At 36.7% G+C, this 105,576-nt stretch overlaps 3 protein-coding genes across 7 annotated transcripts; all 3 read right to left on the minus strand.

Annotated features, from left to right (window-relative positions):
* Window positions 1-15,042: 15,042 nt before the first annotated feature.
* LOC136200787 (alpha N-terminal protein methyltransferase 1) lies at window positions 15,043-25,122 on the minus strand. 3 transcript variants are annotated; one of them, XR_010673518.1, is made up of 8 exons: window positions 24,782-25,119; window positions 24,512-24,656; window positions 23,912-23,970; window positions 22,491-22,610; window positions 18,848-18,949; window positions 18,226-18,280; window positions 15,392-15,496; window positions 15,043-15,292 (listed from the first exon to the last, which is right to left on the minus strand). XR_010673518.1 is itself a non-coding variant. In XM_065991236.1 (8 exons), exons 1-8 carry the CDS (start codon window positions 25,067-25,069, stop codon window positions 15,179-15,181), a joined length of 981 nt encoding a protein of 326 aa, XP_065847308.1. In that variant the 5' UTR covers window positions 25,070-25,117; the 3' UTR covers window positions 15,043-15,178. The 3 variants fall into 3 exon arrangements, 2 of the variants coding, with proteins under 2 accessions (XP_065847308.1, XP_065847317.1); XM_065991236.1 differs by having other exon boundaries at window positions 15,392-15,489; window positions 24,782-25,117; XM_065991245.1 differs by lacking the exon at window positions 22,491-22,610 and having other exon boundaries at window positions 15,392-15,489; window positions 24,782-25,122.
* A 28,581-nt stretch (window positions 25,123-53,703) lies between these two features.
* On the minus strand, window positions 53,704-71,612 carry LOC136200801 (uncharacterized). Its single transcript, XM_065991259.1, has 6 exons — window positions 71,313-71,612; window positions 61,155-61,307; window positions 60,709-60,802; window positions 60,311-60,393; window positions 54,946-55,099; window positions 53,704-54,306 (listed from the first exon to the last, which is right to left on the minus strand). The coding sequence occupies exons 1-6, from the start codon at window positions 71,475-71,477 to the stop codon at window positions 54,071-54,073; spliced, it is 885 nt and encodes a 294-aa protein (XP_065847331.1). The 5' UTR covers window positions 71,478-71,612; the 3' UTR covers window positions 53,704-54,070.
* A 19,692-nt stretch (window positions 71,613-91,304) lies between these two features.
* On the minus strand, window positions 91,305-94,310 carry LOC136200806 (jasmonate-induced oxygenase 4-like). Of its 3 annotated transcripts, none has more exons than XM_065991274.1 (4): window positions 94,153-94,310; window positions 92,617-93,173; window positions 92,168-92,489; window positions 91,305-91,762 (listed from the first exon to the last, which is right to left on the minus strand). In XM_065991274.1, exons 2-4 carry the CDS (start codon window positions 93,096-93,098, stop codon window positions 91,517-91,519), a joined length of 1,050 nt encoding a protein of 349 aa, XP_065847346.1. In that variant the 5' UTR covers window positions 93,099-93,173; window positions 94,153-94,310; the 3' UTR covers window positions 91,305-91,516. The 3 variants fall into 3 exon arrangements, with proteins under 3 accessions (XP_065847346.1, XP_065847354.1, XP_065847360.1); XM_065991282.1 differs by having other exon boundaries at window positions 93,286-94,309; XM_065991288.1 differs by having other exon boundaries at window positions 92,617-92,935; window positions 93,051-94,308.
* Window positions 94,311-105,576: the final 11,266 nt, after the last annotated feature.

A 105,576-nucleotide genomic window follows, 5' to 3' on the forward strand; every position in this document is an offset into this window, starting at 1 on the left:
CCCTGAACGAAGAGTGATAGCCTTTACATGCTCTTTCGGATTTTCTTCCGTATGGCTGGGAAGGCTTCCCTCTTTGCGGGATGGAATTGATTTAGCGAGTTGTCCAATTTGAACCTCCAAATTATGGATTCTAGATGATTGGTTTTTAATAAGCTGATCGAATTTATTCTCGATCCGTTTAAAACCTCACTGAGGAAGAACAAGTCAAAAAGATACTCAGGAGTCTTCCTAAAGACTGGCAAGCAAAGAAGACCGCTGTTGAGGAAGCTCAGGACTTAACCACCTACAAATATGACGAACTCATCGGCTCGTTGCTGACCCATGAGATATCAATGAAAAACTTCGAGGTGAAGGAAAAGTCTGAAGACAAGAAGAAGAAATCTCTTGTCATGAAAGCTGACTCCACTGATGGGAGCTCAACAGATGATGAAGAGATGGCTATGTTCACAAGGAAGATGAAAAGGTTGTTCAGGAAAAATGACAAATATTCTAAGAAGCCTTACAGAAAGTTTGATAAGTATAAAGATGAGTCCAGCGACAGCAAATACAAGAAAGACAACTCAAAGCCCATTACATGCTTTGAATGTCATCAAACTGGCCACATAAAGTCAAGCTGCCCCACGCTGAGGAAAGATAAGAAGAACGGCAAAAAGGCAATGGTGGCTACATGGAGCGACAGTGATGAGTCTTCATCAACAGAAGCTGAGGCCACCGAGTCAGCGAAGATATGCTTCATGGCTGACGAACTTGCTGAGCCGTGCGTCTCTGAGCATGCTGACCCCTCCATTGCATCTGACGATGAGGAGCAATCAAATGAGGTAATACCACTTTCCCAGCTCAGAAACGAAATGGGTAATGCCCTGAGTGATCTCTATACACTTGTCAAAAAGTGTAATAAGAAAATTAGAGCACTCAGCATGCGCTGTGACGAGGTTGAAGAGGTCAAGCTGAGTGACCTCAGATACCTTCTTCAGGACAACTCAACTTTGCATGACAACATGAAGATCATACATGAGTCTGTCTCTGAAGTCCAATCAGTTTCAAAGAAACTGAGAAAGGACGTCACAACTATCCAGAACCAATTAAAGGTTCCAAATAAAAGAAACATTCCTCTGAGAACTCAGTACCAAGGTACTCAGCAGAGATGGAATCCCCAGCGGAATGTCCAGTGTGACTTCTGTGGGAAGAAAGGTCACACCACAAAGGTGTGCTAGCATGCTCAGCACCGGGGTGCTGACCAGTCAGTGAGACAACCTAAACAGAAGGTCAGATGTGACTTCTATGGAAAGAATGGCCATACTGTCCATGTATGCCGCCATAAAATAAAATATGATGCTTTACCTGTTGAACCTAACAAGCAAGGACCCAAAAAGAATTGGGTACCTAAAAGTAACTAGTTACAATGCAGGTAAGCCTGAGGTGTGCTGAGAAGTCAAAGATGTGGTATATTGACAGCGCATGCTCGAGGCACATGACTGGTGATGAAACTCAGTTCATCACATTTGAGCGTAAACGAGGAGGAAGCGTAAGTTTTGGAGACAACAAAAAGGGTAAGATAGTAGGGTCAGGAACCATCGGAGGTAATCCTACTATTGAGTCAGTCTCCCTAGTCAGCGGACTCAAATATAACTTACTCAGCGTAGCTCAGCTATGTGATAATGGGAGAAAAGTTGTATTTGATGCTACTGGATGTAAAATATACGAGGGTAAATCAAATGAGTTAATTTTAACTGCCCCTCGCATAGATAATGTCTTTATGCTAGACTTAGAGAAAAAGTTTTCAAAAACTGTATGCTTAGTATCAAAGGAAGAAAATTCCTGGCTATGGCACATGAGACTTGGTCATGTAAGCATGGACCTCCTGGCCAAATTAGCAAGAAAGCAATTGGTTGAGGGACTGCCTGAACTTAAATTTGAAAAAGATCAATTATGCCACGCTTGCCAAGCTGGAAAACAAACCAAACAATGTTTTCACAGCAAAAACATTGTCTCAACTAAGCGTCCGTTAGAGTTACTACACTTGGATCTCTTCGGTCCAGTCCAGCCGCTGAGTCTGGGTGGAAGAAGATTTTCCTTGGTCATTGTAGATGACTTCTCTCGGTACACTTGAGTCATCTTGCTGAGTAGCAAGGATGAGACCTTTGAGACATTTTCAAATTTGGTTAGAAAAATTGAAAATGATAAAGACCTAAAATTGGCTCACATCCGAAGTGATAATGGTGGAGAATTCAAAAACCAAAAGTTTGTTGAATTCTGTGAAGCCAGCGGCATTGACCATAATTTCTCTGCTCCTAGAACACCTCAACAAAATGGGGTTGTTGAAAGGAAGAACAGAACTCTGGTTGAAATAGCCAGGACAATGCTGGATGAGCATAGGCTTCCAAAGTATTTTTGGGGAGAGGCTGTTAACACAGCGTGCTATATTCTTAATAGGGCTCTAGTTAGACCTATATTAAAGAAAACCCCCTATGAACTTTGGAAAGGACGAAAGCCTAACATTGGATACTTTCGTGCCTTTGGCTGTAAATGTTTTATTTTGAATACCAAAGATAGCTTAGCAAAGTTTGACTCAAAAGTTGATGAGGCTATCTTTTTAGGCTACTCAACAAACAGCAAAGCATACAGAGTTTTCAATAAACGAACTCAAGTTTTAGAAGAGTCAGTACATGTTGAGTTCGACGAGACTAACCCTGCAGGTAGATACCAGCCACTGACCGAGGATGATCCACACTCAGCAACCGCTGACCAAGAACCAGCTGCTGAGTCATTCACTAAAAGGCTGACCAAGAGTAAGAGTGAACCTAAGATTGTTTTCACTGACTAGTCTACTTCTGCGGAGATTGTTGAAACACAGACAGCACAAGACATCAATCTACCTAAAGAGATAAGGATTCCAAGAGGGCACTCAGAGAGTGCAATCCTTGATTCTGCTGGGAATACCCTGATGACGAGGAATCAACTCAGGAGGTACCTCAGCAATGTAGCCTTCGTCTCAGTTCAGGAACCTAAGAACTTCGCTGATGCTGAGGAAGATGAATTCTGGATGAGCGCAATGCAAGAGGAACTCGACCAATTCAGAAGAAACGATGTATGGGAGCTAGTGCCACATCCAAGGAGTCAGAAGACCATTAGAACAAGATGGGTCTTCCGCAACAAACTGGATGAGCAAGGAAATGTAGTCAGGAACAAAGCAAGGCTTGTAGCTCAGGGCTACAGTCAGCAAGAAGGTATTGACTACAGTGAGACCTTTGCCCCAGTGGCAAGGCTAGAAGCTATTAGGATCTTATGTGCATATGCATCTTACATGAACTTTAAATTATTCCAAATGGATGTTAAGAGTGCATTTCTTAATGGAGTTATAAACGAGGAAGTTTATGTTAATCAACCTCCAGGGTTTGAGGATCCAAAATTCCCAAACCATGTTTATAAACTCAAAAAGGCTCTGTACGGCCTCAAGCAAGCACCACGTGCTTGGTATGAGAGGCTGACCAGTTTCCTGCTGACTAGAAATTATGTCAGAGGCAAAGCTGATACAACCTTATTCATTAAGAGAAAGGGTAAAGATACCCTGCTGGCTCAAATTTATGTTGATGATATAATATTTGGTGCAACTAACGAATCAATGTGCAAAGAATTTAGCAAACAAATGCAGACTGAGTTTGAAATATCGATGATGGGAGAACTCAACTTCTTCCTCGGACTTCAAATAAAACAAGGAAAGAATGGCATCTTCATCAGTCAAGCTAAATATGCCAAGGAGATATTAAAGAAATATGACTTGGAAAATTGCAAGCCAATATCCACTCCTATGGGCACTGACACTGTCCTCTGCGCTGACGAGAATGGTAAGTCAGTAGACAACAAATTGTATCGAGGTATGATAGGCTCTCTACTTTACTTAACAGCCAGTAGACCGGACATTCAGTTCTCAGTATGCTACTGTGCTAGATATCAATCTAACCCTAAGGAATCTCATTACATAGATGTAAAAAGAATCCTTAGATATTTGCAAAGCTCAGTGAACGCAGGTTTATGGTATCCCAACACTCATGGATTTACACTCGTTGGATACACTGACGCTGACTATGGTAGAGACAAGCTAGAACGGAAAAGCACCTCTAGAGGATGTCATTTCTTAGGAAGCTGTCTTGTATCCTGGTTCAGCAAGAAGCAGGCGTCAGTAGCCTTGTCTACCACTGAAGCTGAGTACATTGCTGCTGGTCATTGTGTTGCTCAAGTCCTATGGATTAAGCAACAGCTTGAAGACTATGGTGTTCAAACAAAGACAATTGAGGTCAAATGCGACAACAAAAGTGCAATTGATCTATCAAAGAACCCAATTCAACACAGCAGAATGAAGCATGTCAGCATAAGGCATCACTTCATTAGAGACCATGTACTCAAAGGTGAGATAAAGCTGACCTACGTCCCAACGGATGAGCAGCTTGCGGATATCTTCACAAAGCCACTGGCTCGTGAACAGTTCAGCATACTGAGAGAAGCCATTGGTATGTTTAATCCTCTTGAGTAAAATCCTGTTCTAAAATGTAAATTTATGCTGAGTGAATTACTATGCTGAATGATTTATGCAAATGCATGCTGAGTGATTGTTATGCTGAGTACTTAACACAAAATACACATCAATACTGAGTCAATATGCACACCGAGTAGTAATCTTAAACTAAGAAATCATCCTTTCATATGCTACTGACCACTCAGAATCCAAAACGCTTAGTATTCTAAACGTTGAGTGTTAGATCCGTTGCATTAAATGCAAAAGCACGCGTATAGCCACCTAGGATGACGTATGCGCCGAATGTTTCATAAAGAGAATGGGATTTGAGAGAGAAGGAATAGTGCGAATAGTTCAAGCGTAAGGAAAATAAGGTAAAAAAACTTCACTATTTATAGCCGGAAGGAGAGGATATGATAGGTCAGAGTGAACGGTGGGAATTTGAACCACTCAGGGTAATTAATTTGACATTAATGCTAATTACGGCGCATGGTTCCCTAATGATGATTGATTACATCATCCTAGTCACTACTTTAGTACGCCTGCAAACCCTAGAAGGTCTACTCAGTATTATCACATAGAATGCAAATTAGTTTTATCACTCGGCATAGTTTACACTTAGAATTATAGAAGAGGATTGAACATACTGATGGCTTCTCTCAGTACGCACAACTGCTCACAAGCCAGTGGCTTCGTGAAGATATCGGTGAGCTGCTCATCCGTTGGAAGATAGGTCAGTTTGATCTCACCCTTGAGTACATAATCTCTGATGAAGTGATGCCTTATGTTGACATGCTTCATCTTGCTGTGCTAGATTGGATTCTTGGATAGGTCAATGGCACTCTTGTTGTCACATTTGACTTCAATTGTTTTCGTTTTTACTCCATAGTCATCCAGCTGTTGCTTGATCCAAAGAACTTGGGCAACATAGCTTCCAGCAGTAATGCACTCGGCCTCAGTGGTCGATAGGGCTACTGATGATTGCTTCTTACTAAACCAAGATACAAGATTGTTTCCGAGAAAGTGACATTCTCTTGAGGTACTTTTTCGTTCCAGCTTGTCTCGTCCATAGTCGGCAGCAGTGTATCCAAGGAGTGTGAACTCGGTAGTATTGGGATATCATAGACTTGCATTTACTGAGCCTTACAAATATCTAAAGATTCTTTTTACAACTATGTAATGAGATTCCTTAGGGTTAGCTTGATATCTAGCACAGTAACATACTAAGAACTGAATATCTGGCCTACTTGCCGTAAGATATAGTAGAGAGTCAATCATACCTTGGTATAACTTACTATCTACTGACTTACCATTTTCATCGACAGAGAGGACATTGTCAGTGCCCATAGGGATGGATATTGACTTACAGTTGTCCATTTCATAGTTCTTCAATATTTCCTTTGCATATTTAGTTTGGCTGACAAAGATACCATTCTTGCCTTGCTTGATTTGAAGTCCAAGAAAGAAGTTCAGTTCTCCCATCATAGACATTTCAAACTCAGTTTGCATCTGTTTACTAAATTCCTTGCAAAGAGACTCATTAGTAGCACCAAATATAATGTCAACGTAAATTTGTGCCAATAGGGTATCCTTACCCTTTTTCTTCATAAATAAGGTTGTATCAGCTTTTCCCCTCATGTAATTTCTAGTCAGCAGAAAGCTTGTTAAACGTTCATACCAAGCACGTGGTGTTTGTTTTAAACCATACAGAGCCTTCTTGAGCTTATAAACATGGTTTGGGAATTTTGGATACTCAAACCCTGAAGGTTGATTAACATATACCTCCTCATTTATAACTCCATTTAGAAATGCACTTTTGACATCCATTTGAAACAGTTTAAAATTCATGAAGCTTGCATAAGCACACAGTATTCTAATAGCTTCTAACCTTACCACTGGGGCAAAGGTCTCACCGTAATCAACACCTTCCTGCTGACTCTATCCTTGAGCAACGAGTCTTGCTTTGTTCCTGACAACATTTCCTTGCTTATCAAGGTTGTTGCAGAAGACCCATCTTGTTCCTATTGTCTTCTGACTTTGAGGATGTGGCACTAGATCCCAAACTTCAATCCTTCTGAATTGGTCAATCTCCTCTTGCATTGCACCCATCCAGAATTTATCGTTCTCAGCTTCTGAAAAATTCTTTGGTTCCAGAACTGAGACGAAAGCTACATTGCTGAGGTACCTCCTGAGTTGATTTCTTGTCATGAGGTGATTCTCAGCAGCATCGAGAATGTTGCTTTCAGAATGTCCTCTTGGGATTCTGATCTCTCTCGGCAGTGTAATGTCCTCAGCGTCTTGTGTTTCAACAAAGTCTGCAGTTGTAAATTGGTCAGTGAAAATGATTTCGGTTTTGTTTTTACCTTTAGTCAGTCCTTGAGGGAACGACTCAGTGGGAGTGCTCAGCAGGTGCTGGACTAGGATCATCTTTAGTTGTCTGATTGACCTTTTCTGCAGGGTTAGCTTCATCGAACTCAATATGAACAGACTCTTCTAAAACCTGAGTTTGTTTGTTGAAAATTCTATATGCTTTGCTGTTTGTTGAGTATCCTAAAAAGATGGCTTCATTAACCTTTGAATCAAACTTTGCAAGATTGTCTTTAGTGTTTAAAATAAAGCATTTGCAACCAAAGGCACGAAAATAACTTATGTTAGGTTTTTGTCCTTTCCAAAGTTCATATGGGGTTTTCCTCAGTATAGGTCTCACTAGAGCTCTATTGAGTATATAACATGCTGTGTTAATAGCTTCTCCCTAAAAGTACTTCGGAAGCCTATTTTCACTCAGCATTGTCCTGACCATTTCAACCAGAGTTCTGTTCTTCCTTTTAACTACCCCATTCTGTTGAGGAGTCCTAGGAGCAGAAAAATTATGGTCAATGCCACTGACTTCACAGAATTCATCAAACAGTTGGCTCTTGAATTCTCCACCATTATCACTTCGGATATGAGCGATTTTTAGGTCCTTATCATTTTCAATTTTTCTACACAGTGTTGAAAACATCTCAAATGTTTCATCCTTGCTACTGAGCAAGATGACCCATGTATAACAAGAGAAGTCATCTACATTAACTAAGGAAAATCTTCTACCACCCAAGCTCAGCGGCTGGACTGGCCCGAAGAGATCCAAGTGCAGTAACTCCAACGGACGCTTGGTTGACACAATGTTTTTGCTTTAAAAAGATTTTCTAGTTTGTTTTCCATACTGACAAGCATTGCATAATTGATCCTTTTCAAACTTAAGTTTGGGCAACCCCTCAACTAATTGCTTTCTTGCTAATTTGGCTAGGAGGTCGATGCTTACATGACCAAGTCTCCTGTGCCATAGCCAAGAATTTTTTTCCTTTGAGACTAAGCATATTTCTTTTGAAAACTTCTTTTCCAAATTCAGCATGAAGACATTATCAATACGAGGAGCAGTTAAAATTAACTTATTGGTCTTACTCTCGATTATTTGACATCCAGAGTTATTGAATATAACTTTCCTACCGCTGTCACACAGCCGAGCTACGCTCAGTAGGTTATACTCAAGCCCTCTGACTAGGGAGACTGACTCAATAGTAGGGTTTCCACCAACGGTTCCTGACCCAACTATTTTACCTTTCTTGTTGTCTCCAAAACTCACGTTTCCTCCATGTTTGTGCACAAGTGTGATGAACTGAGTTTCATCACCCGTCATATGCCTTGCATGCACTGTCAATGTACCACAGTTTTGACTTCTCAGCACACCTCAGGCCTACCTGCAATATAACTAGTTACTTTTAGGTACCCAAATCTTTTTGGGTCCTCTTTTGTTAGGCTCAGCAGGTAATACATTATACTTCACTCGGTGGCAACAAAATTTTGTTGTGTGGCATTTCTTCCCACAAAAGTCACACTAGAAATTTTGCTGGGGATTCCATCTCCGTTGACTAGTACATTGGTACCGAGCGTTCTGATGGGAGTTTCTTTTATTCGAAACCCTGAGTTGGTTCTAAATAGATGTGATGTCCTTTTTCAGTTTCTTAGAATCTGATTGGACCTCAGTGACAAACCTATGCATGATTTTGAGATTCTCATCTTGCCTGGTATTGTCCTGGAGGAGATGTCGAAGGTCACTGAGTTTGACCTCTTCGATCTCATCACACCTCTTACTGAGTGCCTTTACTTTTTTGTTACACCTTTTAACCAGTGAGTAAATATCACTGAGTGCATTTATCATTTCACTCCTAAGCACAGGAAGAGATATTACCTCAACGGCTTGTTCATCGTTGTCTGATGCATAGGAGGGTTCACCCTTCTTAGAAGCACATGGCTCAGCAAGCTCATCAGCCATAAAGCAGATGTTTGTTGACTTAGTGGCACAAGCTTCAGAGGATGATGACTCATCATTATCACTCCATGTAGCCACCATTGCCTTCTTGCCGTTCTTTTTATCTTTCTTGAGAGTAGGGCAGTTTGACTTGATATGGCCAGGTTGATGACACTCAAAACATGTGATCGGCTTTGAGCTCTCATTTCTTCCTTTGTTGTTGTTGTACTCAGCTTTATACTTGTCATACTTCTGGAATAGCTTCTTTCCATATTTGTCATTCTTCCGGAACAACCTTTTCATTTTCCTAGTGAACATGGTCATTTCCTCATCATCTGACGAGCTGTTGTTAGTGGAGTCTGCCTTCATGATAAGAGACTTTTGCTTCTTGTCCTCAGACTTTTCTTTGACCTCGAAGTTCTTCATTGAGATCTCATGAGTCAGTAAAGATCCAATGAGCTCATCATACTTGTAGGTGGTCAGGTCTTGAGCTTCCTCAACGGCAGTTTTCTTTGCTTGCCAGCTCTTGGGAAGGCTCCTCAGTATTTTCTTGACTTGCTCCTCTTCAGATAAGTTCTTGCCAAGTCTCTTGAGCTCGTTTATTATGTTGGTGAATCTTGAGTTCATTTTAGAAATGCCTTCACCATCGTTCATCTCGAACAACTCATACAACCTCATGTGTTGGTTCACCTTTGATTTTTTTGACCTTGTTGGTTCCTTCGTAGGTGACCTCGAGCTTTTTTCAGATTTTTTGTGCTGACTCACAACCTGAAATCTTATTGTACTCTGCAGCATCTAGAGCACAGTGAAACATATTTATAGCCGAGGTGTGGTTTTGCAATTTTTTAAGGTCATCCTTAGTCCACTTTGCCTCCTCCTTGGCAACTCTTACATTGTCAACAGATTCATAAGGAACAAACGGGCCTTGAACTATTACTAGCCATGCACTCATGTTTGTTGCCTGAATGAAAAATTTCATCATGTTCTTCCAAACGGTATAGTTTGACCTGAAAAACAGTGGAGACCCAGTGATACATAAACCTTCAGGTAGTATCGGAGTTGTTTCATTCTAGGAAGGAAACGAGTGTTGTTTGCATCCATAACAGGGATCAACTCAAGATATTTTTCTCTTGTGCGTTGAGCTACTTGCTCTGATACCACTTGTTGGTCCCGTGTAATATGAGAATTAGTTCTAGGGGGGTTAAGGAACTATTTGACAAATTTCTCCTTTACGGCTGACTTTCTTTTTATACTTAAGATTTTTCACTTAGTTGTTTAGCACAGTGATGCTGAGTAAAGTTAGAGGCGGCTTTAGTTGATCTAAGACTAAGGCTGCTTCTAACGTTGAGTTAGGAAATAGTACTAGAGTCTATTCCTGAACTCAGTACTCAAAACACACAACTCAATATATATCAATTTTAGCGTTTTACTAGGCACAGTACAAAGCAAGCAGATAAGGAGTTAAGAGTTAGAAAATGTTACTCAATAGATTTATCCTGGTTTGGCCTCCTGCCTACGTCCATTCCCCGGAATTCTTCCGAGCTTTAATCCACTACTGAGCTCTTTCAGGTAGAGCACAAACCTTTTACAATAGTCAGTGAGTATATAGAGCACCTTCCTCTATATCCTATACCCAATACTATTCTACCACTAAGTGCTATAACCGAGCAACTCTTTATCTCCTTACAATCTTTAGAATTGATAAAGATGTTGTTCTAAATAAACAGAACACTTTAGATGATTTACAATCTAGTCTTTTACACAAAATAAGAGTGAGTGTGAGATTTCTTTGCTTTGCTTTGCTTTGGCACAGAACTTCAGATAACAAATTGGTTAGCGTTTCGACTTGATGAAGATCTGTATCGAATGAAGCAAATGAGAGGCCTATTTATAGTGACATCTGAGGTTCAAGTTATTTCAAAATTCAAAATAACCGTTGGAGGGAAACGGCTTTGCTGTCGCTTTCGCTCTTTAGTGCTCAGTGTCTTCGGCCAATAAGAACGTTGCCTTTTCTATCTTGATCAGGTATCAGGTACTTTTGGTCAATAAGCGTCAGACTGTCTCTCCATTTATGGTAAAGTCTTTTAGACAGCTTTCTGCGGCGTCTGATCTTTTCCCAAAATGGATTAGCTTTGTCTCCAAGTTATTTAGGTCAACTACTGACTTGACTTCTATCCGTTCGACTCAGCAGCTTCATCATGAAGCAATTAGCAAGGCTTCTAGATCCTTCGTCTTGCCGTGCTGAATTGATCAATTAGCTTAGATCTGTTGACTTGGGCTTTGACATTCTCTCATGGGCTTTGGGTCTTGGTCTTAATGTCTTTTAATACTTGTGAATTAAATACTCAACATTTGAACAAACACATTAGTAACAAATAAATCAAAGCATTTAAATTTAATGTGTTGGAATATTTTATCATAGTGATTTAATTCTAATTTGAATAATTTTATCAAATCAAAATCATTGTGGAAATGTGTTTCAACCGGATGTACTGGGGGCAAGCCTTCCCTTGCCAATTTTTTGGTAAGAGGCCGCTCCTAAGACTCGAACCCATAACCTCTCAGTCACACGACAACAATGTTTACCGTTATTTAGATGGTAATATGGGAGAAAAATTATTCCATGTCTTTTGTTCATACCTTTTTCAAATTTTATGTAGAAAGATTTTAATTTAATAAAAGGTTTGAGTAATTAAGATTGTAGAAGGTTTGGTTGAAAATTTCAAATTGTTCAATAAGTAGGGGACAGATCTACATGTTTATCCTTATATTTCGGCCAAAACCAAAATTTCATAGTTTTCTGGTGAGCACTGATTCATAGAAGAAGGTTGAAGATTTGTAATTTATTTACTTTTAAGACAACTAAAAGAAACGACAAATCAGTAAACAGTAGTATCAGTACACACCAATTACTCTTTTAAAATATCAACTTTAACCAAAATCTTTTATTCATATTTTATTGTGTTTCTCTTCTTTCTTTTAGTGTTTTTCATTATTATTCCACACAATTAAAGAATATATTAAGAGAGAGGGAGGCGTTAGATGAGTTGAAAGGAGGGATATGTCAGTAGAAAAATTGATTTAAGAAAACAAAAATTAACCTTTTCAACTAAAATTAACACTTCACCCTTTTTTTGTTAGTATTGTTAGTTTTGAATTAAATTAAGAGTAAAATGAATCTCAAACTTGCTAATAAGATCAATTTAACACAAATTAAGATTTAGGTATCAACTCATCTTTTAAATTGGTAAATTTTGACAAATTGATCCAAATTTTATAAATTTTTATTATTAAAATTGATCGTCTTCAATTTGTCAAAATTTACTAAAGTTGATACTTAAACTTTGATTTAGGTTAAATTGATCTTAGCCGTCAATTTTAAAATAAATATTATTATTATTTTTTATATAAAATAAATATTATTATTAGTTTTTTTAACAGAATATTATTAATATTATTATTAGTTTTAATAATTCAATTTAGTTATTTCACTAGGGTGGCCAAGAAGTTATATCTTCACAACCATTCACTAAAATTCAAAAGCAATAGGGAGTTTTTATATATAACACTTAAATTGAGTGGATGAAAGACACTTAATTGGAAGCCCAATTGACGCTGATCATCTACTATTTTTTTTTGTAAAAAGTCTGAAATTAGATGTCTTGGCCCATGTTACAACCCATCTGTTTTCTGTTTTAAATTTGCCATAACTAAAGGGAAACTTTAAAAAAAAGTAAAAGAAGATGGGGGCTAGCCCCATCTTCTTCTTCTTCGAGCTTCATGTCTGTCATGGCTGGAGGGGCTTCCAGCCATGGCAGACCAGAGGTAGAATCACGCCGGCCAACCTTTACTTGGGGTTTTCTAACGGCTGGAGGGTCGGCTGACCATCTTGCTCCCTCTGGCTCCGCCCCTGATCACAATTCCTAAATATACCAAAAGATAAAGGATTTTTTTATATACTTTATCCATATATTTTTTTACCTTAATACATCATTATATATATAAGTTGACATTTATTACCATTTGACATTTTGAATTTATTTTTTCTCCCTAACCGTCGATGCCATAAATCTGTAGATTCTGCAACAATTGTTGTTTGATTAGCTTGAATAAACTTCTAGAACCAATAGACCCCGTCACACTGCACCCCCACTCCAATCAGGTTCCTCAAAGTGCGGTCCTGAATAACACATAGCTTAGTGAAAAGAACAATATAACGTTGTTTTTCAAGTAACTGAGACACTGACAGCAAATTACAGGTAAGGGAAGGAACAAATAAAACATTATGTAACACCAAATTTTGGCTCAAGCGAATTGTTCCCTCCTTTGTAGCAGTAGCGTGTTTACCGTTCGGTAAGCCAACAATAGAATCCGAAATATCAATTATTTCAACAAATAATTTAATGTTATCCGTCATGTGGTTAGACGCACCAGAATCAATAATCCAACAATCAACAGACTTCTTACCATTTAAATGTTCATTAGTGGACTTAGCACCATTAACAGCAGACATGAGTTGAATGAATTGAGAATCACTGAGAGTCGGAATACTTTGGCGATCAGACTCACCAAATGGTTGTTATGAAGAGGAAGCAGCACTAGTTCGTGTACCTGTATTGGTTGCAAAACCACCACGATCGCGCCCACCCGCCCACCAGAGCGTCCACCGCGACCCCCAGTGCGTCTGCCACGCTTGCCAACCCACCAATATGGATAGCCATGAAGCTTGAAACAATGCTCCTTTTCATGCCCCTTCTCACCACAATTTAAACAAACTCGCGGCTCGTCTCCCGTAGTAGTCTTTCTAGAAGCAACAAGACGACCACCAACCGAACCACTTGCTGCAAAGCCAACATTGTCAGGTCGAGGGTCATGGGCCTCGACCACAGTATGGCGGCGCTCATCAATAGCCACCTTAGCATAAGCATAATTCAAAGAGGGCAAGGGGTCCATCATCAAGAAACCCGAAACAACAACACTGTATTTTCGAGCATCAAGGCCAATAAGGAACTGATGCAATTTCTCAATTTCATGAATTTTGACATACTCAGCAGAAGCAGAACATGAACAATTGGGTGATTTAACATAGCTAGCCAATTCATCCCACAGCTGTTTTAAATCACTATAATAATCAACAAGAGGTCGACCACGCTGTTCGCAATCAACAATTTGATTTTTAAATTTCAGGAATACGAGGACCATTCCCAAGAGAGAAACGATCACGAAGATCATCCCATATAGTTTTAACATTATTAGGCAAAGAAACAGTAGAGCGAATTGAAGCATCCAAAGTATTATAAACCCAAGCAACAAGCATAGAGTTCACAATACCCCATTATTCATAATCCTCAGATGGTGTAGGTTCAGTGATGGTGCCATCAATAAACCCCAATTTGTTTTTGGCTTTCAGATTATTGCAGAGAGATCTCATCCATTGGTCGTAGTTGTTACCCTTGAGCAGAACAGGGCTGATCACAATACCCGTACCCTTAGAAGGATAAAGATAATATTTAGAGAAAGGTTAATAACGAGGTTGTATAGGGGGCGGTGTAGATTTCTTGTCTCCCATGGCAGACAAAGAACAAAGATGAAGAACAGAGGATCGAAAAAAAAAATTCTAAACTTTAGAAAGCTCGGATACCATAATAAGCTATGAGAAATTGCGGAAATAGATCTTCACTTTATTAAATATCAGCAGCTCAAAATATATAGTACAAACAGAGGAATCATCGCTTGCCAAAACAGAATCCACGACTCAAAAAGGAAAACCTCATAGACTATCAGACAGGAATACATATTTGACTAGGAGACTATCAGATATATACATGACAAAATATATCATACAGAAATTATATTCCTAATATTACAATTTAGAAAAAGAAATCACCATTTTCAAAATCACTTGGATCTGCTGCATATGCATAAGCTGTTAGGAGATGAAAATGGTAATTAATACTAAAAACAGTAACTTTGCCTGATTACTGATTTGTCTTATGAGTCATGGTAATTACGACTTACTGTAATGGTGATTCTTTCTTTGCATTAATTAACTATTGATAGGTTTTAGAAATCGCACATCAGCTTAAAATATGCTTCAAATTCTCTTTGCTTTATACAGATATATAGATGATATAGTTATTCGTAAATATAATTTGAATAACTTTAATTTTAAAAATATTCTTTTTACATATGCAAATGATATCCAATAAATACATTTAGAAAATAATCAAATCACTTCAAATAAGTCAATAGCAGTTTTAACTAAAATAATTCATAAATTTTTGAACTCTTGGGAATACAATAAAATTAAATTTAGTTTTACATTGCAATGACAGTGATAAAGTTATACAATTGCAAAATTGGGGAGTTGAATTCATTTATTTAATTATAGCAGGTCGATTGACTTGTGTTTTGGATCTTTTCTTTGGCATATCAGTCACTAAAGCATACATCTTTACACCAAATAGTTCCTTGGGTAGTCCTCTCTGTTCCTGTTTTCAGAACATTTAAAAGCAACATTATGGAAAACATATATTACTCTCTTTTTACGATAAGGTGTAGTATTTGTCTATGTAAGAGGGGTAGGTAACCTTTGACTTATAGAGATGCAATCCACATCGACTAAAAAGCTCCTTGAAGTATATATCTGACCTAGTTATGCTTCGATCTTCTTTGTCCAATACAAATCCTGCAAACTTGCACATTTAACTTTAGGAATTAAGTATTTCCCCCTCCAACAATTGCAAGTAGATTTGCTCAGAATACAACTTTCTTCCATTCCATATTTGAAATCAATCTCAATTTAATAAACTGAATGCAGTAAAAAGAACTTCATCACATGCTGCAAGTGTTTACCACCATTATGAAGCATGCAACCAAAGCCCTTAGTTGACAATTTCATATATTTCTCAAAAGTACACTTAGCTGACGACAGGTATGAGATGAAAGCAACTAATTTTGTTCAACTTCTAAAGCAACAAGAAGAACATCAAAACTAGTTCATTTTACCTTTATATTGTGTTCAAGAGTAATAGGATAAGGAAAAGTAAGGGAATATTAATTTAACCTAAAATATCATAATTATTTCCCACTTTTCAAGTTAGCATTTGCTCAGTCATTTCTCTCACAACCAGAAACCAAGTCATAAAGGCATTTTTCACCTTCCAATCCCTAGGCTTTCTTTCTATAGGCTTAAGAAACCTGCAGGCAGTAATCCTCAGCAACTTAAACGGCTTCAATTGTATATGTCCTAATTCCAGCTGACAAGAGCTATGTACTCGTGTAGTTTGCATTTTAACAGTATCAGTTTTATTACTAAAGGTCTTTCAAATATCTCATAAAGCTACCTGTTTTGTACAAGTTAGGCCTTAATTTCATGTTACCTCCTGTATTCTACATAGTACTTTTTATTTCTTTTATTATGTAAATCCTCATCCAACTAAAACTTAATTCTTATGTATTTTTCAGCTTGAAGCATATAGTAGAGGTGAAGGTTAAGCTATTTAGGAAGTATGGCATGATACTGTAAGGGAAGGCAAATTAGATCTATCTTTGTCTATTTCACATCCCATTCAACAATAAATTGTTTCTCAGTTGGTTGAAATGGGAAATATTGGAGGTTTCTGAACAGAATGACCAGACCACCCACAAATATAACATGCTTCTCCCAAAATGAAATTACACAATTAAAAGAAAGAACCAGACGAAGTTTTCAATACATATTCCCCAAACAAGTGCATGTCATTCTAACTTGTCCAGACAAGCCTGTTCTTTTCCCTATGGTAAGCCTCAAAATTCTACCTATAACATCTTATATCTTTTGATGGCATGACATCAACCATGGTCATTGACCTATTGTTTTTACATGATCTCTATAGTTCAAATTGTATCAATATGGTCGTTTATTTCGATTTGGTTCTATAGTGCAACAATTGCTAAAGTAGAAAATAACCAGATTATCTACAGTGATAAACCAAGTAAAATTTCTCTACATGATTTGCAATTAAAGGTACATGACTTTCCATAATAAGCACAAAACTGGAACCAATAATCTTTAAAAAGAAAAGGTCAAAATTCAGTAGTTGATTGATATAAATTAAAATTTATTGACCAAAGCTGAAATTTGGTAATAAGTTTGATAAATATCATGAAATTAAGCCTCTCCTTGCCCCCACCATACTCTACATGAATAAATTATCATTTTATTTTGTTACATTTTTTCGCATTTCCCATTTACTTTTTATTGAATTTAGGCTTAATACATAAATAGACACTTAAACTTGTCTAGTTTTACCTTCTGGCACCCTTAACTTTTATTAGAACCTATCACACACCTAAAGTTGGTATTTGTGACACCTTTTTTGTGTACATGTTTTTCACTATTAGAGAGTGAAATTACGTGCGGATGAGATGGCATAAAACCATATGATGTTTGACATCTGTTCCATTTTTTGACACAAATTAATAAAATAAAAGAGACAAACTTTGAGTTTTCTGTTTGACATCTGATTTCTCACTCCCCTTTCTCTTCTGCCTAAACATTGAGTTCCGCAATTGATAAAAGCTTGGGTTTTCTCTGTTTCTTCTGTTTGTTTAATGCAATCGTCATATCGTTTTCTCTCTCACCTTTTCCACTCCCAAAACCACTCATTCTCTTTTATGGACCAAAGCTTACCCATTTTTATTCCTTCTACACAATCAAAACTCTGAATTACCAATTTCTACTAATGCTTGCATCCCCAATTTCTCTAAAGAGTCTATAGGTTCTTTTTTTTCACTTTCGTTCGTTTTTCACTTTTAATTTCTCTAAACAGTTCCTAATTTTGGGTTTTGTTCCATCAAAGAGAAAATAAAGAAATTAAGGAGAGAGGAAAAAACGGAGAGAATTTGAGAAAGAAGAAACGCAAGATTTGAGGAGAAGGAAGGAAACAGAAATTAGAGTAGAAGAAAAAGAAAATACAGTGAAAGGATTTGAGGAACTACAAAGTCTTTCACGCGCCTTTTCTCTAGTTGGGAAAATATATGTTGCCATCTCAGCTCTCAAAACTGCCAACTCAACATTTAAGGGTGAAAGAGTTCTATAATTACCAACTTTAGGTGTGTAATAGGTCTTAACAAAAGTTGAGGGTGCCAAGAGACAAAACCAGACAAGTTTAAGTGTCTATTTATATGTTAAGCCTTGAATTTAATATATGAGAAAACAATTCACCATAACATAAATTAATACAATTCTGTCAATAAATATCATTTATAATCTTCCTATCAATACCTTTTGTTCTATTAATGAAAAGTTTATCAAATTGTAATTTTGCTAGAAAAAGTATAAGAGGTAGATGCAATGGTTAAGGCTTTAATAGTCAAATGCAGAACTTCATGAATAAAAACTTAAGCACCATGATACTTTGTGAGAAGTGAAATGTAGTACCGCTTCTCGCGATGTTCTCCTTCAGGACAAAAAAACCACCGTGTTTCAGTCCAATCTGCAATTACTATTAAAAATTAAAAGAAATAAAAATATAAGTTATAGAAACACCTATTAAGAACTTTCTGCAATCTAGTACTGCAATAATAGTGAGGATGTATTAAAATAGTTGTCCTAAGATGACTATTAAATCCAATAACCAAAAAGAATAAGGGGAATGCCCTTCATAGCTGCAGGCAAACATTCCTCATTGAAGAATAGCACTCGGAAATGATGAAATGCTAATTGTCATCGCTGAACTATCTTATTTATGGAATTTACTATGTGTATTTCATATCCAAAACTCATCCAGCATTTTGACAAGTAAAAGCAATACAACAGTTAAGAGTCTTATTTCTTAGTAATGGAAAACACAGTTAATGAGGTATTTGACAAAGGAACGGGTGTGACTATAATAGAAAGGTGAAATGAGGAAAAGAAAATTTACAGAAAAGTGGATATAAGTCCACAAACTTTCTCAATGGCAGTCGCAAAGCATGAGGAATTGAAATTTTAGGCTTTTTCAAAAATGATTCCCACTTTATACCTAGTGCTACCAAAAAAGTACAGTGAAGTATAATTTAACCTTGGCTCTCTTGAAAAATGACACAAAATCATCATCTGTGAGATGGCCAATACACCATTGAACCCAGATAACATCATACCTTCCAGCATCTGGAGTAAATTCCTGAGAAAAAGATAAGTGAACTTCATTTTGTGACTATAGAAGCACGATTCAAATGAAGGAAATGAAAAAATGAATTAGTGAATCCCCACAATCTATCAGGACTGCTGAATAATGAAGATTCAACATTCAGAGGGACAATAAGCAAGGTCAGATATTTAAAGCTGTCAGCTATTAATATGAAGTGGACCTTTAACTATAAACTTGAGCTTTTAGTTCAATTTGTTGAGTTATTTGCAGGACATGGTAATATGGGCCTGTGTTGTCACGCTTCAAGCCCATGTGTGCTTTTGCATGTGGGGGTGTGTCAGATATTAATATGAAGTGGACCTTTAACTATAAGCTTGAGCTTTTAGTTCAATTGGTTCCATGACAAAAGCAATAATTGGTTTTCAAATGTCCCAAATCCAAATCATGTTAGTTCTCCTTGATTAAAACCCGACCATACAAAAAGGAAAATAAAACACAAGTGAACATATATATATGGTTGTTCTCTTGTGAACAATCGTGGTTGGCTTACAAACTTAGAGTAAAAGATGGTTAATGGAACTTCTAAGGAGAAGTAACTTCTAAGAAGAAGTTAGACCTTCATTTTTTATTCTACTCCTTTACGGGTCAGTATTTAGATTAACTCCAATCATAAATATAGACAATATTTTAAATAATTAGCAGGAGAATATGAATGCCCTGCAATCAAATGAAAATCCAATTTTTAGACGATGCAAGTACAGTTTAACCCCTTCGGATAATTCTTTCTCATCCTTTACAGGTGCATCATGCAACATTGCAACTAAAATATCTCTATCTGGAAAACCCCGACAGAATTTGAAACAATCCAAAAGGCTCCAAGGAACAAGACAGCATCTAAATTTCCTTGCTAGGAAGTGAAACATGCATAACAGTTTAGTACCTTTTCCCTTTAGATAATCCTGACATATCCGTAAAGTCTATAGACAAGCACATAGTTATTAAAGGCGCGCCTTTGGAGCACCAGGCGCCAGCCTTAGTGCCTTGACATCCACAATGGCGGGCGCAGTCGCCGTGATGCATGCCAGGGGCGCCATTCTACGCCAAGGTGTAGTTGCCAAAGGCGTGCCATGCCGCACCTAGGTGTCATAGCTGCAGTTTTAGGGTTTTCTAAAGTTGGAATATATTATACACGTTTTCAATTAATTGTGATCTGATCTGAGGGTCCCAAATAAGGGGAAAAAAAAACAAGTATTAAAAGAGGAAGAGATTACACACGTTTGATTAATTAGAAAGAGGAAGAGACAGAATTTGAAACAATCCAAAAGGCTCCAAGGAACAAGACAGCATCTAAATTTCCTTGCTAGGAAGTGAAACATGCATAACAGTTTAGTACCTTTTCCCTTTAGATAATCCTGACATATCCGTAAAGTCTATAGACAAGCACATAGTTATTAAAGGCGCGCCTTTGGAGCACCAGACGCCAGCCTTAGTGCCTTGACATCCACAATGGCGGGCGCAGCCGCCGTGATGCATGCCAGGGGCGCCATTCTACGCCAAGGTGTAGTTGCCAAAGGCGTGCCATGCCGCACCTAGGTGTCATAGCTGCAGTTTTAGGGCTTTCTAAAGTTGGAATACATTATACATGTGTTCAATTAATTGTGATCTGATCTGAGGGTCCCAAATAAGGGGAAAAAAAAACAAGTATTAAAAGAGGAAGAGATTATACACGTTTGATTAATTAAAAAGAGGAAGAGACAGTTAGAAGTATAGTACAACAGAAACACAGATGTCAAATTCAAACAGAAACACAAGCAGCCAAAGGTAATTCGAATTCAACAGGTACTCTTCTTCTTTCTAACATCACAACATGGGGTTTAGTTAGTAAGGCTGCTGGAGTTGAAGAAAGTGCATATAACACTAGAGGAGTAGGAAAATGGACTAAAGTATCATCTTCTAGTGTTCGAGGAAAAGCTCTTGCAGTTGTTCGAGATGAGGAGGAAGAAGAAACTGATTTTGTTGATGAGGATGAAGAGGATCAGTTTCATGAACAAGAGTCTGATGATGCTTTAGATGAGGAGGGATGAATTTGGAGAATTTTGATGAGGAGTAGAACTTACTTTAGCTTTCTAATATGGGGTTTATTTTGCATTTTAAAATTTATTTATAATTAAGAGTATAATTTTATAATTTTTACTTTTGTAAGTGCACCTTGTCTCGCTATGGCACGTGCCATCGCTGTGTGCCAAGGCTCCAGGACGATAGCGCCTAAGTGTGTCATGTGCCTTTAATAACTGTGGACAAGCATATTTAGACATGCAGTGTGAAATGGACACCTGAAATCAATGAAAAAATATGGAAAGCAAGAGGTTGAGACTAGTTGACTCTAACCTAAAAGCAGACGTACTCATCCTTAGTAATACTCATATCCATATAACCATTATCCTCAAACATGTAATAGCAAGAAAATACATATTGATTTTTGTTAAACATTATCAACTATATAACACACAATTTGAAACAGTTAAAACATCAGCTAGATAAAGCGGCCCTTTCTCTCTAACTCTCTCTCTCTAGAAAAGTCGTTTTATTTTTTGCCTTTCATCTTTTCTTCTCTATATCTAAAGTCATTTAGTTCAGCTACATGTGCACTTTAGGAGTAACCTGTTAATTTCTTTCCTTTGAAAAATCAAATGCAAGTAATTCTCGCTCTCAAAAAGTCAAATACTTGATCTCTGGTGTGTGATTTTAGTGAATTGGACAAAAGTAGGGGTCACATCTATTGAGAATAAAATGAGAGAAAACCGACTAAGGTGGTTTGGCCATGTGAGACGTAGAGCTCTTGATGCGCCGGTTAGGAGAACCGAAGAGTGGCAAAGGGATGTAGTGGTGAGGGGTAGGGGAAGACCTAAGCAAACTTGGAGGAGGGTGATCGAGAGTGATATGAGTTTACTGGGAATTGAGGAAAATATGGTAGTGGATAGGACGGAGTGGAGGGAGCGAATTTGTGTCGCTGACACGACTTGATTCCACGGTTTTATATGATGGTTCATGTTAGCCGACCCCGAATCATTTCGGGACTAAGGCTTTGTTGTTGTTGTTGTTGGTAGATATTAACAAACTGGATCCAAGATTTATTGGACACTGCATACAAATCAAGGTGTGATATTGGTTCAATGACTTTCCAAATCAACTTCTACCTCTAAATATGGACACATTGACAAAAATCTTCTACGTATAGCAGTTATGATTTCCTTCTTATTCTTCTTTCCCTCTTTTCTTAGTCCAAAAAACAGTTGTTCATAATAGGGGAACTGTTTAGATCTAATGGATGATTTTGAATATGAAGCAAATACAGCTTTCTATCACTAAAAAACGAAATTATGATTCAATTTGAAATTCAGTACCCAAGTGGACAAAATTTTGTCAGGATCATACTCCCAATTTAGAGTATTTGCATATTAGCATCTCATGCATTTTTCATATTAATATGATTAAGTGCAAAAGCTTTCTCAAAATTCATAAATGTGTATAGAATTTTATGCATTTAAATTATTCTTCGATTAGCAAGTAAAACCTGAAGTGGGGTACAAAAGAAATTAGTGGCCCTATGTGTATCTGAAGCCATATGATTTTCATAGACCAAACTTTGACGAGCAGCATCTAGGAAATGTGACACTGGCTCGAGAAGATCAACCTGACAAAGAGTAATCATGAAACAGTTAAAGAGATGGTAAACCAAAGTGTAGAGTTTCATAGTTGTGGGCATAAGTAATATAGTTATAATCTCTAGTAAAAGCAATGAGGAATATCAAAACCTATTCAAATTTTGATCAGCTTCATTTCTACAGCAACTATTCCGACTAATAATTCTATGTTGATAAGTATGACAAGGAACAATTTGCTTTAACAGAGTTCCATAGGAAACAGCATCCTCTCACTAGATGTTGCACGGAAATGGAAACGGATACGGAAACTGAAACAGAAACGATACTGGGAAACGTAATTTCTGAAAAACATAAGAAACGGAAACGTGGGGGAAACGTGTAAATATTAAAAATATAGGGGTATATTTATAAATATTAAAAATATAATAATACATTAAAAAAACAAGATTGAAGAACAAGAGGAAGAAAGTCTAATCGATATTCAAGAGACAAAGATTATAGGAGAAAGAAATGTGGGTAAGTTATTTAAATTAAATGATACGAGGAAGGAATTATCTCTATAATTCCCTCAAATAGGAAGTTTCAATTTTTCTAATCTTAGATTGAATAGGAATTGCAAAGTAGAAAGTTTGAATTTCCAGAATTTTAATCGAAATAGGTAGGGAAAACCGTGTAAAAATTGAGAGACGCGTTTCATATTTTGGGTAGTTACGGAAACGTTTCGTATCAGTTTCCGAGAGTTTCCATTTCCCACATCTGCTGGAAACGGGGAAACGCATGTCATGAAGAGTTTCCATGCTGCATACTAATTCTATTTTTATTTTAGAAGGCAAGGGCCCACCAACAAACCTCAAACTTGAGTTTTTGCTATACAATCTTACACCCGAAGGCATATTCTAATCAACCCCTGAACTATTCTACTTCTACTCAGTAATGAGGATTAATCAAATAGCAACAAATACAGAATTATTAAAATGCAGGTAGAAGAAATCCAAAATTTAGATTGTAATTGTATTCTATGAAGTATAGGATCTAATCTTGGAGAGTCTAATATTTGAGGATTGAGGTCATTAACATTAATATTTCCTTGCAGACCAAGAAAACGTATTTGTGGTATACAGTATACAGTATACAAGAGGAAGAGTGATTTGAATCTAAAACGTTCAAAAATCAAATGATATGTAGGCAACATAAGTTTTAACACTCATTACCCAATAAGACAATATTACTAAATCAAATAGTTCAGAGATCCAATAGAACACATCTCCAACCAGAAGGCTCAATAGCAACAACAAAGAAAAAATATCAGAAACTAATATAATGTGATCACCTCATTAAAATATCGAATCAGAAGATTCTTGGTTACTCTCCCAATGCCAGAACCACAATCTGCATCAATGTTGACTTCAAATTACTGAAAAAAGAATAGTTACATGATTCCAATATAGGGTTTGCAAATAAGTTAGAATTAGCCAAAGATTTAGCAGGTCAAACTTCGCTCAACTATTAAGAAACCTTGAAAAGGGCTGTGTGCTCGGATTGATAAAAAAATAAAAAAGTTCAATAACTGAGCAAAGGCAAGCTCAAGTTTCCAAATATTTCCTTTTCCTTGCAAGGCTTGATAATGGGATCTTATCAAGCCAACTTTTAAATCAGAAAATGCTATATGGTTATGGTCAGACCAGTCAATAAAATAATAAAATTGGCATTACCATCCCCATAAACAGAATGCAGGTTTGAGATCATAATTTAAATTCGTCCTGCAATCACAACATCCATCATACAGATTAAATTGTTTGTTGCACTTCTTTATTTAACACAAAAAGGGTCAAATCCCTTCTCTTATCTCCTTCATTGACCTTCCTACTACGAGGTGTTATTTTTTATCAGACAAGTGAGTAGAAGTTCCGAGGATACAAAGAGTACGAACCTAGAGCAACGAGATGACGGCCAATCCCACCGTCGACAAAAAGTTCAGAAAAAAGCGTCTGAATAAAAGCTTCACTTCCCTTAACATCAGCATCATTAACATGACCATATCCACCCAAAACTCCATCTACCGATGCCTCTACACCCTTTTCTCAAACAAATTAAGTAAACAAACAAACAAATATATAATTTGTTCAAAAAAAAAAAAATGAAAAAAGAAGCAAATACATAAACAACATTGTACTTGAGGTACTAGTGAAGAATTACATACTTCCCAGTAGGAAACACCATCGCGATACCATTGTGTCTTCTTGTTGTCGTCGCCGGTATGTTGTCTCCACATCTCGTCGGCGTTTTTGAACTCACTGCCATCGGAATCGGAGCCAGCAACCTCCATGTGGAATACCCTTACTGGTTGGCGTGTGCAGAATCTTATGGAAATGGGATGGTCGAAGGAGAAGGAATAGGACAAGGGAAAGTAGCTCAGGCTTCGACGGAAAAGAGACAATGCTGTCGGATGTATGCGGCTCCATATACCTACTTCTCCATTGAGAGCCATGTTCCGTGTTCGTGCTTAGCATTTTTAACCAAGAAAACTGCGTCGTTTTACAACCCATTCCACACAATTGATATATATGGAAGATTTCTAAATGGTTAATATGTATAGGTGGTGCCTTTTGTTCAAGGGTTTGAGAGTTTAGAGATTAAATGGAGATGAGAATTCAAGGATGGAAAGAAAATGAAAAGAAAGCGATGGAAATGAAAATTACATAGTAAAATTAAATTTATTAAAACCTTTTAATGAACTTTACCTCATTAACCTTCATTCACTCTCCAAAAACAACTCTTAAACAAGGTTAATTTAATATTTAACATTCCATTACTTACATTTACGTCCGTTAACTCTCTTCCGAACAAAGACTAAAAATTCTGATTAAATAATCTTGAATAGTAGGTTACCAAAGTTACCAAATCATAATATTTCTCTCAAAATACTTACTCTTTTTATAATAAATCCATAAGAACGACTAATACGTAAAATCATTAAATAAAAAAAAAAGACTAAAATTGTAATTCTTCAAAAAAAAAATTGTTGGTAAATGATTTTTTTAAAAAGAATTATTTTTAATATAATACAATATCAAATATCTTAAAACTTTATCTATAATAAACTTTATAAAAATAATTAAAAGTTATTTATTATATTAATGGTTTTCATCCAGTTACTTATATAAAATAGAAATGATAAATATTTAAATGATATATAAATAAAAATTATAATAGCTAAAAAAAATAAAGATTATAATATATATAAAATTTATTTTCTTAAATATTCCTAAAGTTTACGGCTAGGAGTAATTTTATTCTTAATATCTAAAATAATGTAATTTTACCCATAACCTTGATAGGAAGAGTAATTTCACCCATAATATTAACAAATTAAATCAATTTTAAGAAATAATTCATCAAATTATCTTTTTGGTCATAAATTTTGTCATCTATACTTCACATGGACGTTATTTTACCATTATTAGTAACAGATCACAAACATACGATTGGACATGAAAAAAAAAGGGTTAAGGTGCAAAAATACCCCTAACGTTTTGGGTCAAGAGTAATTTTACCCCTAACGTTTAAAATTGTGCAATTTTACCCCTAACGTTTGTAGTCAAGAGCAATTTTACCCCTAACGTTGATAAATTGGGTCAATTTCAGAAATAATTCATCAAACTGTCTTCTCGGTCATGAATCTTATCATCTACACTTTACATGTGCGTCATTTTATCAGTAACAAATCATAAACATATGTTGGGATGTGAAAAAAAAAAAATAAAATAAAAAATATACTGTTTTTTGTACGAATTAGACAAAAAAATTCACCGAATTTGTAAACAATAATCTCCCAATTTTATTATTAAATTACAAAAAACATGAAATCTTTTTTTTAGAATGAATTGATATGCAATTGGTGCAAAATAATGAATAAAAATATCCGTGTTTTATAATAGTGTCTGGAATTGACCCAAATTACCAACGTTAGGGGTAAAATTGCTCTTGGCTACAAACGTTAGGGGTAAACTTGCACCATTTTAGACGTTAGGGGTAAAATTGCTCCTGACCCAAAACGTTAGGGGTATTTTTGCACCTTAACCCAAAAAAAATCTAGAAATTCTAATAAAATCTAGAAATTGGAAATATTTAGAATCAATATTCTCGCGAAACTTCATAAGCGGAGTAGTAATAAATTATACTAATAATTATACTCCCGAAAAAAAAAATTTAAAATTTCAAAATTAAAAAAATATTTAAAAGTGGACATTGAATTTAAGTAGATTGTTCCAAAATCCCACTATATATAGATTTCAATAATTGTTCAAGTCTTTATTTTACTAATTGGTGCATAGTGTACATATTTTCTTTTTCTATAATAAATGATTTTCTATTAGGAAGACAAAAAGTTTGATATTACATATATAAAACATTATTTATGATACATAAATATTGTTTATTGACTCTTTACTTTCTTATTTCTAGTGTTTTTATTATATGTAAGAAGAGGTTTTCTTATTAGGCTTTGATTGGATAAGAGGTTTTGAAGGGTAATTAAAGGGAGGGTAAGGAAGGGTTAGTGGAAACCCTTTTTTTGCATGAAAGATTGGGACGCGATTAAGTGGCTAGACATCCCAACTAGGTTGGCACCCCTAACACACCAAATCAACCTGAAATATTATTAATAAAAAAAGGAAAATTACAAAGAGAGGAAAGAAAAAAGAAGGTTCAAAGCAGAAAAATTAAGGAAAACGAACATGTGCCACATTACAAAGGTCGTCAAAAACAAACGATTGGCAAAAATGAGGAGCCGGGTGCCACCAAGTAAGAGCAGAAGCTATTTTGCCAAAGCGAGCAAGTTGATCCGCCGCCTGATTGCCCTCCCGATAGATATGAGTGATTCTGCAATTCATATTCGTGAATCTAGCCAAACACTAAAGCTAGTCTTGTCTAATTTTCCAGGGAGCCATGGTAGACTTTCTGTTTAGCAAATCAACCGCATAAGCAGAATCCGATTCAATCCAAAGATTGTGCCACCCTCGTTCCCAGGCAGATTCTACTGCGAAAATAATGGCAGTCAGCTCGACAACGTACGCATAGGAACTAGAGAGGTTAATAGCATAGCAACCAATAACAAAACCTCGGGCATTTCTGAAAATCCCACCAGCTCCGGCGATACCAGGCGCACCGTCCGCCGCACCATCGGTATTAACTTTTACCCATCCCGTCGACGGCGGACACCAGCGAACAATGATAGGGTCCGACGGAGGCCTAGCACGGCTCGGTAAATTGACAATCCATTTTGGTTCCTGAATGAAAAAGTGAAGTCGATTCTGAAGGAATTGGATTGAAGGGAGATCATTTTTAAAAATAGCCAAATTCCTGATGTACCAAATGTACCAAACAGCAGTTATAGCAGCCAAATTCCACCATTTTCTCATAGAAATATGCAAACGGACAGCCCTAATCTCCCGGAAAAGATTTCCAAAGGTCAATATACTACTACGATGTATGCTGAAAACAGATTAAAAAATATGAGGGTAAGGGTTTTGAAGGGTTTTAAAGGGTTCAAAATCAATAAGTTTTTAATATATTTTCAACCCTCTTTCTCCCAAATAAGGGTAGGGTAATACCCTTTCTCCCCCCCTTCCCCTTCCCTACCTTTCCCTACCCTCCCTTTAATTACCCTTCAAAACCTCTCATCCAATCAAAGCCTTAAGTAATTTCATGTCCGCATAATTTATAGAGAAATTTACACAGAAATTCGGATTTGAAAAATTATTTACCACTATGTCAAATTACTAATTTAACTAATGTCAAACTAAGAAAATCATTGCTTTCCATATATTTTAAGAATTATATTTTATAAATTAGGGTTCTAAAAAATATTTTTTAGGGTTTAGAATTTATGAATTGAGGTTTAAAATTAATAAATTAGGACCTAAAATCATATTTTATTTGTGATATATATAGAAAATAATGACATATTGAGAATTAAGTTTTGTAATAAGGATTTAAGTATAATTTTATAATTATATGATTTTCATGTAAATAGCCCTAATTTATATAATTTACATTAAATTTATTTCTCTTTTTAGAGCATTTCCAACACTAATTAGTTATTTGACTCTCTAAAATAATACTCATTCCATTCAAAATAATTGTCACATTTGACCAAATCACACATATTAATGAAATGGTTGATTTGCATTAAATTTAGGAAAAATCACAAATTGGGTCAAATTGGAAATTCGTTTACATATATATATATATATATATATATATATATATATATATATATATATATATATATATATATATATAGGGGAGGGATCAAGTGAGAACCCTCCCTTAGATGAGGACACTTTGATAGGTGAGAACCACCTAAAACTACACCGTTTAACTCAATACTATAACCACCTGCTATTCCAATCAACAAATCGCGCAATCACTCACACCAAAATCACGATCAAAAAACGCTCAAATCTCTCACATCTTCTCCATCACCGTTCTTCATCATCGTTCTTCATCAGCGATCTCAAGCATCTTCTTCATCATCGTTCTCCGTCATCTTCTCCATCATCGTTCTTCATCATCGTCAATTAGATCGACCTCCTTCATCATCGTTCCATCATTAAACACTCCAAAAATAATCTGAAATCGCAAATCAGATTAAGAAAAAACGATCTACAGTCAAAGAAATAGCATCAATCAGGTAATTTTATCTCCAACAACTATAAATGAATATTAAATTGTGTTCTGTTTTTTATGTTTATAATTATTCAGATATTGCTTAAATCTGAAACAGATTGGAAATCATTCAGATTCTATTCCGAAACAATGGAATTGCATGAAAAATAGACAATGATCTACATGAGAATGATGATAACCATGAAATTTCTCTGTCTTCAACTATTGAAAGAGGTACATGTGTTCTTCATAATTTCTCTGTTCTTCATAATCTAAAAAATCTTGTTCTAAATAATTGTTCATGTGTTCTATAGATATTAGTACATATTATTCGTTTTTTATTTATAATTAGTTGTAAAAATTGTTGAAAAAATAAAATTGAGTATATTGAAATATAGAGTTCACTACGTTCTTCAAATTGTACCTCATGTTCTAAACAATTGTTCATATGTCCTATATATTATCACATATGTTCCAAAATTGCACTTAAATGCAGTGTCACATGAAGAGCAGCCAAATCATTCTTCCACTACAATTATATCCTACACTCCACAAGTAGAAATTGTCCTGACTCCTGGAGGAACAAAAGAATGGAAGCCATGTTGCTCTCCGGAAAAAATACCTATTGTAGGAACAAAATTTAATACTATTGATGAGAGTATTGAATTTTACAAAGCATATGCCACTGAAGCAGGATTTAATATTAGAAAATCTACAGTGAAAAAAAAGAAAGAACACAAATGTTGTGATTTTTCAATACTGTTTGTGCAATAAAGCAGGCCATAAGCAGAAAAAAAATGTTGAAGATACTGAAGGACATAAACCGAGAAGAAGATTAATCACACGTGTTGGATGCCAAGCACAAATTGTTTTAAAGTACTGCAATGATGGAAAATATATTGTCTTTCGTTTAAAAGATGAACATACACACCCACTTTACAGTCCACGCTGTATGAAATTTCAAAAACAGGGAAGAAAACTGACAATACTACACAAGAAGTTGATTGTTGATAATTCTAAGGTGAGTCATATTCTAAATTTACTTTCCTAACAACATCTACAATGTTTTCAAATTGTATTTACTTTCTTTATAAAATCTGTTCATGTGTTTTGTGTAGATGAATGTCGGACCCGTAAGAACATACAGGCAAATAAAAGAAAATGTAGGAGGATACAACAATGTAGGAGCATCTAAGCAAGATTTCAAAAACTTCCACATAGATTTAAAGGTTTACATTTATGAGTCAGATGCCCAAATGTTTATTGACATTTTCAGCAAGAAAAAACTTCTATGGTCTGCTTTTTTTCCGACTTTGATATGGATGAAGACGATCATCTCTGCAGAGCTTTATGGGCAGACCCCATTTGTAGAAAGAATTATGCTCTATTTGGTGATATGGTATCTTTTGACACAACATACCAAACAAACAGGTATAATATTACATGTACCAATTTCTTATTCCAATGTTCTAAATATTAATTGGCATGTTCTAAAATCTTATTGACATGTTCTAAAATCTTATTCTTATATTCTTAAAAAGTTTTCTTATTTACAAATATTTGTATATTATTTCCACAGATATAACATGATCTTTGGCCCCTTTACTGGAGTAGACCACCACAAAAAATGTGTTACATTCGCTGCTTGTTTCATTGCTAAAGAAGATATTGCATCATTTGAGTGGGTTTTCAAAACGTTTCTTAACGCAATGGGAAGCAATGAACCTACATGCTTAATAACAGATCAAGATCCAGCAATGAAGATTGCAATAAAAAATGTTTTCCAAAAAACAGAACATAGATTCTGCATGTGGCACATTATGAAAAAGATGAATGATAAAATAGGTAAGCCTTCCAAAGCATTGTTTACAATTAAAAATTTTAATACTTGATTGTTCTACTATATGTTTTGATCACGTATTAAATTGTATGTTCCAATATATTATTGGCATGTTAAATTTTTTTATATATAATGAAGATACTTACTGGTTTTTTTAATAGGTCGTGCAATTATGCAAGAAATCAATTTCTTAAAAAAGATTCAACCAATTGTCTGGAGTGTTGAGATTGAACCTGAAGAATTTGATGAAAAATGGAAAGCAGTCATTTCAGAGTTTAATTTGGAAAAACATGAATGACTAGGTCAAATATTTGAAATCAGAAAAATGTGGATTCCAGCGTACTTCAGGGACTTATTCCTAGGAGGAATTATGAGAACTACATCAAGGTCAGAGAGCGAGAACAACTTTTTCACTGCTTTTACAAATTCTCATTTAAGTCTTGTAGAATTTTATTTGAGATTTGATAGTGCAATGGATGCACAAAGGCATAACCAAGCTCACAATGACAATGATGCCAAACATAAAAGACCTGTATGCAAAACACCAATGGGTATTGAAAGACATGGAGTTGATGTTTATACAACTACTGTCTTTTATGAGTTTCAGGAAGAGGTTTATAATGGTTATTTCTTTTGTGGAATAGACGGTTTCTATAAACAACCTCCTTTCGAAATTTACACTATCAAAGAGCAAAGGACATCAAAAAACTTTCAGGTTATGTACAGCAACATTGAAGACGAAACAAAATGTTCGTGCAAGAAGTTTGAAAGACAAGGCTTACCATGTAGACACATGGTGTGGGTTTGGAAGGCAAAAATGCTTGAATCAATTCCTAACAGGTATGTTCTTAACAGATGGACTACATTAGCAACAAGTCAAAAAAACATTAATCTGCACAGAAATCTTATGGAAGAATGTGCTGCTACAATTGATAAGAAAACATTGCTGAATCAACTATGGTCAGAGATTAATGTTTGTGTCTATTTAGCTCAAGGTAATGAGGAAAATATAAAGGATCTTGTGAAGAAGTTTCAAGGAATCAGAATGGATTTAGAAGCTAACATCACTCAAAAAGACACTGAGAAAAACAGAACTCTTACAAAAAATCAAGACATTGAAATGTTGATTGGAACTAGTGTACCAACTGAAATTAATGTCAAAGCACCAAAAATATCAAAGAACAAAGGTACAGGTGTACATATTCCAAAAGGAAACGGTGATAAAAGATTGAAGAGTGAAAGAGAGAAAGTTGTTGAGGAAAACCAGAAAAAAAAGAGGTTATGCAGAGTCTGTAATCAGCTTGCTAACCATGATAGCAGAAACTGTCCAGAAAAATAGAACAACTAATCTCTTATATTGTTTAGAACATATGATAAAATTTTTAGAACATATGATACATGTATTAGAACAACGATTTAATATTTCCAATATACAATTTATTGTCACAGAATTATTTTTTTTCTATGTAAGAAGCTGAAAATTTCTTATTTTTATTTCTCTAAAATTTGTTATTTTTATTTCTCTATCTTTTTACCCATATTTCATTCAATGACATAATTAACATATTTCAAAGTATTATAAGTATAATAATTATTTCATGTTCCTCTATCTTTTTATCTATATTCCATCCAATTTATGACGTGTGCCATAATTATCATATTTTAAGTATTACAAATATGATCATTATGACATGTATCAAAATGAATCTAACATGTTTATAGTGGATATAAACATGTATAACAGTAAAAATTAACTTCAAGCTTCTCATTCTATTCTAATGAATTTCCATATGATTACAATTTTGTTAAACAAGCCTCTAAGCTGCACACCTTTCCACTCTAAACAAATATATCCAATCTACACTTCATTGCTGTTATCAAAATCGTGTATGTTCCAAAAAATATGTTTTATGTTCCAACAAATATGTCTTATGTTCTAACATATATAACATGTTAAAAAATAAAACACAAACTTTGCCAACAGAAACTTCTACAATATATTTTACAAAAATTACAATAACTATCCCATATATATTACAAATTATAACTAACTAAACTAATAATACTAGTGTTCATTCTTCCATTTTAATGCATTCCCATTAACAGCAGCAACTTCTTTGTTTCCAGGATCTGACAAAATCCTCCAACAGAACTCAACTCTAAAATTCTTCAACGGATCAACCTGCAATATTACAAAATCAATATTACTAATATTCTCAAAATAATAACATCAACCTATCATAAAAAAGATTAAAAAAAACTCTCATTGTTATCTCCAACTCCAATATCCCATTTATCAACATCTTGTCCAAAATATAATTCCATATGCTTCATAAGGAAAACACCACAATCATCATTGTTGGTTGTGTCTTTCCACTTCAACTTCAAATGTCTTGCACTATAAGTACTGATATCATTCAAACATTCAGGGCTTTCTCTTTTAATATAAAGTGAATATGCTTTCACCTGGAAAACATAAAACAACATCTTATGAATATTAAAACATATCATAAACTATTCAGAATATACAGTTAGTTTTTCAGAACATGATAATAAATATATAGAACACAATAGCAAAACTAAAAAACAGTTGAGTAATATTACCAAAGCCTTTGCAAAACCCTTATATTTACTAGAAGGTTGAACACCTTTCTCAAGAGCCTTGTTATCAATAACATCTATTTTTCCAGTAAAATGGTTGATAACAAAAAGATAGAAATGTGCAGCATGAACAACCGGAAAGAACACCTAAAAAGATAAACCATTAGCAATCATAATAATTTCAAACAAAAATTACAGTAAAACACAATTTACTTTTAATATAATTACCAACTGATAATTTTGTAAACTATCTACTTTAGCCTCACGAAGTTCATAACTAATCCTCTCAAAAAAAGCATCGTGTCTATCGCTGTACTTAGTAGATCCAGGAACTCCCTTATTTGTACATAGTAACAACTATACAAAAATACATCATTCATATTAATATAATCCAATTTCTTTTTAACAAAAAAAAAATATCAAAAAGTAAAAACACATACAAATGGTACAGTAGAGAAGAAGAATCTGTTCGCAACAATTTGACCCCTGCTCTTCCTTTCACCATTCAATATTCGAGACCACGCATCAACAACATTACAAACCAAATGATTCTTTCCTAACAAGGTCATAATCTCCTCTCTATTGATTGTGGACAAAGAATCACTATACAACAACTCACTTCAAAAAAAGCAAACAGAATAAAATAAAAACAATAAGTATATCTTAAAGAAAATTCAAATTAACACAAACAACATTCAATTAAGATCTTACTGTGGGTCTCCATTACAGAAAGCATATTCCACCAACATTCTCCTCGAACCAAGCATATTATTTAGTAAATGCTCAGACTCAACCAAAAATGGAGACTGTAGATACACAGGCAACTTTGAAATCCTTTTTGCACGATTTCCAACACCACCTTCTTCCACTTTCTCACCTACATCTTTCTCTACTCTCCTATTAACAACATAAAAAAATAACAAAAAGGAAAAAAAATTAACCATGTTCTAAAACAGAAAACACATACTCTTAAATTCTATTCTCATGTTCTAAAATATAAACCATATGTTCAAAAAACACATACAGATATTCTAAATTACAAAAATTCTTAAATATCACTTACATTGCATTACTATTAGAAACATCATCAGTAAAACAGTCATCAAGTCCAGTAACTCCTACTCTTACCACTTCTTCCACAAACTCTTTCCGAACTTCATCCAAATCAATTTGACTATATTTCATACCACACCTACTTTTCCACTACAAAATATAAAAAAATTAATACCATAAAACAAACTATAATTTCAAAATAATGCAACAAAACATTTATTATAAGTGGACTATACCTTTTCAGCAAACTTCAAATCATGGTCCATCACAATATCTCTCATGTACCGCATTACAAAAAACCCACATGTTTTATGATCTTTCTGCTCTGGCACACCCTACAACACAACAAGCACAACATTAAAATCATGTACATCAATCTAACCTTTACGTTCTAAACAATTTCACACATGTACAAAACCAATATACAAATTAAGAGTTACCAAAAGTGCAGTCCATTTGACTTTAATTTGATCATTCCCAGAGTATAATAGAATAGCGCTGTTAAAATGAAATTCATTAAAATCAGGTACATAATCTTAATCTTAAAACATAATTATATATCAAATAAACTATAAAACAAAATATAAACAAAAAACATACTCATTCACAACATCCACCCATATATCTGCCCTTGGCAAACGCCTTCTCAACGGATCCAACCAATAAGCTCTAAAATTAGTCAAATCGATAACTGACAACGTCCAGTGTCCACTGAAAATAATACTATTATTATTTCAAAATAAAGAAAATTACTTACAAAAATATTAAATAAAATAACTAAAATTTCATACCCTGTATTATATGGACACAAAAAGATAGACTTATCCATCGTGGACATCTTCAATCGATTCATCAACTCATATGAGCGCTGGCTTACTGTTTTAGTACTTCCAATTGAATAAGTGTAATAAGGATCGACAAAATAAAACAATTTGTCCATTCCTCTTTTCTTCAACAAATTAAACAAGTAGCTACATAAAAACACAAAAGTACATAGTAAGAATCAACTACAACTAATATAAATAAAACTATAATATTTCAAAAACAAAATACCTCATATAGAAAATTATAACGTTGCAAGTTATCTCTCCCATATGAACCAAAAAATATATATCCTGCCTCAACAATAATGCTTTAGCAGCATGTCCAAACAATTCTTCACCAACAATATAGCTAACAAAATTGCCTTTCACCAACTCGGAATTAGCCCATTTGCACAGACTCTGTAACTTATCTGGAATATTTCTAGGCAAAGCTTGTAAATCTACATCCACAACATCTTCTATCATCACGTTATCAACTTCATGATCAACAACAAACCTGTTGACAAAACAAACCACCTTAAAACATAAAAAAGCAATAAGATAATCAGAAACATAAAACCTATGTACTAAACAATAAGGCATATGTTCTAAAATATAACAAACATTAAAAAAAATAAACAAAATATAAAATAATTCTTATCACATACATTACTTCAGGATCAGAATTATTCTTCACATCTGCAACATCCACTTTCTCAACAAATTTTTTTGTTTGTGTAGATCCACCTTCAGCTCCAACAAAATCATGCAACTCTTGACTCAACAAATTAAAATTTGGACAAGAATATTTTTCTTCGGATTTCTTCATTGGAGTTTCACTTTCTCTCTGATCTTTCTTCTCTCTTTTTATTCTTTCAACTAAAGCATCTATCTCATCAAAAAATTCAGAATTAAGATAAGGATGACTATCTTGACTAGACAACTCACATTCAAAATCTCCAGTCATTCCTGTATCTTTTTTACTTTCAGCTTTGTTCTCATTAACAACTTCTTCTTTCCCTCCTTCACTTTGACTAACTGGATCTTCATTGCCTCGAGTATATTTACTCCATAAACTCTTTATCACATTACCCATCTTCACCAAAAACAACATTAGCTTCTTTCAACATAACATACATTTCATTAACTTTAGAACCCAGTTCTTTAGCTAATGATTGGAACTTAGAAAGAAATTCCTGTATATACAAAACCATAATTAAAAAACAGGGCAAGTTATAAATAATAGTAAGCATGTTCTAAAATTTAATAGGAATGTTCTAAAATTTAAAAACAAAGGGAAAGCTATAATAACGTACAAAAATTTCTGCTGGTCCACTAGAAGAAGCTTCTCCACATTCCTTCTTATTGCCAGCTTCAGCATCTTATTTATCTTCATTCCTATTTACTGCTTCTCTTTCCAAATTTCCTTCATCCCCATACATACCTTCTCTTACCAAGTTTTCTCCTACCAATATTCTATTTAACACAATCCCACTTCCAAATCCCCTCAATTTCTCCAAAGTCATCCTCTTTTGAATTCGTTCTTTATTCCAAACAGATATCAATGGATAATCTATTGGATTAACAACATTAGCTCGTGGAAGCCTATCAAAATAACTTATCTACAAAAAAATAACAAAAATGAACAAGTTAAACACAAATTAAAAAATAAACAACCAACAAATATTGTCAAACACATAATAAAAAAAAATATACTTACCAACAAGAAAGGAAGGGGACCTGTGAAAAAAGTAGGACTCCTCTTCCAATCACTGACAGAATCCAACAAATGCTTATATGCAAAAGAACACCAATCCAAATTTACAATCTCATTAACATTCCTACAACTATAAAGAAATTTATAGTTCATAGCCTGGTTCTTGGTTGAACGAATACAACAATTCACCGCACAGAATACGAAATGCAACAAAAACTCATCACACAATGGTTTCGTCTTCAGATCATTCAGCTTAGCAATCACAGTACTATTAATTGGACTTCCACTCACAAGCCCAAAATAAGACCTCCATTCAGCAAAAAAATCTGAACAATCATCTTCCCCAACATCTTGGGGCTCCTCAATCTCTACACCTCCACAAGGCAAGCCATAAACAGCTTGAAAATCTTCCTTAACAAACTTCAACTCTTCACTATTACCCAACATAAGGCTACACCTATCTACATTAAAACTATTGACAAGTCTTTCACAAAAAGAAGCATTATGAACATCTAAACTTAAATCCAAAAAACCACCAAATCCAATCCGTCTAATTGCATTCTTATGAGTCTCTGGAATATCATTAAGAATACCAATAAACTGTTTAGGAGGTATTCTTTGACCAAGAGCAGTCTTATTCCTTTTAGAAATATTTTCATCATCACCTGCACTAACAACCTTCTTCCGCTTCTTTAAAAACCTAGAAGCAATATTTATGTTTCTTGCAAACTTAACTTTCTTTAGCTTCCTAGCATCAACGTCTTCCTTTAAACCATCAACAGAAGGTTCAGAAACTTGAGAAGAATCAAAACCTTTGCTACATAGACTCCTTGTTTGTCGTCTAAACATACCTTTACTAGATTGACTACTTGTTTCCTGCTTCAACGCACCTTTGATAGATTGACTCATTGTTTCCCGCCTCAACAAATTATTAGACGGAACAACATAACTAGAGAGCAAATCATTGTCAGCAGGAATGGCTGACATTGAAGGTCTTTTAGAAATGGAAGGTCTTTTAGAAGTCCTCTTAAATCTTCTAGATGTCTGTCTTTTTCCACTTATAGCTTCAACAGGAACATCACTCTTACCTTTCTTCTTATTTTTCATATCTTCATCAGAACAATATTGTTCAATAATATCCAGCAAATTCTTATCAATCACATTACTTGGGAAACTATCTTCTCCATTTCCGCCCATTTTCTACAAAAAAACAGAACATATAATCAACATTTTAGAACAAACAAATGCAAATATAGAACAAAACATAAAACAAATGCAATAACTCATCAACAAAACATAAACTAATTTAACAAAGCAATAACTCATCAACAGAACATATGTTCAATATTTTAGAACAAAAACCATACAAAATAATACCACAACAAACTTTGAAAGTTCAAACAAGCAAAACCCCCAAACAAAACCAATATCTCATTAACAGAACAATTGTTCAAAATTTTAGAACAAACACATGCAAATATAGAACAAACTTTGAAAAAAAATAAAATCATTTTGAAACTTACTAAATTTCAAAATCAAACCACAACAAACTTACAGATTTCAAACAAATGAAAAACCTACAAATCAAAAAGCAAAAAAAAAAAAAGGTATCAAAACTAAAAAATAGAGAACAAACATAAAACAAAACAATATACCATTAACAGAACATACGTTCATCATTTTAGAACAACAAACACAAAATATAAAACAATAATAAAACAACATAAAAACATTCTCAAACTAAATACATTTGAATACAAAAAACATAGAAAACACATACAGAAACTTCTTCATAAAGTTCAAACAAACGAAACCCTAGAAAATAAAAAAACTACATAAAATCGCTATCAAAATCAACGAAAAACATAAAACAACAAAATAAACGAAGAACATTAAGAAACAAACCTCGTTCAGACGAACAAATTCATGGAAAAAAACGAAAAAGCGAAAAAATGCAAACAAAAACAATGAACAGAAAAAACGAACACGATAAACAACTAACCAAAGTTCAGAGGAAGAAATACACGGTATAATTGATGAAATGCAGAAAGCAAATCTTCTATCAAAACCAAAGTTGATCGACTGTAGAAATGAGAGAAGATGGAAACAACGAAGGAGTCGAGGAACAAGTCGAAGAACGAAGAGACAGATCTTTTCAACTTCAAAAACGCGCGACTTCTCAAATGAAACTCACCGTTTTTGTCAAAAAAATACCCCAAAACTACGTAGTTTTAATTGGTTCTCACCTAAGAAATGTCCTCACCTAAGAAAGGGTTCTCACAAGAGCCCTTCTCTATATATATATATATATATATCTTCTCTATATCTCTTTCTTTCTTGAAGTTAGATTGGAGTCCTTCATTTTAATACATCAATCCAAGCTCAAGCTTTTCATGTAAGTATTATGTTAATTTCACATATATAAATCTCTTTGAACTTGTTAGTTTTGTGTGTTTGAAGTTAGAAATTTGAAAAATCTATATTTGAAGTTAGTTTTGGGTAGCCTGATAGCTTCGCAAATTGTGATTTTTCTTCGCGGAATCGCAAACTGCGAAGACTGCTTTACATTCGGAACACATAAATACATTCGCAGATTCTGCGAACACTGCGAATTCCTAGTTTGATGATATACGAAGACTACAAAGTATATGTAATTTATTTACTTTGTTTGCTTTAGTACATTGTTTGACACTATCTTTTGATTTTTTTGTTGTTTATCTTTGGTAGCAATATGTCAACCGACCATTTATTATGTGTGATCATGTGGAATGTGTTGGGGATTAATCATCAAAAATCAATGAAGCGCAGCGAAATGATACCGTTTTAATTTTCTATAATCCAGTTAAATCGTGTCAAACTGCCACGGGATGAACTGCAAAACAAAATTAAAAGACAAAGATTAAGAACTCATGGGTGATGTCTCTTCTAGAGACAGCTACAGAAATCCATAAGTCGAGTGAATCTCCAAAATCACATGCACCAATCGTATAGGAATTGAACCGGTGCTAGTCATAATCAAAACAAAATATTAAGAACACCAAGAATGCGAAGAACTATGGTGCATGGATAGAGGGGCCCGAAATTCAGTGTTAGGGAGGCTAGGCTAATTAACTACTTTAACCTAATAAATATATACCTGCACCAATTAGGTTTAGATTAAGTGGTTAATATCTAATTAGTCCCTCATTGATCCCTAATCATAAATATAACCCTACAGATTATATTTAATTCAATTAGGATCAAATAGGTCTAATTCAATTACCCCACTTTAAGTGGTTAATATCTAATCAGTCTTTCATTGATCTCTAATCATAAATATAACCCTACAGATTATATTTAATTCAATTAGGATCAAATAGACCTAATTAAATTACCCCACATATATAACTAATGTCCTATAGAATTAAATTGCATTATAGTTTACTTAATAATTTATCCAATGTAATCCAATTAACCAATTGATTAATTTATCCTATGTAATCCAATTAATCAATTACATTTGGAAATTTAATTAATTAACCATAACCAAAATTAATTATTAAATTGATTAATTTTTTTTAACAAATAATCAATTTATCCATTTGCTAATTAATTGAGAATTAATTAACATATTCTATTATGATTAAATACATAACATGTATTTAAGATTATACATTTATTCAATTCCACGAGTTGTGTGTGTACGATCTTAAGGGTCCGTCCGCAACCAGACAGTGGCCTAAAGCCCAATGACTATAAGTGGGTTTTAACAAACCATTAATGCCCCTGGCTGATACGAATTATTTCAGCCGTCCAAAGAAGACACATGAAACCCAGTAGATTATCTCTTAGTATCTCTTACCATTTGCATATCCAGATTATAAACCAGAGACATGATATCTGTCATTCTCTGTGCGGTTTATTATATTTCTTGATCTCAAGTGAACTGATGAATGAGATAAGTAAACTACTTATCAGAGTATGGTCATACACTTCTTCAATTCCACTTATCAAGTGGCCTAGTGATATCGGCTCACCGTTAGGTGAGTAGTAATTCCTTCATTTCATCTATCCGCAACAACGTGTTCAACGATCCACCCAACATACCCATATTTTGCATCCTGTTATGGACCTGTTAGACGTATATCAAAGTGAATGGAATCCCACGTCATTTACTATAATGAAATAGGTCTAGAGATAATAGAGTTATACACTTAGAAAGATCAATGACACGTCCACCATGAATCTTTCTAGAGCGGATCGGTCCAGTCCCACATTGAGCTACATCAATGTGTACCTGTATCCATATTTGATCGTACAAGTGTTAGAGCGGTGCTTCTTACCCAACTACACATATACTTGATGCATAGACTTTTAGTTATATTCGTTCCCACGAATAGAACATGCCTCAGACGTTTTATGATTATCAATCAATGTATACTTCATACATGTTTCGTTGCACAAGATATAAACATCATGAATTATTGCCTTTATTCATAAAACACATATACAATGTATTCAACAATATACAAATGTCTAATACATATAACATGACCAATGCCTATGAACTAGGGCACACCAACAGAATGGCCAATGGAAAACCATTATATACAAGGGGGGTGAATAGAAGTTGCTTCAACTGTCAATGGAAATCAACTTTGAAATGCTTCAAGAGAGAGTATACACTTCTGCACGTGTTGATTCGACCTCATTTGACGTATGTATGACTATGCAAACTACATACGGTCCAAACAAAGTTCATGGGATAGTAGTTCTGATTCTTGATTCAAGTGATGTTGAGTGCTTCATAGAGTATTGTCGGATGAATCCACGTGATGTTATCCCACTATATGTTAATTTTGAATCACGAACAATCCAACCACGAGCTATGAAAAGAGAGAATGTTATTCAATCAAGTTGTGATGCCACCGTTGAAATGGACACAGCCGCTGAAGTAGATACAACCATAAAAGTCCGAACTCATTGGTCAAGAAAAGAAAAGATCACTAATTTCAACCTTGCATCCAACCTTGGTTTAGATGATATTAGCTTGAATCCGGTTTTCTTTTCGGAAGAAATAATGTACAAAGAAGACATTTGGGGTCATGTTGACTCAAAAGAAACGGTAAATGATGAACAACATATCCCTTGGAAACAATCTCATCGCGAAGCTATTCCCCAAAGCAATGTATTAGCAAGTATATATGAGGCATATGATGTAGAAAGAATAAGAAAGAGGATCAATCCATTTCGATGGCTCTCAAAGGTCCATGATGCATATGTGATTCCTATTGAAGCTAGTGCATCAAAAGGGGTTGCCGGTTTAAAGGTGCATGATATATTCTCAAACAAAAGAGCATTTCAAGATGCACTATGAAAATACGTAGTTAAGAACAAGTTCGAATGGAGAGTGTACAAGTCTAATAAGTCCATGTTTGAAGTTGATGTAAGCATGATGAGACATGCAAATGACGTGCTAGAGGTATTGTGATACCCAAATCCGATATGTTTAGGCTCCGAAGAATGGATGAAATGAAGAAACACACATGTTCCGGAGATCAAATGTTACCACATCATAGGTAAGCGAGGAAACGAGTTGTCGACATACTACTTGCGGATAAGTTTGATCTCGAGGATAGAGTGTATAGACCAAAGGACATTGTGAGAGATTTTAAGAAAGTGTATGAAATCAACTTGTCTTACATGCAAGCTTGGAGAGAAAGATGTTGGGCGTAAGAAGATGCGATGGGTTCACTAGAAGAGTCATTTATGTTGTTACCGGACTACTGCGAGACCCTGAAAAAATGCAATCCAGGTACGGTGACACATATTCAAACTGACGATAATGATAACTTCAAGTACTTTTTTCTAGCATTTGGTCCTTCACTTAGAGCATTTAAAGAACACATTTGCCATGATCTTTGTGTTGATGGAGCATTCTTAAAAGGTAAATATCTCGGCCAATTGTACATTGCAGTTGGCAAAGATGGTAATAACCAGATTTATCCTATTGCTTTTGGGGCTGGACCAAACGAGAGCAATGAGGTATGGACTTAGTTTATGACCAAGCTTAAGGAATGTATTGGGATGTAGAGAATTTTGCCATAATCTCGGATAGGCACAAGCGAATTGATTATGCCGTGAATTTAGTGTTTCCAAATGTGATACATGGATGTTGTTGTCAACATCTGAGAATGAATGTGAAAGCTAAATTCTGGAAAATTAGAAAGATAGATAAGGTGTATTGGCGAACTACTAAAGCTTATAGAGTTTCTGATTTTAACGAGGCATTTTCTCGACTTCAGCAACTATATAGCCCTACAACAGAATATCTAGAGCAAGCTGATATCGAAAAATGGTCACGTGCATACTTTCATACCTATCACTATAACATAATGACCACAAACATTGCAGAATCATGGAACACGGTTATGGTGGTAGGAAGATGTTTACCTATCACAATGTTGGTAGACTACATTAGATAGTGGATGCTACATAAATATATTAACATAACAACATTGAATTTTAGGATCACGACAACATTATTTGCCGTATTGGGATGAAAAGAAGATGATGAGTCATGTTGCCAAAGCTATCCCTTGTACATAAGGCTTAATTATTCGACTATTTTTTTTTTATCAAAATGTAAAAAATCACAGATGTCAACTGTATTTCCATCTGTAGTGTTGAAATAAGATATTGTAAAACTCGCAGAACTTATTTTTGTTAATGAACTAAATATTGCAAAACAATTAGAAAATAAAATTGGGTTAATCAAATAAACATTACCACTTGAGGCAACATTATGGACGGATGATGAGGAGCTTTGTCTACCATGACTCCCACGACTTCCGCGACTCCGAGACGAACTAGAAGAACGGGCACGTCCACGACGGGTGTCATTGTACTCCTAGGCACTCATAAAGGATGGGTCGCCTTTAGCGATCTGATCAACTAGAGAGTGAAAGTATCTCTGATCCTCCGTTTGAATCAAAAGCTCGAGCTGATAGTTAAGGGTCCACTTCATATTAATAACTGACACACCCCCACACGCGAAAGCACACTTGGGCTTGAAGCGTGACAACACAGGCCCATATTACCATGTCCTGCAAATAACTCAACAAACGGGGCTGCCGGGAATCGAACCCAGGACCACTTGGTCACACTCGCTCTCATACCATGTCATGGAACCGTTTGAACCAAAAGCTCGAGCTGATAGTTAAAGGTCCACTTCATATTAATAGCTGACAGTCATCAGTGTTACCAGAACCAATGATTAGTGTCTTCTAAAAGACATGGACACTCTCAATACTGATCGGATATTTAAGATCATAAGCTTTTCTGAGCTCACATGCATATGGGATCTAATGAGAGGTTCTCAATATACAACTGCAACGCACATTCACTTCATTACTCAAACCCCTCATGCACTCTAACTCATCACTGAGCAACTGCATACAGTGGTGGGACACATTATAGACCAGGTGGTTCAATGGAAATCCAGAGTACATGACTCCTTTACGAAGCCTTGACTGCTCAAGCATGTACCTGATAAGAAGAAAAACATACTATCAGTTAAAAAATATAGTCATAAATACAAATTAATTAACTACAATAGAACAAATTGCAAATGCTAATACCTGATATTAGTTGCTTGAGATTCCATTTGCTTGTGAACCTTCTGCCATACCGTATCGAGAAAGCAAGTGGCGGTATTTAGCCATTGCTTTAAACTCGCATGTTCGCTCTCCACTCTACAAGAAGTTGTGTTGCCAAAATGTAGGAAATTCTTCGTCCAGGCAACAACGAACTTCTCCTTATGCACCAACCACGTCTCCTCAACGTAAGAGATAACATTTTGGTACCTACACATCGCATCCCTCATATTGCTCAGATTTATCTCATATTCAGCAATGGTTGGGGATTGTATTATCGTTCTCCATCTTCCATTCTTGAATTTACCGACATGTATCTTATCATTACCCATTAGTCTGTAGACTTTATCTTCTACATCCTTATTTATATGTCAGGTGCATAGCAAGTGTGCTGAAAGTGGAAAAACCTCATCGATCGGTTTCAACAATCCCAACTCCCTATCACTCACAATAACAGTCGGGTTAAGATCAAACCCTATCAAAATCCTCAGCCTCTCCACGACCCAACGATAGCTCCGTTCAGTCTCATCTTTAATTATCGCATTCGCTATCTTAAAGTTGTTGTTGTATGGAGTTATCCCAACGATTTCAACAAATGACATTTTGTACTTATTAGTTTTGTACGTTGAATCAATGCCGATATACCAGTAGTAGGTCTTGAATAAATCTAATGAGTCTGGATGTGCCATAAACACATGCGTTATCACACCAGACTCAGGATCAGCAAGGGTCCAGTTAACGTACATGTTCTCGACAGCAACATGGCAAGGTCTCTACCTTCGAACCCATCCTTCCTCAACTTGTCCCTGTCAAACGGATGCGATACCACGTTTTGCACTGGGTCTGAACGGGTGGCGCACTCTGCCTGTCCCACGGGTGAAACGCGTGGCGCACGCGTTCCACCCTATGGACAAACGGAAAGTTCATCCGTTCGTCTATTGGGTCGGGCAGTGTGAGCCACCCGTTCTGGCAAAATCCATAAAAAAAACGACTGATTCCATGAATTTAGTTAGTTATACAATCGAAACATTACCTCGTATTCGAATTCGTCCACTTTCGGAATGCTCGGATCCATTCTTTTAGAATTCCAATTTCTTGCTCGGGAGAGAGAGAGGATTTTACGTTTTTGGATAGTAAAATGAAAAGGACGGAAATGTCCAAAAGAGGGCGGTATAAGTAATTTATGGGCGGTATTTAGCAAAACCCTAAAATTTGTTATATTATAATTTATATGGACGATTAGAATTTTAGACAATCGTCCTCTTCAACATCTAAAATTCGAACATTCTTCAATATCCCAGAGAATTGGCCTTCCATGGTTCGTTACATGCACCACAATAAGCTGAATATAAGCAAAAAGATGAAAAGGGTTGAAAAAGAGATATAATGGTTGACTGAGCTCGAGAACATTTTGTACCGCTCCTAACCCTCGTCCCAACAAAGAAGTATTGTCTGGGAAGGATATGTATGCCTTCATAATTTACCAAATATCCTTTCTCATCGTCAATCAATTAGGCCTTTCCGGAAAGTCATGACCTCCTTGGCGTTCACAAGGAAGAACTCACCCATCCAATGTTCCATCAACGAGACTCGGTTAGAAAGAACTGCAAGCTCTCCCTCTTATAAAAGGTGAAATGGTATGATGTGTGAAACTGAATGGAGTTACTAAATAGTCGGCCACTCAATGGATCCTTAGTCCTACACGAAAATAGCAAAATAGGCCATCGATGGCAGGTGAACACTATTCCTAGCCACTGGAATGATGCATTCGCATTCATTCAGCCATGGATGTTTTCCATTCAATTCATCCAATTTGTCTTGAGTTAGCGTTGAAGCCATAACATCAATCTAAGGGTCATGTTTTTTACTTCAGAAAATGAGGCCATTTTTATCTTAAAGAAGAAGAATAGAAAGGAGGAGAGGTATTGCAGAAATTCAAAGGTTGGAGGTGAAATGGTAGAGGTGGGATTACACTTACCTCGTTTGTCCTTATAAAGAGATCAGGGCAACGTTTAGCCTTCCCGAATGTCCATGGAGCATGTGTCCTCCTCAAGGAAGAGCTTTCACAAACGTATTCTCTAACTTCAGAAAAAAGCTAGATTCGGCTTAAGAAAGACTTCTAATAAATGTGAATATTTGGAGTTACGACCCTAGACTATGTCGAATCCACAAATGTACCATATGTGCTTCTTGATTCTTCCTCCCCATCATATCCAAGAATCACATTCTATCTTATAGCAACCATTTTAGTGCAGATAGTTAGAGACACTTGATAAGAAATCGATCTTTTTGAAGTCATTTCCTTATTGCTTTACTTGTTGCTTTCTCTCTTCATTTTCCTTCAGACCAGAAATAACTTGAGCGTCGGAGTATTCCTCGCTGATATCCAGCCAATATTTGTTTTTGCAGGACATGTAAAGAAGATCAAGCAGCCTTGCATCTGGTTGCTCTCGCAGCTGTGTTAGGAATAATTGAAATTACGATAAACGAAAAATAAGCAAACACACAAGAATTGTTAAGCCAGTTCGCCACTCGATTAGAATGACTACGTCTGGGGGCACTACCAAGCCAGGATATTTCACTATAATGAATGAGGTGCGGATTACAGAGAAAGAGGTTACATATATACTCCTGAAACCCTAACCGTCTGAAACCCTAACTCAGCAGCGAGTTGGATCGCTGCAGTTGTGCCCATCGCTTCAGTTGGGCCTATATATATTAGTCTCCATAAGCCCAACAATCTCCCACCTGGAGACTAAATCCTTCATCTGATGGTAGTGCCATGCCTTTAACTTAATTACCAAGGCCAGCTAAAGCCATACATAGCTTCAGCTTCTCTAAGGTTACAACCTTAGTCAACATGTCTGCAGGATTCTCTGTGCCTGGAATCTTCATCAACTGCAATATCTTCCTGTACAAGAGATGCCGTATGTAGTGATACTTCAACTCTATGTGCTTTGTTCTTGAGTGAAAGGCAGGATTCTTTGCCAAATGAATGACACTCTGACTGTCGCTGTACAGAATAAGATCCTTCTGCTCCTTTCCCAACTCACGCAAGAAATTCTGCAACCATACCATCTCCTTACTAGCCTCAGTCACTGCAACGTACTCAGCTTCTGCAGTAGACAAAGCCACCACCTTCTGCAGCTTTGAAGCCCAAGAGACAGCAGTACCACCCAATGTGAAGACATATCCAGTTGTATTTCTTCTCTTGTCAAGGTCACTAGATGCCAAATCTGCATCCACATATCCTGTCAACATAACTTTCTTGCCCTCAAAACATAGGGCCTGTTCAGTGGTTCCCTTCAGGTATCTCAAAATCCACTTTACTGCTTCCCAATGCTTCTTACCAGGGTCTCCCATGAAACGACTAACAACTCCCACAGCATGTGCAATATCCGGCCTTGTGCACACCATTGCATACATCAAGCTGCCAATTGCTGAGGCATATGGAGTTCTCTCCATCTGGACTCGCTCTTCTCTGCTCTTGGGTGAGTCATGTTTAGATAGCTTGAAATGGCTACCCAAAGGAACCGTAGCTGGCTTGGCATCTTGCATGCCGAATCTAATCAAGACCTTCTTGATATACTCAGCTTGTGAGAGATACAACTTTCCAGCCTTCCTATCTCTTTCAATCCTCATGCCCAGAATCTGCTTAGCTTCTCCGAGATCTTTCATAGCAAACCGCTCAGATAACTGCTTCTTCAGTTTTCTCACTTCTCGAGCACTCGACCCTGCAATCAGCATATCATCAACATATAACAATAAAATTATGTAGCCTTCATTCAATTTCCTGAAGTAACAACAATGATCAGCTTCACTCCTCACGAACTCAATTTCGTGCATGAAACCGTCAAATTTCTTGTACCACTGTCTTAGAGCTTGTTTCAGACCATACAAGCTCTTGTTCAACTTGCACACAAGCTCAGTGTTATCAGACTCATAGCCCTGAGGTTGCTTCATATAGATGTCTTCATCTAAGTCCCCATGAAGAAATACCGTTTTTACATCCATTTGCTGCAGCTCCAAATCTTCTGCAGCTACCATACTCAACACTAAACGAATAGTAGTCAGCTTCACCACTGGAGTAAAAACGTCAGTATAATCTATGACGTACCTCTGCTGAAAGCCTTTCACGACCAGCCTTGCCTTGTAGCGTTTGCTACCATCAGCCTCTTCTTTGATTCTGAAAATCCACCTGTTTTGTAGAGCTTTCTTACCCTTTGGAAGCTCAACAAGTTCCCAGGTGCCATTGGTCATCAAGGAATCCATCTCATCATCTATTGCAAGCCTCCACTTGCTCGCATCCTCTCCACGAGATGCTTCCAAGTAGCTTTCTGGTTCACCACTATCTGTCAACAGCATGTAGTTGCTTGTAGGCGTGTACCTGTCAGGTGCTCTACGCTCTCTAGTGGATCTGCGCAGTGTAACCGGTGGAGTTTGGGGTTCTTCTGCCTCCTCCACCACTGCCTCCTCCACAACTGTCTCCTCCACAACTACCTCCTTGCTCCCACCAGAATTCGTGATGTCTAGGTCCACGACCTCTGGTCCTGCATCACCAGTATCAGATGCGCCCAGACTATCCTTGTACATTATCTGCTCGTTGAAAACAACATCCCGACTGCGAATAATCTTCCTGTTATGACTGTCCCAGAACCGATATCCGAAATCATCACCACCGTATCCAATAAACGTGCACTTAATAGACTTCGCATCTAACTTACTTCTTTCAAGGGGAGCAATATGAACATATGAATCACATCCAAATACTCGTAGAAAGGATAGATTTACCTGTTTGCCACTCCAAGCCTCTTCAGGAATGCCACTCTCCAAGGGACTCGATGGCCCTCTGTTGATCAAGAATGCTGCAGTGTTAACTGCTTCTGCCCAGAACGTCTTCGGAAGTCCGCACTTCAGCCTCATGTTTCTAGCACGCTCACACAGAGTTCTGTTCATTCGTTCTGCAACTCCGTTCTCCTGGGGAGTTCCTTTCAGAGTCTTCTCCATGCGAATTCCATTCTCAGCACAGAATTCCTTGAATTCCCTAAGCTCATACTCTCCACCATTGTCAGACCTCAAGCACTTTACCTTCAAACCTGTCTCATTCTCAACCAGGGCCTTCCATTTTCGAAAGGAATCAAAAGCATCAGATTTCTTTCTCAGAAAATAGATCCACACTTTCCTAGTGGAGTCGTCAATGAGGGTCATGTAATACAAAGCTCCACCAAGAGATTTTACAGGTGCAGTACCCCATAGATCGCTGTGAACTAACTCCAACTTCTCTTTCTTCAAAGTTCTGCCACCCTTAGAGAAACTGACTCTTTTCTGCTTCCCAAAGATGCAATCCTCACACAGCCCAAGATCAGCAGATTTTAGACCCGGCAACAGACCCTTTGAACACAGCACTTTCATCCCCTTTTCACTCATGTGACCAAGACGACAGTGCCACAAATCTGCATTGACATTCTCCCTCACGACACCAATGCTATTGAAAACGTTGTCTGTTAAGTACAACGATCCAATCTTCTCACCACGGGCAACCACCATAGCTCCTTTGGTCATTTTCCAAGCACCACCTGCAAAGATTACACAATAACCTTCATCATCCATTTGCCCAATTGACAACAGATTTCTCTTTAGGCCAGGAACATGCTTTACTCCAGACAGCTTTATCACAGATCCATTCGGAGATTTGATCGAAACATCTCCCTTCCCTACAATCTCCAAAGGCTCATCATCAGCAAGATAAACCTTTCCGAATTTCCCAAGGGTATAGTTTTCCATCAAATCTGCACTACTACATGAATGAAACGAAGCTCATGAGTCTAATACCCAAGACTCCAGAGGACTTCTTACACTCAATACCAGGGCTTCTGCTGCTGTTTCTGCAGTTGAATTACTCAGAATCAACGCATCACCAAAATCCTCGCTGGTTGAATTCACTGACTTCTCCTTCTGCGGTGCCTTACATTCACTCTTGTAATGACCATTCTCATTACAATTCCAGCATTTGATGTGGCTCTTGTCCTTCACAGGTTTCCCTCTCCCTTTGGACTTAGACCTGCCACGATTCTGCTTTGACCTACGATCTGACCTGCCCCGATTCTCTGCATTCAAGGCTGATCCAGATGTGGAACCTGACTCTTTCCTGCGAATCTCCTCGCTTATAATCAAGTCTCTGACATCATCAAACCTAAGTTTTTCTTTCCCTGCTGAAGCACTTAGGGCAGTAACCGTGCCGCTCCAACTCTCTGGTAAAGAAGATAACAGAATTAGGGCTAATACCTCTTCGTCAAAATCAATATCTACAGAACTTAATTGAGTGATTGTCATATTAAAATCATTCAGGTGCGTCGCCACTGCTATATTCTCCGTCATCTGCAGATTAAACAGTCGCCGCATCAGATGAACTTTGTTTGCCGCGGAAGGCTTCTCGTACAACGAACTCAAGATCTCCAACATCTCCTTCGTGGTCTTTGCCTTCACCGTGTGATGCGCCACGTTTCTGGACAGCGACAGGCGAATCACGCTCATCGCTTTTCTGTCCAATAGCTTCCACTCTTCATCATACATATCCTCCGGCTGCTCACCTAGGGGCTGGTACAGATCTTTACCGTACAGGTAATCCTCAATCTGCATCTTCCAGAAACCGAAATCCGAACCATCGAATTTCTCCACAGGGGTTTTTCTGTCTCCCATCGTAATTACCCTCGCTCTGATACCAGTTGTTAGGAATAATTGAAATTACGATAAACGAAAAATAAGCAAACACACAAGAATTGTTAACCCAGTTCGCCACTCGATTAGAATGACTACGTCTGGGGGCACTACCAAGCCAGGATATTTCACTATAATGAATGAGGTGCGGATTACAGAGAAAGAGGTTACATATATACTCTTGAAACCCTAACCGTCTGAAACCCTAACTCAGCAGCGAGTTGGATCGCTGCAGTTGGACCCATCGCTTCAGTTGGGCCTATATATATTAGTCTCCATAAACCCAACAAGCTACTCTAGTTAAGAACACATTCCGAATCTTCATAAGCAGACTACCGAATACTTAACAATGGATTTTCCCACAACTTTATCATCGATCTAAACTATGTAAATAAGCCCCCATTCTTTAATGAAATGTGAATATCGATTATAATTCTATATTATTTAAGTAAGACCATGAATCTTGGTAACTTATAAATAATCTTTAATCTTTTTTAGCAAGAAAAAGTTTACACAAGGGTAAACCTACTCACTCATAAGACCAAGACAAACTACAGATTTCGATGAGTTACGTATCTCGATTAAGGTTTACTTGCTGATAAAAGCTAAATTTTGACCGAATGTAGAATTAAACGTTAAACTTAAAGAGTAGAGATATCAACTACTTACCGTTCAGATCAATCTCATTGATAAATAATCTCTAATTGACTACTATTATAACAATCTTTCAATTCCAAATACCGTAACTTCCAAAACTACATAACTGGTACTTATAAGTTAAAAAAAAAAAACATAATCAACAAGGACTGTTTTTCAAATCACAACAAAATATATAAAATAATCAAGCCATGAAATATGTATATATATATAAATCACAAACATATAAAAAAAACCAATATAATTCAACACACAAATAAATCTAGAACTTTTGTAGTTTCCAAAAATTTAGTTGTGATGTTTTAATTAGTTTGATAAAAGCCCGCTTATTACAAAGGAAAAAGGTTCAAGAGTCGAATTTTATTTAGTACAGTTTGAAAGGAAGAGATTATCATCAATATATATGCTGCAAACACCAACTTCATATTGTGAATACGGTCTAAACGTATCTTTTTTCTTTTTCTTTCAAACGGTTTCCAGTTTCTCTCAGAAATTAAATGTAAGCTAGGATTATCGCTAAAGTTTCTAGTAGTACGTAATAAAGGAAGAATGTATATAAATATAATTATAATGTGAAAATGACAAGAGAGCACAGAAATCATCATCAAGCCCCAATGAATATTAGTCCTGCAACTCATTGAAAAACTCAAACTCAATCCCTTTCCATTTCCCAACTAACCATTTTTTCCCCTATAAAACCTCTTAAACCTCACCACTGTTTTTTCATATCCAACCAACACTCATCATTTAAAGAAATTACCTAACAGTTTACTTTCATACATTACCTGATCATGAAGAACGTATTCTTCTCGGTGCCCGTCATGCTCTCCTTCCTCTTATGCATTTCCGGAGTTAGCCAGGCAGAAGTTTCATGCCCCATGGTAGACGGAAAAGCTGCTGCCTGCGTCGGGTTCGCCACTGGCAGAAATCCAAAGCACTCTCCAGCATGCTGCATTGGGCTGCAACAGCTTGCTCAAACTGTGAAAAACATTGATGATAAGAAGGCTATTTGCAGGTTCTTGAAGACTGCCTCCAAATCCTTAGGAATCAAAGATCAGTTCTTGAGCAAGATTCCTACTGCCTGCAACATTAAAGTTGGTTTCCCTGTCTCTACCGCCACCAATTGCGACACGTAAGTCAACGTTTCTTATTATTTTCTCTTCAAAAATTCTACAGATTGGACATATAACTTTAAGTAATATCTGTATAACATTAAAAGGGTTAGAACTGATTTTACTAGTGATTTTGCATTGCAGGATTCACTAGATTGCAAATGGGATTGAGGCAGTTTGTAGATGAATAAAATGGTACAAGGCAATGTATGTTGTCCCTGTGGGATTCTTCTTTGAATCTTAATAAATGAATTGAGCTCTTCTTTTTCAGATTATACCCAAGCGAACCTTCACATTTATCTCATTTTGCTACACTTGATTAGTATAAAAGTCGAAATTTAATATCTTGTGTACTACATAAATTGCAGCTTCAATCCAAACAATCAAACAAGCTTCCTTTTGCAAATAAATAAGTTAATTACAGTGAATGAATAAAATGCTCAATGAGTAAGAATTCAAGACTGTTTTAGTAGAAAGTTACATAAATATATACAATGCCCTGCATTGTATAGTGTTTCTATGCAATAGTATTAATATTTCATTTCAATCATGATCAACAATTTGGAAAAAGTAATAATATACCTCCATATAGAGAGGGTAAGAGGTGAGGTCTTGGCTTCAACCCAGTCTCTTGAATGCCCAATTATTGAAAACACAAAAGAAATACTTATAGGGCCGAGGATGAGTTACCAAGGAATTTGTTGGCCATCCCATGCAAAAAACTTTCCATTGTCATTGCTTGTTGCATTATTGATGATGTTTAAGAGCTTTCCCACTGAGAATTCTTTGGTGAAAAGCTTGCCTTCAGCAACATTTCTCTGGTAAGGCCTTGATAGGTCTGTGTCCACGGTACCTGGGTGCAAGAGAATGCATGCTATTGGATCCTTCTTTTGTGCAAACTCCAATGACACCGTTCTCGTCACTGCTAGTATTTGCAGAGAGAAGTGTGATCACAAGTAATAAAATTAATGAAAGACTGCAAGCTAATGTATAAAATTTGGATGTTAAAAGCCACTAACAAAGCAAATGCACATGACACCACATTGCATGGATGCCAGGGTACCAAAAAGTCAGAAGGATAAAATTAATCAACCAGCATGCCAAAATGAATAATCCACTGAAAAACTTACAATTTCTTCATAACTTCAGTACTATTTCTATCCTCAGATATGGTATGCAAGCCTATGAAACATGCACTTCGGAGCATTTTCTAGCTTTTGAATACATTGGTCAAGAACTATTATACTGATACATATCATTAGCAAGGAAAAAAGAATCACAATTTGACATATATAGCATTGATAGAGGTTGCCAAGTTACGTAGAAAAGATAAAAGATGATCACCAAAACACTCCTAGCCAGGATGAAAAATTTAGCATATGCCAATCTTTACTAACATGATCATGTTTGAGTACTTCAATTCATCAGACAACCATCCACATATTGGTAGAATATTGTTCTTAACATGCTCCAGATGGTTAAGGAATACCGGCCTTTTTACAAATTGAAGGCACGGGATGAGAAAGGCCTAAACCTTATGGAACCTAGAAGAGAATCATACACTGATTTAAGGCAGCCTTTGAGGACCGATAAGCGTGCCAACCTCCTAGGTAATTATCTCCAATAGATCCCACCCTGGCACTTAAATTGGCGACCACTGCTACATCTCTTTGAGTCCCTGAACCTCCACCAGCTTTCAAGAAAGGCCACATGTGCTGTAAATGGCAAACAGTAATTCATCTACTTGTGAACAATCATGATAAAAATAAAACACGTGAGTCATTCATGAAGGAACTAGTTTGTTAGAGTTAGTTACTAGAAGTACGGAAATTGACAGCTGTAAATTGTATAGATGTCATGAATATACCTACTGTAACTATGTTTTTAAATAAGAATCTCTAAAAGTTTGTTAGAATATCGTTAACTTGAAGTGTGCACGCTCGCTCAAACTGATAGTTATGGATGAACTAACAAGTTCACTTCAAGATGGTATACCATGGTGCATGCTGTTTGCAGATGATATTGTGTTGGTTGATGAGACGAAAGAAGGAGTGGAGAGGAAGTTGGAACTATGGAGACAAACTCTAGAATCTAGAGGCTTTAAGTTGAGCCGAAGTAAGACAGAATATTTGGAGTGTAAGTTTAGCGGCCATAGGAGTAGGGAGGCAGGGACAATCAACCTAGATGGGAGAGTTGTTCAGGCCTCGGATTGCTTCCGGTATTTAGGATCTATTATCCAAACGGATGGAGAAGTAGATGGAGATGTTGCTCATAGGATTAAAGCTGGTTGGTCGAAGTGGAAGAGTGCTACGGGTTTCCTCTGTGACCCCGGCATGCCTAATAGATTGAAGGGAAAATTCTACCGGACGGCAATTAGACCAGCATTGTTATATGGTACGGAGTGTTGGGCAGTGAAACACTGCCACATCCATAAGATGTCGGTGGCGGAGATGCGTATGTTGAGATGGATGTGTGGTCATACGAGAAAGGATCGGGTGAGTAATGAAATAATTAGGACAAAAGTAGGGGTCACATCTATTGAGAATAAAATGAGAGAAAACCGACTAAGGTGGTTTGGCCATGTGAGACGTAGAGCGCTTGATGCGCCGGTTAGGAGAACCGAAGAGTGGCAAAGGGATGTAGTGGTGAGGGGTAGGGGAAGACCTAAGCAAACTTGGAGGAGAGTGATCGAGAGTGATATGAGTTTACTGGGAATTGAGGAAAATATGGTAGTGGATAGGACGGAGTGGAGGGAGCGAATTTGTGTCGCTGACACGACTTGATTTCACGGTTTTATATGATGGTTCATGTTAGCCGACCCCGAGTCATTTCGGGACTAAGGCTTTGTTGTTGTTGTTGTTGTTGTAATAGGCAATGAAATACAAAATGAATTTGCCAATGTTATTGCAGCTTCCACAAATGCTCCTCATAATTCATATAACAATCAAAGGTTTTCAAGAAATTCATGCAATGTATCGCAGAATGGCAAACATAACTCTAAGTCCACAAAAAATGGATCACAGAGTATAACAAGGAGGATAAGTTTTGTACACATTGAAAAAAAGGTGGACATGAAAAAAGTGGTTGTTTTAAGATCATTGGATACCCAGATTGGTTCAAAGGGAGAAAAGGATCTGGCTCAGGCTTAGGCTCAGGTTTTAAACATCAGACACATTTAACAAGAGATTAGCAGTGTCCATTTGATGAATTAGGATCTGATGGTGAAGAAAACAGTCAATCTGAAATGCAGTTTCTGGTACAACAGGAGGTTCAGAAAGCTTTAAAAGGCAAGATGTATCAGGAATCTGTCAAAACTAGCAGTTCTAAGAATAGAATTAGAAAGAATAGAAGGGAAGAAAGTAGAAATGAGGTAAGAAGAGAAAAGAGAGAAGAGAGAGAGAGAAAAGATTGATTTGATTACTTTTCTGATGATTCTCTAGTACAGCCTTGTCTCCTCTAAATAGAGAGAGGACAAAAACTGTTACACACAGCTGTAAACTTTCCAGTTGACATTCTACTTTTTACTACCTTACAAACTAACTAGTTGATACATCACTAGCATTTAGGGAAATAACAATTGCATAAACACAAATGCAAGGAAATATCGAAACAGAATAAACAAACAAATAACTAACAAGGATAATTCCAAATAGGTCCTCTAACTTTGGAATCTTCGTTTGTACGTGACAATACCCTCTCCTTTAATGAAACTGAGGAAACTGAGCTGCAATCGCAGCCTCTTCCTCCCAAGTGGAGTCAATAGTAGGCATCCCTTCCCACTGGATCAATATATGAGGAACTGCCCGCTCTTCAATGATGGCATTGCGAGTATTCAATACCTTTGCTGATTGTAAAACAAACTCTCCAGAGTAAGTAGGTGGAAGGGTAGTGAGGGAAGTGGAGGTGACTGGGGGTCACTTTTTGAGAAGGGAGACATGAAAGACATCATGGATTCTGCTCTGTGGTGGAAGCTGCAGTTTGTAAGCTACCTTGCCCACTCTTCCCCTAACCTGAACGGATCCATAGTAGCGAGCACTGAGCTGGAGAGAGCTCCTCATAGCCACTTGTAACCTGCCTATATGGCTGTAATTTCAAGATAACCCAATCTCCAATTGAAAATTCCCTGTCTGTTCGATGCTTATCGGCATACTGCTTCATCCTATTCTGAGGAGCGGACAAACATTCCTTCAAGAATGTATTCATTTTCTCCCTTTCCTGCAATAAGTCATCAACAACTGCCACAGTTGATGCACCAGTAGGTAGAATAGGCAATGTGGGGTCTGTTCCATATAATGCTTGGAATGATGAAATTTTTATAGCACTATGGTAAGAAGAGTTGTATCAGAATTCTGCAAGGCTTAACCACTTAGACCAAGTCTTAGGTTTGAGGAAGCATATGCTTCTAAGGTAATTTTCAAGGCACTGGTTTGAGTCTTTCCGATTGGCCATCGGTTTGAGGGCGGTAAGCACTACTAAAGTGCAAGTGGGTGCCCAAGAGTTTAAGTAACTCTTTCCAAAACACTCCTGTCAAAATTCTGTCTCTGTTAGAAACTATAGACCTTGGTAAGCCATGAAGCTTAAAAATATTATCCAGGAACACCTGGGCCACATTTGCTGCATTAAAAGGATGTGAAAGGCCTATGAAATGGCCACCCTTAGAGAACCTGTCCACCACCACCAGTATTATATCAAAGCCAAAAGACTTAGGAAGTTTCTCTATAAAGTCCATGGCGATATCTTGCCAAGTCCTTGCAGGAATTGGAAAAGGTTGCAGCAACCCTAGATAGGCCGAGTGGTCTACTTTGCATCTCTGACAAGTGTCACAGTTAGTAATCCAAGCAGTGACCGTTTTAGATAATTGAGGATAGTAAAAATGATGTTGGACCCTTGTAAGAGTCCTTTTGATTCCAGAATAACCTCCAATGAGAGTATTGTGACATTCTTTATAATTTTACTCCTTAGATCGGTAGTTGAACCAATGTAGAGCTTGGAATTGTATATGAGAAGTAGGACTAACAGATAATTATTGAATGTGAGGCTCAACTAATGGATCAGTGTTGTAAGAAGCTTGAATCTCTTCTATCCAGGTGGGAATAACCCTAGTGAAAGCTAGTATAGCAGATTTTGAGTTCTCCTGTGTCTCATGCTGCCTGGATAGTGCATCACATAGTTGTGAAAGGCGACCGAGGCGATCGCCTGAGGCGAGAGGCGGCCCAGGCGATCGTGCCCCCGCCTTCCGTAGTGGAAGGCGGGCGAAATACCAAAGGCGACCGCCTTTTCATCTCAAGCGCCAGGCGGTGCAAGGCGAGAGGCGGTCGCCTGAGAGTTTTCAGGCAAGATTAAGTGAAATTAGGTCAAAAGTAAGAATATTTATGCGATATGGAACTTCATCTCCTCCACCAGACAACTTCTTCGACAACTCCTCTTCATCTCCTCCAGACAACTTCGACAACTCCCACTTCATCTCATCCAGACAATTTCGACAACTTCCCTTCCACCACACAATTTCGACAACTTCCCTTCCACCACACTGAACTAAGTAACAGGTACGTACATCTCTTCTCTGTTTATAATTTCAATTTCGTACTTCATCTCTTCTTTGTTTCTAAATACACAAGACAATACTTCTTTCTCTCTTCTCTTCTCTGTTCTATTTGTTACTTCATTTTCTTACTTCATCTAGTTTCTTTTCTACCCAAATTTTTACTCTTGGTCTAAATGTTATGCTGCCCAAATTTTTACAAGTTTATTATTAGTTGTTTGTGTTGTGCAAAATTCTTGTTAGTTTTGTTTAATTTATTACTAGTTTTCTTATTTTCAATTTAATAGTTTGCAACCTTTTATTAATTGTTATTGGAAAACTTTTACAGGAAAACTTTTACAGGAAAACTTTTGGAGGTAAAGAGGCCAAATTGATATTGGACTCCATGCGCAGCTCATTGCATTGATTTGATATTGGAAGATATCGGCAAGTTGGACCTTCGTTTAATATATTATTAAGAATTAGGTGTTATTAGGATTGATGATGATATGTTATTAGGATTTGGATTTTTTTTTTAACTTTAGAAGTTAAACTAGTAGATTTGAGTTATGATTTTATTTTTTGTGTTTTTCTAATTTTTTGTCGCCTCACGTGCGAGAGGCAGTCGCCTCGCCTCAAGGCGATATTTTGCCCTTGTCGCCTCGGCTCGCCTTTCGCCTTTCACAACTATGGGGTCACCTCTAGGTTATTCCTACTTTCCTTATCTGAAGTGTCACAACCAACTGAAAGTTCTTCCATTCTTGGGGACAAGAATGCATTCAAGAGGGGGGTATTGTCACGTACTAGAAGAGTTCAGGGACTAAATAAGTAATTAGCCTTATTAGTTAAGTTAGTTACTCATTTTTATGTGTTTTTGTTATTTCTGCATTGTTGGCACTGTGTGGCCATTTTAATTCCCTAAAGCCTATCTTGGAGAATAGATTCTCTAGGTTGTTAGCTATTTTGTTTGGTAGTGAGTTTGTTAGTACTGCTGTACCTGCTGCTAACATATATTTGTTTTTACTCACCTATTTAGAGGCTGAGTGTGGTACTGTTTCAGCATCAAGAATTTTAATGAAATATATTCCTTTCTTTCTCTATTTTCTCTCTTCTTCCTCCTAAATCTCTCTTCTGTCTCCCTAATTTTCTTCCTCAGAACCCTAGTTCTGACAGAGTACCTATGCACTTTTATCCCCAAGGCTAATTAAATTAAAATGCTTCTTCCACAATTTGATTAATATATTCAGGTGACATACATGAAAATGAAATATCTTCACATTAGAAAAGCTTTTGTGTTTCACGGTTCAGAATGCTGCTTCTCATGGAAAAGTAGTCAATCCAGAACTGGGTTCTTCACAAAACATTTCATACTGGAAGGCTACAAGCAAAAGCTGATTCCACATACCTTAATTACTAGAAATGGACCCACGGCATTGACTTCATAAGAAACCATCAACGATGATTTCTCTACTTTCTTCAAGGTTTTTTCTGCATTGGGAAAAAAGAATATCACCTTCCTGGATCTGGAGTTTTTTGGAAAGTGTAGCTTTGCATCTACAATATCTAATAATACATTGGAAATGTTAAAGTTTAGGTAGTGTTTGTTAGGATGGATTGGAGGAAGGAAGGGAGGAGAGAATGACATGAAAATCAAGGTATGAAAATCAAGGTATGTATTTAGACAAAATTGTGTCTACATACATGCCTTGATATTGGTGTAACCCACCCCTCCCCTTCCTCCCACCCATCTTTCATACCAAACTCACCCTTAATCTTTATGCAAACAATAATGCATATCTGTACCTGGTTCCAACAGATTTGGTATTTTAAGGATGCCTGAGGCATTGATGAGAAGGTTCAGAGAGCCAAATCTTTCTTTTATAGACATTGCAGATGCCTGAAGTGTGACATTATGTTAATACTACTATGAGTCGGTAATGGTTGACGAACTAAATTAGATGAAAGACACTAAAGCAAATAAACTAAATTAAGTGATGGTCACAAACATATCATCACTTGAAGAAATTATAGCAAATAACTAAACTTTTCTATTCAAAACCTTTCTGATCTTGAAGCAGAAATAAGATTAAAGTTCCTCCACTATTTGATTATCATGGAAACTGAATGCTTTTTAAGCAAATTTATCTAAGGAGAATTAGGAAAACAAAAAATGGTCCAAATGATCAAAGAAGAAAATGGAAAATTTCTTCTAGTGTGGGCAGAACCAAGATATAGGAAAAAAATTTAACCTCAATGGAACTTTCAACAGTCACATCCAACTGCAATACATTGAGGCGATCAGCAAATCTGTTTTTCAAATCAAGAAGTCCTGTTGCTCCATCAGGATTTCGACAAGTAGCGATAACATGTCCTTTACCATCCATCTCCAGAAGTTGTTTAACCTGTATCAGGCAGTAGATGTGGACAATTAAAACTTGGTTGTTGGCTCAATTGATTGATTCCATGCATCATTAAGATTTAACATCTCATATAACAAGGTAAAACGCATCCAACAAAATGAAAGATTTTCTTCCTATCCATTGATTTTACATTAAGTGTAGAATTTTAGTTTTCTTTGACAAAATTGCAACTAACAATTAGTGCAAGCTAAAACTGCTTATTTCTCAAGTATCTGACTTTCGGTACTCATGCGCATAAAAATGCATCAGTTCAAGGAAAGGCAATTCAGGAACTCAGCCCGAAGCAAAAGCAGTATTTTCTTTTTCCAACCTGGAAGAAAGAAATACTAGTTTTGCTTCAGGTCAAATTATATACAATATTAATTTAGGAGTTTATCATAGCTTATTTGGAAAATGGAACAATGAAATATGAATCTGAAAACAATGGAGGAAATCCAAAAGCATTTACGGATTCATCAGAAATCAACCTGAGCCTGGACAAATATAATGATAGACAGACCCATGAGCCTGGACAAGGGAAAAATGCTGAAAGAAACGATGTCTACCAGAAATAGTATATCATGTGATCACACTTCAAGCAAGCCCTTTAGGTAAAAGGTAGAAGCCAAGGGCAAAATAAACTGCAATCTGAAACTGGTTTGGCAACGAAACGCGAAAAGGACTGGATAACACAAAATTCATAACAACAGAGGTTGAACAAAATAATAATAATAATAGAATTAAATAGCAATGCCCAGAAGGCAAGTGAATAAAACAAAAATATCCTATTAAAAATAAAAGAGAGGAAAATTGCTCACTTGTTGAAAGTGGGATTAGCAATTTATCATAGCATCTGACAGATACATGTATAATTTTGGTAACTCGTAATTGCTACAAACGAAGTAAACTGATTTAAATGATACTGAAAAAACTCGAGTACAGGAAAAAGACTACCTGTACAATATGGATACTGGATGATGAACCATTATTTCATGTCCCAAAAAATTGATAAAGTTAAAATTGGAAAACCAATTTGCTGTGGCACTCATTTCACCTTACTTGTTTGACTCACAATCACATACAACAACAACAACAAAGCCTTAGTCCCGAAATGATTCGGGGTCGGCTAACATGAACCATCATATAAAACCGTGAAATCAAGTCGTGTCAGCGACACAAATTCGCTCCCTCCACTCCGTCCTATCCACTACCATATTTTCCTCAATTCCCAGTAAACTCATGTCACTCTCGATCACCCTCCTCCAAGTTCGCGTAGGTCTTCCCCTACCCCTCACCACTACATCCCTTTGCCACTCTTCGGTTCTCCTAACCGGCGCATCAAGCGCTCTACGTCTCACATGGCCAAACCACCTTAGTCGGTTTTCTCTCATTTTATTCTCAATAGATGTGACCCCTACTTTTGTCCTAATTATTTCATTACTCACCCGATCCTTTGTCGTATGACCACACATCCATCTCAACATACGCATCTCCGCCACCGACATCTTATGGATGTGGCAGTGTTTCACTGCCCAACACTCCGTACCATATAACAATGCTGGTCTAATTGCCGTCCGGTAGAATTTTCCCTTCAATCTATTAGGCATGCCGGGGTCACAAAGGAAACCCGTAGCACTCTTCCACTTCGACCAACCAGCTTTAATCCTATGAGCAACATCTCCATCTACTTCTCCATCCGTGTGGATAATAGATCCTAAATACCGGAAGCAATCCGAGGCCTGAACAACTCTCCCATCTAGGAGTGATTGTCCCTGCCTCCCTACTCCTATGGCCTCTAAACTTACACTCCAAATATTCTGTCTTACTTCGGCTCAACTTAAAGCCTCTAGATTCTAGAGTTTGTCTCCATAGTTCCAACTTCCTCTCCACTCCTTCTTTCGTCTCATCAACCAACACAATATCATCTGCAAACAGCATGCACCATGGTATACCATCTTGAAGTGAACTTGTTAGTTCATCCATAACGATGGCAAAAAGAAATGGGCTTAGTGCGGAACCTTGATGCACTCCAATCGTAATAGGAAACTCTTCAGTCTTCCCAACACTAGTACGTACGCTCGTGCATGCTCCCTCATACATGTCCTTTATGATGTTAATATATTTCCGCGAAATGCCTTTCCTTATCAAGGACCACCAAAGTACTTCCCTTGGTACCTTATCATATGCTTTCTCCAAGTCAATGAAAACCATATGCAAGAAATCTGAGGCTTCGTTATTGGAACAAAAGTAACGCAAAATTGAAGAGTATTGTCCTGATACAAATCAAATCATGACCCTCAAAAGTGTCAAAGAACTAAACTTGAAAAGTTCGCTAGGCGCTAGTTGCGCGAATAAGAACCTCGGAATTAATTGGGGATTAATTGGATTTGTATTTTATATTTTTTTATTGCTAATAAAAATTATTATACAAATGCAATTAAAATATGTATTATACTATCCAAAAATAATAATATAAATGAAACAATATAGATAAACATGTATATTTGTAATATATATACTTAAAAATGTGCTAACAACAACATTTCAACAATATACCAATAAATAACCACGTGATAATGTTGAAAAGTGAATTATAATAAAACAAATAAAAAGAATAGCAATTTTTTGTTCCAATCGTTGTTGTCCAGACGACCAAAAAGCGCCAGGGGTCAAATCGAATCGACTTTTCAATTTAAGGCTCCTAGACGGACTAGTCCGCGATTTCTTAAACAATGTAATTTTGTGTATAAAGACAAGACTTTTCCAATGGAAAAGTATTAAAGCCACTTTAATAATATAGAGTAGAGTATTGACATTAAAGGGTAGTTTGGGTATAGAGGGGCATAGAGATGGTAGCTTTTGGAACCTTAGGAGTAGGTAAGGGATTAGGGAGAATTTCTCCTTGGAGCTGATGAGGGCATTTGGTCAACTAAATTTGAGGAGATAGGTAGTGAGGGAAGTCGAGCCAAAGGGGAAAACAAACCTAAGGAGAGAGATGACAAACCGTGTGAAAAACAGGGCTCACACGGTGTGTCAAACAGCCACACGACGTGTGGCCCCAAGTGAAGCAACAAGGAGTATCAGCAAGACAACCACACGGCGTGTGGCCTGAAGATGAAGCTCCTAAAGTTTTCTGATTAATCCACATGGCATGTGGCTTTACTTAACCAACACGCCTCTACTTAACCAGCAAGCTCTTACTTTCTCCAGTTTCCTCTTAATTATAAGTTTGTCACCCCTTATTTACAACTCATGCCATTCTTATTTACAAGCTTGTCACTCTTTTACCCTAACCCCATTTTACCCTTTAAGCTTTATCCAATTAGTTATATATATTAAGCGTTTTATGTATTTTCATCTTTAGGTTAAAGGATGATAAATTCATGTCTTTCTTGTAAGAAAACTTTTTTATCAATCAAATATCTATTTCTCTTCAAGAGTGTTTTTAGGGTTCATCACTCTTAACAATGGGGATTTTCATTTCCTACGGGTTTAGCTCGTGAATATTGGAGGTTTCACAGCTCCTTCAAGTTTAGCTTGAGAATATCTTTGATCGTACGCGTAGAGATGGTAGCTTTTGGAACCTTAGGAGTAGGTAAGGGATTAGGGAGAATTTCTCCTTGGAGCTGATGAGGGCATTCGGTCAACTAAATTTGAGGAGATAGGTAGTGAGGGAAGTCGAGCCAAAGGGAGATGGTAGCTTTTGGAACCTTAGGAGTAGGTAAGGGATTAGGGAGAATTTGTCCTTGGAGCTGATGAGGGCATTCAGTCAACTAAATTTGAGGAGATAGGTGGTGAGGGAAGTCGAGCCAAAGGGGAAAACAAACCTAAGGAGAGAGATGACAAACCGTGTGAAAAACAGGGCTCACACGGCGTGTCAAACAGCCAACACGACGTGTGGCCCCAAGTGAAGCAACAAGGAGTATCAGCAAGACACCCACACGGCGTGTGGCCTGAAGATGAAGCTCCTAAAGTTTTCTGATTAATCCACATGGCATGTGGCTTTACTTAACCAACACACCTCTACTTAACCAGCAAGCTCTTACTTTCTCCAGTTTCCTCTTAATTATAAGTTTGTCACCCCTTATTTACAACTCATGCCATTCTTATTTACAAGCTTGTCACTCTTTTTACCCTAACCCCATTTTACCCTTTAAGCTTTATCCAATTAGTTATATATATTAAGCGTTTTATGTATTTTCATCTTTAGGTTAAAGGATGATAAATTCATGCCTTTCTTGTAAGAAAACTTTTTTATCAATCAAATATCTATTTCTCGGAGGGCGAGCCTTGGCGCAACGGTAAAATGTTGTTGTCGTGTGACAGAAGGTCACGGGTTCGAGTCTTAGGAGCGGCCTCTTGCCAAAAAAAATTGGCAAGGAAAGGCTTGCCCCCAGTACACCCTTGTGGTGGGACACCTCCCCGGACCCTCGCTTAGCGGGGATGCGTAGTGCACCGGGCCGCCTTTAAATATCTATTTCTCTTTAAGAGTGTTTTTAGGGTTCATCACTCTTAACAATGGGGATTTTCATTTCCTACGGGTTTAGCTCGTGAATATTGGAGGTTTCACGGCTCTTTCAAGTTTAGCTTGAGAATATCTTTGATCGTTTCCTAACCTGAGACCTATGAAGCACGGAAACGCATCCCAGCTTGCGTTTCAACATTTCTTCCAGATACCGGAAACGGAAACGCCCAAAAACTCATACGATACGTTTCCAGGCACGTTTCGGTAATTAAGCAAAATATGAAACGCATTTCCGTTTATGCTCCAATTTCTGCAGAATTTCTACAAATTGAGAATTTCTTTTTCTGCAATTCCATATCACACTAGGACTAGGATATGAAAATTGGAGATTGAAACTTCCTATTTGAAGTCAAACTTCTTAAATTGATGATCAATTTTCCTTCTATTTAAACAACTAACCTTATTTTTTCTGCTACAATTCTGAATTCTTGAGCCATCTTGGTTTTTGAAGACATTCTTCCTTAGTTTAAAGTGTTTTCCTTTTCCATATTGTTCTTCATCTTCATTCATATCTTGTAGTTTGCATGATGACATTTGTCAAATCCCAATATAATGTTTTATGCAATATTTAGTTGGGTGGATGGTTTGGTGAAAGAATAATATTAATATTGGATGGGTTTTTTGTTCACTAAATTATTAGGAAGTCAAAAGCTTATTTACTAATATTGTTTATTTTATTATGTATAAGATTAATAATTGGTTATATATATATATATAAATTGCATATTATATTTTATATATATATATTATTATATTTTTAATATTTATAAATTTACCCCTATATTTTTAATATTTACACGTTTCCCCCACGTTTCCGTTTCCTATGTTTTTTAGAAATCACGTTTCTTGGTTTCGTTTCCCTTTCCGTATCCGTTTCCGTGCATCATAGCCTGAGACTTCTTCAAGCACTTGATTCCATATTTGAAGAACACATCCATAGAGTATTATGATGAAGAACGGAGGCGTTCGGAAGAACGAATGAGGGCAATCCAGGAAAAATTACTTTCGAGAGATTTCGGTTAGAGATCCGAAACGCCCTCTAAGTAAATCCTAAATTTTCAATTTTTCATGTTGAAGTTATGGGTAATCAAATTACTAGTGAGAAGTTAGATGTTTGTGATGTTGATGATGATTTAAATTCTCATTGTGAGTTTGTGGGTAATAAAATTATGATTGAGAATTTGAATTCATGTACGAATGAGGAGGAAGGAGTGCTAGTATGTGGGAGTATTGAGGAAGCTTAAGTTGAAAATGGTGCTCCCTACGTGTTTGATAAAATGCCTCATAGGCAAAACTTCACTTGTATGTTTAAGGAAGGTGAGAGCCTTAATCTTGAAGAAGTGGAGAGTGACTTTGGGCTTGATAATCTCTTTGAGGAGAATGAAGAAATCACTTTGTGTAGAGGTTGATAGTTATGGTGAGGGGAGAGATGTTGGTGGGTCAACTATTTAAGTATGTAGCATGTCATTTAAGCCGGGCAACTTAGCAAATGGAGTAAGCGGCTTGAATTTGAAAATGATCATGACGAGAATGGGCTCAAGGGGAAGATTGATAAAGAGGAGAACCATTCCGAGAATGAGCTAGAAAGCAATGATGAACTTGCCTATGATGAGAGTGAGTTCGGAAATGGGATTGAAGAGAGAGAGAGAGAATGGTTCCGGGAATGATATATGTGATGATGGTGAATTTTATCATGATGCAAATGAATTTGATTATGATGAAGATGATGAAATTTACCATGATGAGGATGAGTTCCAAAACGTTGAGTGGAACCAACACGGGGCCACCTACGAAGATTACGAAGATAGGTTCTATCATGATGAGGATGAGCTTCGGAACATTGAGTGGAATCAAAGCGGGCTACTTAAGAAGATAAGGAAGCTAGATTTTCTATTATGAAGATGAGTTGGAGGACGTTGAGTGGAGCCAAAACAAAGATATTTATGAAGGTGATGATGATGACAATGAGCGTATTGTTAATTTGGTGACGAGGGTGCTAATGTCTAGTGAAGAGGAGCATGACCCACGACATCAATTATTTAGAACTCGGTGCTTAGTTCTTGGGAAGAGACGTGAGGTGATAGTCGACGGAGGAAGCCAAGTGAATATCATTAGTCGAGCCGCCTTGAGCAAGTTTGGTTTGGTTCCCGAGCCACATCCTAGACCTTATCGCAATGGTTGAGTCAATGAGGTGGAGAAGCTTCGAGTTACTCGTCAGTGTAAGGTTCCTTCACCATTGGAACTTATCGAGATGAAGCTTGTTTGGGAGTTAACATTAGGCTTATCGAGATGGATGCTTGCCACATGCTCTTAGGAAGACCATGACAATTTGATTGTGATGCCTCTCATTCAAGAAGAAGAAACAGCTACACCATATGCAAAGACGGAATCAAGTACATCCTTATAACCTTGAAGAGTTCGCCTATGAAGAAAAAGAAGGTGACATTGAGTGCTTATCCAACTTGAGAGTTGAATTTGAATGAGTGCATCAGTAAAACGGGGGAGACTGACCCAATGGGAGTTGAGCCAATGTCCGAATATGCCAAGGATGCTACCTTACAAAGGAAACCTCAAGAGCTTCCACATTGGGAAGAGATACCACATCATATTGATTTGGATTCCGAGGATTTGCCTAGCCTAACTCCAAAGATAAGAATGAAGTTGAGAAGGGAGAGGGCAAGTTCGAAAGTGATGAAGTAAAACCAATGTCCGAAGATGACAAGTACGTGTCCTTCAATGAGCAACCTCGAGGGCTTCCACCTTTGGGGAAGATACCGGTTGACATTGCATGGGATCCCGAAGACCGAATACTTATGAAGCACCGATACTTCTCGGAGGTCAACGTACGCGTATCCGACACTCCGAGTACGGGGACATGGCGGGATACGTACGGGACACGACTAGGAAGTATCCATTTTTTCTTTTTCTTTTTTAATTAAGGGACACATTGGGGATACACCGGGAATATTTAGGGGTTTTTATAAAAAAAAAAAACTTTGAAAGTATGGGGTTTTTAAAAAAAAAAGTCAGAAACTATAAGAATTACAATTAAATTAACCCCAATACACACCGTTTATGTATATACGGGTACAAAAGGAAGAAATCCCCAAATTGATTTCTTCTTCTCTCTTCTGTCGAGGGAACCCTAAATCAAAAATCTCCTGGTTCTAGTCTTCTTTCTCTTCTGTTCTGTCCGACTTCGCCTTCTTCAATTTGGTCGACTTCGACTTATTAGTTAATATTATAGATGTTATTTGTGGTTTTATAATGACTTGTGAGTATTATTTGTGGTTTTATAATGACTTTATGAATGTGATTTGTGATTTATATATTTATGTATCTTTTAAATTTTTCATTATAAATTATATATATACTATTAATTATATATAAAATTTGTCGTATCCCTACCGTACCCGTATATCATATTTTATAGAAATGTCGTTTGCCGTACCCGTACACGTACCCGTATCAGTGCTTCATAGCCGAATACCTAGTCTTCCACATGGTATATTGAGCTCTAAGGAGGATGAAGAATACCTTGTGACGCCTCTGGGAAGAACCAAGACTCCTAGCCCATGCATGATGCAAATGAATCAAGTCTCCCACTCGGTAAAATCTGAATTTGTTCTGTTGTGTTTTGTTGAAATGTATCTGTTGGAATCTATGTTTAGTTTGTTGAGGAAGCATAAGCCCTATTAAGAGTCTATGAAATGTCACCTTGTGGTGAAGAGTGTGGGCTTCTTGGAGCATTTCGTGAACGGGAATGGCATCCCGGGTGAAATAAAAAAGATGGGAGAAATTCAAGAGTTGCGGCATAGTGCCCAAGTTAGTGAAGAGGCGAGAAGTCCCGAGATTGTCAACTCAAATTAAGGGAGGAGCTTATACAAGTGTTCATAGGATCACTATGAAGAGGGTTGACAAGTGCCGCCGAGATATCCCATTTGAAGTCGGCAATAGGTGAGTAGAGGTTGAGCACAACATCCGAGCTAGTGACGTGAGGAATAGAGAAGTTCGGGGACATTCAACTCAAATACATGTTGAGGTTTTGAAGAGTGCTCACGGGATCACTTCGAATTGGGTTGATATGTGTCGCCCGAAGATTCCATTTGGGGTAGGCTCGGAAGAAGGTTGTGGCTAGTGTTCAAGTTAGTGAAATGGAGACCGAGGAGGTCCCGGGTTGGTTCGTTCAACATGAGCATTCAAAATATTGTTGGGGAGTGGTTAGACCAACTTCGACGAGATATTCTATTTGATTCCAGTTGAAAGTGGAAGACGAATGTTAAGGAGGATGAGAACCGAAGTAAGACACAAGTTGAAATATGGGATGAAGTTCGTGTGGAGAAGGTGAATTCGGAAGCTTGTGGAATGAGCTTCATGAATTCATTTCGAACCACAGTTTTGTTTGATTTGAAAACTTTGAGCCTGCTCAAAATCTACAAGTTCCTTTCATACTCAACAAGTAACTTGAGGTCAAATTCTTTTCAAAAGGGAGTGTATGATGAGGGCATCCAATCGACTAAATGTGAGGAGACGGGTAGTGAGGGAAGTCAAGCCAAGAGGGGCAACAAGCCTAAGGAGAGAGATGGCAAACCGTGTGAAAAACAGGGCTCACACGGCGTGTCAAACAGCCACACGATGTGCGGCCCTAAGTGAAGCAACAAGGAGTATTAGCAAGACACCCACACGGCGTGTGGCTCGAATATGAAGCTCCTGAAGTTTTCTGATTAATCCACACAGCGTGTGGCTTTACTTAACGGGCAAGCTCTTACCTTCTCCAGCTTCCTCTTAATTACAAGTTTGCTATCCTTATTTACAACTCATGCCATCAGCAATCTTGCCACTCTTTTACCCTCACCCATTTACCCCTTTAAACTTTATTCAATTAGTTATATGCATTTAGCCTTTTATATAATTTCATCAGTATCATATAAATTCGTCTATTTCTTGTAAGAAAACTTTTTCATCAATCAAATATCTAATTCTCTTTGAGAGTGTTTTTAGGGTTCATCCCTCTTAACAATGGGGATTTTCAATTCCTACGATTTGGAGTTTCACAGCTGCTTCAAGTTTAGCTTGAAAATATCTTTGATAATTTACGATTCGCCCATTATGGTTGTCTTCTTCTTTTCCTTGGAATTCTTTTGTAGTATAATATAATCACTCAATTCAGCTGGTTGTCTGTCTTGTGATTCTGTTTCCTTTTACTTTTGGGTTTATTGTGTTTGAATTTCTATAGTAAAACATCAAAAAAAGAAAAACTAAAAAGAGGATAAAATTAGTATAAATTTAAAGTTTCATTCTAATACATTCTGTTATAGTGGTTAAGCTTTCAATCAATTATGAGTTTGATTATCAATAAAGGCCACGTATATTGTCTCTAGGTAAATGAAATAAAGAAAGATAATAAAAAATGAGAAATCTAGGTATTTAGAGTTAAGCAACTAATTTAAACCAGCAACCCAAATCTGAAGAAAGAAACTCACAAATTCAAGGCCGATTCCCCTGGAAGCTCCTTGAACCATTGAGACTCCACCTTCCCATTTGGATGTGGCCGAACCTTGATAAGATGAAGAAAAAGCCCTTGTTACACAACTCATAGCCAGAGAAGTAGGCATAAATGGACGGCAATTCAAACGGAAAAGCTTCATTTTTTAACTCTATGAATCTTGAAAAAGAGAGTCAAATATCTCTCTGCTGATGCCATGTAAAAATACCAAGGCCGTATCATATGCCTTCGTGCTTTAATTGAATCTCCTAAACTTATCCCGTGGCCAAAATGTGACCGTAAGCTTCTACAAATATTAAAACAAAAGTGTTCTTAACTAACTTTAAGGCTTGATATGATTAGAAAAAAAAAAAAAAAAAAAAAAAACTTTAAGGCTTGATATACAAGCATGACCTCCTATATTTTGAAAAAAATAAAATTGAATTTGTTTAAGGTCAACTATGACTCTCTCAAATATATTAGACACTTTGTTTTTTTAGGGAAAGTTATAAAATTGGATCAAACGGAGACTCATTTATATATTTAATTCATTTACTCAATTTACTATATATATATATATATATATATACTATTTTTATGTAACTTTTCCAAAATATTCTATCTGTTTGTAATTTTACGGCACGGTCGTCTCCCTCCCATCTGACTTCGCGAATCATGCTTTCGCGACGTATGCGAAGCTAATGTTTGGTTTAGTTGATGATTTTAATCCGCATATGCGAAATCTGGACGTGTTTTTAAGAGTATTCGCGAAGTGGTATATAACAAAAAAGCCAAACAACAAGGAATTCTAACATTAAAATCATAACATTATCAAAATTTACAACAAGATTGCCACAATAACAACTTAAAATCATAACATTATCAAAATTTACAACAAGATTGACACAATAAACTCGTAACAAATCACTTCAAAGTGAACCTACCAAATCTAGACTGGAAGTCCAGACTTTTTGGGATGATAAATGGAAGTCCAGACTTTTTGGGATGGACGTCTCCATGGTACACACCAAGATTGGCACAATCTCTCCTAACGAATCATTTTAAAGTGAATGTGCCAATCTTGAGGGAAATTTCTCCATATATAGGAAGGAAAGTCATCTGACATGCACCCCAGTACGCCGTCATCCAGAAAGGGATTTTATATATTCAACCATCTTCAGAAAAAAATTAATCCTGTTAGGCAGAAAAAATGATGATTTGGCTTCGCGAAATGAGGATTAGCGAAGCATGCAAATGTAAATGTGCAGGGAAGATGATGATTTTACTTAGCGAATCGATGCTTTCGCAAACTCTGCGAGGTCTGAAACGTGACAATCTACGTCGCATATCGATGCTTTGACGAAGTCTACGAGTGAAATCATGCACTTTTCTACTCGCAGACTTCGCAAAATAATCGATTAACTAAGTAGATCGTCACATTTCAGGCTCTTTCTCATCGCAGATCTTCGCGAAATCATCGACTACGCGAAGCGATTTTCTTGAAAAACACAGAGAAAACAGTAGATACTTACATTTTTTGCGCCTTTCACCCTTAAAATCGACAATAACAATATGATAAACTAGGGAAAATGATGAAAATAACGTAGAATAATCATTTCTTCGATAGTCACAAGAAGAAAGAAACCAATGGACAAGCAGGAACAAGAAGATGAAGAATCATGGCTTCGTTTTTTAGGGTTAGGAAGATGAAGAATCAAGAGATGAAGAGAGGAAGAAGAGAAATACATGGTGATATGGAGAAATGGTGCAGATTTCGCGAAATTTAAAGCAAGAGAGGAAGATCAAACGTTCGGGAATCATTTGGGGAAGAGCAACGTTCGCGTAACCAGAACAGGGAAAGGGGAAGATGAAAAGGTGAGGGTATTTTGGGAAAGTCACACAAAAATAATCTAGATATGTAGTAGGTTGAGTAAGTGGGTTAAATATGTAAATGAGTCTCCCATTTGACCGAATTTTATAATTTTCCCTTTTTTTATTGAAAGTAAGTGAACTAAACTAAATGAGTTGAACTGAACTTAACAATAATTAATAATATTAAACTTTAAAAATAGCAATAATTAAAACGAATAAGCTTATAATAATAATAATAATTTTAATAATAATAACAATATAAAGCCTCTAATTTAATATCCCAAATATCAAATAAAAATGAGTCTAATTTAAATTAAAAATACAAATTACATACAAATATAAATTGTAATGTACACATATTGATATAATATTTATTTACTTCTCACAAAATTTGCAAACAAGTTGCACCCAATAATTATAATTATAATAAATTATGATAAATTATAAATTATATATAAATAATTATAATAAGAAAAATAATGAATTATATATAAATAATGATGAATTATATATAAATGATGCTAAATTATAAAGGGAAAATTACAAAATTGGGTGATATGGGAGACTCATTTACATATTTAGACCACTTATCCAACCTACTACATATCTAGACTATATTACTCTGACTTTTCCAAAATACCCCAGACCTTTCATATTCCCTTTTCTATCTATAGTTTCCCCTTCCCCAGACCTTTCATCTTCCACTCTTCCTTCATATTGTGAAATCTGCACCAATTTCTTTATCACCATGTTTGTCTCTTCTTCCCCTCTTTATCTCTTGATTCTTAATCTTCCTGTTTTTAGAAAATTAAGCCATGGTTCTTCATCTTCCTATTTTTTTCGTCGTTTGGTTTCTTTCTTCTTGTGCGAATCGAATGCATGATTATTCGACGTTGTTCTGCGTGCTTTTCCGCGTTTATCATATGGTTATTGTCGATTTTAATGGTAAAAGGCAGAAATAATGTAAATATCTATTGTTTAATCTTCATCTTTTTCCAGAAAATCGCTTCGCGAAATGAGTTTTGCGAAGTCTGTGAGGAAAAAATAGGCTGAAAATGACGATTTTACTTCACAGAAAACGATTATGCGTAGTCTGAGAATAGAAAATCATCAAGTGTATCATGATTTTTCTCTTTGCATACTTTCGCATAATCGTTTTCTGCGAAGTAAAATCGTCCGTCTAGGTTAATTTGCTCTTCGCAGACTTCGCATAATCGTTTTTTTTTGCGAAGCAAAATCGTCATTTTCTTGTTAAATTTCTCTTCCTAAGCTTGATAACACGACTTAATTTTTGTGAAGGTGGTTGAATATAAAACATCAAATTCAAGTTCCCATTTAGCTTGAATACAAAAGCATCAATCATAGTGAGGGGTGATTGGGATGGTGAACCTGCCGATTTTTCTTGGATTCTTTCTTGAAAAGAAAAGAAAAATCACCATTATCATCTCAAAGGCCATTGATTCTGTATGACGTCGCCAATTTTTAGGTTCCATTTCTCATCCCAAAAGGACGCTTATTCCGTCAATTTTTCTTGCTTCTAGTTCCTTCTGCTTCTGGGATTTAGGGTTTAGGGTTTGAATTATTGTTGCAATCTTGTTATAAATTTTGATAATGTTATGATTTTAATGTTGTTATTGTTGCAATCTTATTGTAAATTTTGATAATGTTATGATTTTAATGCTAGAATTATTGTTGTAATTTTGTTGTTATAATTTGAATATTATTAATCACTTCGAATATTTCTCAACTTGCGATGGCTGTGAAGATAATACTGCTTTAGAATATGACTTTTACTTAGCATATTGCAAAGTCTACGAAGTAAAAGTCATTATGTGAATTAGTATTACCTTCGCAGACTTCATATATTGCGAAATTTGCGAAGTAAATTTCATGTCCTTAAATATTCTTACCTTCATATATTGCAAAATTTGCGAAATTTCATGTTTTTAATCAATGTTGTCTTCACAGGCTTCACATATTACGAAATTTGCGAAGTCGGACGGAATGGAGAAAGAAGTAAAGTAGATGGGAACACCACACGTGCATAAAGAGAAGAAATAATTACAAAAACAAGAGAGCTCGTTATTTTGAAAGAGGGGCTCTTATTTTAGATTTCTCAAATAGAGTATTCAAAAGAACTCCCATTTCGGGACGCGGAAAATATATAGAGAGAGAGAAAGCAGACAAAGGAAGTAAAACATGTGAAAGGGAGTGAAATGGAAAGAAAACACGTTTAGTTCTTCTCTTTTACAAAGCTATCAACTCTAAATGTTCTTCTAGTTTTTCAAGAGTAAATTTTAATATTATATTGGCAAATTTGTATTTAGTTGAAAACTAATGTTGTAAATATGCAATTAAGTTAATATTGGTAGTTAGGGAGTTTGTTACTCAGTGTAGCGTTTAATTTTTAGTTCCTATAAAAGGTAAAGGTTAGTTTCATTAGTCTGCAATTTTTGATTATGTATTTTTGAAGGTTTTCTTCCTTCTCTCTTTTCCATTCAATACAATTCTTTTTCTTCTTTCTCTCATTCGTAAGATGGTATCAAAGAAATAGCTTTTTCTTCCGCAAATTTCTTCTGATATTTTATCTCTATTTCTTTTGATCCAATTCTTCCGTTAATTTAGAAAATAAGTTTTCAAAAGAAATATGTCTTGTCTCAAAGGAAGAAAATTCTTGGATATGGCACAGAAGACATGGTTATGTGAGCATGGATCTTCTGGCCAAATTAGCAAGAAAGCAATTAGTTGAAGGAATGCCAACTCTAAAATTTGAAAAGAATCAATTGTGCAATGCTTATCAAGCTAGAAAACAAACTAGAAAATCTTCTAAAAGTAAAAATCTTGTATCAACCGAACATCCTCTAGAACTACTACACTTAGATCTTTTTGGACTTGTTCAGCCTGTGAGCTTGGGCGGAAGAAAATTTACTCTTATAGTAGTAGATGATTATTCTCGGTATATATGGATCATCTTGCTCAGTAGCAAGGATGAAACATTTGAGATATTCTCAACCTTCTGTAAAATAATTGAGAATGAAAGGACTTAAAAATCGCTTATATAAGACGTGATAATGGTGAAGAATTCAAAAAACAAATGTTTGATGAATTCTGTGATACCAAAGATATTGACCATAACTTCTCAACTCCTAGAACTCCTCAACAGAATGGGGTAGTTTAAAGGAAGAACGGAACGTTAGGTGAAACGACTAGGACAATGCTGAGCGAAAACAAGCTTCCGAAGTATTTTTTGGGGAGAAGCTGTTAACACAACATGTGACATTCTCAATAGGGCTTTAGTTAGACCTATACTGAAGAAAACTTCCTATGAACTATGGAAAGGTCGATAGCCTAATATAGGACACTTTAGAGCTTTTGGTTGCAAATGCTTTATTTTAAACACTAAGGACAATCTTACAAAGTTTGATTCTAAGGCTGATGAAGCCATTTTTCTTTTTCCTACTCAACAAATAGCAAAAGCTATAGAATTTTCAATAAAAGACCCCATGTACTTGAGGAATCAGTACATGTGGAATTTGATGAGACTGGCCCTATAAGTAAACTCAGCAGCAATAATGATGATAAAGATCTAGTCTCCGTACCTACTGAGAACACTCAAGATGCTGAACTTCCTTCCACTAGAATATCAGAAGGTCAAACTGATTCTGAAATTATTTCCACTAACGAAATTACTCCTGCAGAGATTATTGAAACACCCACAGTTGAAGACAATCTCTCCCTAGAGAAGTAAGAGTTCTTAGAGTTCACTTTGTGGAAAATATTCTAGACACTATCTAGAATGGAGTGGAAACCAGAAGCCAGCTAAGGCTTCTGAACAATGTGGCCTTTGTATCAAGCATAGAACCAAAGAACTTCCCAGAAGCTTAAGGAGATGAATATGGGATGATTGTTATGCAAGAAGAGTTAGATCAATTCAGGAGAAAACACATATGGGACTTAGTCCCTCTTCCAAAGAACAAGAAAACTGTCGGAACCAGATGGGTCTTCCGAAACAAGTTGGATAAAGAAGGATACGTGATAAGGAACAAGGCCAGACTAGTTGCATAAGGATACACTCGGTAGGAAGGTATTGACTATGGAGAAACTTTTGCTCCAGTAGCAAGGTTAGAATCTATTTGTGTCTTATATGCTTATGCAAGTTATATGAACTTTAAGTTATTTTAGATAGATGTGAAAAGTGCATTCCCCAATGGGATTATAAATGAAGAGGTTTATGTAAATCAACCTCCTGGTTTTGAAGACCCCAAGCTTCTGAACCACGTTTATAAACTAAAAAAAGGCTCTGTATGGATTAAAACAAGCACCACGTGCTTGGTATGAACGCTTAACTAGCTTCCTTCTGACTAGAAACTATACAACCTTGTTTATCGAGAGGAAAGATAAAGATACCCTCTTAGCACAAGTATATGTTGATGATATAATTTTTGGTGCTACTGATGAATCACTCTATAGAGAATTTAGCAAACAAATGCAAACAGAGTTTGAAATGTCCATGATGGGAGTGTTGAAACACCTTTCCACATAATTTTGATTTGACAAAATTGTTTAAGTATAATTGAAATATATATTCTAAACACACTAAGGCCTTGTTTGATAAGCCACTTAATGGCTTAAATTAAAATATTAAGCACTTATTTATTTTAAGTGCGTTTGATAACAATTATTTTTCCACCACTTAAATTAATAAATTAAGTTAAAAAGCACTTATTTTGGTAAGTCAAAATATTTGACTTAACATTTTAAGTTAAACATTATCAACTAATATTTTTATAATAATTATATCACTCAATATTTTCAGCACTTAAAATATTCAGCACTTAAAATTCAGTACTTATTTTTTCAGCACTTAATTTTCAGTTTTATCAAACAGCACCTAAGTTTAATTGCTTTGATTTATTCTACTAATGTGTTTGTTCAATGTTGAGTTAAAATTGTTTATAAGTCACAAGAATCAAAAGGCCCAAGCCCAATACGGAAGTCAAGGCCCAAGTCAAACAGCTCAGTACAACTCGGCCCGCGTGTGTCAAGACGTTGCCGTTCAGACGTTCAACGCGCACAACTCAACTTGACCTCTTTACTTGGTCAGTTTTTGGTTATTTTAAGCAAGCAATATATATAAGGAGTTAAAGGTAAGAAATACTTCACTCAGCAGATTTATCCAGGTTCGACTTCTTCTAAGCCTACGTCCTGTCCCCGGAACACGTTCCGAGATTTCGAATCCTCTACTGAGCTCTTTAAAGGTAGAGCCTCAAACCTTTTACAATCTTAGCAACTGAGTATGACAAGAGTACCTTCCTCTATACCTCTACTCAATCCTAATCTCTCGCTGAGTACTAAAACCGAGTACTCAGCCTCTCCTTTCTATCTCTAGAAATGATAAGTGTTTTGTCCTATACAAAGATTTGCTAAGACACTTTAGACGATTGAAACAATCACTCTAGACTTTTACACAGATATAAGAATTGTAGTGTAAGAATTGCTTTGCTTCTTTGCTTGCAGAACTTGTAGAAATTTGGTCAGCGTAATGGCTTGATCAAGTTCTGTGTTGAGTGAAGCTTCTGATGGCACTATTTATAGAGACGTCTGGGCATCGGTCATTTCGAATTTTGAAATAACCATTGGAGGGAAACGGCTACATGTCGTTGTCATCCTGACTTGCTCAGAGCTCTCGGCCAATCAGAATTGTGTATCTTCTGTCCTCGGCCAGCTCAGCAGACTGTCTCTCCTTTTATGGTAAAGTCAACTGGACAGCATATTTTGTCGTCTGAACTTTACCCAAAGGGGAAATACTTTGTCTGGAAGTTTTCCTTTGCCAGCTGCTGTCTTGTACGCTTTGTCGAGACTACTCAGCAGCTTCATCTTGAAGTTGTTCCCGAAGGTCTTCTAGATCCTTCCTTTTGCTGAGTTGACTCTAAGTGCTATCTCCTGACTCAAGCTAAGAAACTGACATAGTCACCAGTTGACTAAGCCAGTATCTTACTGTTTACTCAGCGCCGCTGTTAAAACCTTTTTCCTTAGAAAAAGAAGTTTGCCCTAATTGCGAAAAAAGTTTAAATAGTTCCTAACCCCCCCTTGGAACTATACTTGAAACCTTACAAGGGACCAACAAGTGGTATCAGAGCTCTAAAAGCTCACTGTAAAAGGTCTAACAACCTTGAGCTGATCCCTACCATGGGCGAAAACAGCACTCGGTTTCTCCCTGGAAACCAAACAACTCAAATACTGCCTGAGGGGCTGTCCATTACTAGGCCTCCCCTATTCTTCGGGTCAAACTATACCTTCTGGAAGAATAGGATGAAAAACTTCATTCAGGCTACAAACATGAGTGCCTGGCTATCTATAGTCCAAGGCCCATTTGTACCTGTCGAGGTTGTGGCTGGCCAAACAGTTGTAAAAGCTGAGGCCAAATGGACAGAGGATGATCTTAAGAAGCTTCAAAATCACGCTTCGGCTATCAATATGCTTCACTGTGCGCTCGATGCTGCAGAATATAATAAAATCTCAAGTTGTGAGTCAGCACAAGAGATCTGGAAAAAGCTGGAAGTCACCTACGAGGGAACCAATAAAGTAAAGGAGTCCAAGGTGAATCAGCAGATGAGACTGTACGAGCTGTTCGAGATGAACAATGATGAGGGCATTTCAGACATGAATGCAAGGTTTACCAACATCATTAATGAGCTCAAGAGACTTGGGAAAATCTTCACTGAGGAAGAACAAGTCAAAAAGATACTCAGGAGTCTTCCTAAAGAATGCCAAGCAAAGAAGACAGCAGTTGAGGAAGCTCAGGATTTAACCACCTACAAATATGACGAACTCATCGGTTCATTGTTGACCCATGAGATATCCATGAAAAACTTTGAGGTGAAGGAAAAATTTGAAGACAAGAAGCAGAAATCCCTTGTCATGAAAGCTGACTCCACTGACGGGAGTTCAACTGATGATGAGGAGATGGCTATGTTCACAAGGAAGATGAAAAGGCTATTCAGGAAAAATGACAAATACTCAAAGAAGCCTTACAGAAAGTTTGATAAGTATAAAGCTGACTCAAGTGACAGCAAATACAAAAAGGACAGCTCAAAGCCCATTACATGCTTTGAGTGCCATCAAACTGGCCATATTAAGTCAAACTGCCCCACACTGAGGAAAGACAAGAAGAGTGGGAAGAAGGCAATGGTGGCTACTTGGAGCGACAGTGATGAGTCTTCATCTACAGAAACTGAGGCCACCGAGTCAGCGAAGATATGCTTCATGGCTGACGAACTTGCTGAGCCATGCGTCTTTGAGCATGCTGACCTATCAGATGACGAGGAGCAATCAAATGAGGTAATTTCTCTTCCCCAGCTCAGAAACGATATGGTTAATGCCCTGAGTGATCTCTATACACTTGTCAAGAAGTGTAATAAGAAAGTTAGAGCACTCAGCAGGCGCTGTGACGAAGTGGAAGAGGTCAAACTGAGTGACCTCAGATACCTTCTTCAGGACAATACAACTCTGCATGATAACATGAAGATCATACATGAGTCTGTCTCTGAAGTCCAGTCAGTTTCAAAGAAACTGAGTAAGGACGTCACAACTATCCAGAACCAACTAAAGGTTCCAAATAAAAGAAATAGTCCTCTGAGAACTCAGTACCAAGGTACTAAGCAGAGATGGAATCCCCAGCGAAAAGTCCAGTGTGACTTTTGTGGGAAGTTAGGACACACCACTAAGGTGTGCTGGCACGCTCAGCACTGGGGTGCTGACAAGTCAGTGAAACATCCTAAACAGAAGGTCAGTTGTGATTTCTGTGGAAAGAATGGCCATACTGTCCATGTATGTCGCCATAAAATAAAATATGATGCTTTACCTGTTGCACCTAACAAGCAAGGACCCAAAAAGAATTGGGTACCTAAAAGTAACTAGTTACAATGCAGGTAAGCCTGAGATGTGCCGAGAAGTCAAAGATGTGGTATATTGACAGCGCATGCTCAAGGCATATAACGGGTGATGAAACTCAGTTCATCACGTTTGAGCGTAAACGAGGAGGGAGCGTAAGTTTTGGAGACAACAAGAAGGGTAAGATAGTAGGGTCAGGAACCATCGGAGGTAATCCTACTATTGAATCTGTCTCCCTAGTCAGCGGACTCAAATATAACTTACTCAGCGTAGCTCAGCTATGTGACAATGGGAGAAAAGTTATATTTGATGCTACTGGATGTAAAATATACGAGGGTAAAACAAATGAGTTAATATTAACTGCCCCTCGAATAGATAATGTCTTTATGCTAGACTTAGAGAAAAAGTTTTCAAAAACTGTGTGCTTAGTATCAAAGGAAGAAAATTCCTGGCTATGGCACAGAAGACTTGGTCATGTAAGCATGGACCTCCTGGCCAAACTAGCAAGAAAGCAATTGGTTGAGGGACTGCCTGAACTTAAATTTCAAAAAGATCAATTATGCCACGCTTGCCAAGCTGGAAAACAAACCAAACAATCTTTTCATAGCAAAAATATTGTCTCAACTAAGCGTCCGTTAGAGTTACTACACTTGGATCTCTTTGGTCCAGTCCAGCCGCTGAGTCTGGGTGGAAGAAGATTTTCCTTGGTCATTGTAGATGACTTCTCTCGGTATACGTGGGTTATCTTGCTGACCAGCAAGGATGAGACCTTTGAGACATTTTCAAATTTGGTTAGAAAAATTGAAAATGAAAGACCTAAAATTAGCTCACATCCGTAGTGATAACGGTGGAGAATTCAAAAACCAAAAGTTTGTTGAATTCTGTGAAGCCAGCGGCATTGACCAAAATTTTTCTGCTCCTAGAACACCTCAGCAAAATGGGGTTGTAGAAAGGAAGAACAGAACTCTGGTTGAAATAGCCAGGACAATGCTGGATGAGCATAGGCTTCCAAAGTATTTTTGGGGAGAGGCTGTTAACACAGCATGCTATATTCTTAATAGGGCTTTAGTTAGACCTATACTCAAGAAAACCCCCTATGAACTTTGGAAAGGACGAAAGCCAAATATTGAATACTTTCGTGCCTTTGGCTGTAGATGTTTTATTTTAAATACCAAAGATAGCTTAGCAAAGTTTGATTCAAAAGCTGATGAGGCTATCTTTTTGGGCTACTCAACAAACAGCAAAGCATACAGAGTTTTTAATAAACGAACTCAAGTTTTAGAAGAGTCAGTACATGTAGAGTTCGACGAAACTGACCCTGCAGGTAGATACCAGCCGCTGACCGAAGATGATCCACACTCAGTAACCACCGCTGACCAAGAACCAGCTACTGAGTCATTCACAAAAAGGCTGACCAAGAGTAAGAGTGAACCTAAGATTACTTTTACTGACCCATCTACTTCTGCAGAGATTGTTGAAACAGAAATAGCACAAGACATAAATCTACCCAAAGAAATAAGGATTCCAAGAGGGCACTCAGAAAGTGCAATCCTTGATTCTGCTGGGAATACCCTGATGACGAGGAATCAACTCAGGAAGTACCTCAGCAATGTTGCTTTCATCTCAGTACAAGAACCAAAGAATTTCGCTGAAGCTGAGTACGATGAATTCTGGATGATCGCAATGCAAGAGGAGCTCGATCAATTTAGAAGAAACGATGTATGGGAGTTAGTGCCTCATCCAAAGAGTCAAAAGACCATCGGAACAAGATGGGTCTTCAGGAACAAGATGGATGAACAAGGAAACGTAGTCAGGAACAAAGCAAGGCTTGTAGCTCAGGGCTACAGTCAGCAAGAAGGTATTGACTACGGTGAGACCTTTGCCCCAATGGCAAGGCTAGAGGCAATTAGAATTCTATGTGCATATGCATCTTACATGAACTTTAAATTATTCCAAATGGATGTCAAAAGTGCATTTCTTAATGGAGTTATAAACGAGGAGGTTTATGTAAATCAACCTCCAGGTTTTGAGGACCCCAAGTTCCCAAACCATGTTTACAAACTCAAAAAGGCTCTGTATGGCCTCAAGCAAGCACCACGTGCTTGGTATGAGAGGCTGACCAGTTTCCTGCTGACTAGAAATTACGTCAGGGGCAAAGCTGATACAACCTTATTCATTAAGAGAAAGGGTAAAGATACCCTGCTGGCCCAAATTTATGTTGATGATATAATATTTGGTGCAACTAACGAATCAATGTGCAAGGAGTTTAGCAAACAAATGCAGACTGAGTTTGAAATGTCCATGATGGGAGAACTCAACTTCTTCCTCGGTCTTCAAATTAAACAAGGAAAGAATGGCATCTTCATCAGTCAAGCCAAATATGCCAAGGAGATATTAAAGAAATATGACTTGGAAAATTGCAAGCCAATATCCACTCCTATGGGCACTGACACTGTCCTCTACGCTGACGAGAATGGTAAGTCAGTAGACAGCAAATTATATCGAGGTATGATAGGCTCTCTACTTTACTTAACAGCCAGTAGACCGGACATTCAGTTTTCAGTATGCTACTGTGCTAGATATCAATCTAACCCTAAGGAATCTCATTACATTGCTGTAAAAAGAATCCTTAGATATTTGCAAAGCTCAGTGAACGCAGGTTTATGGTATCCAAATACTCATGATTTTACACTCATCGGATACACTGACGCTGACTATGGACGGGATAAGCTGGAACGTAAAAGCACCTCTAGAGGATGTCACTTTTTAGGAAGCTGTCTTGTATCCTGGTTCAGCAAAAAGCAGGTGTCAGTAGCCTTGTCTACCACTGAAGCTGAGTACATTGCTGCTGGTCATTGTGTTGCTCAAGTCCTATGGATTAAGCAACAGCTTGAAGACTATGGTGTTCAAACGAAGACAATTGAAGTCAAATGTGACAACAAAAGTGCAATTGATCTCTCAAAGAACCCAATTCAACACAGCAGAATGAAGCATGTCAGCATTAGACATCACTTCATTAGAGACCATGTACTCAAGGGTGAGATCAAGCTGACCTTTGTCCCAACAGACGAACAGCTTGCGGATATCTTCACGAAGCCACTAGCCCGTGAGCAGTTCAGCATACTGAGAGAAGCTATTGGTATGTTCAATCCTCTTCAGTAAATTCCTGAACTAAATGAATATGAATGATGAGTGAATTACTATGCTGAATGATTGATTGTTTGCTAAGTAACTCATCGAAACTGACTGAACATCAAATATTGAGTAAACTTGCACACTGAGTAAATTAGTTTAAACTTAAACTTAAAAATCATCCCTTTATGCAATGCTGACCACTCAGAATATCAAACGTTTAGTATTCTACACGCTGAGTGTTAGATCCGTTAGCATAAATGCAATAGCACGCGTATAGCCCTAGGATGACGTATTCACCGTATGTGTCATAAATGCCAGGATCTTTGTCGGTACACAATCCCAAGGCAAAACTGACTCATGGATTTGATTAAATCCACACCGCTCATTCCATCTATAAATAATGGGTAATTCCCCATTTTTTATTCTTTACGCTTAATCAAATTCTAAGGCAAAGAAACTCTTTCTCTCTCAAAATCCTAACTCAATCCTAATCTCTCGCTGAGTACTAAAATCGAGTACTCAGCCTCTCATTTCTATCTCTAGAAATGATAAGTGTTTTGTCCTATACAAAGATTTGCTAAGACACTTTAGACGATTGAAACAATCACTCTAGACTTTTACACAAATATAAGAATTGTAGTGTAAGAATTTCTTTGCTTCTTTGCTTGCAGAACTTGTAGAAATTTGGTCAGCGTAATGGCTTGATCAAGTTCTGTGTTGAGTGAAGCTTCTGATGGCACTATTTATAGAGACGTCTGGGCATCGATCATTTCGAATTTTGAAATAACCGTTGGAGGGAAACGGCTACATGTCGTTGTCATCCTGACTTGCTCAGAGCTCTCGGCCAATCAGAATTGTGTATCTTCTGTCCTCGGTCAGCTCAGCAGACTGTCTCTCCTTTTATGGTAAAGTCAACTGGACAGCATATTTTGTCGTCTGAACTTTACCCAAAGGGGAAATACTTTGTCTGGAAGTTTTCCTTTGCCAGCTGCTGTCTTGTACGCTTTGTCGAGACTACTCAGCAGCTTCATCTTGAAGTTGTTCCCGAAGGTCTTCTAGATCCTTCCTTTTGCTGAGTTGCGTTTTGTTCAAAACGACAACGTCTTGACACACGCGGGCCGAGTTGTACTGAGCTGTTTGACTTGGGCCTTGACTTCTGTATTGGGCTTGGGCCTTTTGATTCTTGTGACTTATAAACAATTTTAACTCAACATTGAACAAACACATTAGTAGAATAAATCAAAGCATTTAAACTTAGTGTGTTTAGAATATGTATTTCAATTATACTTAAACAATTTTGTCAAATCAAAATTATGTGGAAAGGTGTTTCAACAAACTCCCCCATTTTGATGTTGGCAAAACTATTCAGCGAGGAACTCAGTATGAGCTCCCCCATGATAGTTGACCTAGTATAGTTTAGCAAACTCCCCCGTAAGGGTTGAGCTACTGACTTAGTTTTACTCAAAACATTTAAAGGTTTAAATGAGTAAGTCTAAGGTCGGTTTTCAGATATAGGTCAGCTATTTCAACATATTCTATTTACTCAGTATTAAGCGGAAGGTTTAGTCATATAGAGCGCGCTGAGTAATTTGTTGTTCAATGAGTTCTTATCAGAATGTTTTATAAACACATAGGTCAATGTCAAACATGTTATCAGCATTTGATTTAGTCAATAAATGTTACAAGTATTAAACATAGCTGATTTAATTGAAGATACATAATGACTCAGTACTTAGTAACATATATCATAACTCAGGAATTGAATAAAAGATGCATATATGATATATAGATAGAAGTTAGTGTTTACACAGCAAAAATTTATATAGATAAAGCAAAAGGCAAATAGATTACAACTGACTTAGTCTATACTGAGCTAGCCTATCTATTTCCTTTTCTTGTGTTGCGACGACTGACTTCGCTCATGCTGAGCTCTAGCTGCATGTTCTTTCTCCCCCATTTTGTCAACTTCAGGGAGTCTGAAAGCATCAGTTAATACAGCTCGAGTCAGTTTTTGGGACAGCTCTTTAAGTTTCTCAGCGCTTTCATTTACGCCATCAAAGATGGCAACTCCATCAGCTGATACCTCTTCGGGTACTTTGAGATCAGCAGCACTGAGCATATTGACGCTAAACGCTTGAGCTTTGCCTTGCCAGATAAGAGCTTCAGTAAGGCTAGCAAAGATTTGATGAAAAGTCTTTAAAAGAGCTGTGTCGTAATACTGACGTTGAATGTTGTTATGACGAATGTGGTTGAAGGTTTGTTGTGCGAGAGTCAGCATCTCATTCTGCTTCATTGCGTCAGTATCCATCTCTTGCTTATTCAGATTAAGCAACCGTATAGCCTCACCAATTTGCTCTACCGAGCACTGACTGTACGACACCATTTGCTCGTTGGTCTTAAGTTGCTCAGTATGAAGCTGAGCAAAGAGCATCTTGATTTCAAATGAAGTGGCATAGTCAGTGTTCACAGCTGACAATTGCTGAACTTGTTGGTGGAGAGAGTTCAAGTGTTGCACGTAGTCAGCTGGATCTCAGCCAGCTTGGCAATTGAATCCTTCTTAGCTTGCTGTGCTTGGAAGGATATGACGACGTTCAGCAGATCCTTGAGTCCCTTAACTTCGTTGAGAAGCTGAGTGACTTGGGAAAGCTGGGTGGTCTCAAGAATTGAAGAGCCAGCAGCAGGAGGAGTGGAATGTTGAAGGTCTCTGATTAATGCTTGCACCGAGTTAATGATCTTTTTGCCGGACTCAGTGGCATTCAGATAGCTTTGTGATCCTTCAGGGACATCAGTATGACCGGAAGGAAGAGGAGTGAAAGGAGTTACCAGGTCAGTGATTGGAATAGTATTCTCAATCTGCACTTGAGTTTTAGGGATAGTTGATTGATCGGCAGAGAGTTGAGTTGGAGAAGTTGTAATGCGAATACTGTCTGTGCTGACGGAAGAAGTGTGTGGAGTCAGCACCATGCTTGAGGAAATAGCATGAACAGTAGATGGCTCAACCTGACTGGTTGATGTTGCAGAAGCATTGGGGTCGGCATGTTCCTGTTGAGAAGAAACAGAGGCTTGCTTTTCTAATGGCACCGATGTAGTGGAAGTGGATTGGCGTTTGAAAAACTTAAGTTTGACGGTAGAAGGGTCCTTAGACGGCTTTGAGAGGACAAAGTCAGGAAGAGTTGGTGGTTGCACAGGAAGTTCACTGTCTAGCTTCTCACTAGCCTTAACCAACTTTCGCCTTCTACGAGGTGGAGTGACAGTATGATCAGGTTCTCCTGAGTGAGAAGGGGAAGATCCTTGTTGCTCAGTATGAGGCTGGTCAGCTTGCTCTTCAGCTGGATCAACAGTGTGTTGGTCGAGTACTTGCTCAACACCAGCATCCAACTCAGTATCGGCATGCTCAACCTCATTCTCACTGGCCGTTTCCTCAGAGTCCTCAGCGTCATCCTGACCGTTGGCTTCTTCTTCTTCTTCTTCTTCGGTACTGTCACCGTCAAGTTCTTCCTCAACTTGAGAGATGAAGTGATCATCTAGTTGTACCTCATGTTCATCATGCTCAGCTTCTGTACCTTGACACTGGGTGAAGTGAGAGTCATCCGGTACAACAAAGTCTGTAGGTATGGCATTTAGTGGAGTCAATGTTGAAGACTTCTGCTTCTTCTGAGGTTGCTCAGTAATTTCCTCAGTTCCAGGCTCACCTTGCCTGCTTCGTTTCTCAGCTGACTTCTGCCTTTTTGCTGGAGACTCAACGTTTTTGGAAGGAGTCTCAGCAGTTTTCCTTTTGCGGGAAGCTGGGGCCTTAGTCCTTCTCCCTTTCGTTGGCTCAGCAGTTCCCTCAGCTTGGCCAGGAGCAGCAGCAGCTTTACCTTTCTTCAAAGGCTGTCCAAATTTGAGAGCTCTCAGCGAGGCTGCTGTGATCTCAGTTCCTCGAGTCTTATCCTCACCTTCAAGATCAACCTTATGGTCAATGAGGATTCTGGTGATGAGTGATCCAAGCCGCATCGTGCCAGTGCTTCGAAGGAAACCAGCAATGAGAAAGACCGGCATATTGATGGGAGTGTACATCAGCATGTGCCATATAAAGCACTGCTCGAAATTTGTTGCTGATGTAGTGCAGTTGATCTTCGGGTAGATGAAGTAGGTCAGCAAATAATGAGCCATCTTCTGGTGCTGACCCATTGTTGAAGCTGAGACTTCTCCTGAGTGACCCTCAGGTTTGCAGAAGTTGTGTACATAGTCAGTTTTATCCTGATCACCTGATCTTCTCAGCCTTGCTCCCTCAGTTTTTAGCTCGAGAAGATTTCCTATGTAGAGAGGGTTGATGAAGATGGTTTTGTTTTTCACCTCAGTGCACAGGTAGTCAGTGTTGTCATTTGCAACTTTGAGGTTGTGGTAAAACTCCCTCACCAGGTCAGGATAGGTTTCATCCCTAACCGAAAACAGCCCAGTGCATCCATTCTGTGAAATCCACTCGCAAGAACGGTTGTTCATTTTGCACGAAGTTTTCAGAGACCCATCTTGAGGGCTCAACTTTCCATTCACGGACATTCTCAAAGACCTTGGAGTAGGTCCTGACCTTTACGGGTTTTCCCTGACCAGAGGTTTGGCCAGCTTTTCCTTTGCTCGGCGTAGGAGGATTTCCAGTAGGTTCATCGGAGCTAGTCTTTTGGTGGCCGGCACCGGAGACATTGTAGGAAATCTTAGTCATTTTCGAGGATGGGGCCCCATACTTTGGTTCTAGCCTTTCAACCACGAATAGAGACATGGAAACACAATAGCATTTTTATTCATAGGAAAATGATAAGTCTCTTGATGGAGCACCAAATTGCGATCGCCATCCAATGGAAATGGGGGCAGAGGAATCCGGCCAGCTTCAGCAACAGGTCCTAAACTGAGAATTCCATCCTACATTCAACCAGTTAAGTCCAAGAACAATCAAAATTAAGGGTATCTTGAGTTACCTCTTGCAATCCTAAACTTCTTCCTAAAGCCGAGTCAGCCTGAATGATATCTGAGACAACTGCAGAATCAAATTCAAGTAATTTTAGTGGAGGGAAGTTTGGATTTACACACTCTTCAACTACTCGCTAGCTTGAAACTGAGTTGGAAAAAAGTACATCTAGAATCCCCCCTGAATGCCTGTTCTAACAAAAAATACTTGTATGCACCAAAAAAACTCAAGTTCAGCAGGGTAAATGCATTAAAAAGATAGACTCTTTCTCCTCCTCATTTCAACACATAACACAAGTCTTTCTTCTCAGTTTCCCAGCTTAAAACGAACTATTCTTAGCCTTTTTTCTTTAGTTCCTCTAGTCCAAGTTCGGTTTTTAAAGTTTTCATTATTCGAAGTTCATAATTTCCGCTTTGTTCTTCTTTTTATACATTCTGCCCAGATTTCTTCGTGGCCTCAATTCGGTATTCTAGAGTCCATTTTAATCCAAAATTTCACTTTATTATTATTCCCAACGTCCTAAATTTGATTCTACGCTTTCGTTTTGCTCGATTCCGTGTCCGAAAACTCATTTTATACACGTTTTGTGTCTCGATTTTCTATTTCAGCTTTCAAAAAAATTTCCTATTTACTTTTTATTACACCAAATTAATTCAATCCTAAGTCATCCTTCTTGCTTTATTTAACAATCGTTTAGTTTCTCATATTTAATATCCAATTCCAATTCAAAATCATTGGTCAGTCCCGATCCTAAACCTAAAATTCCCCAAGTATCAAATTCGTTAATCGTCAAATCAATATCAAAGTTTTGCATACAATGTATTCATATCAACGGTCGATCGTTCAAGACGCACTCATACACGTGCAATCAAGGCCGACTTCAATTCAAGATTTACCGAAACTAGCCATTTATTGGCCCCAAGTTTATCGTTTTAAATTGCTTTTGATTCTATTTTTAGCATTTGAATTCCGTTATTTCATTTTCACATTCCAAGTGATGTATTGTTCATATTTTATTTTATAATCAACATCTACAATTAGTTTATTTATTTTTGTAATAGATATAAATTTGATTGCAATTGCTTCTATTTATCAATTCCTTGTAATTAAACGGTTCCTTATCAATAATCAAAATCGCTATGTCAATTTCACATTTTATTTTTGTTTCAAATATTATATGTAAAACTGACTCAACTTTCAAAGGTTAAGGGTACAATTATACCATTTATGACGTTTTATGTCAATAAAACTGCTCTTGACTGGGTAGATATTTTTGCCCATTATCCCTATTATTAAAAATTTAAAGGAAAAACATGCAAGAATTAATTTAATAAAAAAAAATGCATAAACATCTCGGGTAAAGTTTTCAAAAGGCAACACAATAATTTAATCTATTCGTTTAGTAGCAATTGAATATGAACCCAAAACATATGGATGTTAAGACTCTGAGGCTGAACTTTTCATAGTAGTAATTGGATAAATTATACCAATGGTACCTGAACTTTATCTTATTCATACTTTGGTACCTAGATTACATTTTGTCCCAAAAATATACCCGAAGTAATGATGACTGGACAATTTAGTATATTTTACCGGTTAATGACCGGTCAATAAGAGTTTCATGAGTTAATTATACCAATGGTACCTGAATTTTACCATAATTCACATTTTGGTACCTGGATTTTATTTTGTCCTAAAAACATAACTCAAGTAAAGGTGACTGAGAAATTTAGTTTATTTGATCGGTTAGTGACCGGTTAACGTGAGATTGACTATTTTGAACTAAACATTGAGACTCGCCATACACTCAATTAACATAAAATTACAATACTTTATGTTAATGGAGTGTATAATGGGTCCCAAATTTTAAATTTAAAATGGTCAAACTCGCGTTAAATGATCACTGATCAGTCAAATATACTAAAATGTTGAGTCATCTTTAATTGAGGTGTATTTTTTAAATAAAATAAAATCTAGATACCAAAGTGTGAATTAGGGTAAAGTTCAGGTACCATCATTGTAATTTACTCATCAAACTAGCATGGACCGGCTATTGACCGGTAAAATATACTAAATTGTCCGGTTATCGTTACTTCAGGTATATTTTTGAGACAAAATATAATTTAGGTACTAAAGTGTGAACTATGATAAAATTCAGATATCATTGATGTAATTTACTCGGCAGTAATTATTTTACATTTCAGAAAACATAAGATTCAAACTTGCATTATTCAAAGAACATGTACTAAACAAAAACCAAGACTATGAGGCAAACAAATAGATTACTGAAAATGAGATGCATTTAGTCATTTACGAAGCTATGTCATATCATGTGTCCTCTGACTCGGCTCAAAAATCTAGATATTTAGAAGAGCGTCAATGTTCCTTTTCCCTTGTGGTCCTTTCGTATACCATAACGACACATAGTCTCCATAATAAACCTCGCGGTACCTGGGAGGGGATGATGCTCTCAGAAGCTTCAAAGCGGGGGATATTTTTGCTGTCTTGCCTGGGTCATGGAATGTTGCAAAGGAAAGCCTCGAGTTGCTCGAATTAGTTATGGCTCGATGTATGGCACTCTTGTACTGACCATTGGTTATAATCTGCAACCAATACCAAATTTATAAGATATAATGTTCAACCAAATATAATATGTTTCTTCAAACAAAATGACTGGAATTAATATGGTTCAGAATTCCATTTCTGATTCTGAGAGAATAAAAAATGAACAAAAACTTGGCCCCAGTTTCAAGTCAGCGCAACACCCAAAACCAACTTAAAATTTCTAATGTTTATCATGAAATAAGCACTACATGAGAATAGAAAATAAGTGATGAAATAAAAAGTTCAAGGAAACTAACACAAAATGGAAATGACCCCTGTCAAAATTGATGAAAACATGGTTTACACTAACATAAATTATTGATTTCGCCAGAGATGTTTCTCCTTAAAATGACAATTTACATGATGATGGAGATAATGACAACAAGCTCTGAAAGAAGCATTACCTCAGTTTGGTCAGCCAAAATAACAACAATAGCATCCGACAAAGGATGCACAGTGAACCACTCAGAGTCTTTGTAGACCTCAAGACCCTCAACATGGTCCTGAATCAACAGTGTAATTACACCCATATCGGAATGGGATTGGAGACCTAGTGTAAGGTCAGGACGGGGACAGGGTGGGTAATAGCTGACAGTAATGTTCTGATAGAAGTCTCCAACCACATCCTCTATGCAAGAAGATGACAGTCCTAGACTCTCAGAAATGATACCCAACAGCCTCTGAGCAAGTACCTTCATCTCATCACTATACTTGCATACGACTTCCCTACCATTGGAAGTACAGTTAACTTAAGTAATTGTTAACTCGAGTCAATTTGTGGAAGGCAGAACGTAGTGAATTAGCAAGTGTGTGTAGAGAGAGAATAGTGAGAAAATGGAAGGGTTGCAAAAACCTGTAGTTAGGAGGAAACTGAGGCCAGCGAGAACAATTACGACGAGAAAGAGGTAGAGTGTGGTGATCAAAGTAGTCCCTCCAATCCAACGTGCCTCCATTGTTAACCAACATCTTACTACCATATCCTTCGGAGGCAACCGATGTGGGATCACCAGCATACTTGAGCTTTTCTTGGAGGGGGCAATCATTAAAAAAGGTTAACCCAGCATTTCTCATTTGATCCATCAACTCAATGGGCACCAAATGGTTGATCACTTGGAATGCACCCCATTCCCTGCAGGCTTCCCCGATTTTCTCCCTAACTGAATTCCTGTAATCTGCTTTGAAACCAAATACATCAACTACCGGAACATTTTTGGTACTATTTTTCTTCATGCTGGGTCGATCTTCAGGTGGTTGGATATATTGGGAAGGGATCTCTGATATACTTACTTGTGCAAGATTTTGAACTCTAACTATAGAGTCCCCAGCTGCATCCATCCTTATAATTCTAAATTAATATCTTTGGATTTTTAGCTAGATAAAATTGCTTTCTGATGGTGAATTGGTTGGCTCCTGAAACAAGAATAAACTGAGACTAATAAGAAAGAACTATCAAGATTGAGGTGACTACGATATTTTAATCTAAACTGACTATGTTTAAACTTTTAAAGAAAAATGCCAAAACCTATTAAACCATATTTTGAGAAATATGCTTTTTCATAGCCTGGGTAGATTGTTGATATGATGTAACGATACATGTCCCTACAAAATGTACCAATTGTTTCCATTTAATTTACTCAATCAAAATGAAACACAGAGAATGCAAACACTAATTTCTATGATGCTCTTATTTATTTTTCAATTTATTTGGTAACAAAGCCTGAAAATTGAGTATATCCCATCTTGGCTTAGTTTTGGTAGAGGTTATAGGCGCTCATAGTTGGTTCATCAATAATCCATTAATGATTTTGAAAAATAAGCACACCTACTACGACCAACACGTTAAAATCAATTAACTGTAATTAAACTATTGTTCTGTTTAACTACATATTCTTTTAATAGACAAACTACTTATCCACATTAGACTTTATGAAACCTTATAAAACTTCTATAGAATCTATAGTCAAATTTTTATATTTAAATCGATGACCACCACAAAAGCATTTGCTTCATTGGGCACATTACACCCGGAAAAAGTTTTAATGTACAATTTAATTATCAAATGTTAATTTAATGTACAATTTAATGTCAAATAATCCTCATCAAAAGTGAAAGCCAATTAAAAAGTGAAAGGCAGCAGCAGGGACGGATTCAAGCAAACAAACAGGTTTTATAAACATTTGAATCAATTCAATAAAAGAACTCAATTGACATTAAAAGAACCTAATAAAGAACCCAATTGACAGTAAAAGAACCCAATATAGAACCCAGGTTTTATACACATTCAATAAAGCTGCTACATTAAGTTTATTGAATCAATTTCAGTAAAAAAAACCAATGGACATTAATCAAAGATAACTTATCGATTGACATTAATTGAAGATAACTTAACAATTGGTTCTTGAATCAATCAGCAGCAGCAGAGACGGGAAAGAGGAGAGGGGACGAGACGAGACGACGATGGCGGCCGGACGCGAAAGAGAAAAGCAGCAGCAATAACAGAGAATTAGGGATTAGGGATTCGCTTTGAGGAAGGAGAGATGGAGAGAGTTAGGGATTCGTTTTTGGAGAAAAAGATTGAGGGATAAAAACGTAATTTTCTTGACTTTCTTTTGGACAAAACGACGCTGTTCCACTTAAGTGGAACGACGTCGTTTTGTCTTATAGAAAGACAAAAAAAAAAAAAACAGGTTTTGAACCCTTCTGCTTCCTCCCCCAAGTTCAGCAGCTTCTCAACCTCAAGCACTCATCAATGGCGGTTTAAAGGGGGACAAATTTGCAGCTGTGATTTTATTGTTTCCTAGATCTCAGTGGGGGAAAGTGCCCCCATTGCCCCCACTGTAGATCCGTTCATGTAATCTATAACTACAAGTGATTGAAGTGTTATTGCAATAGTTAATCTTTTCCAAAAACATTGTGAGCAGTATTTGTAAAAGCTCGAAAAGAATGCAAAAATACATTTAGAGGTAAGAGAGAAGGAGCACAGTTAAATCTGCTATGAAACATTGTCTTTAGTCTGAGCTTTTCCACTGATGAACTTGCATTTCGGCGTAAAAGAAACTCACAAGTTTTAAAAGCCTAAGAATTTGTACAAATCTTGTTCGCCTTCAGTGGAAGAGAATATTGCCAATTGCTTACAAATTTCAAATGGTTAATCCTAAAGGTGCGTTTGGGAAGACGTAATGGGCTTCGTAATGGAATGCCCATTACATCAAAAGCCCATTACTATGTTTTCATATAATTTTTAATTTTATTGGAATGAAATGGAGATTACATGACTTAAATTTTGGGTAAATTTCATCAGTGGTGTACAACCTTTGTCTCATTTCACACTTTAGTGTACAACTTTCAATTTGTCTCACTAATATATACGAACTTATAGGTAACCTCCCAATTTGATGTACAGCAGGTAAAAATGACCGGTCAACGCGCCACGTCAGCAGTTTGACCGGTCAAAAAGTTAAAAAAATTGACTTACCATATGTGTAATTACTAAAATACCCCAATTTGGTTTCCTCCTAAAATTATCTTTCTAATTACCTTTCCAAGACCACCTGCACTCAAAGTCGCAAAGATTCACAAGATCAAAAAAACCTCCAATGGTGCCTCAATCATCACAACCACCACTCAATCACCACCACCAAGCACAACCCCGCCTTCCTGTCATAATCTACATTGTTTCCCCAAAACTAATCCACACAAATCCTACTGATTTCATGAACCTAGTTCAGTACTTAACGAGTCCATCTTTTTCCCCACTTTCAGCTTCTACTGCTAATCCCTTCACCGACGACGGCAGTGCAATCTCTCCGACTGCGAGGTATGCGACGATTGAGAAAGCCAAATCGTGCATTGACCAGGCGTTGACCGGTCATTTTTACCGGCTGTACATCATATTGGGAAGTTACCTATAAGTTCGTACATATTACTGAGACAAATTGAAGGTTGTACACCAAAGTGTGAAATAGGGCAAAGGTTGTACACCATAGATGAAATTTACCCCTTAAATTTTCTTCAATAACTTTTGTAATCAGGATTACTGAACAAATCCATAGAAATTTCCATTACATTCTAAATATGTAATCCCGATTCCTTCATTCGCGATATTCATCTCTCAGCTTTTCAACATTCATCTCTCTCTCGATCTATTTTCAACATTCATCTCTCACTCTCGATCTAAGCTTTTCAACATTGATTGTGAGAGATCGATCTCTTGTTTAAGCCACTCACCTTAACTCGGAAGCTAATCTGTAGGTGATTGATTCTCTCTTATGTATTCTCCTTCTCTATTTTATTTCTGATGCAGATTTATGATTTATGATTTTATTTCTGATGTCCATTACATTTGTGGATGGTTTCTATTTTTTTGACAATTTCCTTCGTGATAAACTCTCTCCTATTTTCTTTCCTGTCATTCAATTGTTTTCTGGTGCGATTCTTCCTTGCTGTTCTATAGTCATGTAGAAATAATCGAGTTGTGTAGCTTATGCTTTGTGGGTTATGTAATAATTAATTTTTGACAACAAGAAGCTCTTGAAACAAGAAGCTGAATAAGATTGTAAATATATATGCACACCTCTAGGCACAGGGTAGGGACAAGATTTATTTGAAATAGAGATTAATATCATCTAAAATAAATAAAACTAGCTTAACAAGTAGGGACAAGCTTTATTTTCCAATTTAGTCATCCTCCTCCTGTGCAGACTGTATCTGAATGATCCTCGATGTTTATGTTTATGAATATGAATTTGAATGAAGCTTTGGTTTGAAGGAGGTTTTCTAGATGGGTAAGAATGTCTTTTAATACTAATAATTAATTAATCTGTTAACCTTACGTTTTCTTTAGTTCTAATTGACCATGAATTTGTAATTATGGGATGGATGGATGGTCTTCAAGGAAACCTCCTAACAATAAACTTACTTTTACATGATTATCAGTTTTATTTCAGTTGTATACTAGCCACCACACTCATCATTCTTTTATCTGATCCATTTCCCCAACTCTCTTCCTTATTGGCTTTGTTTCATTATAACATTTTATACCTTTCGTATTGTTCCAATGTTTGGCATGTTTCTCTATTGAATCCATTCTCAAGATTCTTTTTTTTTTTTGCATCTCCTATTATTTTCATATATGTATTCAATTCTATTAGAAATGGTGCCTATAAGGTTATAAATGCTAGAAATATGATTTTTGTGTTAATCCTGTCGTGTCAATGGGGTTCGTGTTTTCATGTTAAAAATTGCAACTCCTAGTTCTAGTACCAAAAAAAGAGGATGTATTTTATGCTAGTTTGATCATCATTTCCACAGTTTTTATGCAGATCAATACTACTGTGACTTTAACATAGTTCATAAGATTTTGACTTAAATTCACAAAACAATTGCCTTAAAATCTATTAATTGTTATGAAGTTTGTGAAATATGTCTTGTCATTTTGGTATTAGGGATATGTGGCTATAGTTTACCTTTTTCATTAATGAACTAAACACTATTCAGCCCTTAATTTGGGCAATCACAACGGAGCTTTAATCTTATTATTAAATAGTTTATTTATAGCCTTTTCACGTAACATACAGGTAAGATACAATTATTCTTATTTTTATAAAATACTTTAAATTTCTCTTAAATAGAGATAAATTTTAAATTTTAGACTCAGATAATAATACATGAAGTTTCCAAATAACTGAGCTTATAAAATGAGATTCATACTTAGATATATATAGAGTGAGACATGAATAAGGGCATGCTGAAGTGTTGGTGCACTCCCAACCCTGAAGAACCATCTCTACACATTTATCTATGATCTATCTTTATCTTGGTTGCAGTCCAATAGATGGAATAATGGGTGCTTCAATGGAATAATGTTCTTGTCTTTAAAACAAGCCTTGGAATAATGGGTGCTTCAATGGCTATCAGTATCAACGCATGGCTCCTTGTTTTTCTTTTAATAGCTTATGTTTTGTTATCTCCTTCTTTGGAATACTGAAAAATCAATTTTCTGGTTTCTAACCAAGAAATTACATCATGATGACATAACTTTAGAGAAGTACACAATACTAGTGCTTCAGAATTCTGATCATTTGAGGAGACTAATTTAATTTAGCAATGTGGTTTATCATTTATTTGTGTCATAATTTATGCTAAGTATGTGTCTGTAAGTATCATCTATATACCTCTGCAATCAGATTATGAACTAAGATTCAACTCTGTCATGTATAGATCACCCATGCTCAATATACTCTGTCATGAGAATTACTTGATTTATCTGTTATGTGTACACAGAAATCTGTGCTCCTATTGATCAAATGATATATTCATACCCCATGTTTACATAATTATGGCTGAAATGATAAAGTTATTCTTTCTTGTTTAATTTCTTAAAGAATCATGGCTCGTCTAAGTTTGGCTACAAGAAATTCAATAAGGCGAAGGAAATTAAGAGCAGCATTGTTGAAGTGGGTAGAGATATGTAACATAATATGTTGGTTTCATCAATTGATATGTAATATCGCGATATCATATGTTGACATACTTTACTTAAAAGGAAACTATAAATGATTTTTTCTTAAGGAGGAGAATGTCGAATGATTTTGTCTATGATGACGATGAGGTTTGTATGTCAGGAATTAGAATGAATAGGCCTACTTTTAAAAAATTGTGTTATATGCTTGAACACGAAGGAGGTCTAAAAGATACAAAGTATATGATGATAGATGAGCAAGTAGCAATGTGTTTGCATATACTTGATAATCATGTGAAGAATAGAGTTATACAATTTCACTTTAGGCGGTTAGGAGAAACTTTTAGCATGCACTTTGGATATGTATTGAAAGGAATCATGCGTTTGCAAAGTGTTTTACTTAAAAAGCTGGAACCCATTCTTGCGAACTCGTCAGATTTTAGATGGAAATGGTTTGAGATAATACTATTTCTTTTTGGCATTTAATATAATTTAGCAAATGAATGTCATTATTTATATATTGACTTAATTTTTTGTCAGAACTGTCTTGGGGCTTTAGATGGTACATACATAAGACTTCAAGTTCCAGCAATTGATAGGCCAAGATATAGAAACCGTAAAGGGGAAATTGCAACTAACGTTCTTGGAGTTTGTTCACAAGATATGCAATTTATTTATGTATTAACTGGTTAGATCGAGAGTGAGATGAATGTTGAAAAGCTGTGAGAGATGAATATCGCGAGTGAAGAAATTAGGATTACATATTTGGATGTAATGGGAATTCCTATGGATTTGTTCAGTAATCCTGATTACAAAAGTTATTGAAGAAAATTTAAGTCATGTAATGCCCATTCCATTCCAATAAAATTAAAAATTATATCCAAACATAGTAATGGGCTTTTGATGTAATGGGCATTCCATTACGAAGCCCATTACATCTTACCCCGCACCCTTAACATTTTTTAAGGTGCAATACTACTCTCATCGTTGTTACCTTAGCTCAATTTTGTCTCTTTTCAAGTAAAAACTGATAAAATTACCCACAAAATGAAATCTACCATAATTCCTTGACAAATTTTTCGATGGGATTCCTTGAAGAAGGGCAAAATCGAGTTAGAGATAAAACAATGAGTCACATACTAACATTGAATCCTTGGAAATGTTAAGGGTTTAATCGCTCGCGCTCAAATACATTATAGAAAAAATTGGACCTTAACCTAATTTTAAAAATATATATATATATATATTTAAGAAACTACTTAAAATAAATAAAATGTCATAATAGATTAGGCTTGACATTGGAGCCGAAGGGAACCCAATCAATTGAAAAGTTGATGAAACGATAAGCTTGATAGTCATGGAACAAAACCCAATCGAAACAGCAAGGAAGAATTCATGGAAAGACATAACAACAACTAGAAAAAGAAGTAGAATACTAGAGCCCATCATGAATTGAAAATTTGAAATACATAGAGACATAGTGGAAATGATGTATCCAAAACTCATGCTTAAAATGCTCTTAAAAATAGACAGTTTCTACTTATTTGAAATTATTTAGAATTTAATATTATTTTTAAAATAAGTTATTTTCTAAAATGATGTATCCAAAACTTTGTCATTTTACTACTATACTATCATTTTGGTAATATTTATCCATAAATATTCCCATAGACAACATTTTCTCATTTTTTATAAAAAAAAATTATCCGATTTATTATATTTTTATTAATGACAGAATTTTTAATGTACCAATTGTTTTTATTTGATTTCTATATAGACTTGATATCTAGATAAATAAAAAATTAATTCTTTTTTTTATTTTTCACATATAAAATCTATATGAAAACAAAATAAAAATTATGTCATGTAAGAAGAATTAACAAATCGGAATTTTTTCATCCAAAATGGATTAAATGTCACATATGAGCATACCACTAGAACAAATATTACCAAATGAAAGTATAGGAGGCAAATGATAAAATTGTAGATACTGTAGAACCAAATAAACTTTTATGTCTTTTTACAATTCAATACCTACCCAACTCACCAATGAGAGAGCATGTATGATTCACACCTTGTCTGGATAGTTCTTGCTCGGAGTGCGGAGAGTTAGAGTCTATCTTGCATATAATTCGCGATTGTCGAGCCGCAAAGGCGGTATGGGCCTTGTGGATACCTTTGGAGAAGAGGGATGAGTTTTTTAGCAGATCATTCGTTGCATGGATGCAGAATAATTGTTGGCAGCGCGGCTCGGTCAGGTACAGGTGGGAGGTTACTTTTGATACGATTATTTGGTGGCTTTGGCGTTGGACGTGTTTGCGTTTTTTTTAGCATGAGGGTGTGGATTGTCTGAATAAGGCTGAGTTTCTTCGGAGAAAAATTGCTAGGTTCAGGGAAGCTTTCGGTTTTGAAGAGCGCATGAGGGCTGGGGATCGGCATGAGGTTTTCATCCACTAGCGACCACCGGAGGCTGGATGGTTTAAATTAAAAAGCGACAGTGCTAGCAAGGAGAATCCCGGATTAGCATCGGTTGGAGGAGTGTTGCGGGACGCTCATGCCTGCTGGGTTAGATTCTAGAGTTGTGGTCTAGTTGGTTCAGGAAGGCACTGAGAACTGTCATCGTTGTTACTAGCTTGTGAATGAGTGTCGAATGTTGTATGCAAATGATTGGGAGATTCGGCTAGTGCATGTGTACCATGAAGGTAATTGCACTACGTATTGGATGGCTAACTTCGCAGGACGTCTATCTTTAGGTTTTCACGAGTGTGAGGGACCTCCTGCAGGCATCCAGGATGTTCTTTTTTCTGATTATTGTGGGGCGGATCGTCCGTATATGATTCGGTCCTAGTTTTCTGTTTTTTGGGTTTATAGCCCTCCATTCTACCAAAAAAAAAAAGCTACCACGTCAACATCCTTTTCTCCACCTTCCTTCAATTTCTACATAATTATTCGTGATAAAATTTCTAAGAAAACTCTCCAAGCATCCGAAAATGGAAGACGTTTTTTTAACATCTGTTGGTTGAAGGCTTTGGTAAAAACGTTAACTGGTTCCTAAAGCCAACCACTAGAAATGCTATTATACTGTTAGCAAAAACAATAAAAAAAGTTAGGAAAAATTACAAAATTGAATTAAATAAAAGGTTCGTTTACATATTTAGACCAATTAGCCATGGCATTGACTATAAGAACAGTGGCTTTGATGATAATAACATCTTGTACAATCTAAGTAGTATCCTTTTGAATTTTGATTATATTAGAATTATATGAGAAATTTATAACATTGAAAATTCATTTATCTCCCGGATAATGAATACGACCCTTGTAGTTAATTGCATGAAATAGTATTATGTAGTATGTAATAGTAAGAAATCAAAATGGGTTTTTCCTGTTAAAAATAAAATATTAAACTTAATTTTTAATTATTAATAAATAAATAAATAAGGTGTGGGTTAGACATGCATGTGATGGATGGAGACAAAAATATTCAAGTTGATGTCTTCATACTTTTACTTTGAAAAATGAAAAAAGAACCATACATTGACTCTCCATACTTTTACTTTGAAAAAAGAAAATAAAAAAATAAAATAAACAATTGTATGCAAAAGATGGAGATGTGAAAGATATGCTAGAAATGAATATAAATTAGAGTGAATTGTCTTCTCATTTTGTAATTTTTGTACTAGTGTAGGAGAAGTTAATAAAAAAGACTTTCTTTGTTTTTGTGCCATTTTAGTTTCCTTTAGTCCATAAAATAAAAGTCCTCAAAATTATAAAATTAGTCCTCACAAGTTACAATTCCAATCCTTATTAAATAGCAATTTTAGTCCCTCCATTTCAACAAAGTGGTATCAGAGCCATATTACGAGAGTCAGTCTTCCGCCAAACAGACCCTATAAAAAAATGTCAGACAGTCTCAAACTTCCTTATCAATACCCTCAGCTCACCAAAACCAATTATTCAAGTTGGTGTATTCGAATGAAGGCGTTACTCGGATGTCAAGATGTCTGGGATATTGTCGAAAAAGGCTACTTAGTCCCAGGTAACGAGGCAGCGTTGACACAGGCAAAAAAAGATACTCTGCAGAAAAATCGCAAAAGCGATCAAAAGGCGCTTACTCTCATCCATCAAGGTTTGGATGAATTAATGTTCGAGAAAGTAGCCAAAGCTACCACCGCCAAACAAGTGTGGGAAATCCTACGAGTTTCTCTTCAAGGGGAGGAGAAAGTTAAAAAAGTTCGTTTGCAGATGCTGAGAGGAGAATTCGAGATGATGAGGATGAAAGAGACGGATGCCATCAGTGATTACTCATCCCGAGTAAAATCTGTCGTAAATCAGATGCGGCAGTATGGAGAAAAAATTGAAGAGTCCAGAATTGTTGAAAAAATTATGCGATCACTACTACCAAAATTTGATTACGTAGTGGTGCCTATGGAGGAGTCCAGAGACATCAGCAAAATGTCTGTTGATGAAGTTGTAGGGTCACTACAAGCACGAGAGGAGCGGTTTGAGAAACGAAAAGAAGATTCCGCAGAACAAGTTTTAGCAACGAAGACTGTGTTTAAAAATGGCGAAAGTAGTCAGTCCGGCGGAGGACGCGGAAGAGGTCGATGAGGAAATGGTAGAGGACGAGGACGTGGCAGAAGTCAAGGCAGAAATGAAAACGGCAACAACAACAATGACAGAAGCACTCAATTCCCCAGAGGCAGAGGAAGAGGCAGAGGATGCGGTCAAGGAAGAGGAAACTGGAGGCCGAATGAATGACGCGGCAAGTCCAATATTCAGTGTTATAATTGCTCCAAGTATGGTCACTATGTTAGGTAATCCGGGGAGCCTTTTTACGATTAGGGAGAAACTTTGAGCCTTGTGAATGGATATAGTAATGGGCTTGACACCACACTTAACCCAAAACCCTAAGATAGTGGATTTTAACCACGTATAATTTAATTGGACAATTGAGTTTATATTCTCGATAATATAACACATGCGATACTCAAATTGATAGTGATAATTAAACGAGAAGATTCTAATTATTGTCACAAATCTATTTAGTAAAGTAAAACATTAAATTAGAGAGAAACTTTGAGCCTTGTGAATGGATATAGTAATGGGCTTGACACCACACTTAACCCAAAACCCTAAGATAGTGGGTTAATGGATCCTTTCCAATTATATAACATTCACCAATCTCACAATCTTCCAATGTGGGACTTTTAACACCAACTAACTCACACTTGCATCTCAACATTTCCATGAATGTTTACATCATACTCAAAATGGGTTCTTCCATCAGTTTCTATGTTTATTTTAATTCCCCTCAAATCCAAATTGCAGTTGTAGAGAAAGTAAAAGAAAAGTGAGGGAGAGATGAAGGTAAAATCTACAAATTGAAGGAGAAGATGATATGCGGTGGAAGGAAAGGAGAAGACATTTCACTTAGAGAGAGAAAAAAATATTATATTATTTTATAAAGATTTAAATTGTGATATTATTTTATAAGAGTATTTATATAAGGCACATTTTATAATAAATTATATTATCGATTGAAGCACTATCATCATGTGCAATGGCAGATCTTCAATCCAACACCTTCCTTCCTTTGATGGAGGGGAAGTCTCTTAGGGTGGTCTTGAAGCACTTTATTTAGAAAGTTGCCTCTATGAGTCTTTGTGCTTCTCTTTTATGGATAATTATATGTTACTTTTGCAGATGGAAGGCAGCCAAAGTTGGGTGAAGAAACTAAAGGTCCTTCGAGCTCAACTTGCAAAATCGAAGGCTATTGTCAGGAGGGATGAAGAGATAAACTCTGAGTTATAGGAGGAGACTCAGAGAGAAACTCAAAGCTTCAGCCGACTTTTTTGGGAAGGCGTCCCTTATGTAGATTCTTGAACCGGTCGAATACCCGAAAAAATATATTGAATTGTTGACTTTTTCTACATGATCAAACCGAATTGTACCGTGACTTAATTAGGTACAATTCTGGAGATTTTCAAATTCCTAATATTACTGAATAAATATGTTAGAGATTTTGGAACCGTCGATATCCAAAAAAAAAGATCCAGAACCGGATGAACCGTTGACCTTTTCTTTAGCACCGAACTGAATTGTACAATTGATTTTATTGGATACAATTTTAGAGATTTTCAAATCCCCGAATCATACTGAACAGTACTCACCCCTACTTGGTATCAAGGATATGTTCGAAAAATTATACGAGGACATACCCTTCGATATTAGGGATGTTGGCTCCCCCTCTAATGGTGAGGTTGAAGCTTATGTAAAAGATTCTATGAGGTCGTCGAGGATGAGGGTCTGGTTGGCTCGGAAAAAAGAGTTGTGTCTCCAAATGCTCAACTCTTGTCTACTCTAAACAATCTCCTGAACGAAGTGGATCAATATGAAGACCCTCACGGTTCTCAAAAGAAATTACAACTCTTTTTCATGGAATTTTTTTCTTTTTTCTCCGATCTCTTTTGAAAGCACATCAGGAGAGTGAGTTTGTTTGGTAGTCTGTTGAACCCTTCTCGGTCATGCCTCAGCAAGGACTTCTAACACGAGAAAAGATGTGTTTCGATTACAACTCTATCTAGTCTCTGCCTTAACTCACATTAAATAAGGGCCTCAATGAGGTCATCGAGGATGAGGAACTAGTTGGCTCAAAACAAAGAGTTGCTTTTCCAAGTGCTCAACTCTCGCTTACCCTAAACAATCTCATGAGCAAAGTGAATCAATATGATGCTTCAAATTTTAGCGTATGGCAGGGATCTCAAGAGAAAATGCAACTCTTTTGTAAGGAAAATTTTGTTTTTTTTTTTCTCTAGTCTCTTTTAAAAGCAAGTCATTAAAATGAATTTGTTTGAGAGTATACTAAACCCTCCTCAATCTTGCATCAACAAGGACTTCTAACATGAAAATTGTTTTCGATTAGTCTCCACCCTTACTCGCATTGAATAAAAGCCTCGATACGGTCATCATGAATAAAAGAAAATGCAACTCTTTTGTAAGGAATTTTTTTTTCTCCGTCATCCATTACAATTATTACAATGAGCTTGTTTGATATTCTATTGAACCTCCTCAATCCTACCTCAACAAGGACTTCTAGCACGAAGAAGAAAAGAAAAAAAAAATTGGTTTTGATTACAACTCCACTGGGTCCCCACCCTACTCGTGTTGACTAAATCAAGTTTATTGACATGCAACACTCGCAAATATGACACTTTATTATTGCGAATTAGCCTAAAAAGTAGCTAAATAATAAATATGTTTTTACAACTTCACCCTCAATGATAAAAGGAATGAAATTTGTAAAAAAAAAAAAAAATCAATATTATTGTAAAAAGGTGATATGGTAATGTT

This window comes from Euphorbia lathyris, chromosome 1 (assembly GCF_963576675.1).
Source record: "Euphorbia lathyris chromosome 1, ddEupLath1.1, whole genome shotgun sequence".
Classification (NCBI taxonomy): Eukaryota; Viridiplantae; Streptophyta; class Magnoliopsida; order Malpighiales; family Euphorbiaceae; genus Euphorbia; species Euphorbia lathyris.

Bases quoted from the DNA above. Each gene is read 5' to 3' on its own strand.
- LOC136200787 (XM_065991236.1), bottom strand. From the start codon at position 25,069: ATGGCTCTCAATGGAGAAGTAGGTATATGGAGCCGCATACATCCGACA. The intron at 18,281-18,847 runs GTTAAATTATAC...TAGTAATTGCAG, and splicing joins CATTTTTCAAGAGAGCCAAG to ATTGGACTGAAACACGGTGG. The intron at 15,293-15,391 runs GTTACCTACCCC...TTCTGAAAACAG, and splicing joins TGCATCTCTATAAGTCAAAG to GAACAGAGAGGACTACCCAA.
- LOC136200801 (XM_065991259.1), bottom strand. From the start codon at position 71,477: ATGAAGCTTTTCCGTTTGAATTGCCGTCCATTTATGCCTACTTCTCTG. The intron at 61,308-71,312 runs GTGAGTTTCTTT...TGCCTGATACAG, and splicing joins GGGGAATCGGCCTTGAATTT to GTTAAACAACTTCTGGAGAT. The intron at 60,803-61,154 runs GTTAAATTTTTT...GTCACACTTCAG, and splicing joins CTGTTGAAAGTTCCATTGAG to GCATCTGCAATGTCTATAAA.
- LOC136200806 (XM_065991274.1), bottom strand. From the start codon at position 93,098: ATGGATGCAGCTGGGGACTCTATAGTTAGAGTTCAAAATCTTGCACAA. The intron at 92,490-92,616 runs GTTTTTGCAACC...TTCCAATGGTAG, and splicing joins CAGTTTCCTCCTAACTACAG to GGAAGTCGTATGCAAGTATA. The intron at 91,763-92,167 runs GTAATGCTTCTT...TATTGGTTGCAG, and splicing joins TTTTGGCTGACCAAACTGAG to ATTATAACCAATGGTCAGTA.